Source organism: Rattus norvegicus, chromosome 16 (genome assembly GCF_021556685.1).
Source record: "Rattus norvegicus strain SHRSP/BbbUtx chromosome 16, alternate assembly SHRSP_T2T, whole genome shotgun sequence".
In the NCBI taxonomy this organism is placed as follows: Eukaryota; Metazoa; Chordata; class Mammalia; order Rodentia; family Muridae; genus Rattus; species Rattus norvegicus.
This window is the reverse complement of record NC_141549.1, coordinates 5,741,657-5,857,864: the sequence shown is the minus strand read 5'-3', so window position 1 is coordinate 5,857,864 and position 116,208 is coordinate 5,741,657. Positions and strand designations below refer to the sequence as shown.

The 116,208-nt window shown below is 47.7% G+C and overlaps 2 protein-coding genes, 1 long non-coding RNA gene and 1 pseudogene across 9 annotated transcripts; all 4 read right to left on the bottom strand.

Moving 5' to 3' along the window:
* Positions 1-6,879: 6,879 nt before the first annotated feature.
* LOC148000361 (uncharacterized) lies at positions 6,880-14,018 on the bottom strand. The gene is made up of 6 exons (XR_015640174.1): positions 13,716-14,018; positions 12,082-12,177; positions 11,231-11,425; positions 9,691-10,593; positions 9,458-9,567; positions 6,880-8,411 (listed from the first exon to the last, which is right to left on the bottom strand). It is a non-coding gene; the product is annotated as an uncharacterized LOC148000361 (long non-coding RNA).
* A 4,862-nt stretch (positions 14,019-18,880) lies between these two features.
* Positions 18,881-44,836, bottom strand: Tkt (transketolase). 5 transcript variants are annotated; one of them, NM_001436742.1, is given in 15 exon segments: positions 18,881-20,406; positions 21,690-21,812; positions 22,666-22,759; positions 22,867-22,950; positions 23,612-23,742; positions 23,856-24,012; positions 24,638-24,802; positions 25,439-25,632; positions 26,546-26,664; positions 27,994-28,185; positions 32,824-32,921; positions 33,536-33,649; positions 34,515-34,632; positions 35,669-35,710; positions 44,004-44,193. In NM_001436742.1, coding segments are annotated over 13 exon segments (1,731 nt in total). In that variant the 5' UTR covers positions 34,599-34,632; positions 35,669-35,710; positions 44,004-44,193; the 3' UTR covers positions 18,881-20,230.
* Positions 44,837-59,999: 15,163 nt separating this feature from the next.
* On the bottom strand, positions 60,000-62,306 carry LOC148000360 (large ribosomal subunit protein eL34 pseudogene; annotated as a pseudogene). The gene is made up of 2 exons (XR_015640529.1): positions 62,231-62,306; positions 60,000-62,139 (listed from the first exon to the last, which is right to left on the bottom strand). The product of XR_015640529.1 is annotated as a large ribosomal subunit protein eL34 pseudogene (transcript).
* Positions 62,307-66,306: 4,000 nt separating this feature from the next.
* Positions 66,307-111,616, bottom strand: Dcp1a (decapping mRNA 1A). 2 transcript variants are annotated; one of them, NM_001191831.2, is given in 10 exon segments: positions 66,307-70,156; positions 70,416-70,631; positions 72,071-72,136; positions 73,897-74,655; positions 78,856-78,969; positions 85,719-85,857; positions 90,305-90,371; positions 106,878-107,005; positions 109,358-109,398; positions 111,457-111,616. In NM_001191831.2, coding segments are annotated over 10 exon segments (1,746 nt in total). In that variant the 5' UTR covers positions 111,592-111,616; the 3' UTR covers positions 66,307-70,075.
* Positions 111,617-116,208: the final 4,592 nt, after the last annotated feature.

Below are 116,208 nucleotides of genomic sequence, written 5' to 3'. Positions count from 1 at the left end.
GAGTGCACGCGGGAGGCCCCATCCCAGCAGGGTATAAACCTGACATTTGTAAACCTGACGTATGGGAGGTGCTAGCAGGAGGATTAGGAGTTTAGGTTCATTCTCAACCACACAGAAAGTGTTGAGGCCAGCCTGGGCTATAAGAAACCCTGTCTTAAAAATAATTCAGAAAAGACTTAGAGTCTGGCCCTAGATTAGGCAGGGAGATGAAGAAAAAAAGACAAAGATTTTAGGCATAGGACTCAAACCTCAAAATCATGCCCTTGATTGTTTTAAGCCTCAAAATCCTCATCTGAGAAATGGGTACAAGGCAAAGAGGTGACAGCTATAATTGCACATCTTTTTGTTGTTTTGGTTTTTTTTGAGACTGTCTCTCTGTAGTCTCAGCTGGCCTCCAGCTCTGTAGATCAGGCTGGCCTCACAGAGGTCTCTGCCTCTGCCTCCTGAGCGCTGGGATAAAAGGTGCGCGTCAGCACACCTGCCTGAAACCACACATCTCTTTATTGCTTATCTTCTTTCTCGGGACAGGAGTCAGCATCTAAGTCCTAAGGTGATTCCACAGGAGTCCTTGCTGCCTGGAGAGGAAAGGGGCAGGGAGGGGAGAAATGCCCAGTGCCTGGATGGTGTGTTCCAGTGTGCTGACCACTGACTACTGCACAGTCAAGGAGTCTGGCTCTAAGACACAGCACCTGGCTGCTGCCTGCGAGCCGTGCCAGCATAGCCATGGACTGCAGGGGCCCCTAACTGGGCTCTCTTCACTGCCTCCATCCCTCCCACTCTATAAGCTTCCAGTTTGTCCCTGCCTCCCTCAGTCTGTTCCTGCCTGCAGCCTAGGGCACCGTTCACAGACAGAGCCCTCCCTTGGGCCCCTCTGGTCCAGCCCCTGGGGCCCCCCGTTGGCTCTTTGTCCTGGAGGTGGATAAGGCAGTCCTAGCTCCTGATTGGCTGGTCCAGTAGCAATGCTACTGACTGCCAGCAGCTCATTCTTTTGGGCTGAGGTACAAATTTCCACAGCCTGAGAGGCAAGACGGACTGGAACTAGCGAAGAAAGAGGCTTAGAGGGATGGGAGTGTAGTTCTGTCCTCTCCCTGTCCCCAGGAGGAGGTGCCCAGGGTCCCCAGTGTTCTGTTTGTGCTATAACAAGCCAAGGTTTCCGGCACTTCCCTGAGGCCACCGGCAATGGTGGTAGAACAGAAATTGTATTGATGCTCGAATTTGGGGGCTCCCGCCATCCTGCCTCTCCAAGCAGGGCCTCGTACACAGCTCTACCTGCAAGGATGGGTTTCCTCCCCTGCAGAAGGGAGGGAAGGTTAAGTGGTTTCTCAGTTTCAGGCAGTGAGGAGTGGTGAGAACACAAAGAGGCTGAAGGTTTGTGTTTCACTCTGAGCTGCCACACACTAGCTCAGTTCCTTACCAGCCTGTCTCCCTCCCAGAGATAGAATGGACCACTAATCCGTGCTGCCGTGGAACAACCGGTTTGGGAGAGCTTCACCCATGGCCAGGGGCTGGTGCCTGTGGGACCTACCTCAGGAAGCCCTCATTTGCTGTGGGAAGCAGCTGTCAGGGATGCTGCCTCTGCTCGAGTGCCTGGGAAGGCACGTGTCTGACTCTAGACCTGTTCCCAGCTTTTGAGTAGGAGCCAGGCCTGGCCCATTGGCCAGGAAATGCCTCTCCTGCTAGGCTCAAAGCCACTTACCCTACTCTAAGGGTCTGGAAGCCGGCGGATTGCCTTTGCCAAGTGGATATACAGGCGGCAGGAAGCACAGCCCTGGTAAAGACAGGGCAAGCAGCTCACTCCCGACAGGACAGGGCAGTGAGGATGCTAAGGTGCCTGGGCACACAGCACAGGGTCTGCCATCAAAATGCCCTAGATGTAAATGCTGTGTGTCCCAGTGACCTCAGCAAGTGACTTAATCTCCCAGAACCCCAGTTTCACTTCCTTATTGGAAGATGGAGCTGACCAGGATGGCTGTTGGCTATGATGACACAATCGTATGTATACATGTTGCATAGACAGCTTAGGAAACAGCAGCCACGGTGACCCCACCCCTTGGGGGGCGGGGATGACGCGTTCTGCCCCACACTGGATGACTGCAGGTAACCACTAGTATGTATCTACCCAGTCACTCGACGACGTTCCCCCTTCAGGCAGAGGTACTCAGGAACCTCATGCCCAGACTTGTCAGAATGCCTGCGTCTGCATGTGTTAACTGAAGGAAACAGGAAGTGAGCAGAAGCCTGGGCATTTGGGGAGCTGCTTAAGGATTTTCCTGTCAGGTGCGGGGGCGCAAAAGTTTTGCAGAAAGATCAGTAGGAAACTAGTGGCTTGGGGGTGGGGGTAGGGAGAGGAGGGGGTTGGGGGTGGGGCAGGGATCTCACCTTATTGCTTCTAAGTGCCTGCTTTAAAATTTATCCTTATTCTTCAGTGTGTGTGTGCACATATGTGTACTGTGCATGTAAGAGCAGGCGCCCTCAGAGGTCAGAGGAATCAGGTCTCCTGGTGGCTGGAATTACAGGAATTGTTAGCTGTAAATGTAATTCTGGTTTTTTGTTTTTTTTTTTTCTATATGATTCCTTGATCCCAAGTAAATGGCACAGGGACCTTATATTTATTCATAAGCTGCAAGCACTAAGCTGGGCAGGTTCTGAGCTATCCTAACCCTACTATGCTGGCCTGGATTACTTCCCAACCACATGCCCAGTACTTGCCGTCTGACCCTTGCCCTGGCTTGCTCTGGTTCATGTGTGTCCTCGTGGCTGCTCTCTCATGGAAACCTAATAGTGAATCCTCCTGGTCCTCCTCTCTTTCCCTCTCTGTCTCTGTCTCTCTGTGTCTGTCTCTGTGTCTGTCTCTCTCTGTCTGTCTGTCTCTCCTGTCTCTCTCTCCTGGGATTGGAAGTCCTCCCCTGTTCTCTCCTGCCCAGCTACTGGCTGACCAGCACTTTATTAGAAAACAATCTTTACACATCATCGAGACAGGAGATGCTCCAATAATCATGACAGCGCCAACATCTGGACTTCAATCAGGTCCCTGGCACAGAAGCCAGCATCTGAAATACAGTGTACAAAACCATCCCCTAACATGAGCCCCTTTGGATGATGGGATCCAAACTCAGATCCTCTGGAAGAGAGAGCAATTCATGCTCTTAACCATTGAGCTAAGTCTCAAAGCCCAGATGTGCCTGCTTCTGAGGGTGCTGGCATCTGGGGGGGTACAGGACAGAGCTACAGAAAAGAAAGATACATGGCATGAGTGAGTGGATACATCTGTGGATGGATGGATGGATGGATGGATGGATGGACAGGTGGATGGACAAATGGATGGATGAGTGGACAGATTGATAGAAGGACCAGCTAGACCTTAGGTGTCTGTTAGACTGCCTGGAATTCAGCGGTGCGTACTGACAAAAGGTACGTACGTATCTTTCATACCAAGTTCTTAGCAGGGGTCTCAGTCCTGGCTGAATCCTGGAACCCAATACCCAGGTTAGCCAGGTCTAATTACATTGTCATCTTGGAGGAGGTCCAGGCATCATATTTTGAAAGCTCTCCTGATGTTTATGTGTTCAGGATTGAGAGCAAGTTAGGCGAGGTGAGAATCTGCATATTGCCCAGTGAAGCTAGGAAAAGCTGCTCAGAAAAGCCACACCTTGGAAATCAAGTCACTTATCAGCACTGCCAGACCAGCCCATTGCTTGCCGTGTGGAGGAGGCTTGGCTTTGGAGCCCCTGGAGGACTGCTCCATGTCTAGGGCAACAGACAGAAAAACCGAGGGGTCTGTGAGGTGGCCACTTGGCAGGGCAACATTGCCCACTGCCTGGCTGGGCTACATCGCCCTCTGGTGGAGGCCATCTCTGGCTGCTGCAGACCCAGTGATACATAGGCAATAATGCTGCTTCTTGCATAAATGATTATCTGTTTTTTGTCTCAGAGGATGGTATCCATCCTAATGTGATGGCCAGAGTTCCCAGCAGGTCCTCATTAATGTATGTACAACTTATACAAGTCGGAGGACCATATTTTCAATAGACTCCAATAGAGGGAACAAGGCTACATCCAGAATCGGCCAGGGTGGCGGGGCTCCAGGACGCCCCATGGCTGCCCTTGGCCTCACTTTTACAGGGCTTAACTTTCATCTCTCTCAGGCACCTGCTTCCACTTTGGAACCATCAAAGCTAGACAGGGCCTCTGTACCCCTCCTGTCCCCTGACTGTGCGTAGCAGATGACCTTGGATGACTGCCTGCGGGAAGCCAGAGGTCGGACAGCCGAGTTTGGTCTGCTGAATCCTAACTGCACGGCCAGGGCCCTTTTATCCCCTTAGGAGGGAGGACAGCACATACAAGATCTGAAAACAAAGAAGGGGACCAAGGACAGAGGAAGGCTTCCAAAGCGGGGCCTGAGTCACCATGACTCAGATGGCATCAGGCTCCTGAGGCCGGAGGCATTCTGAGTCCCATCAGCGGATCTACTTCTGCCCTCTGCAGCCATACCCTCTGTGATTTCAGTCTTTGAACCTTAATGTCTGTTCCTAAATCAGGCTTTTTAAGTGGGCCTTAGAAGACCCACAGTTTTCTCCCTCCGCCTGTGTTAAATACATACCCGGGAAGCCCTGACATTTTCTTCTCAGCCCACATTAAGCGCTGCACAAAGGCCAAGGCCTGTGGGAAAGTACTTTCTTCCGAAAGGCCTGCTGGGAATCCGTCTTACTGATTCCACTTGGGCTGTGGGTTGCGTTGTGTGAGTGCTCCTTGCCTGAGTTCTTACGCTCCTTGGTAGGAGCAGGCATCTGCCGCGAGCCAGGATCTTGAGGGGTATGTATCACTCAGGGCCGTCATGAGGCGGATTTTAGTAAGTATGGTTGGCATGTACTGTGTGCAGCCCACAGGCTCAGGACAATGACACTATGTCGAGCACTGTTCTCTCTGCTTCCCTGAATTGTGGCCTGTAATTAATCTTCACAACAGCCCCTGAGGAAATGGCTGTTGCTGGCTGTCAAGCTCCACCTTCACCAGTGAGTCAGCTGAGGGTCTGAAGAGTGGAGGACTTGCCCCGTAGCTCCGGGAGGCTCCTTGGAGTCTGTTCGTCTTTGTCAGGCTTTCTTTGGCAGTGAGCATAATTGCTCACGGGCTTACCTAATACTAGTCAAGAGGAGAATGAGGAGATGACCTTCCCCTCCACAGACGCCCCAAGAAGAGAGAAAAGGAACTGCAGAGGCTAGCAGGGCCACACTTTGGCTTGGCCCTGGAAAGCCCTCAGAGATTATAGAGCCCCAGTGGGTATCTTTGTGGAGTCACCATTTTGTATTTGGAGCCAGAGGAGAAAGGGATGAAGTGGGCCAGGCTTGCCAGAGGAGGCAGTCACAGAGACATGGGGCAATCTTCAGAAGGGACAGTCAGCTATGTACCCAGCACAGCACCTCCTCCTGTAGGTCAGAAGCCTGGCTCCTTCCCTTCTGCCTTCTGCAGGTTCACAGACAGCACGGTGAGCTTAGGTGACAGCCAGAGGCCAGGAAATGTGCAAAGATGGGTTTGGGTGAGTGAGAGCCCAGGATGTGGCAGTAAAGAGTTTCCTTCACCTGGCACAGCCCTGCTCTCCCTGCTCTCTGCCCTTATTGTGCTGGAAGGAGGCACGTGACAGCAGAGATTGCTTCCGGTCCTGCCTGGGACAAGAACTGTGATGGCCATTTCAAGACCAGGCCCTGCAGTAGGCAAAGGCCTCCAGCTGGTGTGGCGGGAGTTCGCTGCCCCCGCCAAGGGTTGGGAAAAGGCTCATGGCTGCGGGAGGCCCGGCACATTAGACATCTGCTGTCAACAGCCCAGCAAGGCTTCTCGAAGCCACTTTCTGGACTTGCAAATCATGGGTTCAAAAATAAGCCAATCAAGCACACTCTGTCTCAACAGCGAGTCAAAAATAACAGTTCACAAAATAGGTTCCCTCAGCTTAACCGTTCTTGAGTGTCCTGTTTGGGAAACAAGGTTTTTATGTTTCAAAAAAATGTAAAAGCCGTTTTTAAACACTGGCTCAGGCATACCAATAACTCAGCGGTAAAGGCCTGTTGATAATGGGCCCATACTCAACCTCCACCTGGCTTGCCCAGGAGTTAGCATTGCTGATGGTCAAACTGTAGAACGCAGGCTTAGAGTAGAATCTGGGTCTACCCCTGCCTGCTGGATCCTGAGTGTAAGGTCCTAGCTTCTAGGGCCCAGCAGGCTCCTTGGTGCTACCGTTTGGGTCTTAACTAATTTCCAAAGGCTCCTGTAGACTGTTGTTTTTTTCTTTTTAAAATTATGTTTATTTTTTAATCGTGTATGCCTGTGTGTGCACACATGCATGCAAATGTGTCATGGCATGCCTGTGGACATCAGGGTACAACGTAAAGGGGTTGGTTCTCTCTCTTTCCACCATGTGGATTCTAGGGATAGATTTTTTTTTATTATTGGTTATTTTATTTATTTACATTTCAAATATTACCCCTCTTCCTGGTTTCCCCTCCATAAACTCCTATCCCACCCCCTCCCCTTGCTTCTATGAGGGTGATCCCCCAACCACCTACCCACATACCCACTCCTGCCTCACCACCTTAACATTCCCCTACACTGGGGCATCGAGCCTTCACAGAACCAAGGGCCTCCCCTCCGATTGATGCCAGACAAGGCCATCATCTGCTACATATGCAGCTGGAGCCGTGGGTACTCTTTGGTTGGTGGTTTAGTCCCTGAGAGCTCTGGGTTGTCTGGTTGGTTGATCTTGTTGTTCTTCCTATGGGGTTGCAAACCCTAGGGATAGATCTTGAACCATCGGTTTTTGCAGCAAGTACCTTTGTCTGTTGAGCCATCTTGCAGGCCCTGTTTTTTTCTTTTTAAAATATATCCCTTCCTGTGTGTGTTTGTGTGTGTGTGTGTATGTGAGTGTATGTGTGTGTATGTATGTGTGCATGTGTGTGTGCATGTGTGTGTATGTGTGTGTATGTGTGCATGTGTGTGTGCATGTGTGTGTATGTGTGTGTATGTGTGTGTATGTGTGTGCATGTGTGTGTATGTGTGTGTATGTGAGGTGTGTATGTGTGTATGTGTGTGCATGTGTGTATGTGTGTGCATGTGTGTGTGCATGTGTGTGTATGTGTGTGTGAGTGTATGTGTGTGTGTGTGTGTGTGTGCGCACATGTGTACGCAGGTGCCCATAGAGGCCAGAGGTATAGTATTGGATCCTTCAGAGCTGCAGTTACTAGCAGTTGTGAGTTGCCCACTGTGGGTGCTGGAAAGTGAACTCTGGTCCTCTACGAGAGTAGCAAGCACTCTGAACCTCTGAGGGATCGCTCCCTATTCTTTTCCTCCTCTTCTTCCTCCTCCTCTTCCTCTTGCATCTCCTTCTTTGAGACAGTCTTGCCCAGACTGGCCTCGAACCTAATCCTCTTGACCCGTCCTCCCAAATACTGGGATAACACATGTGTGCACCACCACGCCTAGTTCTGATGCTCAAGGCTTGACTCCAGACCGTGGTGTTACAGGGATCTTTAAGAGAGTCTTAATGAAAGAGAGTGAGGTCACTGAGCACGAACACCACCTCATCCTGCTCCTCTGTTTTCAGCCACCACGAAATGAACAGGACCCCCCCCCCATACCAAACTCTCCTGCCATACGGCACAGCAACACTAAGACCCAGAGAAAAAAGGCTAAGTGTCTAAGAGGTCTGGGCCTCTTGGCTTCTCGGTGTCCTTATCTCTAGCATGTACACAGCAGTGCCCACTGTATGTGGGTATTCCTAGACACTACAGAAAAATTCCCATGCTGCTTTAGCTCCCGCCAGTGTCCTGCAAATGTTACACAGACAGGTCTTACGCTCAACTCTGTGAGCATTTTAGATGTCTTTAAGTGTGTTTCCAGCTAAATATGCATAAGGGTAAGGTATGGCTGTGCTCAGTACTGCCAAATGGGGAGGGGGCACTTTCAAGGCACAGGAATAGGGTAAAGAGCCACACACTGGGAATCCTTCACGTGCTTCCTCCCTCCATGTGGACTTGGGACTGCCAGCCAGCTCAATGGCAGGAAAATAAGAGCCTGAGGCTGATAGAAACAGCAAATGGAGCCCATGCGGCTTTAAATTATGAGAAAGAGAATTTGAATGTCAAATGTCCCAATTCTTGGCACAATTTAAAAGAAAGTGATATGAAAGGTAGCAGCCGTCACTGTCACCAAACTCCTACTGCAAGTGGCAGCTTTGAGAGACCCAGTGGTGTGGCCCCTGTCTGCTCTGTTCCAAGAGCAGCACCCCGGGGCAGCCTAGAGGCCTCCAGATGCCGGGTTAGTAGCATCCAAAGCCTGGAGGCACAGGTTGTTACAGTGTTTCTTGAAAAGTTTCTAGAGGCAGGTCCTGTGCTAGAGGCTTCTCTGGTGCAGTAGGGGTCGTGGCCCTGGAGGGAAACACAGGGTGAAACGCAGGGTTACTGATTCCATTCCTGAGCAATTAGTAAACACTGACTGTGTGTGAGGGCTGTGCAGGATGCAGGGGGATGGGCAGGTAAGGAGCAGACCCACAGGTCTGCCTGGCAGGCAGGTGGGTAAGCAGAGGTTACAGTGTATGAGACTTGTGGGCATGCAGGGGGAGGTGCTAGCTTCTCTGGGGTAGGCACGGCAACCAAGGAAGGTACCCTGGAAAGGGGTACGGCTAATTCCCAATACCCTCTGAAACGAGCAGTGAGGCATGTGTTAAGTCTGATATCACCAAGTGCTGGTGGGATGCGAAGCCTCCTGTCCCTGCTGGCCACAGTGGGAATAGAAATTGGCCTCCTTTCCCACCCAAAGCAATTTGTCACCGTCCCTGGAGCTCCCCAGTGACTCCATTTAGAAACAGCCTGGTGGGGGCCTGGAGCCTCTTACAGAGATGCTTGTGGCGAAATGTTTGCAAGGAAACAATTAGAAATGACTGGAATGTCCTCACCCCTTAGATCAAGAAGTGAGCTGCGTTCCCTGAACAATACTGGATCGTTCAAATTTGAGTTCCAAGGGCCAAGGAAGCCTCCTGCTTCAATTCCACTAACATCTGTTCATTCAATTCCATCCCACCTCTGTTAAAGGGATGACTCGTACCTGTAATCCTAGCACTGAGTCTCGGCCAACCTGTACTACAGAGTGAAAGCATGACAAAGGGGAAGAGGATGGAAAGGAAAAGGAGGGGATGGTGAAGCACCCTCTCCTCCCCATCTTCCTCCTTCCCCTCTTCTCCCTCCCTCCCCTTCCTCCTCCCCCTGCAGCTCTAGCTCCTTTCTCTAGAAGGATATCATTCTGTAGCCCAGGCTGACTCCAAAACCAGGACCCTACTGCCTCAGCCTCCTGAGTGGGGACTTATACCTACTCTATGGAATCTGAACCAAAGCAGGCCCTAGATGCCTGCAACCCTGGCATGGACATTCAGGAGGCAAGAGCCCCATGGGGATTCCAGCTCTAGGGAAGGACAGACCTGAGAGTCCGAGGAGCCTCCATTAGTGACGTCTCACGTATTAAGATCTGGGTTTTAGGTTATGGCCCCATGGTAGATCACTCGAGCGACAGCAGAGCCCGGGTTCTAGTCTAGGAGAGTGGGACATGCAAGAAAAGACATAAGAGTCTCACCCCAGGGGGCTGGAGAGGTGGCTCAGTGGTTAAGAGCACGGTCTGGGGGCTGGGGATTTAGCTCAGTGGTAGAGCGCTTACCTAGGAAGCGCAAGGCCCTGGGTTCGGTCCCCAGCTCCGAAAAAAAGAACAAAAAAGAGCACGGTCTGCTCTTCCAGAGGTCCTGAGTTCAATTCCTGTCAACCTCATGGTGGCTCACAACCATCTGTAAAGGGATCTGATGCCCTCTGCTGGCAGGCAGGTGATCATGCACACAGAGCACTCATAAACATAAAGTAAATAAACGAATCTTTTAAAAAGGAAAAAATGTCACCGCAGACATGTCACACAGTGGTGGGCTTAAGGGTACCTATTTTAGCTTTTGTGCTTGTCCTCGTTCAGAAGAGCTTGTGATTTAACGGTGCCTTTTGAAGAACGTTCTAACTCTTGACCTGCCTGCTGGTTATCCAGGTCGGTTCCATACACCGCGAGTTTGTTCTCTGTGTTTTCCCTTCTGGATGTGCCATTTCCAAGTTTTGAAACATTAAAAAGAATGGGTAGGCGAGAGGCTGGGGTCAGGAAAGCAGACAGGGGCAGAGAAGCTGCAGCAGCAGACAGGCCTGGAGGCCGTGCGTGTTGAGTGTGAGATTGTGAATGTGCGGTCCCTGAAGGTCCTGGTGGCTGTCCCCTGTCCCCACAGTGTTGAGTAGGGCTGCTGGCACTGACAGCACAGGCCCTGGCTACAGGGGAGCTGACAGGCTTAAATGAACAGAGTAGTTTAACCAGTGCCAGGGGTGGTAAGAGACAGGCATTGTGGCAGGAATTGTGAGCCTGGCATTTTTGGTCGGAGGTGGTGACCACACTCACCTGGGAGCTCAGCTCCAGTCTCTGAGGCCAATGACTCACCTGGACACAGAAGGCAGGCACGCTCCGCCCCAGCTGTGCTCTACCAATCCAAAGGCTCCAAGACTTACACAGAGCTGGAGGTGATCAGAGCCTCAGGGGCTAAAGGGAAAGTGAAGAATTTTTTCCCCAGAAAAGCAAACAGCAAACTTCAACACAAAAGGCCACAGCAGAATGTATTATGTGTCCGTGATCTTTCTGAGAAGGTCAGGAGAGAGTGAACCCTGTGTGGCCCTTCTACACGTGTAGAGGGAAGGGACCCAACATTAGGGGAGATGGTGGCCTTTTCTGACAAAATTGTCATGCAAACTTTCAAATACTAAATAACTTGGAGAGCATGATTGTCCCAGATCAAGAAATAAAACACCAAAGATGTAATGTCAGCCCTTTTAACCTCCTTTGCAACTCTCCCCAGCTCCAGCCCCTAGACACTCCATTTCCTCTCTCTCCAAGAGGCCAGCACCTGCCTCTAGTCTGTGGGGCACGTCTCTGTTCCATAGGCCTGAGGCTTTCCTTAGCCTGAGGTGCAGGACTGTCCCAGGGGACATGTGAACAAGACCTACTCACCTCAGAGGATCCTGACAGACCAAAGAAAAGATTCCACCCGAGTCTATCCTGGTGAGCTCATGAGTTTACTGGGGCTTCTTGCGGGAGCATGGTGACTCTATGTCCTCAGAGTTTTCCAGATCTCACCCGATACGGAAAGTGACCCACCAAAGCTGTGTCCCTGGTTACCTACCCGAACAGTAGGCAACACCAAGGAGAGAAGCTACGTAACATTTGGCAGCTGCCTTGTAAGTCTTGCTAGTTTCTGAGCTTCCAGAGACTTCTAAACGTCCTGAGTTTCCTGAGCCTCCATGTTTTCCCAAGCCTTTTAAACTTCACTTCAAAATGCGAATGTTCCACTTGGGAGGAAAGAGCCCAACAGCACAGTCTAGAGAATAAATTTCACATTGTTGTATATTGATTTATTTATTAGCATGTGTGCGTGTTTGCATGTGTGTGTGTGTGTGTGTGTGTGTGTGTGTGTGTGTGTGCACATGCACACACAGACAGACAGACAAAATACTCATGCACATAAGATAAAATAGCCTTAAAGAATGGGGCTGAGGAGTTGACTCAATGGCTAAGAGCACTTGTTCTTGCAGAGGATGTGGGTTCCATCCCCAGTGACCACACAGTGGCTCACTATCTGTAACTCCAGTCCCAGGGAATCCGAAGCCCTTTTCTGACCTTTGCAGAACCAGGCACACATACGATGCACAGAATGCCGTAGGCAAAGAGCTTATTCACGCAAGATAAATAAATCTTGAAGCCAATGGCTCTTAGTGTAATCAGTTGCCCACAGTTATAGAACACTTCTATCACCAAGATGTACCCCTGTGCCTTTTTGCTGTTACCCTCTAAGCCCCTGAACTCCCAGAACTAGGCAACCACTGTCTCTACAGATGTCAGTCTGGGACATCTTAGACAACGCACCTCTGTGTGCGTGTGTGTGTGTGTGTGTGTGTGTGTGTGTGTGTGTGTGTGTGTGACTGGTTAAGCAGAGCCCTTCCCATGGTTATATTGTGTTACATCGTATAAACTTACCACTGTTTGTTTATTCAGGGGAAAATGATGTGAACTCTGTTTTCAGTCAAGACTGGGATTAGAGAGATCGTGTTTACCTTCCTTCCTGGAACAAACCTGTAAACATGCATGAAACTACAGTTCTTAACACAGCCAGTATCGGGCAACCGAGGTCAATGTTCTCCAAGAGATGAGAAACAACCCCGTGGTTACCCAGCTTCGCTGGTTGTCAGTAGTTCTGTGACTGTGCACAGGGAAGGGGAAGCCACATAAAACGGTGCACGTTCTAAGATAAGGGTGACTCTGGACATCCAGAAGGCCAGTGTGGATGTAAACCCAGGAACACAACCACAGCCTTCACTGAGTCATAGAGAGAGAGATAAACCCAGGTGTCTGAAGAGCCCCGCCCTGCCCTGAAGTTTCAAACCTTCAGCTGAGAGCTCTGCCGGTGCTGAGGGAGACTCATGTGAATCTGAACAATCCCTCAGACCTCACAGCAATGGGGCCTAATGCAGCAGCAGCCTGGAGAGCCTCATGCTCAACTATGTCGGTGTAGAGAGGGGTTGCTGCAGTAGCAGAATAAAAATTCCCCCTAGATTAGGTGCAGAAGTAGGTCCTGCCTAATAAAACTCAGTAGCGAAACCCAAAGGACCCTTTGGTTTCCAAGCAATTTAAGTATATTCTAGAATATCTATGGGAACAGAAAACAAGGCATTTAAACCGAACCTGGTGGGCACTCAGGAGCCAGAGGCAGGTGGGTCTCTGAGTTCAAGGCCAACTTGGTCTACAGAGCGAGTTCCAGGATAACCAGGGCTGCACGGAGAAACTCTTTAAAAACTAAAAAGGAAGAAAGGAAGAAAGGAAGGAAGGAAGGAAGGAAGGAAGGAAGGAAGGGAAGAAAACAAAGCATTCAAATAGTTGGATTGCTGAATGAAAGGAAGAAAAGAGAAGAGAAATGAAAGCAAAACTTTTTTTTTCTTTTCTTTTTTTCGGAGCTGGGGACCGAACCCAGGGCCTTGTGCTTGCTAGGCAAGCACTCTACCACTGAGCTAAATCCCCAACCCCGAAGCAAAACTTTCAAATAGTCGGCTGTGCTGGCTCCCACCTGCAGTCCCAGCACTTGGGAGGCAGAGGCAGGAAGACCACAGCAAGCATAAGGTCAACCTGTCCAGGAGCTACGAGGCAAGATGGCACCCATTCAACAAACAGCCAACACCCGATACGGTAAAATTGACAAGGTGTGACGTCTGCTGGCTAGTGCGGACTGGGTGGATGAAAACAAAGTTACCAGCGGGCAAGGTGCCTTTAATCCCAGCGTTTAGAGGCGGAGGCAATCTGAGTTTGAGGCCAGCCTCCCCTAGGATAATCAGGTCTCCAAAGAGAAACCTTGTCTCAAAAAGCAAAACGAAATCAAAAAACAAAAACAACAAAACACCCCCCCCCCATACACACCCCAAATCAAAGCCAAAACAAGGCAGTTACCCTAAGCTCTTAAACTGTCTCAGGCCCTGTATCAGATACTTGACACTTCTGCACCTGACCTAGCATTCTTGTGACAAACCGGCAAACTGCTAAGAATGTATCACTTACCCTGTAGGCGTCCGGCCCACCCACCCGAAAGCTAAGAATACTGAGAGAGTGCACCCGAAACTTACAGAAGACAGTTCTCCACCGGCCACCAGCCTGCTTACGTGATCCTCCTACCCTCAGTACAGCTGCATACCCTGCTTGGTGATTCCCTTTTGTTCTGTGTCTGGGAAGGTTCCTTCTTCCACAGCATTCAACGTAACTAAAGCATCCAGGCAGGAGGATCTTAAGTTTGAGGCTAGCCTGGGCTATATAGTGGCTCTTATTTCCAAACACACACACACACACACACACACAAAAAGCAAAACTAAACAAAGAAGTCATTCAAACACTCTGAATAAACCGTTTCCTTGTTTCCTTGATTCTGGTGTACAGTCTCTAGCAGTGCAAACTCCCTTGCTTCTGTGGTTTTTTTTTTTTTACAGCGTCTCACTATGTAGACCAGACTGGTCTTGAACTCTCGAAGATCTGCCTGCCTGTCTTCCAAGGATTGAAGGCATGTGCCACCGCTCCCAGAAAGATTTGGTTGTTGTTAAATGTATATGTAGGCATGCTGTGGAAGTCAGAGGACAGACAACCTGTGGTGTATGGCTGGATACTTGCAGTGATCCTCCTGGCCCCACCTGCCCTTTCTCTACAGGAGCACTGGTTATGACAGACACCTGCTTTGCGTGGGCTCTGGGGGTCTGAACTCAGGTTCACATGCTCCCCAATGTACCCACTGAGCAAGCTCCTCAGTCCCTAGCTGTCTCTTGACATCCTCCCTGCCACCACACCCAGACATTGAGATTCGGATCCGGGACAACCAGCTGAGGTGCACAGTTAACATTACTAAAGTGGACCTGGCCTCCAGGTTCTCCCAGCGTCCCTCAGTCCTTATCTGGCATACCCTGCCCTCAGTCCTAACCCTTCCATCCCAGGGTCTGGGCTTCCTGTCCCCCAGTGGCTCTACCCTATATAATCCAGACATCTTGGTCTCTCCTTTCTTCTGTCTTTTCTCTCTTTCCCCTCCCTTCTGTCTCCCTCCTTGTGGCGACCTCCCTGGGACCAGTGGACCAGCCCCTGCCCTTCCCTAGGCCAGCTCCCAATTAACCTGCCTTTATATATATTCAAATCTGGCTTGAATTGGCTCATTTCTCCGGGAGAGAAATAACTTATCACCAGGGAAACTTCTAGAAGCTGATGTGTCCAACTCAAATACAACTCCCCTACTCCTCAGCACCTAGGAGTAAATCTTAGCTCCCTGCAAGCCCCTGAGTGACCTCGCTGGCTCCTCAAGCTTCTGCTGTGTCCCAGACTCTCAGTTCCTCAACGGTGTTTCTTCCCTGCTTCCTACGCAGGCCAGACTTAGGGTTAAAGACAATAGCCAAGTGTGACCACAAGAAAAATGTGACCCAGACGGTAGGTGGAGAGAGCTTGCCCGTGGGGAAGTGGCTCAGCAGAAACTTCTTTTTGTGTGTGGCCCTGGATACTGGAACTCACTCTGGTCTTGTGGACAAGGCTGGCTCGTGTAGACCAGGGTGGCCTTGAAATCAGAGCTCCTTCTGCCTTTGCCTTCCTCATAGTGGGATTAAAGGTGTGTGCCACCATGCTGGGCCGCTTGTTTTTTCATTAATTGTTTTTTGCTAGCATATACAATTCTGGGTTTTATTATGACATTTTCATATACATATATGTATTACTGTGCTTGGCTCATACTTGACCCTCATTGGGGTTGTTTTTATTCAAAAAGTGTTTATTATAACAGTTATCTAGATTAGAATACCAAAAGTAAAGGATAAAAAGAGGGTTTCACTATGACTTCTTTCTGACCGCGTGGTTACGTTTGTTCTCTTTCATTCCCTCTACCCCGTGACCTTTCCTCTCCCCCTCCTCCTTCCCCAGTTAGTTCTCACTTCTGCTTCTCTGTTACATGACTTTGTTCTCTTCTCTCTTTCCCACCCTCACGATCCCTGACCTATAGCTTACTGACCTATACGCACGCACCTCTGAATGTGTATGCACATCCCAATTTAAATGTAATTCCCATATGCGAGGAAACAGGAAGCGATTCTTCCTGGGTGCTGTCAGACTCAGTCCTCTGACAGACAACTGCCGTTCTCATCAGATCAGCAATGCCCGATTTGGGAGACCATCAGATGGGGAGGGAGGGAGGGCCGTTGGACACCTACCACTCCCTACTGCTCCTTGAAGCCTTCTCTGTACAGCTCTGCCCTAACTGCAGGCAGCTTCATAGGTGGGAGCTAGAGTGTATAGGGGAGGAGTTGGGTTAACTGATGTGGGGTATGTGGCTATGGAGGAGCCATCATTCATGCCGGGTAAAGGCTTTTTTGGGGTCCTCCATGTTCTTCCCAGCATCTTCTCACTCATAGGCCAAAGAGCTAATTTCAAATTTCTTACTCTACACTTCCTCATTGGCTCTCACAGAGGTGGCCACCACTCTCCACTGTGGCTTTATATTTATTTATTATAATAAGTACACTGTAGCCGTCTTCAAACACACCAGAAGAGGGCATCAGATCCCATTACAGATGGTTGTGAGACACCATGTGGTTGCTGGGATCTGAACTCAGGACCTCTGGAAGAGCAGTCGGTGCTCTTAACCACTGAGCCATCTCTCCAGCCCTTAAATTTTATTATTATTTTTTTTATTTTATGTGCCTGCGTGAAGGTGCCAGGTCTCCTGGAGCTGGAGTTACACGCAGTGGTGAGCTGCCAACTGGGTGCTGGGAATTGAACCCAGATTCTCCTTACGAGCAGCCAGCGCTCTCAGCTGAGCCATCTCTCCTGCCCCTCTGGAGCCTGACTGACATTCCTATAACTTTGGACTCCTCCCGAGTTCCTGACATGCTAAGCCCAATCCAGAGGGCTGGGAACAGGACCCTCTCCTGTGTCAGGCAGGCTCAGGTTCCTGAGGGACAGACAGCTCCTGGGACAAACTTTTCCTGCCTTGCCAGTTGGACCAGAGGGCTCACGAATCCTAAGGCAGTGACGACTTAGCCTATGTTTGTCCCCAAGCTGGCTCCAATGAGGAACCTGGGTGTTAATGCTGCAGGGCCTCCACAGCACCCAGGCCCTTGGGGTGAGTCCCTATCCCTGTACCGTACAGAGGGGCAAGAATTCTGGCTTGAGAGCTGAACCACCAGAGGCCAGAGAAGCCTTGTGGCTGACGCTTGCCTGTGTTTCGTACGTGACCTGTTTTCTGTGCTTTTTTTTTTTTTTTTTTTTTTTTTTTTTGGTTCTTTTTTTCAGAGCTGGGGACCGAACCCAGGGCCTTGTGCTTCCTAGGTAAGCGCTCTACCACTGAGCTAAATCCCCAGCCCCCTGTTTTCTGTGCTTAATACTTCAAATCCACAGGCTAGTAAATCCCAGATCCCTGCTCGAGGGGTTTGATTTCTGGAATCTTACCCAGAGCACCTGCTATGGCTTTTCTATTACCTCCTCCCAGTCTCAAAGGGAGGACAGCAGACAGAGGTCCAGATTCCTACCACATGCAGCTACCCGGGAAGGAAGTGAGGAGGGATGCCAACCAGAAGTGAGGATGGCAGCCACAGGGTGGTGGGTTAAAGGCACATGTTCAGGGGTGATACAATGTTGCACGGCTTGGTGAATATACTAAGATCTAATTACTTAGATCTCAGTAAACATGACAGGGCCGTGTTAATGACAGGCATCATAAAGTCTAACAGCCGAGTATGTTGGGCAGCTTCCTGAGCTCTGGGCCTGACTCACATACTGGAGGCAGCCCCATGTCTGCCGTCACAGGAAACCTGGTGCTCAAGGCTACTCACTTGCCCTGAATGAACTGCTAGGAAAAGCAACATCTTTGAGCCCTCATTGGGCAGTGTACTGATGGTATTATGTAATTTCTCATAGTTCATCCTCCCAGCAACCCAAGGAAGCTGTCTTTATCCCCACTTAACAGGTGAGGCACTGGGGAGATGACGCTGCAGCACAGGACAACGGAGGCAGGATGGAGAGATTTGTTCCTCCACAGTCGTGATCTGGAAACTTTGTGAAATCCTGCCACCTATGCAACTGGAGACTGAGAAATGAGCAGGGCATTTTCTTTCCAGTTGCCATGTCCCGTTGCCTGGCCACATGGTGGTGTGAATGACAGAAGCCTTTGTTCCCTTAGGCTGACTGCAGCAAGCTCTCACTGGTCCAGGGAAAGTCAAACCTTTGTCTACGCCTCTGTGTAACCTAGAGCCTTACTCCAGACCAGGAGCTACAAAGTTGCCTCAGATGCAGGGTCCCGACTTCTCACCCTCTCCAGGAGCTGAGGGAGAAGTGAAGGAGGGTTCCTCAGGTCCTCAAGGCTTAGGTATCTGGGATTCCAGCACAATCTAGAATCCCAAACCCACAGCAGTTTCACCGACTCCTTGGAGTTCCTGGGTCCCTAAATGCCAGGTTTCGGAGGAGACTGAATTTAGGTGACTGTGGCCTCCAGAGCTCCTCCAGCTGGTTCACTCCCCAGGCATCTGGCTGCCTGCTTAAACTTTTTTTTTTTTTTTTGGTTCTTTTTTTTGGAGCTGGGGACCGAACCCAGGGCCTTGAGCTTCCTAGGCAAACGCTCTACCACTGAGCTAAATCCCCAACCCCCTGCTTAAACTTTTACCATCTCCTTGAGAGAGTGTGGGCCTTGGAGGCAGTCTGGAGGTGAGGGAAGCTACCTTTCCCATCTCTGCTTTGGAAATCAAGCGTTCCCCGACCCCTACCCCTTGCTGTGTTAGGGTTTGAATCCAGATCCTCATGGAGGCTCCTCGAAGCCATCTATGTACAATTCTCCCTAACTGCACCTGACGGCTGGCCCAGACACCTACGAAACTCTCAGGGCACTGCACCAACTCAGACACTGGCACTTCTAGTTCTCCTCCCCTCAGCCTGGCAAATCCCTGGGTTCACAGACAATTAGCGGGGGTGGGGGTGGGTGCGCACAGCAGATCCTCATGGGTCCTAAGGCTGGGTGTACTTGTCCCACTGCCTTCTGGAAACATCTTTTCACGACACACAAGAGCACTGAGCTGTAGGCGGCTCCCATCGCGTCCTGTAGGACAAGGACGTCTACATCATCAGGCTGACTACAGAGCATCTCCTTTAAGGAGGCCGCAAGGACAAAGATGGCAGCCACAAAAAACCCGAGTTGTAGTCCTTTTCTTTCCACACCGGACTGTAGTTAGACCAATTTAAGCTTTCTCCAGGTCGGTTATAAATGAAGAGACTCAGACCAAGGTTGTTTTATTGACAATTACTGGAGGTAATCCCTAATCTACTTTCCTGTCTGCTGGACTTGCTACTTCCCCGGCAGAGTACCCAATACTTGTTCATGGTCACCTCCTCCTGTGGTGGCTTCCTCCTCTCACCTCTCCTCCCTCCGCAACCCCCAACCAGGAAACTCAAAAGCGGCCTACCTCTAATCCCTCCAGTAATTGACTGTAGTCATTTTTATTTAAACAATAGTGTTAGATTAAGGAAGGTTTGCACAACAAAAGCTTTTAGACCTTCAGGTACAGTATTTGATGTTATGATACAAAGCAACAGACCAATCCTCAGCACTGGGCCAAGAAGAATATCTTCTAAAATGGTATCTTGGAGTAAGGATCAAATAAAATGCATACGAAGTTCATTCAGCACTGTCACGGGCACCTCCATCTCCTTCTGCGAGCAGTTGCTTCCCAGATCTCAGAAAACAGCACCTTCCACAGATTGCTGTGGGGTGTGTTTAGCACTGTAGTACCAGAGATGGCCACCAGGTGGTGCCCAAGCACCCCGAATCCCTGATTTTCTGCTTTACCCTTTTGTTGTTATGGACTACATAAGAAAATACATTGTAATTATGTCCAAACTCCAAACTCTTGACTGGGAAGTTCCTCAGCTGTCCCCACAGGGCGATGACTTGCCTTCTTTTCTCAGCGAAGGAGAGTTTCTCCCAGGGTTTGCCCTAAGACCACCCACTGAGGAATCACCGTCTTCTCCCTGAGACCTACCTTATCTGCTGTTTCTGGAGTTGGTACCATTCAGTTCCCTGGCACGGAAGGATCTGGCCAGGCAGCTCACCAGCTGAACAGCTCCGGTTTCAAGGAGCAGACATGTGCCTAGTTCCACAAATGGGCCTCATCTTCCCTATGGACACTGAGGAATTCCTAGGAAGCTTACCAGTGGGCCACCTATAAAAGGAAGCCTTGCGGGACCTTGGGGGGCATGAGGCGGCTAAGAAGGATCAGGAAAGTTTTATAAGGCAGGGAGAACTCCACAGTCCTTTAGGGTACAGTGGTGAGAAAAGGGGCTGGATCCTATCTGGCTAAAAGGCAGGCTACAGTGGGTAGTAGTTCTGGCTTTGCAGAGGCTGAACTGGAGAAGGGGATCCCAGGGTACACCTTAGATCCTGACCCCCCAAGTCTAGACAGCCAGCTCTCTTCCTTTCTCCCTTCCTATACTGGATATGTTCATATCAAAGAAAACAGTCAGGATTAATTTTTTTCTCAAAACATATATTTACCTTTCCACTCGGTACACCCTTGAGCACCTTTGCCAGAACATCCCTGGAATGTGTAGTTCACCCACCCGGCATCCCATGTCCTTCCTAGCCCTTGGTGACAAGGCCCTTCACAGCTTGCACAATGGCGTCTTTGTCAATACCAAACATCTTCAGCAGCTCAGCTGGCTTCCCACTTCGTGGTACTTGGCTGACCGCCAGGCGAGTGACTGTGACTCCAGGTTCGCCCACTACCACAGCAGATACTGCCTCGCCTATGCCACCTGAGCAGAGGAAAGTCAGAGAGGTCTTAGTCCTGAGCCAGAGATGGCAGAGCCCACACAACTGCAGGTGTACCACCACCCTTGCCGGAGCAGACATCACTAATCAATCAGGATTCTCATTACTTATTCTAATCAAATGTGCACTCTCATTTTGTCATTTTTTTTCTTTTGACATAGCCCAGGATGGCCCCAAACTTACCCTATAGTCTAGGACAACCTTGAACTTCTTTTTCTTTTTCTTTTTTTTTCCAGAGCTGAGGACTGAACCCAGGGCCTTGTGCTTGCTAGGCAAGTGCTCTACCACTGAGCTAAGTCCCCAACCCGACCTTGAACTTCTGATACTTTTACCTCCTGGGTGTTGGGATAATAGGCATAGGCCCCTGCCTGATTTTATGCAGCAGCATGCTGGGGATTGAACCTAGGACTTCATGCACACTCTACCACTGGAGCCCTACATCATAGTTTGTAGCTTTGACTGGCCTAGAACTCACTGTGTGGATAGATCACAGTGGTCTTGAATTCAGATTCACCCTATCTTCACCTCCTGAGTCCTAGGATTTAAAGGGATGTTGCCTCAACACTTAGCTTTATGTAATTGAAAACAAAGGGTTTTTGTTTTTGTTTTTTTTAATGTGTACCAGTGTTTTGCCTGCACATCTGTGAACCACACGCTTGCCCCAGGCCCTCAGAGGCAGGAAGAGGACACTGGGGAGCTATAGATGGTTGTGAACTGCTGTGTGGGTGCTAGGGATTGAACAGGGGTCTCTGGAAGAATGTGAAGTCCTTCCTGCCCCTTCAGTTAATGCTTCGAACACTTCTTTATTTAGTGTGTGTGCGCACCATGTATGTATGGTACAGGTGGCGGTCAGCTTGACTCCCACAAGTTGTGCACTTCCCCTTAGAGTCTCAGCTCATCTCTTCCTCAGAGGCTTCTGTAAAAATGGGATGTACCCTAGAGGACTCGGACACTCAACCTTGCTTTTCCTGTTTGCTCTGCCCAGACATCTACTTTACCTCCTTATCTAATTAAGGCCCAGGAACTCAGCTGTAGTTAGAAAACCCCGAGCCTTCACAGCACAGCTGAGACCTGGCCTCCTCTGAGGCTTTAGGCTTTGGCTTAGGGACTCAGCTAACTCATGGTTGCTGGCTGCTCCACCCCATGAGCCCCTGCCAGTGCCGTGAGTGGCAAAGGCGGACTGTCCTCGGAGGAATTTAAAGTCAGTCTGCCGCTTGGCTCCCCGGCCCCTCATCTTCCCTAGCTAGTCGGGTGCAGCTCCAGTTACCTTCATAGTAGTGGTCCTCCACGGTGAGGATCCTGCCTTTGGTTGCTCTGGCACAGTCGAGAATGAGCTTTTTGTCCAGGGGCTTGATGGTGAAGGGGTCCAGTACACGGACACCGATCTTCTCTGTGAAGGAGACCAGAGCACAGCTAAGAGAAAGGCTGGGTGCTGGGCTTTCCCCTGTGGTAGAACTGCAGTGACCCCTTATCCTGACCAGGGTGTCTCGGGCCTAGGAAGAACTATTCTCTGGGGCAAGCCTTCACTTTATCTAGCATTTGGGAGACAGTGGTGCCCTGTGGACTGACTGTTAGAGCAGAATATGGGGCTCTGATCCCCCTATGCCTTTGAAGATAAAGGCAAGACTGATCTAGCATGAAGGTTTTTGGGGTAACGGGGAGAAGAGCTGTAGCCAGAGTGACCTTCTCGGACAAAAAGCTAGCTTACCACACCAGCTGCCTAGATGCTCTGCCCGGGTGGGGCTTTCCTGACTTCTCGGACTTGTTCTGCTACAGCCTCAGTCCTGCTCACCCCCACACGGCACAGGCCACTCTGAGGCCACCTAACCAAGCAACTACCCTTTGCTTCCTGGTGCTCAGAAGCTTGGGATGTGACTTGTCTGGTGATCTTACAGAGAGGATGAGGAGGTTGATACTTGGTCCCTACCACATCACTAGCTGACATTATAATAGTAGCAGTGTGAACGTCGAGGCACACCTAAGGCCTCGGGCCGGTCATAAAGGGTAAGTACCAGGTTACACATGGGGAAACTGAGACACGCAGATGGTGAACAACTCATTTAACTAGCGCCCAGCCGAGCTGAGATTTCAGTTTCCCTGGCAGGCTCCAAGGCCTCTGATCTGATATCCTGGGATCATAGGGTGGCTTCAGGTATCTCCATCAGCCTGAACTAGAGATTCTGGGTAGCCTGGGCCGTGTAGGCCGAGCTCAGGCTGGGACCTTCCCAGTTTCTGTTTCTTACCTTTCTTCAACATCTCTGCAGCAGCCAGAGCCTCGTGCAGAGTTACGCCAGCCCCGATCACTGTCACTTGGTCGTCCTTGCTCTTCAGGACCACCTAAGGGTGACAAGGGGACAGTGAGGGGCCAGAACAGGTTCTAAAAGTAGGAGAAGCGACAGGGTGGGTGGCTCTCTTGGGTTCTCTCATGCATGCAGGACACTCACCTTGGCTTGGCCAACCTGGAAATCCTCGTTGTTGCTATAGATAATGGCATTTTCTGGGCGGCTGGTCCGAATGAAGCAGATGCCCTGAGGTTGGAATAGATAAACTGAGAAACAGGACAGATCTTAGACCGGCACGGGTGGCGCTTTCTAGAGGGCCACTCGCTCTCCCTAGATTCAAGCCCCTTCCAGCCATCAGCCAGTTATAAACTTGGGCACGGTCATCATCCTGTCCGGGGTGCTAGAGCAGAGACGTGGGACTTGTTCTCTGGAGATGGCCCCTCTGAACACACGAGAAGCACCCACAGCTTGGCTAATCTCAGACTGGAAGCAACTTCTAGGTGGACTGGCCTGGCTTCCCGGTGGGGCTATTCCCCAGAATGCCCCAGCAAGGCTGGCCCTGGCTCTCAGGTGAGACACAGGAAACTAACTCTATATGCCAGTCTGTGGTAGGGCAGTTATTGCCCTGGAATACGAGACTCCTTTTACTGTTCTTCTTCTCAAGGAGGGCAAACAGCACCGATGGCTAAACCGGCAGAGCGCTCATCAACTGGCCGTGTCTGCCATGATGCACTAGGAACAGTATGTTTTGCTCTTCACAGTCTTGATTCTTTAAGGTGTACAAACATCAGGGACACGGCCAGAAAACGCCTTCCTAGGCAACAGGTAACCAGCTGCACCTTGTGCTGGCCTCCTCTTTTGCCTCTGTGGAAGGGATAGCTTCCAAAAGAACAGCCACGTGACTAACCTTTGTATTGGCTGCTAATTCCACTGCCTTCTCTGTGGCAACTCCATCACTTGGGTAAAAGACGGTGGACATAGGGACCGACCGAAACATGGCCAGGTCTTCCAGGGCCATCTGCGAGGGCCCGTCTTCCCCTGGAGTGTGGAAAAGAAGCTGATGATTGGCTCCCTGGGTCCAACATGCCCTCCCACATTCACTGGCTCAAGGCAAGAAAGGTAACCAGCGCCAGCGCCAGGTCTCAACTCACCAATGGACACGCCGCAGTGGGAGCCACAAAGGTTGATGTTGCTCTCGGAGATGGCGGCCATGCGGATCTGGTCGAAGGCGCGTGTGAAGAAGGCCGCAAAAGTGCTGCAGAAGGGCACTGTCCTGTCACGTGTGGCACAGCCCACAGCAATGCTCACCTGAGGGCGGGGGAGCCAGGTCAGCCCTGAAGAGCAGGGAGCCCAGAGCCCTCCCGAGGCCACATGGGGGAAGAGATCCCAGCATGCAAACTCGAGAGGCCCCTGTGTACCGGCGACCCTGCCATCCGTTTCCCAACCCCGAGCTCCTCTGACTTGAAATAATCATTTCAAAGCTCTTAATTCAGTTTCCTTTGACATCAGGTATGGTGCAATCTGTACCCTCAGCACTTGGGGCAGAGGAGGGTCAGGAATTCAAACTAGCCTTAGCTACATATTGAAATCTGGGACATCCTGGGCCACATGAGAGCCCATCTTTTTAGAAAAAATAGGCTCTATAGCTAGACCAGCAGGTCCCCTTTACTACGAATATCTGTCCTACGTACAAGCTCCTCCCGTGTGTAACTATCCCTTAGGAATAATCATCCCCAAAAGTGGCTACCCAAGGTCAAAGGTCAATGTGGGTCCTAGCTACTCTTGTGATTTTCTTTCAGCTGACCCATGGCTATCACTTGGCACTGCCAATATGGCTGCCCGAAGGAGAAAGAGGGCTTCAGCCTGCTGCTACCCTGTCATGGCAGTCCCACGGCTGTGCTGTCTGTGTTCCTCAGCCTACCCAGGCACCCACCATGTTCTGCTCAGCAATGTAGCACTCGATGAAACGGTCTGGGTGCTCCTTTTTGAAGAGCTCTGAGAAGGTGGAATTTTTGGTGTCTCCATCCAGGGCGATGATGCGGTCACTGGCGTGGCCCAGCTTGGCAAGGGCCAATCCATAGGCTTTCCGTGTGGCTATCTGTGGGGAGAAACAAGGACTCTGAGTACCACTGAGGCATGTACAGGGCTGGGGTCTAGAGTTTTGTCTGACTCTTGGGGGATTTTGAAGCTTTCGAGGGATGATAAAAATAGGAACATGGGAGCAGCACGTGCTTGTAACTCCGGCACCAGAGAAGCAAAGGTCAGAGTACTTGAACTTAAGGCTAGCTTGGACTACACAGTGTCAAGAAACTTGGTGTCAAGAAACGGAAAACACAAAAAGAGAAACAGAAAATGAGGCCCGTAACACTTAGAACTGCCCATACATGGGAAGACAAGGGCCTGAGTCAGAAAGTTCACGATGAGTTTCTCAAGGAAAAGCCTCGGACCGAGACAACTCTGCCTAGCTTTTGCCAGACTATGAAGCAGTCCTGAACTCAGCAATCATTTCCACTAGGAGCTTACTGTGCAACCTTAGGTAAGTCCCCTGGCCTCTCTGAGCCTCTACAGCCACATAACTCCCCAGTCAGGGAGCAGACAAGGAGCCTGAACTCCCCTCTTTGCCACACTCATTCTCATAGCCCCCCAGAAGGCTCATCTTAGCCTAGGCTGTGGGAGGCCAAAGAACCAGGCCCAACCCAGTTCCAGCCAGTTCACAAAAGGGCCATCTAGGTACCTTGTCCCCCACTTTGTAGTTGGGTGGGGTAGGCATTCGGATGTTGGCAATGTCCACGGAAGGGGCATCCTCCTGAGGGGGCGTGGCGAGGATCTTCTTTTTGCTCTGAACCTGGCTGTAAATCTCCTGGATAATCTGCTCAGCCATGTTTTTGGGGAGGGGCTTCCCATGCCACGCCTCCTTGTCTTCAATCCCTGTGGGACAGAAGACAGGTCAGGTTAGAATGTCCACAGAGGAAAATTAGGGCAATGGTGGTGTCACAGAAAGGGACTTCTGGCCACCACTCAGGGAAATGGCTCGGATGAATAGGAAGGGGAGGAACCATGTGTGGGCAGATGTCTGTCCCCTTTGCCACTGTCCCTGCAGGCCCTAGCCTCCGTCTCCACAGTCCATGCTTACAAGTCTGCTAGAGATCTCAGACTCAGTCTGGGGGGTCGGGGGGTCGCCATCAGAAGACAAAACTGAAGACCAGAGAAGGTCAGGCTTGGAAGCAGGTGCCCTTACCCACCACACCATCTTACCAGTTCTTTCTTCCTTTTCGAAACACAAGTCTCACATAGCCCAGTTAGCCTAAAACTTGCTAAGTAGCTGAGGGGTCACCTTGTCCTTGTTCTCTTCTGTCCCCACCACCAAGGTGCTGGGACAGAGGCATAGAAACCACATATTCCTGGTCCTGTCTTCTGTCTTTTTTTTTAACCACCTTTTGAACTAGGGTGAGGGTTCTCACTGTCTCTGATCTCTGATTTTTCCATCTCAAAGGAGACAAGGGTTAAACAAGACCATGGGATCTGGGAGTCCACCCCTGGCGTTGCACAGGGTGCCTGCTTCACGCTTGAGCAGGGAGCCTTCGTCTAGAGACTGGTGAAGGCCTCTGTCACACATCCCTCCATTGCACTGCTTCTTTGGGGAGAATGAGGGTCTTCCCAGGAGCCCCTGGGCTCTATGGGGCATGCTACACTGCAACCCAGGGCAGAGGGCCAGAGCGGGCAGGGACCCTCCATTAAGTGACACCCTACACTAAGACCAGTCACTTTAGGGAACAGCGAAAGGCAGGCATTTTTCCAGGCTCAAGGGTGGCTGTGGGGTTGGGGAAGCTCACACACAGACCTGTGATCCCGCGGCCCTTGAAGGTCTTGGCAATGATGGCTGTTGGTTGGTGCTTGGCCTGACCAAAGGCCTTGCACAGCTCCTCCACACTGTGCCCATCCACGATGATGGCGTGCCAGCTGGGGACAGAGGTAGCACAGGGTAAGGGGCAGCCAGGTGCCAGAGTAGCCTGAAAAGCCCTCGGGGAAAGATGTGGTCCAGCATCTGGGAGCTTGCTTGCATGCAGCCATGGCCAAACTCCAGCTGGAAAGCCTAAGACGCTACTGTTTCCAATCTAGATGGACTTCCTTTCCCTACATTATGTTGCTTCCTTTGGTTACTTTTAATTTCCCTCCTTCCAAGCAGTTCAAAAGCTTGGCTCATGCGGGGTCTTTTTTGTCCTGATCCACTCATTTCCTCCTGAGAGCCACTTTGTAGGCAATGTTTGGAACCCGCCTGTTATTAGATTCACAGAATGCTCGACTCAGTGTTTATGTGGAGGGCACACCTGACCTCCACAGAAGCTGCAAGCTTTTATACTCAATCACGTTATCTACCATGTGGCAAGAAACTGGGACAGCACTGTGGACCCGAACATCTCACTGCCGGTTGAGGACTGAAGCCAAGGACTTGTACGGGCAAGGAAAGAACTGTAGCACTGAGCTAGGCTGTCAACATCACCATTTTAGGCATATTAATAAAGATTGTATATACGTAGCTCAGTGAAGTATTCGCCAAACACATGAGGTCCCAGTCCCTCCCTCAGCAAAACACACAGTGACACACAGACACACACACAGACACACACAACACACCACAGACACACATAGACACAGACACACACACACACACAGTACACACTACAACCTGTTCAAGGTCACAGGGCAAGTCGTATGAGCACTCGCGGAACTTGGCCGCAGGCACGAATTACGTAGACCCCCACAGGGTTATACAGCTTCCAGACATGTGTGATCTTGAAAAAGACCCCACAGGCTTGCTGTGGCTATTTCCTTATCTACCCAACAGAACGAATATTCCTAACCCCCATCTCCTCCCTTTGTAAGGTCAAGACCTCCAACAGTCACAGGTCTCGAGATGCTCACCCAGACCCTCATGTTCTGTTCCTCTGAGTCCCCCTCTGTCGGTGTGGCACCTAAGAGCCACTGAGGCTGGCACTTGCTTCCCTGCTTTGCAACACTTGCTTCTGAGTTCACTGCCAGTGAAAAGCTCGGTGGGACGCTCAGAAAGCCTGACGCCATGTCTCTAGGAGGCCTGTCCCTACCCTCCAGGCTGGCTGGGGCTGCCAAACACATGAGGTCCCAGTCCCATCCTCACGCCCAACTTTGCCTCACGCCCTTTAGTCTCACTGAGCCTGTGTACAACCGGGTCTAGGTGGTAAGCTGTGCACCCATGTGAAAGAACTCTCGCCTTAGAGCAGCCCTTCTCAGGCCACAGCCGCTCACACGTACCCAAAGGCCTCACAGCGCTTCTGGTAGACGTCCACTTGGTGCTGCAGCGGGGCTGGGTCGCTCTGGCCCAGACGGTTGATGTCAAAAATGGCAACGAGGTTGTCCAGCTTGTAAATTCCAGCGAAGGCCATGGCCTCCCAAACGGAGCCCTCGGACACCTCCCCGTCTCCCAGCATGCAATAGACTCGGTAGCTGTGGACAAAAGGCAGGCTGTAGGGCTGGTCCCTCTCCTCCCAGGAGTGTAAAGCCTTCAACACCACCTTTCCCAGAAAACCTATCGAGCAGAGGTACAGACGGCCGCCTGTGAGTATGGAGAGCGGAAAACGGGGACACGGGAGGGTCAACGGCATCACTGGGATCCTAGTGCCCAGCCCACACCTCACCAATCAGAATCAGGGTTGGGGCTGTTGGGCCAAGAGGAAACCAAGGAAGAGTGGTTCAATGGGCTTGAGGCTAGCCCTCCAGCGGGGACCTTGGCTCAGCACAGGGACCAGGTGCCTCACGGGTAGGCTCCCTCCAAGTCCCAGGACTTGTCCTGGGCCTTTCTCCAGGCGGCTTCCTCTCAACACAGGCAAGTGTGGTCTTCTCAAAGCAGAGTGGCAAGGTGAGAGCGTGAAATCAGGATACAGCACTCAGAGAACAGAAGTTTCCTTGGCCCCCAGGGGAGGGTGGAGTGAAGAGGGGTGGGAACTGGTTCAGAGGCTCAGGAGCCCCAGAAGAGGTGAGGATCTGGAGGTAAGGTAGAGGTGTCATGGCTGATGCCCTGAACTGAGTGACCTTCTTGAGAGGAACTACCCAGGTCCAGAGACCCGGAAAACATTCCACAGTCAAAGGACCTGTCTGAAGGCTGCACGTCTGACTGTATCCTGGACTGGCAGGCAGCTCCTTGCTATATAGAAATACAAGCAGGAGGAGAGGGTCACAGGATGGGGGGTGGGGTACCCCTTCACCTTGCCTAGTATTGTCCAGCTGTGTGGCTCCGCCGGGCCAGGCTCACAGAGGACACAGATACCCGCCCCCCCCCCACTCCTGAGAAAGGCCCTCAAACTGACTGCAGGCCCAGTGCCAGGCAGCCAGGGCTGTCAGCATGACTCAGCACTTCCACAGGCCCAGGCCAGAGTTCCTTTCCTGTTTCCTGCCTGGGGCTTCTCCGGTAAGCTGTTTATTACATGGGGCCACTGGTTACCCTGGCCAGGAGGGCCCATATGTCAGACACATGCCTTTTTGGAACTTAGTTTTCCTACGGTGCCTTTTCTCTCCCTGCAGGTTACCAGGGGCCTCAACACCCCAAAGGAGCACTGACCAGACACAGCAGCTCCCCAAAGGATCTTCATGACAGAGAGGCCAGAGAGGCAGGCATACGGGGATCCTGACCTCCAGAAAGGGCTTCTTGGGGGCTGAATGGCTGTGTCACATGCTCAACACACTTCCAGAGAGCCAGACAGGAGCCAGGCAGAGTTATAGCATAGTCTCATCTGTCAAGATCAGAGGCAAGGCTGGCCCCATAGGGTCAAAGGTGAGGAGGGACCCTAAGGTTCTGAGATGCTAGGATTGAGTCTGTGATTAGATGTGGGTGTCGAGAGGCCTGGGTTAACCCTAGCTGGAGATGACTGACTGGTCAAGAGTTAGGGATTGGTATTATAGAATGGATCATTTGAATACAGGTATTAGTGTCGCTGCCTGGAGACTGTTAATTAAAAAGGCACCCAGTCAGGGTTGGAAAAATTCAAAGATGTTTGGGCTGGGGAACAACTCAGTGGAAGAATTGTTAACTTACTATAATGAAGGCCTTCGCTCCCCCGGGGAGTAAAAAATCAAACATATGAGATGTGCTTAAAAACCTACAGACCGGGCTGGAGAGATGGCTCAGTAGTTAAGAGCACCGACTGCTCTTCCAGAGGACTCGAGTTCAATTCCCAGCAACCACATGGTGGCTCACAACCGTCTGTAATGAGATCCGATGCCCTCCTCTGGGGGCTCTGAAGACAGCAACAGTGTACTCATATACAATAAATAAATAAAATTAAAAAAAAACAAAACAAAAACAAAAACAAAAAAACCTACAGACCTAGGCCAGGTAAAAACCAAAGCAGTTTCAGGTAGAGGTGCCCTCCTGATGTGTGTGATTCGGTTCTTGTTGTGAAGACAGGGCCTCGCTCTGTAGCCTTGACTCACCCGCTTTGCAGCCTGAACGGAGGGACTGAAGGCATGCACTGTCCAGCAGGAAGGCTTAATGGTAACTGTGATCAATTCCAGCTACTCTACTCTCCAGAGAGCAGAAACAAAAGCCCTACTAGATTAGAGGAGAAACTAAACAACAAGTAAGGGTCAGGGTCTGCACGGGCGAACTCATGAGCTTGGATAAGAACTTTCTGGAAACCACATTGCATGTCCAACAGAAGGCAGGCGAAAGGACACATGTTTACAGCACATGATATAGCCACTAAGACAGGGCTTGCTCGTTTAACACTGAGAAAATGCCCGCGAGAGACTGTTAGGATGTTTGGGGGCTCAGTGAGTAATGGTACCCAATGCCTCATCACCCTCTAGTTATCTTCTGACCGCCATACCTTGCCTCAGATGCTATGCACATCTGCCTTGTGGGGGGTGCGGGGAGGGGAGGGGCAGGAGGGAGGGGGCAGCGCTTTAAAGAGCAGGATGTGAAATTAAATTTGTAAACCTTCTTATGAAGACTTGGTGTGCAAGAAATATATTATTAGGGGAATTAAACTAGGGAAAGGGTTAAGAAAAGAAACAGGCAGGATGGTCAGAAATTCAAGGTTGGCCACAGCAACTTAGCAAAATATAGATAAATAATAAAATAAAGTGCCAAAGTCATACGCTGCATTTCTTTCTCTCTTTTTAAATCGCTGCTCTCAGTGCTGAACTGACAATACCTGCATGGGGCCCGTTGTCTTCTGGGAGACCTTGAATTTTAAATCATGTTTTTCATTGAATATCTCTCTAGTTTTTTGGAAGTGCTACTAAACTTAGTATGTTTTATTCTTGTAAATAAGAATGTTAGCTATGCAAATTATAGATCGTGAAGACTGTTAGAAATATGTTCAAGGGGGCTGGAGAGATGGCTCAGTGGTTAGGAGCACCGACTGCTCTTCCAGAGGTCCCGAGTTCAAATCCCAGCAACCACATGGTGGCTCACAACCATCTGTAATGAGATCTGATGCCTTCTTCTGGTGGGTCTGAAGACAGCTATAATGTACTTATATATAATAAATAAATAAATCTTAAAAAAAGAAATAGGTTCAAAGTATTGTCACTTTGAAAACCCCGGGACAATGGTTTATTGTCCTTACATCTGGAAGAGTAAGACACCAGGAATTTGAAGACACTAGAAGCTTTGCTGTTGTTATTGTTGAAGAATAAATGATCTTAAAAAACAAAATGAAACAAAACTTTTAAAAGAGCTTGCAGGAAGACTATGGCCGTAACCCACTCAGTTCTGTCAGCATGCTACCGCTGGGTGCCTGGTTGTGCCTGATAATCTCTTGGTGCTCTAACGATCTGAGTCCCCCACCCTCTGGGTACTGTCTGAGGGCCCAGGTCTCAGCCAGCTCTGGCTCTAAGCCAACACAGCCCCTGGGAACCCACTGAAGCCCTTCTCGCTACACTGGCTTGTTCTATTATGTTGAGGTCAGGAAATGATCCTTCACAGGGAATTATTTCAAGCAACTGTAGGGAATAATTAACTCACGTCTATGGTTCTAGGCCAGATAAAATATTCTTAAGAATACACCTCATTCTCTGAGACGCCTCACCTCAGAGTGAATCACTTCTGGGTGGGGCTACGCTAGCCCTAAAGCTCAGGTGGGAACTGCTGCGATGGCTGTCATCCCAGTGACCCTGGACTGAGAGGTTGGGTCTCGGAAGGATTAGGGCTCTCCTAGAGACTGACTTGGAATTCCCCTCCCCTGAGGGACTTCCTTTAAACAGTAGTAGATGCTCCCCAGCGTGTGGGGAGAACAGTCAAGCTTCCTGTAGCCACCTGTCCTCAGGGGGACCTGGCTGTGGCCATTCTTCTGCAAGGGTTAGCCTTGGGGAAGTGGAATGTGCCTGGCTATAGGCCAGTCCCCTCCAGTCTTCCTAGGAAGCTCTTTGCCCACAGGGGACCTGGGGACTGTGGGTATGCCTTCTGGGACTGACACTCAGGGCAAGACCAGAGGATCTATGTGAGTATTCTCCCTAGTTACTTCTTCCTCACGCCTCTCTCATCTCACAGGGGCTTATCTAGCTGAAAATTAGCACTCGGTCTTCCTCCCACATACTCTGCTTCCTAGATGCAACCTGTCCACAGCAGATCACATGGCTGAAATCTGTCCCTGACACAGAGGGCACTGGGAGTTCTTCAAACAGCCTGGTGCTAGAAGAGCTAAACCGACCTAGCAGGGTGTGGGTACAGCCTGCAGTCTCTTTCTTTACTAGTCAATGGGAGGTGACCCAAGGACCCTGGAGCCCTCTGGAACACAATTTAATCCTCTTCAAACGCAAAGTCCAGGCCAAGCTTCCTGGTGCCCAGTCAGACGTGGGGGTGGGGCAGCAGGCTCCACCAACACTTCCAGGCACTAGACCGAGTGTGTGGTAGCACCGGAGAGCAAATGTGGCCTGGTAGTCAGACCCTGGGGCGAGTCCCTTCTGTCCTCTGAGTATGTCTCATCTGAACAGGCGCTGCCCGTGCCACCATCTCTTGGGCTTTGAGAGCAGAAGACAGTAGGAATTTATTTTACTTAGCCCCTATCAGGTAAGAAGAGCAGCAATGTGTGCGGGGCTTAGCCTGAGCCATTGAGGACCCCCCTCAAAGGGCACAAGGATTACCTGGCTTTGTCGAAGTATTTGCCTGTGTATGCCATCCCGCACGCAGCTCCCAGCCCCTGGCCCAGGGAGCCAGTGGCCACATCGGTGAAGGCTTGTTTCTGTCATAAGAGAGATCCAGTTATTCATGGGCCCAGTAAAGAGCTGTTTGTTTCCAACTTACACCCCCACACGCCATGGCAGTCAGGCAGCATCCCCACCCAGAGCCAGTGAGTGAGCCCCTTCCCTGCACAAGGCCCTTCTTATTCACACGACCAAGTCACTACGGGGGTGGGTTCAGTTCCAAACCCTGTCCTCTAGTGAACTATCTGACCTCAGGCTGGAAACCAAACCTCTCTGAGCCTTAATGGCCTCATGTATAAACACGGCTTACCACGTAAGGTAGCTAGAGGTGAGTAATAGAGATAAAATAATATCACAGATAATAGAGAGTGCCCGGCCCCAGTGACTTCATCACAGTGTGCCAGCGATATGCTAGCATGTGCTGGGACCAACGTGGCCCTGAGGTGCAAACTGCTTCCTTCCCTAGGTGCCTTTCGTACTGTGCTACCACCTTGTCACTGCCTCTCCAGGGACCTCTCCTCTTCACACAACATGCTCCCCATCCCTCACTTTCCTTCCTCATCAGAGTTGGCTTCTCTGCCTCACTCCTCTCCCTCGTGGAGGGCAGGAAGATGAGGCAGAGGTCCAGGAGGCTGCCCGTCGGGGGACTTACCGGGACAGGATGCCCATCCAAGTCAGAGCTGATTTTCCTCAGGTTCAGCAGCTCTGCCTCAGGCAGGAAGCCAGCTTCAGCCCAGACTGCATATAAGATGGGAGCTGCATGGCCCTGTGTGTGGAGGAGGTGCACAAGGAGGAGGTCACAGGCAGAGCTTCTGGGATCATTCCCACTGCATAGGGTGCTTAGGGCCTGGCCGAGCAGGCCAACCAGGGTATCTGTTTCAGATGAGGAAGCCAGAGAAGGCTTCTCCCCTTTCATTCCTCTCCAGACTCTTGGTTTTCAGCCCAAAGTTCCCACAGCTAAAAGTGGATAGGCGCCATGACAGGTGCAGGGGGCACAGCCGTGCAGCTGCGCCGGCCAAAACCCCAGCAGGCAGCCGCCACCCTCATCCTTGTTTCTGGCATGGAACATACTTGGACAGACTTTTAAGCCCTACAGCCTGCCTCGGGGAGCCAGAGGCTGTTGAGCCAGGCCAGAGGACAGGTGGAATTGGGGGCAATTGTGGTATGGTTTGTGGCTTGGATTTTTACCAGAAGAGGCAAGGCAGGGTGTCGGCAACTCTCAAGCCACAGCGGGGTGTCGCTCACACGGAGAGCAAACTTTGGTCCCCAGAATGCTGGCACAACAGAGGGACTCAGGCAGAATCCAGACCTTCTGACCTGGACTGAGTGCTGCCTGTTAAGCGTCAAAAACTGAGCACACACCCAGCAGAAGCACAGGTCCTGTTGCTGCCCCATACCCTGCTTCGAATACTCTTTCAGGCCACCTGAGAGCAATCCATTAACTTTAGAAATTGGTTCCTTAGCTCAATTAACCAGAACGGCACAAGGCATGAAGGAGTAGGACCAGCAGGTGGGCAAGGATGGGCTGAGGCTTACACTGAACAGGTGGGTCTCCTCCAAGGCCACTCACCATTCCAGGGACCTCACAGGACCCAGGCCCAGGTAGATGTGGCAGGCAGCAGGGCTCTTACCTTGGAGAGCACAAAGCGATCATTGTGAGGGTTTCGGGGATCCAGGGCCTTGTAGCGCATGGTATGGAAAAACAGGACAGCCATGATCTCGGCAGCGCTGCAGCATGATGTGGGGTGTCTGTGGCCAAGGAGAGAAGGCAGGTATGAGTATCATGGCCCGAGACTCTGACCTACGACACCCACTCTGGCATGTGTCAGAGGCCTGGGGATGCCTGTTGTGAGGAGACTCACATGGGCCTGGCCCATCAGAGCCAGAGTGCTCCCACTCCTTAGAAACATGGTATGGGTTGAGGAGGCTACTGTTGATGGCTTAGGCTCTGGAGTGGCTAATGGGTCCCAGGGGCTGCCATGCCTTCCAGAGTACCCAGTGTGAGGGTGGAGCTTAGTCCCTACCTAGGAGTTCCTAGAGGGATGATAAGTGACCAAGGAGCCCACCCAAAGAGACTGCTCAGAGTTCACCTGCTTATGAGAAGCCTTCTGCCCAGCACAGGGTCCCCAGGGTCTAAGAGCAGAGGGATAAGGGGAGGTTTGTAAACATGAAACATCGGACATTAGTTTTCTGGTTGTGTTTTGAATGGACACTCTGAAAGCTAGCACTCAGAGCCATGCAACACACAAGCTCGTATCGTAAAGGTAAAAACCCTTCTGCCTGGTGGACCAGAGCCGAGGTGGGGCTGGCCAAGGCAAGAACCTGCCCTTCCAGTTCTGGAGTGGTAGGGTCTCTATTTTAGTCTCGTTTTAATAGCTGAATGGTTTCAGAACGTGCGAGGATTATATCCTAGAGGCCAGATTAGTTCAGGTCTCACAGGATCACTTGATTAACCTGGTCCCTACCCTGGGAACGGGGCCAGAGGCTGCAGCTCCTGGCTTACTCCGGAGTCTGCCTAGCCATACTCTATTAAGGTCAGCCTCCCCCACATGCAGCTCAGCTAGGCCCTGATGTTGTTGTTCCAGATGCTTCACTCTAAAACATGCCGATACGAAGCCCGAGGGCACATGCAGCCTTGGGCGGGAGTCACGACAGCAGCTTCCTCCCCTCTGGGGCTCCCCATCAGGTTAGGGGTAAATTGCTCTCAGCAAAGACAAGTTAGTAAAGGAGTCCAGACCGGCCCATGCTGGTTTAGTTCCCAACACACAGTAGCCTCATACTTAACCATCTCTATGAACTCCTGGTCATGGGGGAAAAGACACTACACCTGAAAAGAGGGAGGTGAGGACATGTGAACGAGAGAGAAAGTCTTGCCTGTCTCACAGGGAGCCTAGTCCCCGGCTCCCAGCACCAACCTCACTTGCAGAACACCCAGACCAACTGCCCGCCCGCTTCGTTTCCTACGATGACTCAGCAGCTAAGAGCTCATACTTCTCTTCCACAAGTGTCAAGGTCTGGCCCCAGCTGCTTGTAACCCCAGCTCCAGGGGTTCTGACACCTTCTGGTCCCCATGGGTACCTACAGGATTATGCACACACCCATACAAAGACACACAACTGAAATCTTAAAAAAAAAAAAAAAATGAGTGCAATAAAAATTTGAGGTGGGGATGAGGAACCTTACAGCTGTTCTGAGGAAACTCCAGTCGGGAAGGAAGTGCCCAGCAAGATAGGGGCGGGACTCCGCCTACTGACCCCAGGGTGACATTCTTGCATGGCCATAACTAAGAGGAAACTATGGCACAGCGATATCTGTGGCAGAGGAATGCCCAGGCTCACACCGAGGACGCATGGAGGGAGAGATCTTGTTAACAAGAGGAACGAATCATTGATTTAAGCTTTCCTTATTAGGGCCCAAGGAGGAGACCTGCACCACATCTGGCCAGCTGATGCAGCCTTCATACCCAGTAAGCAACCCTATGTGCCTTCTGAGTGGGAATACGGGCTGCACATGGGACCTGTGACTTACTCATCCCCACCCACACCGCTCAGCTTCTTTGTTTATGAATGTGGGTGCTGTGAAGAGGTGCTTGGGTAACCCAGCGAAAACCAAGGAAAGGGTTGGTTGGCCACTGCCAAACCTCTCAGGGCCTTCAACTACTCACCTATAGGCCAGGACCCTGGTTCACCCGAGTCACTCCATGCAGGAGAAAAGAATGAGCCAAAAGGGCTGGAGAGATGGCTCAGGGGTTAAGAGCACTGACTGCTCTTCCAGAGGTCCTGAGTTCAATCCCCAGCAACCACATGGTGGCTCACAACCATCTGCAGTGGGGTCCGATGCCCTCTTCTGGTGTGTCTGAGGATAGCGACAGTGTACTCACATACATAAAATAAATCTTGGAAGAAAAAAAGAACAAGCCAGAGATTGGGAGGAGATGCTGTAAACTGTGTGGTGCTGAGCACGGAGGAGACACAGTCACTCTGAAGCCTCGCTTTTTAGACCATCCCTGGGGCCAGAAGCACAGGGACCTGTGGCTTCAAGGACTGAATTCTTGCAGTCCAGGCTGCCTGAGCCAGACGCCGCAGACGCTGTATGGAGTCCACATGAAGATATAGGCGGAGCAGAGGTGGAGGTCCTTACACTCCTGCCTGCTCTTTGTGCTGCACAGAAATTACAAACAGACTCGGCTGTTTGTTTAAAACCACTGCCTTGGCCCAAGGGGCCTTTTACTATCTCACTCAAGCTGACGAAGTACAACCGGGCTGAGGTGTACGTCTGTGCATGCCTGTAGGAGCCTCGGTGGCCTTTCCTCAGGTATTGTGCACCTTAGTTGATTTTTGAGACAAACCGCAGAGTCCCATGATGCACCTGTCTCTGCCTCACCTGCATGGAATCCTGAGCGTACACCAGACCCAGCTTCTTCACACGGGTTCTGAGGGCTTTCAGGTCCTAATGCTTATAGGGTATGAGCTAACACTCCAGCCCAGAAAAAAAGATTAAAAATAAAACAGAGGCTAGAGATGGCTCAGAGGTTGACAGCACTGATGACTCTTCCAAAGGATCCAGGTTCAATTCCCAGCACCCACGATGGAGGTGGACAACCGTCTGCAACTCCAGTACTAGGGGATCCAGCGCCCTCCTCTGGCCTCTGCCATCACTGCATGGAAACCGTCCATACACATAAGATAAAGAAAACCTTCAGAAATCCATGAAACAGTAAGCAGGTATTTAATATATGGAATGAGAGCCAAGAGCTAGTTCTCTCTAAATCATTATTATTTGCAAAGACAGTGTTGGGGACTGGAGCCAAGGCTGCTGAGAAAGACGAGCCCTCTAATAACACCCCACACTTCTAGCCCCAAAGCTAGGTCACAAGGGTGGTGAAGCAGTTGGAAGACTGAAAATCTAGCCAACTTTTGTCTGTCAGTCTGTGTCTGCTTCCCTTTTAGATTTTAAGACAGGGTTTCTCTGTGTAACTCTGCTGTCAAACTAGTTTTGTGGACCAGGTTGGTTTCGAACTCAGAGATCTGCCTGTCTCTGCCTCCCAAGTGCTGGGATTAAAGGCGTGTGCCACCACCGCCCAGCACTGTGGTTGTTTTAAATAGAACTCAAGGTACAAGTATACGGCAAGTATTCTGAGGTGCCTGATGGAAATAGATTTGAAGACAGAGGACATTCTGGGGAAATACAGTTTACCCAAACTTGTTCAAGGAGGCGAAAACCTGAGCACTTAGCTGCAGAGAAGGAACACATGGGAAGGCAAATTCTCCACGACCCAGCGAGCCAATGTATAGCAACATAAACAGGAATCAAATGTTCCAAATGTGCCCCGAGGAACAGACAGGAATGCTCCCACATTAAACAGCCAGGAGTAATTGGGACAGGCCCTTGTGAGCATCCACAGATTGGATGAGTGAAATACAGAGGGGTACCACACAGCAGTAGCAATGCGTGACCTAGCCTTTCCAGACCCAACATCATCACCTCACTAACACAGCGTGAAAAAATGTCTATCAGAGATAAGACAGAGAAGACCACATTCTTTGCGAATATAAACACTTGTAACATATGCATTTACATAAAGACAGAATGAAGGTGCATTTAGGGTGTCTTGTGGGATAACAGGAGATAAGGAAAGATAAGGTGACAGACAAAGCAGTCACCTCCCTCTTTATCACCTCCCATCTTGATTCTTGAGACAGGGTCTCTCCCTAACTGCAGCTCACTAACTGGCTAGACAGGGTGGCCAGTGAGCTCCTGGGGTTCTCCTAACAGCACTGGTATTACAGGTATTGTGTAGTCACACTAACCACCCTAATGTGGGTGCTAGGGATCTGACCTCAGGTCCCCATGCTTGCATAAAGCAATTTTGTATCTCCCTCCCCACTATATATTTTGTAAGTTGGGTGTGGTAGTGCACACCTGTAATCTTAGCACTTTCAAGGCAAAGGCAAGAGGGTTTCCCATGAATCCAAGGACAGCCTGCTCCTCTATAGAGAGAGCTTCAGGCCAGCCAGGGTTATAGAGCAAGACCTTGTTTCTCAATAAGTTCAGGGTGTCATATGGATGTCCCTCAGATACTGAGCTGATTCCCACCCAGAACGAACCTGACCCTGGACCTCAAACCATTTTTTAGGATTTTCACCTCTTCTGAGCCAGCTTAAGTTAATAGTTACACGGATGCAAACACAGACCAAGTCTTACAGACTTCGCCTTCCAAGGCTGGGACTGTCAGGGTCCTCGGAAGCCAGGTGACCTGTACCTGCCTTCAGCAGAGCTAGAACAAAGCAGGATGGTAAGAGAGACTCATGAATGAATGTGACGTACAAGGAGATGGTGAGCTATAGGAAGGAAGGGAAGAAAGCAAGCATGAAAAGTCATGCTACCACATGGACAGCCGACCATTGTGCAAGAAGCCAGACCCAAAAGCCCTCATTCTGTCCAATTACATTATGATAAAATATCCAGAAGAATTAAATTTACAGAGACAGAAATCTGACCCAGTGTGGGATGAGAAGGAAACTGCGGTTGGGCAAGAGAGATCTTTAGGAGGAGGGAAATGCCTTAAAGTTAGAAGTGATAAATTCGGGGTTGGGGATTTATCTCAGTGGTAGAGCGCTTGCCTAGCAAGCGCAAGGCCCTGGGTTCGGTCCCCAGCTCTGAAAAAAAAAGAACAAAAAAAAAAAAAAAAAAAGATAAATTCACTAATTTTGATAACTATGTAGATTAGCTAAGAGTGCATTCAGTGGCAGAGTACTTGCCTGGTCCACTCTCTAGTACCACAAAAACACTGCGAGCCAAAAGTGTACATTTAAAACCTTTCATTCTGCAAAGTGCCCCTCCACCGAGCTGTTACAGATCTGTCTGCAGAAGGACAACAGTATTCAGAAAGCCCAGTGGTGATGTTCTCAGGAGTCTCTACTTCCTAGAAAAGTTGTACCGCCTGCACCAGTCACGCTCTTCACCCACCCATGGAGGCGGAGCAAGAGACCCCAGTGTGAGCTCTGCTCTACCCCACCTCTGCGTACAAGGGCACCCTACCTAAAAATCCCAGCTTTGTTTAGGTCCCTGGCCTTAGAGATGTCCTGGATACTGAGAGAAGAGAACTGCTCTTGATTCTGCAGGACCAGGCTCTGGAGACACTGGGCCAAGTTTAGGAGCCAGCCAGTTTGAGTTCACAGGAAGCCACGAGGTCATCTCCAGCAGACACTAGTGTAGGGCCCACCCCTTGTTCCTAGCCTTAAGGGAATACTGGCCATTAGCTCTGCTGACTCAGAGGTTACCCAGGCAAAGAGCCTAGTAGTCCAAGAGCTGCCAGGTGTCTTCACCCTGAATTGAGAAACGCTGCTGCTGCTGCTGCTGCTGGGGCAATCTCAACCGCTTTGCTCTTGCCTCAGCCAGATAGGCAGGGGCAGGAGTCGGAAGGCCCCAGGCAGCCTGAAATTAGAAGCTGACCCTTGGAGGCCCTTTTCTGCTTGAAGAGGCTGATTCCACACAGGGGCTAGAGTCCTGAGAGAGCCCTCTACACAGCTGGTCAGAATGTTCCAGAATGCTAGGGCTGGAGGGATAACCATGTCCACAGCAGGGCCTGGGACCCAGGGCCTGCTCACTCTGAACCCTCAGCTTTACTTGGAAGGGGCTGGATTTGAAAGCTGTGCTTTGGACGCAGTTTGTGTGTTTCCCGTTGGAAGTTTGGTCCTGAGCGTAGAGGTGGTGTGGAGCGGAACCCTGGAGAAGATCCTTAGGAGAACTAGGGCTATACTTTCTGGAGGTACTGTAGTTTGTGAGACGCTGCCCCCCACCCTGGTCTCCAACTTCCTCTTTAACTGTGTTTCTTCCTCTCACACATATTCCCACCATGAGCCTCACCCATATGCTGTTTGAACTTTCTCCATCTAAAACTGTAAGTTTAAACAACAATAACAAACCAAAAACAAACAACAATACCAACGGACCTTAACAACCTTGTCTTGAGGCTGGAGTGTAGACTTAGGGGATTAAAATTACTTTTCGCTCTTGTTAGGGACCTAGGTCCCATTCCTAGCACTCACATGATAGTTCACAACCATCCACAATTCTAGTTCCAGGGGGTTCAACGTCCTCTTCTGACTTTCGCAGGTACCAGGCATGTACATGTGCACATACATACATGCAGGCAAAACACTCATACACATAAAGAAATCTAAGAACAACGAATCCAACCAAAATAAACAAACAACAAAAAAAAAAAAAAAAAAAAAAAAACCAAGAAAACAAAAAACCATTTTCTTTGGAGGTTGGGTGTGTGTGACATGTTTTTAATCCCAGTGCTTGGGAGGCAAAGGCAGGCAGATCTCTGTGAGCTCACCCTGGTCTACAAAGCGACTTCAGGGATAGCCAGGGCTGTTACACAGAGAAACCTTATCTTCAGAAGTCAAAAACCAAAAAAAGAACAACAACAACAACAACAACAAAAAAAACCTCCCCAAAACAAACAAACAAACAAAAAAACACTTTTTTTCCCCTGGTAGAGTTAGATTGCCTCATGTATCCTGTTATAGTAATGGGGGAAGAAAAAAAAAGATGGAGAAAGGGAAGTTCTGAGAAAGTTAGGATCTTTCTGACAAGTACAGCTGCTGTTCGGAGCAGAGAAGGGCTAGATCTATCTCCTGTTCTCATAAGCCAGGTCTGGATCTACCCTAGCCTCTCAGGTACTCGCCCCAAAGCCTAAGGGACTAGCTGAAAGCACAGACTACTTCCCCTTTAAATGAGGCCTGACTTTGGCATCTCCTCAGATGACACTTGCCTCCATTTGACTAACACAACCTAGGTCTGCAAGGTGAGGGCAACCTGGCCACTCCTGACAAGGTCACTGGAGTTTCTTTGAGAAAGCTTGGACCCTTGCCACAGCTGCCTCTGCATGCAGAAAAAGATGACCGGGGAGAGTCTGACCCGTGCATGTACTGTCCACCCAGCTCCCCGCACAGAGGCCAGCGTACTTGCTCTCTGTGGCCTGGTGAAGTCAGCATTGTAGGCAGTGCTGATGACATAATAAAGGAAGGCTGTCCAGTCAGGACTTCTTGCCATCCTGAAACCATCATCCAAATCGTCCCAAAAGACAGGACATACTGATTGGGTGGCCAGTTCAGCTGTCTGCAACTGACTAGGTCAGAACTTCAGAGCCGAGCCTGCCTTCACTCGATGAGTCCTCTCACTGAAGTGAGACTCCAAATAAACGTTCAGGAGCCAAAATACACTCGCGTCTCAGATCTTCCCCAAATACTTTCTGTACACCACACACTCTTTGCACACACACGTTTCAAAATCATTCTTGTGACAGGGGTTGAGGAGCAATGTTACTTCCTTCTGAAAAACAAGAGTTCTCCAAGTAGTATTTTTCTGCAAGGAAAACAGATACTGTAACAAGCAAGCAACACGCTCATATTTTGCATACCCACCTCTTCGGTTTGCACACAGATACTCTCAGAGTTCAATGAATGCCTAAGGCTACAGTGTAAACATGAGTGCAACTCTGTAGCCACTCTCAACCTTCTTCCTCCTGGAGACCACCCCTGCTTTGGAAGTAAGTCCGGTAGAGTTGTAAATGTAACTTAGTTTCTTTCCATCTGAACTTGACTTTCCCTGCGCCTTCAGCCTGATGCAGCCCATGTGCCCAAGAGGACTTTCTGTAGGCCAGCCTGGTAACAGGCAGTACTAACTAAATAGCCACTGATTACCAGTCTGGGGAAATCAACTTAGCATACTATACTTCAGTGTCTTCGTGTGTAAACTGATTATCAGAATGCAAATCAAGGACGCTATGTCACCCAGGAATAGCCACTTAGCTTCTCCCTTATCCTGAAAAAGTCTACACGGGTATTAAAAAGCTCAGCTGCACAGACACCAGTCAGTCAACCTCTCTGCCTCTCTCACTAACGTCAGACCTGGAGGGAGATGTAGGGGCTAGTAAAGAACAAGCAATAAAGGAAATGGATGTGAAGACCTACTCTGCGCTAAGATAGGGAGAGGACAGTGTTGAAAGGACTTCAAATCTCTAATTGGGCAGGGAACACCGTACATCACAGGCAGCTATCTAAAACCAAGACAGATAACAGGTCCAAAGTATGCATGGGAAGTTGGGTGGCCAACGGCTCCCAGTTCAAATCTTCTAAGGACATTCCGTCTTAAAAGCACAAGTGGACCCACAGTAAGTAAGTAGGAAACCACGGTAAAAGACTGGAGAGAGGCACTCCTTTAATAATATGTTCTGTATGGAACTGGCCAGAATCCAGAATCCTGGTCTTTGTTCTAAGCTCACAGCTTGGCTGGATTCCTGAAACTCCCTCCCCGGTCCCCCAAACCACCCCAAGAAGCCCGCATTTTTCTGTGTCAGGTCTCACACCAGGCCCGATGAAGACCTCAGAATTTCTTGAAACCACCCAGTGTGCAAACACCGTTACCTAAGAACTTCCCGCGTGGGCCTCGCCCCTTCCTTCTACGAGCTTTGCAAACCCCCTTCTCCCCAGACTCACACTCCAACCTCCTGCCTCGGATCTCATCTTAGACTCTCTCGGTGTTGCATCCTCAAGTCATCTCCCTGCCCCCACCCTGAGTCTCCAGCAGCTGCGAGATCCAAAGCAGGACCCCAGCCCATAGATAGGAGAGGCAGAAAGTGTCGAGCTACCGAGTGTGGTTAGAGATGCAGTCTCCTGCAAAATGGTGGCCTCTACATATACTCTCTTTACACTGCAAGGGCTGAAATCCCAGCTCCTGCTGTGACCTTGGCCAACTAATATAAACCCGGAACCTCAGTTTCCCTGTCTGCAAACCAGAGGAACCAACTGGCTGGTGGAGAGGGCTGGAGCCCACACGTGCGCAGGTTCTCCCGCCAGCAGTCATGGTGGCCTCCCGGCTGCAGCCTCAGAGCGAGGAGGCGCACCCGGGTACAGCGGGAGCCGGGAAGCCCGGGCCGGCTGGAGGCGCTCGCGAGACCGAGGCCCACGCGGCCGAACTCGGCCGCTCCGGAGCAGCGGAAGGCTCTGCCATCTGACCGCGCCCTCGTGGCGACATCGTGCTAAGCGACACGGAGCCCGCGAGGCCGCGGGACCCGGCTCCCCGCCCCGCCAGAAGCGCGCGCTCACCCCGAGCCTGCCGCGGTGGTGGCCTGGATGGAGCTGATGCGCAGGCGATTGGCTGTGTCCTTCAGGGCCTGGAGCTTCTGCTGATCTGGCTTATGGTAACCCTCCATGGCGCGGTCGGGCGAGGACGTGGAAGCTGAGGACAGAGACACAGAGCCAGAGGAGGCTCAGGAAGCGACCGGCAGTGACCGAGGCCCGGTGCTGCGGGCGGGCGCGTTAAGACACCTTAGGACCCGCCCATGGGGGCGGATCAGGAGTGGGGCGGGACACAGAGTCACCCCAGGCCGACGAGTGGCCTGTGGCCACGCCCCGCATTTAGTGGACACTTAGAATCCGCCAGGCACAATGCTTTTTTGGAAATAACCACAGACACTAACAGTTGCAACAAAGTAACTTCGCCACTATTCACGGTTCTAAGCATGGCTCAGCGTTCGGCGGCTGACTTAGGTAGGACTGAGAAGAGAGATACTCATCCATAATTGCACTTTTCTAAGGAAAAGGTGGAGACTTGGCAAGGTCAGATAGAGATTACAGGGCTGGTGGGTAGCGCTGCAACGGACTATCCCCAGTCCAAAAAGATCCCAGGTCTGTACAGGGCATGAGAATGAATATACACGGCCAGAAACGGTAATCCTGAGAAGTTACTAGGTGCAGGCTGGTCTCAGACTACTAGGGCCTAGGACAACAGTGGATTCAGAGAGATTACTGGGTTTGCCTCTAGGTCTGTAGGGACAGGAGCCCCTACTGCTCTTACCAGACCTGGTGGAGCTGAGAGGAACGGAAAGCGTTTGCCTTCACGGTCGCACTGGATCTGTCTCACTGGATCCATGACATTCACTCTAATCAATACTGTTTCCGGAGGAGGAAGTTGCATTTTACAGAGAGGATATAAAAGCGAGCCTGTGAATGGGTGCTGGGCAGAGGCAAAGGAAGGCCCCTGTGCAGCCCTGTTCCAGGTTCTCTCTGTGTCCTCCGCATAGCTCAAACTCAGAGTCATGGGGCAATGGGCCCTGTGCAAGTGAGCACCCCTCCCCCAGGCACTGCCTGTCTGGCCTTTTTTCCAGGTGTCCCAGTGAGACTGCCAGTGTGCTGAGTATAGCTCCCGGCTTCTGCTGGCCCTGCCCAAAGAGGTTGGCCCTCCTGGTGCCTGTCTGCCAAGGGCTGGACCTGGGACTGGAGTGATGTGGCCTCAGAGTGTTCCACTATCACAGCCTTGGCAAGTGAAACCTCTGTCCTCTGCTCACCAACAGGTCAAGGAGCAAACCTTGAAAACCCTTGGGCTTTCCAACCCCGTGACCCTGAGGGCAGAGATTTTTAGCCCAGTTCTCCTTTTCTTTCCATTAGTCCCTGTCTAATGGGACTGATACTACTACTACTACTACTACTACTACTACTACTACTACTACTACTACTACTACTATTACTTCTTCTTCTTCTTCTTCTTCTTCTTCTTCTTCTTCTTCTTCTTCTTCTTCTTCTTCTTCTTCTTCTTCTTCTTCTCCTTCTCCTTCTCCTTCTCCTTCTCCTTCTCCTTCTCCTCCTTCTCCTTCTCCTTCTCCTTCTTCTCCTCCTCCTCCTCCTCCTCCTCCTCCTTCTTCTTCCTCTTTCTTTTCTCCTTCATCTTCCTCCTCCTCTTCCTCTTCACAGTGGAAAATTGTGATCTATTTGGGAATGGAAAAATAAACTAGAGAGATATATGTTTTTATTTCCGAGTGTTTATTTCTGTATATCTAAAAGTTTTCTATTATATAATAATTACATTTATCTCTTCCTTTTCCTCCCTCTAATCCCTTCCATATATCCATCTTTGATCTCTTTCAACCCTACACAAAGATCTATAGTAACTAGAGAATCCTGAGAGTGGGAGTAGTCTTCTCCCAGAAAGAGCACACCAAGAAGTTATCGGATGGGGTTGGGGATTTAGCTCAGTGGTAGAGCGCTTGCCTAGGAAGCGCAAGGCCCTGGGTTCGATCCCCAGCTCCGAAAAAAAGAACCAAAAAAAAAAAAAAAAAAAAAAAAAAAAAGAAGTTATCGGATAACAAATGGTTAACCTTGAAAACATACATACCAGTAACGTTCTACTATACATATATTTGCATGTGATTAGCTGTAATGAAAAAATGCTAACTTCATGTACATTTTCATGTACCTAGTGAAAATGCCTAACTCTTTTTGGCCACCATAGGCTTCTGAAATCTTGTTTTATCTTGGGATTCCACATTAATTGGGCTCAGTTCATCCTGGATTTCAGTCATATTTCAGTGCCTTTGGTCTTCCCCAAGGTCAGCTTTGGAATCTTGATTCTGGAGGTGCCACCAACATCCTGTTCGTTGGGAGTAGTTCTCCAGTCCAAGGGTCTTTATTCAATACTTCATAAATCACATTGTACTTGGGAGTAAGACCTTTGGTTCCAACCTGGTTACCAACTCCCTTTTTTTTTCAGCTCTCTTCTTGTTCCACTGTCCCCCTTACATTCCAGATTTTTTTGAGTCTCCTTTTCATATTCCTTGTGGTTGCCAGAGAAAACTCCCGTTGCTTCCTGCCATTGTTCCTCAGTGGTCTCCATCCACTACTGGAATAAAAGTGAGCACACACACCTTCCAGCCTCTCTCCCACTCTTGTTCCTGTGGCCCCTACCCCATCCATTTCAGCACACCAGTGTCTTGCCTTGCTTTAAGAACATTATGCTCCAAGATGGAGAGATGGCTCAGTTGTTAGGAGTACTTGCTGCTTTTTCAGAGGACCCAGGCACGAGAACCTAGATTTAGCCTGGTGTGGTGTATGTGACCTTGAAACCGGAGTGCTGGGGAGACAGAGATGGGTGGATCCATTTGGCTCACTGGCTGCCGGCGAGTCAGGTTGGCCTACTTAGCAAGCTCCAGGTTAATGACCCTATCTCAAAAACTAAATTCAAAATAGGTGGACAGTACAGGAGGAGTGAGTGATACCTGAGGTTCTCTGGCCTCCACACACATGTATATACATGTGTATGCATACGTGCACTCACAGAAGCACATACACAACCACACAAAACTCAGCAGGCCACCGGCTTCCCAGCATAGGGAAAGCAGAACCAGGAGGACTGAGAGTTTGAGGTCAGCCTGGGCTAAATAAGGAGATTTGACCTCAAAACCCAAAACCCTCCAAACTCATTCCTACCTAATGGTTTGGCCCTGATGTGAAGGGTCTCATTATATGTAGCCTCAACTGACCTATAATTCACACTGTAGACCAGGCTTGACCTCAAACTCACACAGATTCACTTTCCTCTGCATCCAGAGTGCTGGGATTAAAGGTATGTGCTACCAAATATCTTACGTCATTCCAGAAGAATAAGAGGATTGGAGCTCTAGCCTCTGACTCAACCCCTGAAGACGACAGTGACCTCTTGTATACAGTAGGGACTCAATAAATGCCACTGAAATGAAAGTATTTCTGTAAAGTGTCTGAGGTAACCCAGTCAGCAAGCTGCATCTAAAGAGAGGGAGATCAGGAAGATGTCTCAGGAAGGAATCCGGCTGCTCCAGATCATGCCCTCTGCTCTAACCTGTCCACCTTGAGACACAAAGGTGCTCTGTTGAAAGGTAGGAAGTGGCACAGATGTCCTGATGCCAGCATCAGGTGACAGCAAAGGGCATGGCAATCTGAGAGTAGAGCTCACTGAAGTGAGCTGTCCCTCATGACCTAAACAGGACTCCCCCACAAAGGGCAGCCATCCTTAGGTGCCAGTGCTTATAACCTAATGCCCTCTCAGCTGCCTCCCGGGACTTCCACAACCACCAGAATGTCCCGGGAGGCTACTAGGGGTGCTGGGAGGTGGCATGTAGTGTGGCATTGCTATTGGGATGGTTAGATAGGATATCGCTTGGACAGTGATGGTGACGATGGATCAGAAAGGTTGCCTGGAGTGACGGAATGAGATGTGGACCAACAGGGCTTTGTGTTCACCTCAGCAAGAAATTCTGGCACTGCTCCACCAGGCTGGGTGGGGCAGCCAGTGTGGCAGAATGTCGCACTTGGATCAGAAAAGTTTGACACATACGCACTCTCTCACTCTCGCACTTACTCTCACATGCTGTTTGTGATGGTTTGACTATGCTTGCCTCAGCGAGTGGCACTATTAGGAGGTGTGGCCTTGTTGGAGGAAGTGTGTCACTGTGGGGGTGGGCTTTGAGACCCTCCTCCTAGTCTCGTGGGTGCCAGCCTTTTCATGTCTGCCTTTAGATCAAGCTGTAGAACTTTGGGTTCCTCTAGCCCCATGCCTGCCTGGACACTGCCTCCATCCTGCCTTGATACTGGACTGAACCTCTGAACCTGTAAGCCAGCCCCAAATAAGGCTTGCCTTGGTTATGGTGGTTCTTCACAGCAATGGAAACTGTAACTAAGACACTCTTACACACACACACACACACACACACACACACACACACACACACACACTCCACTTTCTCTTACTTACATTCTCTGACACTGTCAAACACTGGCTCACACGTCCTCACCCTCACAGTCTTTCACATCCATGCTGACAGGACACAAACCATCCACTATCAAGCTACGACTGTCTCTGATGTTCTCAGACACCCAGCTTCCTCTCCTTGTGGCTCCTTGTCTTGTTCTTCCCTCAACAGAGTGGTGCCATTGTCAGGGCTTCGTCCTGGCCTTCTGCAAAGCCTCTGTGCCTTGGCCGAGGCCCTGGGAAAAGAGAGTAGAGCCTTCCTGCTACCAGCCTGAACTGGAACCTCAGACATGGAGGCTCAGGCTTTCTTAGCCAAGACCTGGCAGAGCTCACGCCCTCTGACCCAGAACTCTATGCCAAGAGGTGGTCCTGAGAGATGCTTCCCCGGTATAAGCATCCGTGGTGGTGGTGGGGAGAGGCTGGGGCCAAGGTGACGATGGAACCTACAAAGTTGTTTCTTTTTAAAAAAACAGGGTCTTAGTATGTAGCCCGCGTTGGCCTTTAGACTCCTCGAACTCCTGAGTGCTAGGGTTATAGGCATGTTCTCCTATGCCTGGCTCCAAACCTCTTGAGAGAAGTCTTTCTAAAGCACACTGCCTGAGGAACAGAGAGCAGAAGGACCCATGTGGAAATGTTGGCCCCAGCAGATGTGACTGACCTCTACTTGGCATCACATGTAACCTCTGACCTGTCCCTATAGACTTGGGCCCAGGACTTCGCATTGGTAACACGACCCTCAGGCAGTTGTGCCAGGGTTTTGAGAATTCTGGCAGTCAGTGTGCTCCGATGTGAGGTGGTGAGGCTGGACACCCCTGAGCTCAGTGTCTTGCTGGGTCCAGAAAGCTAGCACACAACGTGTAATCTCAGCACTTAAGAGGTCGAGACAGGAGGACTGAAATTCTAGTCAGGCTGGGAGCCGGTGGGAAGGGAGCTGAGGCATCCATTGCCCACCATTACCAGAATCATAGCAAGGGCCAGAAAAGCAGGTAGCTGTTCAGCAAAGCCAAAAGAGTGGTGTGCACACTTTTTATCCCAACACAGGCAGGTGGCTCTCTGTGAGTTGGGAGGCCAGCCTGGTCTACACAGTAAGTTCAGGACAGTCGGGGCTGCATAGTGAGACCCTGCCTCAAAATAAAATCCTGTTTTACAAAAGTACTTAAAGGGCCGAGGGGGGGTGGAGACAGAGAGAGAGAGAGAGAGAGAGAGAGAGAGAGAGAGAGAGAGAGAGAGAGAGAGGGCGCTGGAATTTGGTACTTTATCAGTTCTTTTTCCCACCTGTTATCCCCCTGGTTTCATCCCCCATTACAACAGACAGGAGAGAAAGAAGAATGGGGGATGGGGATGGAGATAGACATTCTTAAAACTAATTTATTTGTTCTTGTTTCTTTTTTGAGCATGGCTACTAGCCACAACCAGTCCCACTTAGCATTTATATAGCCTCTGAAAAGTTCCCAGAACTCAAAACCTCAGGCAATTGCAGGAATTATTTGCAGCTGGCAAAACCATGCCTCTGCTAGAGCCCAAGGCAAATCATAGTCAGGTGCTGTGGACAGTTTGGAAGAGTCCTGTATTCCCACACTTGTGAATAAAACAGAAACATGTTTGTACAGTATTTCTGTGTTTTTAAAGAAACCAAAATTTGGGGCTGGAGAGATGGCTCAGCAGTTAAGAGCGCTGACTGCTCTTCCAGAGGTCCTGAGTTCAAATCCCAGCAACCACATGGTGGCTCACAACTAACTGTAATGAGATCCGATGCCCTCTTACACTGTGTCTGAAGACAGCAACAGTGTACTCATAGACATAAAATAAATAAATAAATAAATAAATCTATTTTTAAAAGAGGAAACCAAAATTTTAGAATTCTCACTATACAAAGGTAGTAAAAAATTGAAGCATGTGTATGTACTTATGTGTGTGTGCTTGTGCGTGTGTGTGTGTGCTTGTGCATGTGTGTGTGCTTGTGTGTGTGTGCTTGTGTGTGTGTGTGGTTGTGTATGTGTGTTTGTGTGTATGTGTGTGCTTGTGTGTGTGTGCTTGTGTGTATGTGTGTGCTTGTGTGTATGTGTGCTTATGTGTGTGTTTGTGTGTGTGCTTGTGTGTATGTGTGTGCTTGTGCATGTGTGTGTGCTTGTGTGTGTGTGCTTGTGTATGTGTTTGTGTGTGTGTGCTTGTGTGTGTGTGCTTGTGTATGTGTTTGTGTGTGTGTGCTTGTGTATGTGTTTGTGTGTGTGTGTGCTTGTGTATGTGTTTGTGTGTGTGTGCTTGTGCACGTGTGTGCCGTGTTCATACCCATCGACATAGACTCAGCAGAAACCAGAAAGGCTACAAGGATGGGGTCATGGCCTAGAGGGATTTGGAAGGGTGGGACTGAGAAACTTACTGTTTCTTCTTTACCCATTCCTTTTTTTTTCCCTTCAGGGATTTGGTGGCAATGACCACGATTGGCCTTTATCATCAGAAGAAAGCAAAAGAAAATTCCATCTTGAAAAGTCTGCTGCTGAGGTTAGGGGCCTTCGACGACACGTGCTTTCTGTTCCCGTGGTTATGTAAAGCTGAGCCTGTGTTTCATAAGCCGGGCTGCTGCCTAGGATGTCTGGGGAGAGAGCAGAGCCTCGGGCTGTGGATGTGCCCCTGCCCTTGTTTGACTGTCCCCATGCAGCTCAGGGTGAAGTTACCCTAATGAGCCCCGACACATCTGCCATTCACCATCCAGCATCTACCGAGTGGGCACTGATGAGGCGTGAATGACCTCTAGCAGCTGCGTTCCTGAGTGACAGAGCTGGCATTGCTTTGGCGCCCTGGACGCATGTGTGCACTCCCGGGGCATGCCCCAGCTGGGTGCTGTGAGCCCCAAGCCAGCACAGGCCTTGTACTGAAGCCAAGCTCCACGGCTGTGGCCTTGGGACACTTCCTTTGACTCACAGCCAGGGCTCCTGGCCAGCATGGCCCTGGGGTGAATCTTTATGGGGTAAGTGCCTGGCACTGCCCCCCACGGCACCTTACAGCGAGCACCTGACAGGCTTTGTAGACTGGTTAATAACTCTACTGCCCTCCCTAAACCAGAATTTCCTTCTACAGGCATTTTTGGGATCTCTCTCTCTTTAAAAAAAAAGATTTATTTGTGTGTATGAGTGCTTGACTGTGTGTATGTATGCACATTACATGTGTGCCTGGTGTCTGAGAGACCAGAAGAAGGCATTGGATCCCCTGGAACTGGAGTTACAGATGGTTGTGAGCCACCATGTGGGTGCTGCGAACTGACCTTAGGGCCTGTCCTCTGCAAGAGCAGGCGGTGAGCTCTTAACCCCTGAACATCTCTCCTCAGCTCTGGAAACACCAGATGGATGGAATTATGTAAGAAATAAAGAGTAAAACCCTGAAATTTCTGACTGTAAAACTAAGATATGGTTAGTGTAAAAATCAGAAAAATGAAATCAGGTCTATAATTTCAGATATTTGAGTCCTTCTTGGTCTACTTAGTAGGTCCCTGTCTCACAAGAATTTTGTATTATTATTATTATTATTAATTATTTTCAGATAGTGTCTCAGGTAACTCAGCTCAGCAAGGTGACCTTAGACACTTGATCATCTTGATTTTTCTTTTAGGATTTATTTATTTATTATTTCTTCCTGCATTTATGCTTGCAGGCCGGAAGGGAGCACCAGATGTCATCATAGATGGTTATGAGCATGGCGATGTGGTTGGGTGGTTGGGAACTGAACTCAGGACCTCTGGAAGAACAGTCGATGCTCTTAACCTCTGAGCCATCTCTCCAGCCCCTGCCTTCGTCTCTCCTTAAGTGCTGGATCACAGGTATGTAATAGCACAAAAACAATAACAATAACAACAATAACAATAACAACGACAACCACAACTAAGGTGGAAGAACCATGCATGATGGCAGATGCTGATAGTCCCAACATTTGGAGGATGAGACAAGAGGACTATAGCGAGTTCAAGGCTAGCTTGTGCTGTGTAGTGAGTTCTAGGCCAGCCTGTGCTACATAGTGAGTTCTAGACCAGCCTGTGCTACATAGTGAGATCACATCAAAAATGAATAAAAGAAAGTTCAGGACAGTCTGTTCTTAGAAACAATGGAAAGGCCGTATTTGTAGCCCAGCGACAGCTTACTTAGCTCTCACAGAGCCCTGAGCTCATTACTGAAAACAAAAGCATACATAACCCCGGGAATACAGAAAACTCTAAGGTAAACTAAAATCACCTATAATTTCACACAAAGAGGATGACTGTTAACCTGTCCATTTGACAAATACTGGATTTTAGGCTGAGCTAAGGAAGGGGTACCTGTGCCTCTCTCTCTGATGGCCATGCAAGGTTGGGGTACCTATGCCTCTCTCTCTGATGGCCGTGGGAGGTTGGGGTACCTATGCCTCTCTGATGGCCGTGGGAGGTTGGGGTACCTGTGCCTCTCTGATGGCCATGCAAGTGAGGTTGGGGTACCTATGCCTCTCTCTCTGATGGCCGTGCGAGGTTGGGGTACCTATGCCTCTCTCTCTGATGGCCATGGGAGGTTGGGGTACCTATGCCTCTCTGATGGCCGTGCGAGGTTGGGGTACCTATGCTCTCTGATGGTCATGGGAGGTTGAAAATGTGTAGTCACTACTATTACAGCTCTTTAAAAAAAATTTAACAAGATCATCAGAACATACCATTTCTCTTATTTTCCCCCTGCATTTAAAAATTCCTCAAAGACAGCATAAAAATTTAGATTATATTAATTAATTTGGTGTGTGCATAGGAGTGGGACATGCATGCCAAGTGGCAGTCAAGGGACAGCTTGCAGAAGTCAGTGCTGTCCTTTGACCATGTGAGCCTGGGGGATTAAGCTCAGGTGGTCAGGTTTGGTGACAAACATGCTTTACTGGCATTTACCTTTTACGCCACCAGCCACAAAGATATCAGGTGGGTGTGCGCTGTCCAATCACTCGGCCGTGCTGAGATCAGGGATGTTTGGATTGCTTTCTGCCTTTCATCCTGATGGGAACCTGCATATATCTTTGTCCTGGTGACATATTTTATGAACCAGAGCCCTACACAAGGAGCTACTGGGTAAGAGGTTGGCAATCCTTTTAGAGCTCTGGTTTGGCAAAGAGCTCTCCAGAAAAGCTGGTTTTGCCGACGCAGTCACCTTTGCTTCTAACTGGTGAGGTGCCATCCTGAGTGAGAAGGGATCTCAAAGAGCGGGGCCCAACACCCCCTCAGTGTTGGCTGGCTCTGTGACCATCACAGGATCTCAGACTCTTCGCATCTGTAAGATGGGTATTCCACACAACAGTCATTATGACAAAGGTTGGCCTCCCCTTTTGTCAGACTCTGTGTGCTAGGTCAGAGCCTGAGGGTTGGGGAGGGTGTCTCCATCTGGGAGGAGCAAGTACCACTGGGCCGTGACATCTGAACTCTGCCCGAACGTTCAGACAGCGCTGTCCTCAAGCTGTGAGATGCAGGTTCAGGGAAGTTACTGGAGTTACATCTTCTTTAGGTTTCCGTTGCTGTGTTAAAGTCCATGACCAAAAGCGAATCGGGAAGGAAGGTTTATTTGGCTTATATATCCCGATCATTGTCAATTATGCAGGGAAGCCGAGGCAGGAACCTGGAAACAGGACCTAAAGACAGGTCATGGGGAAGCATTTGCTGGTTTGCTCCCCAGGCTTGCTTAGTTTGCTTTCTTTTTTTTTTTTTTTTTTTCCGGAGCTGGGGACCGAACCCAGGGCCTTGCGCTTGGTAGGCAAGCGCTCTACCACTGAGCTAAATTCCCAACCCCCTTAGTTTGCTTTCTTATACTCTCCAGGGCCATCTGCTCAGGAATGGTACTGCCCACAGTGGACTGGGTCCTCCTACACCAATCATTAATAATAATAATAATAATAGCAATAACAACAACAACAATAATAATATACCCTACAGATAAGTCCATGATAAGATAAGATAAGATACAGATAAGTCATTTAGTGAAGGTATTTTCTTTTTTTTTTTTTTTTTTTTTTGGTTCTTTTTTTCGGAGCTGGGGACCGAACCCAGGGCCTTGCGCTTCCTAGGTAAGCGCTCTACCACTGAGCTAAATCCCTAGCCCCATAGTGAAGGTATTTTCTAAATTAAGGATCTCTTTTCCCCAATGACTCTAGTTTGTGTCAACTTGACAAAATTACCTAGCTCATGCCACGTAGCCAGTAAACTGGGAGAGTTTGCCAGAGTTCTTGCTCTAGGGCATCTGCAGGCTCTGGATCCTGTGCAGCATCCCATGAGGGGGAGGCACGGGCAGGGAAAGGGAATCTGGATGTAAGGAGGAGAGCTCCTGCAGCTCCTTAACTCAGCCGGGGGCCAGCCCACATGGCACACGGGGCTCGCTCCCACACGCCCTCCTCGTCCGTTTGCTGACTCTTACCGTTCTGGTTTTTTGTTTGTTTGTTAGTTTGTTTTGCTTTTTCTTTTGCTAGGTCAAGCAATTTTTTAAAAAGATTTATTCATTTATTATATATGCATACACTGTCTTCAGACACACCAGAAGAGGGCATCAGATCTCATTACAGATGGTTGTGAGCCACCATGTGGTTGCTGGGAATTGAACTCAGGACCTCTGGAAGAGCAGTCAGTGCTCTTAACTGCTGAGCCATCTCCCCGGCCCCAGGTCAAGCAATTTTTTTTTTCCTTTGGGTTCTTTTTTTCCGGAGCTGGGGACCGAACCCAGGGCCTTGCGCTTCCTAGGCCAGGTCAAGCAATTTTAATCAAGTTCATGGTCAGCTGCTAGTCTGGTCCTGCACTAGCCCAGAAGTGCTAGGAACAGTCTTCACTGTTGTCCCTTGTAGGGTGTCGCAGGTGGAACCCATTCTTGAATCTTCTTTCTAGTGGCGGAGTAAGGAACGTATTACTCTGGAGTGGTAGTCACGTTGAATTTATGGTTTGTCCAGATGAATTTACGAGCAGTCAGTGGTTTTTTTGTCGTCAGTCACGCAGTGAAGCCAGCGGGGCCATTCAGGAGGCATCCATCCGAATCCCAGGATGTGTTTTTGCCATTCGTTTCGGTGGTGTATATGACACATCGGTGACGGCCAAAAACTGCTTGTTGTCCTCCGAGTATCTTTTTCCATATGTGTCTTCCCCCACCCAGGCCCCAAGCCGCTGTGGCCGGTGACCTGCTGCAGCCCTGGAGTCCCTTCAGGACCTTCCTACTGTTCTGTTTTAAACCACAGTCTCGTTGAGATGGAGCAAATGCACCATGAGAGCCACCCTTGGATTTCGATCTTATTTTATTGTTTTTTTTTTCTTTTTTCCAGACAGGTTTTTATGCAGCCCAGGCTGGCTTTGACATCACTGTGGACCGGGGGCATACAAGGCAGTGATTTGGAGCATACTAAACATGAGTGTGCCTGCGTGTGTGAGTGTGTGTGTGTGAGTGTGTGTGTGTGTGAGTGTGTGTGTGAGTGTGTGTGAGTGTGTGTGAGTGTGCCTGCGTGTGTGAGTGTGTGTGAGTGTGTGTGAGTGTGTGTGAGTGTGAGTGTGTGTGTGAGTGTGTGTGTGAGTGTGTGTGAGTGTGTGTGTGAGTGTGTGTGAGTGTGTGTGAGTGTGTGTGAGTGTGCCTGCGTGTGAGTGTGTGTGAGTGTGTGTGTGAGTGTGTGTGAGTGTGTGTGTGAGTGTGTGTGTGAGTGTGTGTGAGTGTGTGTGTGAGTGTGTGTGTGTGAGTGTGTGTGTGTGAGTGTGTGTGTGAGTGTGTGTGTGTGTGTGTGTGTGTGCGCGCACGTGCGTATGGGGGGACAATGTGGAAATCAGAGGACTTTGTGGACTTGATTCCACCGTCACGTGGGCTCTGGGTATGAAACTCAGATTGCCAGGGTTGGTGGCAAGTGCCGTTACCCACTGAACCATCTCACCAGCCCCCATTTAATTTGTTTGAGGTAGGGTCTCAGGTAGCCCAGGCTGGCTTCAAGTTCTCTATGCAGTCAAGGATGATTTCTTGCCTCTACCTGCAGAATGCACCACCATGCCAGGTTTATGTAGTGCTGGTGCCTTCACGCATGCTGGGAGAGTGTGCGATGCATGCTGGGAGAGTGTTCTAGGCATGCTGGGAGAGTGTTTTATGCATGCTGGGAGAGTGTTCTGGGTGGGCTATGCACCCAGCTCTCCAGTACTCCGGCAGATCCAGGCATGGTGATGCAGCACTTAGGAGGCAGAGGCAGTAGGATGGGTCTCTGTGAGCCTGAGGCCAGCCTGGTCTACACAATGAGTTCTAGGATAGCCAGAGCTACCTGGAGAGACTCTATCTTGAAAAATAGAAGAAATATTCACAGAGATATTTTTGAGTTCAAGGCCAGGCTGGTCCTTATTGCTTGTTCTGTCTGTTTTGTTTTAAAGAGTGTTACTTATTTTTGTGCTGCTGGGATAGACCCCAGGACCTCATGAATGGCAGGCAAGCCCTCTGCCACCAAATTCCATCACCTCAGCATCTAAAAGACGTGGTAGTGAAAGAGCGTACCCCACAGTAGCTCTCGCTCTCCAGCCTCCACTTCTGAGAGGAGAGGTGGGTGGGGCTGAAAGTCCTAACCTTTAACCTTATAATCATTTGTTTTTCCAAACCTGAAGTTGTCTGGGGCTCTGCCCTAAGTCACGGAATTAGAATAAACTCAGCTGCTATCAAGGGGGGGTGGGGGTCTTTATTTTTAAAATCAAAATAGAAATTTGTGTATGTTTTTCTATTATTTATTTATTTGTGTGCACGCGGGTGTGAGTGGTATGTGTGCACACACACAGAGAGGAGAGAGAGAGAGAGACTTCCCTTCATCTTCTTTCTGGATCCAAAGGAAATCTTTAAGAATAGCGCTCACTTTCTCAGCACTGTACTAAAATCAAACAATGCAGACAGTGGCATGGCCCCTATGCAAGGATGACGTGAAAATTCACAAAGCAATCGTATATTTAAAAAAAAAAATTAGTGGCTTTTTGTTTGTTTGTTTTAAAGTCTTTCGAGATAAGGTCTCCCTGTGTAGCCCAGGCTGCCCTGGAATTCACTCTGTAGACCAGGCTGGCCTTGAGCTCAGATCTGCCTGCCTTTGCCTCCCGAGTGCTGGGATTAAAGGCGTGCGCCACCACTGCCTGGCTTATTATTAGTTTTTTTAATTTAAAAAGTTGTTACACTGTGGCGGGAGGGCATGGGTATGCTCTTCTCCCATTCCAGTAAGTGGCTCCCACGGATCAGCCGAGGCTGTCAGGTTTGGCAGCATTTACCCACTGAGCCATCTCACCGGCCCTCCACAGAACTGGGAGCAAACGCCGCCGGCTCGATTTTGTATCTCCCAGCCATGTCCATGAAATTGTGCGGTCATCCTTGCTCTTTCTGAAGATCCTTTCATACCCTCCTGCCCCCGCCCACCCCCAAGAGCCTTGGATTCTTCAGCAGCCACTCTCTACTCCTCTCCACCCCCCGGGTGTCCGTGGCCATCGTCTCTCTTCATCTCTGTGTAATTACCTATTCTGAACATTTTATGCAAGGACTATGCGGACATGTGGGCTTTGTGTCTGGCGGCTCTCACTCCGAATGACGTCATCCAGGTCCACACAGAACACAGAGCGTGCTAGCTTCTTCTTCCTAAGGCTCCACGGTTTGGATAGGCCATGCTCTGTTTATCTAGCCACCCTGAGGGCCACTTGTGCTGCTCCGTTGCTGTGAACGCTGGGTTAAACGGCAACAGGAAGATTGTCCGTCTGTCCGTGTAGGCGGGCATGTTTCCAGTTCTTTCCGGTGCACGCCCAGGAGTGAAATCCCTGACTCACACACGGCCGTTGTTTTTTCCCTTTTTTCAGACTCGAGCTGTTCTTCTTGCCTTCGCCCTCCCAGTGCAGAGGTTACAGGGGTGAACCCCCAACCCCAAACCAGGCTGCCATTGTAGCGTTTAATCATTTGAAAAACCGCCCAACTGTTTTTCCAAAGTGGCTATCATTTTTGCAATTTCAGCAGTGGCACATGAGGATCTCAATTTCTTTTTGCTTCTTTTCTTGCCCCATCCCCTCATGCCGGAGAGCAAAGTCTGCGCTTTGAACTTGCTGGGTAAGCGTTCTACCTCAGAGCTTCGAGCACAGTCCTTAAGCACTCCAGGCTTTTCAGGCCCTTGTCATCCCTCGCTACAGGGTTATCTTTGCCTTAAACAGAGTATGTACAGAGGGAACTCTCAGGGAGGTTTGGACATTTCTTGCTTTTTACAGTTTGTGGTGCTGGGACCAGGGCTTTGAGGATCATAGGCAAGAGCTCTCTACCACTGAGCTTTAACTGTATTCCTTATCGCTTATAAAGGTTCTCGGAATCAGAGAGAAGGAGCAGGATGCTCTTCCCAAGCCTGCCCAGCTGTGTTCAACCTCCAGGACGCACAAGGTAGAGTGTTGGAATGACTCTTGTGAGTTGCTCTTGACTTTTACACATGTGTTGTGGCCATGTGCCTGCATGCATAAATAAATGCAATCTTACAAGTCACACGTGTTTACAATTGCATGCATGCATATGTGTGTGTGTGCATGTTAGTAGTCATATGTGTGCACACATTTGTTCATGTTTATGTGTGTGCATGTGTGAGTGTGTGCACGCATGAGGTCAGTTTAAAGGTTTAATTTAGCTAGTCTGTAGTTCCTAGTTATTCAGTGAAGCACTAACTCACGTGTGGCAGTGCTGGTAGTTTGTAGATGTGATTATACCTGGCATGATTGGCTGACTCTGACCTACGCAGGTGAGAGGATAGATAGGAAAAACTTACTCTGTGGAGACGAGCTTCAGTGCTGAGAGACCAGCAGTCTGACATGTTTCTAACTTGCTAGCCTCTGGGTGGACTGGGCCCACTCCCGGCAATAAATCTCCTAGTGCCCATATACTGTAGGGTCTATATTTGGGACATGGTCTTGTTACAGATTCTTGAACTCTTGATCCTCCTGCCTCAGCCTCCTAAATGCTGGGATTAGAAACCTGTGTTCGCAAGCTAGCTCTTCCTTTTTGCCCCTGGAATACTCCTGGTACAGAAAAAGATCAACCATGCTTCCCACGGGCTAAACTTTTTCACACACACGCACACACGCATGCATACTCATGCTGCCTCCAGCTAGCACTGTGTTTCAGGAGAGGGAGCTGCTTCAGGCAGGACCTTGCATGTCCAGACTGTGCGGTTGACCCTCTGAGTCATCCCATAAGCCCAGCCCAGCACTGCTGGGCTTGTTCTCCTTGAACGTACAGGAAAGGTGCCAAGTCATCCTAACTTGTAATTTCGGAAGTCAAGTCTTGCCTGGCATTGCCCAAGGCATGGGTATCTCCCTGGGTGGAAAGAGGGCAGCCTCTGTGGGCTCTGATCGGGGTCATCCTACACACGGCTCTACATCAAATCTCAAGCTCAGGTCAGTTCTTTGTCCTCTCTCAGATACCCAATCCAAACTCCAGACCTGGCTGATGACTAGGACCAGGTCCAAGCATTTGCTCGAAGAGAACTGTTGATGCTGGTCACCCAGGAGGGACTCGGACCCAGTTCTGATTACTGTCCCCTTGATTTTTGTTTCTCGAACTTGCTCCCCACGTGGGCAAAGCGCATGCCACACGCTGGCACAGCAGGAGGAGGCTGCCTGGCCTGGGAGCTCTGAAGAGGTGCTAGGTCTGCAGAGAGCATCTGTTCAGGCAGCGCTGTGCTCTGTAAAGAATTCCCGTGGAGAAGGATAGTGACTGGCTGCTCCTCCAGAAGACTTGGGTTCGATTCCCAGCACCCACATGGAGGCTCGACCACTCCTAACTCCAGTTCCAGGGGATCCAACACTGTCTGCTGGCCTCCAAGGACACCTTTGTGACAGAGAACACAGACAGACAGACATATAAGTAAAAACAAACAAAAAGCCCACTACCACCAAAACTTCCTGCTGAGATTGCACTCTAGGAAAAACTGCCACGGAGGTGACCATGGTCAGCAAGATTTAAAAATTTAAAAAAAGATTTATTATGGGTTGGAGAGATGGCTCAGTGGTTAAGAGCACTGGCTATTCTTCCAGAGGTCCTGAGTTCAAATCCCAGTAACCACATGGTGGCTCAAAACCATCTGTAATGAAATTTAATGTCCTCTTTTGGTGTGTATGAAGACAGCTACAGTGTACTTATATATAATAAATAAATAAATCTTAAAAAAAAGATTATGTATACAGTGTTCCGCCTGCATGTATGTTGAAGTGTAGCCTTGAGTGACACAGTGGGGCTGGTGAGACTGTGTGAGCCCTAAATCAGAGTCAGATCCCCAGAACTCATTTAAGGTAGAGAATCCACTGCATAAAATAGTTCCTGACCTTCACGTACATGCAGTGGCGTGTGCAGCCCCCCTTCCTCTCTCTCTCTCTCTCTCTCTCTCTCTCTCTCTCTCTCACACACACACACACACACACACACTCACTCACACACACTCACACTCTCTCTCACACACACTCACACACACACTCACACTCTCTCTCACACACACTCACACTCTCTCACACACACACACTCACACTCTCTCACACACTCTCTCTCACACACACTCACACATACACTCTCACACACACTCATTCTCTCACTCACTCTCTCACAACACACACAGACATACTCTCACACACACTCATTCTCTCTCTCTCTCTCTCTCTCTCACACACACACACACACACACACACACACACACACACACACACACACACACAGAGTAAATAAAATAGATTTTGAAAACCAAAACCAACCAAGAATGGGCAAGCAGTGCTCCTTCTCCAGACCATTCTATGCTAAGACCGTGGTCACCTAACAGAGTCAGTGGGTTAAGCGTAAGATTTATTTGTGCCTCTCTCCAATTCCCACTGGCCTCAGTGGACAGGTTCTAGTTTTTCCTTTTTTTTTTGGTGGAGACTTGTGTAGCCCAGGCTAGTCTTGAACTCTCCAAATAACTGAAGATAACCTTGAACTTCTGATCCTCCTGTTTGTACCTTCTCGGTTCTGGGACCATAGGTGTGCCACACGTGCCTGGCTTATGTAGTGCAGAGATTAACCACAGGGCTTCCTGCATGCAGGCCAAGGCAAGCACCCAAGCAATGGGCAGCCCCCGGCACTCCAACAGAGTCCTGCAGCTATTCTGTGGACAGTTGTGTAACTTGTCTCAGGACTGGTCATTTCATTCTTGGCTAGCTCAGTACGTCTTTTTGTTTTTGCTTTTGTTTTGTTTTGTTTTGACCAAGTCTGGATTTTTATTACTTAAAAAAGTTGCGTATTTATTTTGCTTTCTGACTCTGTGCTTGTGCCTTTAACATTTGACAACGATTTCCTGCTCCTCAGTAAGGAAAGCCCTCTTGATCCTGTCACGGACACTCGAGACACACATGGAACCACCATAGGCCCTGCTAACGCACTTCTTTGTCTTCGACAATCCCATAAGGACTTTGGGTCTCACAGTGTGAACCCCTCAGTCTGCCTGGGCACACACTGCATGCAGATGTAGGTGCTTTCCCAACCTTCTTGGTGTAAAGGTAAACAATCCTGTTGCCAGGGGTTCGAGACAGCCTAGTTCTGTTAGAGGCTGTATTGTGGGAAAGCCTTCGACGGTGTGTCAACCTCTGGATTATCCTGAGCACCTCTAAGCACCGTCCCTGGAAGAGGAAAAGAAAAGGGTGGGCAAGTTTAAAGACCAAATGTCTCAGTAAGTCTTTTTATCTCCGAATGACAAGAGGGGAAATGATCCTTTAAACCTACCCATTGACCCATCAGGAGGCAAAGCTGCAGTCATTTAAAAATACAATTATTCCAGAGATCTAAGGTCTTCTCCATGTCTTGCAAACCCCCAAAGAGAAAAAGGTGGGGGCTCTTCTCCATGGTCTAGCTGGGTGAACTTAGTGAATGTCTCTCCTCAACCCCCGGCTCGCTCATTGGTAATGAGCTAACGCATCACGAGCGACACTCACTTTATCAATACAGAGCGATGCCAAGATATCAGACATCTTTATTCATGTCACTTCACAGGTCTGGCTGGCCCTCCCCATGGAGTGTGAGAGGTTAGTGTGCACACATGGGCCACTGTAAGTGGGATCGAGCACAGAATGGCTGTCATTCCAGTCTTTCAGGTGAAGAGACCCACGCGTGGCCTCTTGTAGATCATGTGGCCTTCGCTTCTCCCACCTGCTTGCCCACTGGTCCATTGCAGTCTCCAAGGTAGAGCCCGGGGAAGCAACTTTGGTCAAAGGTGCTAAGTTTGCAGCCACCACAGCACAACGGCCATTATTAAGGACTCTAAAGTCCTCCAGGAGAATCAATGAATCATCTCATCTCCTTGGGCTGGAGTCAAACAGCTTCTCACCGTGCTTCTGGGCAGGAGCCCAGGTTAGTTTAGGAGATTAGAAGCCATGAACCTGTTTTGGGGCTGTGGTGGGGTGGAGCTCATTGCTAAAATTCCTTCCGGAGAAAGACTTAGAGCAATGTGTACTTTGCCCAAGGTCTCAATGACAAACGGAGGTCAGACAAGCCTAGGTGAAGGCTGTGGTGACTCCTCTCTCCCTGTGCAGAGAAGCCATACGCAGGAGGGACGAGGGCTTCCCTGTAGCTGTGGACATGGAGCCCTGCCTCAGTTTCCCCTGGTCTCTCTACATGCTCCATCTCCTCTCCACAGGCTAAGAGCCGAGTGCGTGGCAGATACAGAGACCAACTGGATTCCCTTCCCCGTGCCAGGTGGGGCGAAGTATGAATGCTAAGCCCAACCAGGGTGAATTTTGCAAGGGTACGATGAGCCCCAATAGTGGTTGCTTGGCCCAGGAGACAGTTACCATGGTGTGTGTGTGTGTGTGTGTGTGTGTGTGTGTGTGTGTGTGTGTGTGTGTGTGACTGAAGTGTGTTGTGCCCTGGTCAGGTAGAGGCTGGGCAGTGAGCATTTCAGGAACGGGAGGTGTTACAGCGAAGACCCAGAGGGCCTCTAGGGAAGCTTTATCTAAGTGCTCAGACAATGGGAGAGTTAATGTAGAACATTTCATCATTACTTTTATAGACAGGATGAAGGGCCAGGCGTGGCGGTGACCGTCCTTACTGTAGCACCTGGGAGAGAGACGGAGGCAGGCAGATCTGTAAAAAGCAGTTTGCTGGAAGCTCTCTGGAGCCCTTTTCAGATTGGTCAGTTGATTATGGGCCCATCCCCGCCCCTTCCTGGGTCCTTTCCTCAGGCTGCACTGAACAATTGTCCCTCAGGGTTGGAGGAGTTGGAAGGAAAATGGGCACGAGGAAGGCACAAGCAGCAAACGTTAAAGTTTCTCTTTCCTGGAATTGTGTTTTGAAGTCATTTAACTCCTCTGAAACAAACCGTGCGATAACGGCACTATCACACCAGCCCTGCGCTACCACCTCCCAGACTGGCTAGAAGCAACCTGCCTGCAGCCGTCTGTGTGCTGGGTGGGTATGGCAGGCTCCTGAGGTGCCGGGAGCTGATCCCATCACTGCGTGGCCAGCACAGGCTGCTTGAGTCTTGTGAGCACGGAACCTCCGTTCAGCAAGCTCACAGAGGTTTAGAAACTTCTTAAAGAACTTTTCATGCCAGGCGACCTAAGTTGCATGGTCTGAAACATGGAAATGTCAGACCCCATGGCTTTCCCCGCTTCCTGCTTTGTATGTGGTATGGAGTGCATGAACATGTGTGTATTCATGTGTGTGGAGACTCAGGACGGTTGCGCAGCTCAATAGCGCTTCTCTCCTTTGAATAGAGCTCACTGGTATGCTGGCTCCGCCTTTGCCCTTCTAGATACTCACAGGAGGGGCAGCCACGTCCACCTAGCATCCTGTGGGTTCTGGTCCTCACACTTGTACTGATACTATGACCTTGCCAGCCCCAGTGAGTCCGTACTTCCTGCCCTCATCTATGTTCTTCCTCACCCTACGTGACTGCCCCATCTTGAGCTCCTCTAGCCCAGGGGTTCCTGACAGCTCAAGACAGGCCAGATTCACGTGTCCCTTACTCAAGTCAGACTTGTAGCGGCACCCGCTCCATGAACCAAGACCTGAACATGGTGAGAGAAACATTCTTGGAACGAATCCAGACGCCTCAACCTTGCCTTGTTCAGTTTTGAAGAAACTCCTGCTCTTACTCAGAATCTATTGAATTTAGTTTATCACAATATTCCAATGAGCCCAGTGACCCAAATTCTCATAAAGGTGTTGGTGTATGTGTGGGGGCTAGGGACTGACACCAAACGCTTTTCTTAATTGCTGTCCATTTCAATTCCTTTTGATCACACACATTTGTGTATATGTGTATAGCACATGCGGAAGTCAGAGGACAATTTGGAGGAGCTGGTTTTCTTTGCACCATGTGGAAACGACCAGATTAAAACTCAGGCTTAAGCTTAAATGCCTTTACTTCACTGACCCACCTGGCTGCTCCTCCACTTTACTGTTTGAGACAGGGTCTCTCGCTGAGATCAACTTGGCTAGGCTGGCTGGCTGGCTCTAGAGCTCGGTCTCTGCCCTCATCGTCCCCACTCAGGGATGCAGCTGCCATAGGCTTTTACTGGGTGCTGGGGCTCTGAATTCAGGTCCCCGTTTGTGTAGTAGGCACCTTGCCAATGGGGCCACCTTCTCCAGGAACCCACGATCCATGTCTTGACAAATGAAAAGCAGCAGCCAAGCAGACTATTCTAGCTTACAGTGTAGCCTTCCAGTGAGCTTCGAGCTTGGGATGGTCTTGAACTTCTGGTCCTTTTGCATCTACCTCCCAAGTCCTGCGCTTACAGGTAGGTATCTATAGCTTATACACTATATAATTATATATTTATGTGATATAGTAATTATACATACAATATACACTAGTGATCTATATAATATACACTGTATATATTATATTATATTATATAATTGTGTGTAAGTGCTCTACCAAAGCAAGCTGGACCCACAACCGAACTCTACCCTTTAATGAGAGCAGCAAGACGAAGGAATCAAGAACCTACAGTCTAGAGTAACTTGTTAGGGAGAGGGTGGGGGGGAAGAAAGGTGTTTTAGAAAGACGAAAGAACAGAGCAGCTTTTACTATGTAGCTCAGGCTGGCCCCTTTGGATTCAGGAACTCTTCCTGCCTCTGCCCTTCTGAAACAGGTCTCATCCATAAATCTCATGCTCATCTTGAGCTTGCTGTGTAGACAAGGACGGTTTTCAACTCTCAGAGGCTCGGAGCACAGGTGTGTGCCGCCGTGCCTGCAGCAGGTCAGAGCCAGTGCATGTTTACAATACACAGAGCCCTGGGTTGAACTACACTCTGCAGGATTCCAGTTAGAAAGAAAGCCAGTTTAGATCGTGAAACTGCCATTGCTGTAATGTGGTCCTGTGGCACACCAGACCTCTTCCTGTACACACACACCTTTGCCCACGTGGTACACGCCTGTGTACGCATGCCTGTGGGCATGTGTGGAAGCCGGAGGTTGATACTGGATGTCTTCCTAAATCACTTTTCCACTTTATTTGTTTGAGACAGGGTCTCTCACTGGACCTGGAGCTGTTTGGTCTAAACCAGCTAGCCAGGGGCTTCCCAGCACTGGGGTACAGCGGCCTTCACACCTGGCACAAACAAAACCAAAACCGGGTGCTGAGGTTCTACACCCAGACCCTCAGGCTTGTGCACCAAGCACTTAAGCACGGAGCCCAGCCCCACATACACACATGCCTGTCCCTCTGGCAGCTGCTTTCTGGAGAAACATAAGCTAGAACCAGGTCTCTGGAAGGTTACCTTGATTTTTGGCTGGTTTTGTTCCCTGCCCTTACTCCACCTGAGCAGTATAGGGCTCTGGTGAAGTACGGCTCATTGAAAATTCCCATTTCTACAGATTAAATAAAAAACACAATTAGAATTTTTAGTAGGTGCTAAAACTTGGTTTTGAAATTTTATTAAAAAAATATATTTGCAAACATATAAAATTTAGGATGAAAAATGCTCATTTTAAAACATGTAATAACTTAATATTTGCAAACATACACAGATGGTATAAAATCCACACCACTAAAAAGGTTAATGAGGTGGCACTGCGCTCACGGAACGAAAGCTTCACAGTGGTGCACGCAGGGCTTCTCGTGTCCTCGGAAGGGCTGAGAGCCTGGTGCAGGGAAGCCAGGGGAGCCACACGGCCGATGCAGTAGAGAGTGAGACCACTCCGCACGCACACCAACAACACGCTCTAAGGATTCACAGATAAAAGGGAAACACAACTTTGCATTTTTTCCCACTTCAAAGTGATATGTATTGCATTGCAGTGTTTGAAAGAGTGATGTCAAATCGGAATCCGAGGGAAACATTGCACAGCTCTCCTGCTGAAACTTGAAATGAAAAACAAAAAAATAAAACAACAAAACAACCTTACACCTAACCCCACAGGCTCCTGAGGCCCTGGTCCTCCAGGAAATGCTCTTGGTGAGCAGCTTCAAAGCCCACTGTGAGGTGCTCTGCCCAGACCCTGCATTTTGGATTCTTGAAAGCAGGGTGGGCACTGCTAGTTCCAGAGTGTGCACACTCTCAGCACAACTGAAGGAAAACAAAGGCAGGCCAGAAGAAACACATGGTCCTTAGTAGGTGTGCCCGAGGACAGCGGGCTTGGGCCGTGAGCCCTCAGTGCCTGACTCGCAGGGTCCTCCTCACGCGCCTGTGCCCTTCTCTTCCCTCTGAGCTGTGGTATGATGGCCGGCTCTGCTTTACTAGCAGTTAGGCACCGTCAGTTTCACAGGCTGCATTATTGGTATTAGAAGGGCAGTTACGGCCTCTACTCCTGAACTGAGAACATTTCAAAGGACATTCTTTGGGGGAAGAGAGCAATAAAGCTGCATGGTTTAAAAAGATTACTTACTAGTGGATTCAATGGCATTTATAATTAATTCCCATAGAAGATTCAGGCCACAGACAGAACCAATGCTTGCACATGCTGGTCATTGGTATCTAAGCCAAGCCTGGGCTAAGGCCTTGACTTGGGTTTGGAATGAACACCACTGCCCAGGCGAGCTGTGACAGTTCGTGTGGAGCCTGCAGGGGACAACGCCTTTCCTGATACTGATGGTCACGTAAGACTTAGCACGCAAAGTCAAGTGGGGCCCCGGAGAGGTAACAACGGGGAACAAGGCAGTCTGAGAGGACTGGGGGTCAGGGTGGGGGTGTCAGCTGGGGTGTCCACCCATTCAAAGACATAACATTAAGTACAAAACAAAGAGCAGTGTCACTCACTAGTGACACCCTAGACATGCTTGCTGCATGTTGAACTCTGGGCTACTCTTCCCAGACTCTATGGTCACCTGGGGCAGGGGTGGGTGTGTACACAGATGGACCAAATGGCCTAATGAGGTCTTCTGGACTCTGCCAACTTAGCGAGAAGCATGTCCAATGTCCCTCTCAGTCTAACGAAGGTTCCGGAAGACACTGTTAACATGCAAGCTATGCCAGCTAGCAGAGCATCTGGACAGCATGCCTGGACGAGGAGTAAGGCAACGGAGTGGACTCTGGCCAGGCTCAGCCAACCGCACCTACAGTCAGGCTTGGCCCGGGTCTCTGGGCTCACTCGGGCCCAGCTTCCTAGGAGTCCTGATCTGGAACTTCTGGCCTCTGACTTTTGAGTAAATGCTTGGAGCATGTAAATCTGGGAGCTGAAACAGGTTTACCTGCCTCCCGCCTCCATCCCTTCGGCACTCAGAAGTTTCCATCTACACCGAGGAAGCCTTCCTTCTCAGAGGTTCTCCTTCTGCTCATCTTAGTCATTCCTGGGATTAAGGGTGAAAGTATCCGGTCTGACTGCAGGCACTCTTTAGGGTACCCATGCTTCGCCCTCATATAATACTACATACACTCGAAAGCATCAGCGAAACTCACACACCTACTGGAAGAAGATGCTTTGAACCATCTGTTTACTCATGTCCACTGAGACCACTCGGGGTGACCACGCCTACAGGCGTGCATGTTCACCTTACGAGAACAGCCCTGCGGCTCCCTGACCACCACCTCCTACTGTCAGCAACATTCATCACCTCATCACAACTTTACCTTGCTTAGATGACACGTGAACAATTAATTTTTGGTTGCTATATTTACATACTATCATGAAACTATCCCTAACTTAGTATGAAAAAGACTAAGCTTCCCTGAATTCTGCACACTTCACACATAACTAGGTAGACAAGAGAAGACACTCAACTGAGAAGCAGAAACATTGTCCAGGAAGCATGTTGAGATCAGCATAAGCCAATCAAAGTGTTCTTTAGGCTAAAAAACTAAGACCAAAGTAAGTAATTAATAAGTAATTTTCTAAAACTTCAGCTAGAAAGAAATCGATGAGCCTTTGATTGAGTTCCCATTAAAGCTTAAGCAACTGTCCGGTGGGACCACCGTGCCTGCCAGCATTATTCACAGCGAGTCCTTACGCTAGCTGGTTGAGCCAACAGGGTTCTTACCCATCATTAAATAGTGCTCAGAAAAGTAAGCAGTGCATCTTAATTGGTTAAATACTAGAAAATGACCTGTATCATAGAAACGAAGACACTTTTCATTCAAAGAATATCTCAAAATTACTATTGCTGAAATAATCAAATTCTACATTAAAATATTACCAAACACCATTACATGCCATAAAAGAATAAATAGAAACCATGGCAGATCGATAGCAGCATCACAAAGCATTTCTACAGTTCTGCACTGCGGCCGGAGGGCGCAGCCTAGGAACACACTGTGAGGTCTGGGTCTCACACTTGCTTGACTCCATATTCTACAACGAAGGAAGGGCAGTGTGGGGACAGCTCCCTTTTCTGCATAGCTTTAAAACTGCTCTCAGCACATCTGAGGAATGGAACCAGAATGGCTTTGTCAGATTGGTCCACTGGTCCTTTGCCAGCAGTTAAGGAAAACAATCAACAACAACTTCAACTGTGTTTAGACGGAGAAGGAAATAAGGCTGCGCTTCACGCACAAACGTGACACTAAACTGCTGAGAGTTCACTAGAATGGAGCCTTCTGGTAGGATCTGGATCTGTGTGCCCCGGCCTCTGCTTCAACGGTGTGAAGCCTCCTCTCCACCGACCAGAGCCCTGCGGGCCCCACCCAAAGAGCTGTGCTTCACGGAGTCTGCGCAGGGCAGGGCAGGCCAGGGACACCTCCCGGAACACAAAGACATCCCAGAAGTCTTAAGGCCCAAGCGGGTGCTCATAGAAAATAGACTTCACTTGAACAAATACCTTCCAAAGAGTCGACTTAAATCCTGATCCTTAAATCTTGAAGCTACTCTGCGAGCTGACATTGAGTTCAGAGCTTCTAGGGGTAGAGGAGGGAGGGCGTGGGCTTCACTGAGGCTGGTGGCTCCTCCCAGGCCTGGAGAGCAGCTGACAGCCAGGCCCTCATTCCACACACGGGCTTACAGCTGATGAAAACGCCCACGGAACTCAACACAATGGTCTCTTGCTGTTTTTGTCAAACAAAGGTTTGCTGGTGATGCTTCACAGTGAAACCTCCATCATCACTGAGAACGTCTCTAGAAACATCCCTAAGGACGAGGCCCTCAGGCTCCTCGAAGCTCCATGTTCTCCTCAGACGTGCGTGAGGAAGCCTGCTTGTCTGGAGGTGGACCCTGTCCCTGCGCACTGCATCCACTGCAGTCATAGGCTGTGGTTGTCTTTGCTCTTGGTCAGAACCTGCAAGTAAACTTCATGAAGCGTGCTGAGAAAGCCGGAGTCATTCTGGAAGAGACGGGAAGGACACACTGCCTGTTACTTCCTCAGAACTCGCCTCTAAGGTAACCACTTAGGAACACACAGAACTGACTAATTCCCCAAATAACCTGCCCCCGAGACAGTCACACTTACATCCACCATTCCATTTTCCAGGAGGATATACCTGGGAAAGGAGGCTGCTGCCAGGCAGGTTTCTGAATTTGCACCAATATACACTAAGCCTTGTCAAGCGTGAAATTAAAAACTAAGCAGACACCTGACATACCTTTATTAGATGTATCAGTGTGTCCTGGAGCTGAGACCTGCTGAGAATAATGGAAGGCTTCCTCTGATTTTCTGCTCCAATAGTGAGGGGGGAGGGGCAGCTGGCTTTCCTTTCTAGGTCTGCAGACCTGGGAACTGTTTGCTGGAACACACTGGGGGACAGCAGGACTGAAGATACTGCTGTGGTTGTTGCAGTAACCAATGGAGGGCCTGCGATCTGTGGGACACAGAATAATAGTCATTTCTGTTATCTGAGCCACTCGGCCTGCCTGCCCCTGCCCTTAAGACCTTATGTGTATGAGTGCTTTGGCTGCATGTATGCTCATGGAGGGAGGGAGGGGAGAGAGAGAGAGAGAGAATGTGTGTGAGAGAGAGTACATGTGAGAGAGAGAGTGTGAGAGAGAAAGAGAGTGTATGAGAGAGTGTGTGTGAAAGAGTATGTGTGAGAGACAGTACATGTGAGAAAGAGAGAGTGTATGTGTGTGTGTGTGTGTGTGTGTGTGTGTGTGAGAGAGAGAGAGAGAGAGAGAGAGAGAGAGAGAGAGAGAGAGAGAGAGAGAGTGTGTGTTGCCCACAGAAGGCAGAAGAGGGTGTTGGATCCTCAGGCAGGAGCATCGGTACCGCTCAGCAGGTGCAGAGCCAGCCCTCCAGCCCCTTGGCTTGCTTTCTGGTATAAAACTGGGTTAGTTGCTTCTGCTGATGACCACACAACAGGACAGGCTAACTTAAAGCAGACAGAAGGTAACCTCTGAAAATCCAGGAGAGGAGAGGAGAGGAGAGGGGACAGGCTCATAAGCAGGTGAGCGAGTGCCGTGGGAGAACTGAGTCTTTCAGGTTGGCAGGTGAATGGAGGGGTGGATAACAAAACAAGGCAGGTGCTTATGAGAGGAGGAGGGACGTACACAGGTGAGGAGGCTTTGTCATCACAAGTAAGGGACTGTGGCAGGACAGTGGCTGTCTCCTGGGATGCTTCATTTTCCAGGAGTACCTCTTATAGAGACCAGGTTGATATACGGCCCAGCACCCACCCACTTACAAATGATCCACACGGCCCACCCAGTGGCTGACCCGCCCTCTATACAGTCAAGACGTCTATACAGAGTTAACACAAGGTTTCAGGCCACAGCAACTCTGTCCTAAAAGGGCATCTGAGACAGGACAGAGCTGGAATGCTACAGCTTTTCACTAAGGTGGTAAGAGCCCACCTTACACCAGAAGATCCCACAACTGTTCAATGTGCTCTCCAGGGGTGGGGGGAGGATGTCCCAGGGCTGGGGAAATGGCTGAGTGGGGTGAGTGCTTGCTATGTCTTCACTGTGTTAGCCTGTGAGGCCCTGAGTCTGGATCTCCAGGAACAAACATCTGTGTGGGGCACAGGAGACAAAGACAGCAAGATGGCTAGGCTCAAGCAGAGACCCTGACTCAATAGATAAAGTGGGGAACTGACAGAGACACCCAGTGCCAGCTCTGGCCGGCACACACACACACACACACACACACACACACACACACCCACACCACACCCACACACACACACACACCCACACCACACACACACACACACACACCACACACCACACACACACACACACACACACACACACACACACACACACACACACACACACACACACACACACTTACTTACTTACTTACCGGGATGGCACTGGGTAACACCTTAGGCTGGGCAAATACTTCAGGATCCTGGTTTTGCTGCATAGACTGAAATGTTTAAAGGGGGAAAAGGATGAACAGATACAGCAAGCTTCAGTTAGTTGTCGGCGACAGAGCAGTGTTATTACCCAGGAACTTGTTGGTAATGCTCCCAGTGACTCATCTCCACAACGAGGGCCCTGGACAGCAGCTCCTGTGGAGTCCCCGAGGGATGTGTGGACAGAGCCTGTCAGGTGACTCTAAGAAGTGTGATGGGGACTGAACTCAGGGCCAACTCTACTAGTGAGCCCTATCCTCGGCCCTGGAGTTTGTTTCAGTCTAGAGGTTGAGACGCACCTGAGTTTGCAATCTTCCTGTCTTGGCTTCACAAGCGGCTGCTGCACACAGAATGTGCACGATATAAATGATTTAAACGTTTTCTGCAGTGCTGGAAGCTGAACTCAGAGCCTCGCGTATGACAGGCAAGTTGCTCTACTGCCATTGTCCGCAGTCCCAAGTTCTCAGAGGTCCTCTGACCCTGGTTAGTGGCACTGAATAGCCTGCATCCTAAGTACACTGTAGGGGCAGAGAACGTCCTGGTGTTTTGTTTTGAGACAGGGTTGTTCAGCCGGTCTCTAACTTGAGACCCTTGTGCCTCAGCTTTCTTGGCAATGGTTTTACAGGTGTGCACTCTCATGGCCTTGGGAAAGCATTAGTGCAGCACAGTAAACATGAGAGCTCCATGCAGACCAGGTCTTTTTGTTTTGATACAGGACAGCCTTGGCTGGCTTGGAGCTTGCTATGTAGACTTGAAATCACAGATTTCTACTGAAACATAGGCGTGTGTGCAGTGCACTATACCAGGCAAGAACAAAATCTTAAACTTTGGCTACTGCCATCTAAATGGGTATTCACATGTATGTAAGTGGTTCCTGCCATCTAAATGGGTATTCACATGTATGTAAGTGGTTCCTGCCATCTAAATGGGTATTCACATGTATGTAAGTGGTTCCTGCCAAGCAGCCTGCAAGAGTGTGGTGCTGTCTTCTGGGGCTGAATGTGAAGACGACAGGTGCAGACCATCGCCTGAGCGTCCAGATTAACTGCGAGTTGGGACAGACCCTTTCCCCCTACAATCAGAAACCTAAACTCTCTTCCATGCCCTTTTTGTAGTCTATGAGAGCAAAGGAGAGGATCGAGTGACACCTACACACAGCACAGAGCCCTGTCACTGAGCAGAATGCTCGCTCCTTTCACGTGTCAGACCCAAATGCTGGCAGGCAGGCAGGCAGGCAAGCAGCAGGCAGCAGTCATGGAGCGGCACACTCCCTTCAGGCTGTGACCATGCGATGATCACAACAACTCAGCTCATTTTCTCGCTGGTAAATCTGCTGCTGATGAGTGACTTTGACAGGCAAACCTCTGCTTTACCTCTGTACAACCTACCATGAAGCCTCACTGACACAACATTTTAAAAATCCACTTGTCCACAGTGCTCAACCCAGGCCCCTAATGCTCAGGCCCAAGTGATTGACAGCTTGCTCTGGAATGGGTGGCCTGACTCCTGTTTCTGACATTAACAACAAGTCACACTCCTTAACTTACAATGTATTCCTCTTCCAATGCTAACTCCTCCAGGTTTGTTTACACAGCAAATCTGAGTTACTACAAAACCTGGAAAATCATTTATGCATGCACACATGTGTACAAGAATGCACACGTGTGTATAAGAATACACACCAAGTTCAGTTTCAGACCATAGAGAGGTAAGGATGGACAGGGATCCCCCCCCCTTCTCGTGTCTCTTCCCCCTCCTGCTCCTGTCTTACCTGGAGGGTTGGAGCAAGCACCATGTTGCTCAGGGAGGCTGCGACTGCTGCTCTTGCTGCTGCTGTCTTAGAGGAAGGCTCTATGAAGCTCTCAGGGGTGGCCAGCTGGCCAGCTGCCGAAGAAAAGTTGGGTGCCATCGCACCTTTTCCAAGTGGCTGTGCCTGTATTTGGTCATGCTGTGGGGTCAACCTGAGTTTCTGGAGCAGATCAGAGCTTGGGATGGCCGTGCCAGCTGTGTTTGCCAGGCTCACTGGGGCTCTGAAGGGGCTCTGGCTAGCAATCAGACTGCTGTGGCTTAGCTCAGGGACGGGCTGGTTCAGGAGTGGAGATTTCTGCCTAGGTGTGGTCCTTACTGCTTGCATCATGGTGCTATTCCGAGGTAAGTGGGGAACTTGTGTGGTGGGAGCTTCAGCTGGCAGAGTGGGGCTGAGGACAGGGCTCAGTGGGAGAGTGTAGCTTGGGGGATGCTTGTCGCCCGACTGTGCAATGGAGGCGGGAGTGATCAGCACAGGGGCGCTGACTTCAGGCTGGACTGTGTGGTGAGTGACAGAATGGACACCCAGGTTTTCAGCCTGAGGGGCTCCCCCTGACTGCTCAAAGGGAAACGGGAGGAATGAGCTGGGCTCTTTCTGTGGTGCATCTCCCAGCAGCTTGTCCGTGTCTTCTGACTCTAGGCCCATAGGTGCTGGCTGCTCCTTTGGCAAGGAGGTTCCAAATAATTCTTCCACCGTCAGATGCTTGTGACCGGATGGAGCAGACTGAAAAACAAGAGCAAACGGCGCACTCGAAGAACGCTTCGGAGACCAGCGGACCCACAATCCTCTTCCAGCACGCACACATACACGTGGACAGTGGAGGAAAGCAGCCCAGAGCATCCTAAGATGCAGAAAGTGGTTGCCTGCAGGGCTCAGAGGCTCACCAAGGCCGAGCATGGGAGCTGTGTAGTGACAAAGTTCTGTTCTGTGGAGTTCTAGATAACGGTTTTAGCATTTACTTTGTTTCCCCTGGTGAATGTGGCTAAGGTTGGGGCTACACGCAACAAAGCTACCCGAGTCAAGTGCTCATGTTAGTGACACAGTGGCAAACGGTGCCAGTGTGGAGAGAGGGACTGAACTCCTTGATAGAAAGCTAGCATTGTACGGCAGGAACCTAAACACCCAAAACAACCGACCCCTTGGCCATTCTCCTCCACATCCTGAGAAGGAGGGAAACGCTTACAGACTTTACAAGTTGGGGAAGTGGTTCTCTCACCTAGCACATGCACATGCATAAAGAGTTTATTTTTATTCCTCTTTTTGTGTGGCCTTATATTTAAAGTGAGATTCTGAATCTGGAGGTTTTCTGTGTGTGTGTGTGTGTGTGTGTGTGTGTGTGTGTGTGTGTGTGTGTGTGTACTTTGAGACAGGGTCTTTTCACACTGCGTGGGCTGTCTGGAACTATGTAGACTGGGTTGGCCTCAAACTCAGGAGAGATCCTCCTACACAGTGAGTCTACATCAAAATCTCTTTATAAATTACAGAAATAAAGAGGAGTAATTAATAAGTAATAGCAACAGTTCACAAGGCTCAACCTCCTCATATCTCTACTTCTCCCGATGCCACTACCTAAATAAAAGATAATGAGGTTCAAGTCTCAAGTCTTAACTGGAAAATTTCCATAACCATAAACATAAAAATATGTAATCACAAACACAACCGGGACAGCTACTTTACAGCTCTACCTCAAAGCTAGTCTTGGTGGATAGATGTGTCCCAAGCTGGCCTTGAGGTTTCAACAAACCTGGTTCAGCTTCCTGAGTACAGAATGTCCAATAGATAAAAAAAATTCTTTATGATAAAACAAAACAGTTAAAGATTCTGTGAGGAAAAAAGAACTAAAACTTGCATGGGTAGTTCATGCCTAGAATCCCAGCACGGGGAGACTGAGGCAGGAGGACCAGTCTGAGTTTAAGGTAATCCCAGGCAACAAAGAGTGTTTCTGACAAGCAACCAACCCAGCCAATCGATAACCCCCACCCTCCCCCACCTCCACAAAACCAACAAACAAAACCCTCAGCCCCCACTAAGCCGGGAGCAGAGTAGAATTTAGGAGACGTTGGCCGAGGATCAGAAGTTCAGGGTCACTTCAACCACCTGCTGAGCTCCTTACTCTGTTGGCGAGGCAGAGAGGCTGTGAGTCTGTCCTCACGAACCAACCCATCCAGTCCACATAAACAAACAAACCAGAGGAAAGGAGCCGACAACAGTATTTACATTCACTAATGGATCACACTTTCACAGACACATCAACTTCTAGATATAGTTACTCTGAAAAACAAAATGTTTCGGCTATTCTGCAGAAATTTCAGGTAAGAAGTCATACTTCTACATTAAAGAGTAGGAACAATTAAACCAAATAAAAAACAAAAGCAAACACACTGGGGAAAGATTACCAAGAGAACTTGCTAAGTGAATTATGAAAGTGAAGTGTATTTTTGTGTGAGTTGTATTTGCAGTATATGTACAAGTTCATGTGGATATAGGGGTGTGTGCATGTAGGTACATGTGCATGTATGTGGAGGTGAGGTAGGGGTCAACGTCAGTCACTCTTCACCCTGCAGAGGCCAGGTCTCTCAATGAACCAGAGCTCGTCTATTCAGCCACACTGGCTGGCCAACCAGCTCTGGAGATCTGCCTTCCCAGTGCTGGAGTGAGACGAGAGCCAGTGAGCCCCGCTTTGTATGTGGTGCTAGGGAGGTCTGACTGAGCCTCTCCGAGTGAAGGCTCTATCAGGTGGGATTTAGTACTAAGGCCTGGCAGCAGGAGGTGCTGCCCAGCACTAGATGGCAGCATCATTAAATAAACAGTTAACTCTGTGCAAGGGATCTGTAATCGGTCTAGACGATCACACAGCTTTCTGACAACAGCCAAACTTCAGTGCTTTGTAATTCCTTGGTTTTAGCTGAAAAAAGGTGCAATTTTATTTTATTTTGTGTTTTTGAGACAGAGTCTTGCAATGTAGCCTCCATAGTCTTCAAACTTGTATTTTCCTACTCATTTGCACACTTGTAGTCCCAGCCCTGGGCTGGCAGGGAGAGATGGGTAATGGGGACCTTCTGAAGCTGTGGGCTAATGAGAAACTCTACTAAAAACGAAATGAAATAAAATAGGAGACAGAGGTAAGGAACGGCACTCGAGGAGTACTGCCTGTCACACACACACGAGTGTGAGCACCTGCATGCACACGTGCACGCTTCCCATACTCTGCTCGGGAGGTGGAGAGAGGATGACCAAAGTTCAAGATTGGTCCTCGGTTATCCGGAGTCTGAGGTCAGCCCGGGTTATTACATGAGACACGGTCTCGAAACAAGTGAGAACAAGGGCAGACAGGTAAGGGAGACTTGGTATACACTGTACACACAACTGTAATCTAACGGCTTTGCCGTTGTACACTGTGTGTTATAAAGATCAACTTCCATACTCATACTTAATTCATAATAGCCACAAAACTGCAGACAACCCAAACGTCCTTTAATAGGGAAATGTTCCGAAATGGTTAGACTAAGTTATACAGGTTGAGTGTTCCTAATCTAAAAACACACCATCTAAATTCTCCAACCTCAAAATCTTTCAGATCCCAATGTGAGGCCACAGATGAAAACGCATGTCATGTCAGAGGTCAAAGTTATAACAGAAGCACATGGACAATTATTTTTAATCTTACTATCAGGTCACATCTCTGTGAAACACAAGTGAATTTCTAGTTCCGATGTTGCTGTGCTTAGGGAGGGCAACACAAAGCAGTGGCTCTGTAAACCCACCCACAGGACAGAATTACACATGGAGGCGTGCGTGCACGTCCTACAACTGAGATCTATGAGCATGATGGTGTGTGGCTCCTGTCACACCCTGGCATGACAGTATGCCACGCTTTACTCAATGTTCAGTAGGAAACAGGGGATGAGTACATGGACTTTTCTGACAGAATCTGCTTTTGTTCTGAGGAGCTGGGGTGACTGCCACACCTGGCTCCTTCTCAACTACTTAATGCTTTACATAAACACAATCGACACGATTAATGGCTTAGTATTTGTTGTTTTATCAGACCACCAACTATAAAGAGAATGAATCAATTCAATAAATATTTATATTTCTAGGTGCTAAAGACACACGCATTGATACAAAGTGAGTTCTGGTGCAGCCAAAAATATAGAGAAACTCTGTCTTGAAAAAAACCCAAGACACAGCCTTGAACAGGGAGAGAAAACAGCTGGTCTCGGGAAGGTGTGGTGTACACCTCTTTTATCCCAGCACTGAGGAGTAGGACAGGCCTGGTCTAAATAAGCTATTTTCAGGCCAGCAAGGACCACATAGTGAGACCCTGTCTCATAAAAAGAAACAAGCAAATGATCTACAGGTCCCATTAGCATAGGACAGTAGATAAAACTAAACCAAACCAATGAAAGCTAATGAAAGACAGTAAGAAAATAAGGTAAGTGGAGGACGGAGGGCAGAGGGGTGACAGCAGACCCTAACTAAGAAGTCATGAGAGACAAGAAGAAAATGGACACTGTCATAGGAGAAAAGTACTGAGAGCCAAGGGAAGCCACCAGGCCGCAGTCCTGTGTTGAGCAGGGGCTACGTGAGCCTGGTAGATGATAAGAGTTGATGGCTCAGGGAGAGGGGCAGGCCAGAGGCAGGGTACAGTCTTATGGGCCATTACTATGAGTGAGACGGGACACCACTGGAGGGCTGTACAAGCAGAGGATCACCCTGCTGGCCTGGCTGAGCACAGACAAGGCGGTACCCAAGAGCAAAAGCTGAGGAACCAGGAAGGAGGCTGTTGCACTGTTCACGAGAACATCTCATGGGCTGGGTATGTGCTGTCATGATGTCACACACAGGATCTGACAGACAAGCGCTAAACCAAGCTTGTACCATGGTTCAGACCCTTATGAAATGGTGCTGCTCTGTACGAACCTTATCTTGTGATCCAGAGGGTGTCTCTTCTAGAGTCTCGGTGCTTCCCAGATTAGAGAGCTGAGAGCTTGGCTGTAGCCCCGGACTGGAGATATTTGAGCCGCCCATCTGATTCTTGGAAAAGAATTAAAAGAAAAAGTCTATCATCTGAAAAAGGACTGCTGTCTAAAATCTGGTTCACATTTGAAGTATCGAAAATACTTTAAAAATACCACCAAGATGTTCTATCATTTTTCATCTTAACTTCTATAGTACAATTTCTATAAAGTGGAGAATCTATTTCTTACATGGTAGCTCCAACGGTTATCGCCTTAATCACCCATCTTTAAGGGAAAGATACTGTTATTTTGCCAGATTTCCCATAACTTAATTTACATGGGATGTCTTATCTGTTCAGAGGCCATTCTACGTCTACCTCAACAGCTGCAAAGCACTGTCACAGTGTCGAAGTGCTCCCCTGTGCTGGCTCACTAAGGTCGCCACTTCTGAGCATTCCAGGAAACCAGTGGTCTGTTCTGTCATGGTTTTGTCTTTTCAAAACTGCTAAAGTGGACTGGGTACAACCATGGTAATGGCTTGTCAGTTGGCATAAAGCCTTGAGGAGTTATGCAAACTACAGGATCAGTGGACTCTTCCTTTTTAATTGTGGGGTATAACATTTGCCTTGTTTTCATTTTAAAAGATTTTTATCTATGTGTATACGTGTTTTACCTGCACGTATGTCTGTGTAACGTGTGTGTGCCTGGTCCCTGAGGAGCTGAGGACACTGTGATGTGGGGACTGGGGACTGAACAGAGTCTTCTGGAACAGCAGCAGGGCGCTTAACCACTCAGCTATCTCTCCAGGACATTCCATTCTTAAACTATTTGTCTGTGTGCAGTAATCACGTGTGTGTGCAAGGAAGCCAGGTAAGTCCCTTGAGACAGGGTCTCACGATGAACCTGGGCTCACTGTTGCAGCTGATCAGGCTGGCCAGCAAATCCTTTACCCTTCTGTCCCCCACTCTCCATGCCATCCAGCTGGGGGTACAGGCTGACACAGCCATGCTTTTATATGGGAGACGGGAATCAAACTCTGGTCCTCATGCCTGTAAGCTCTTTATAAACTGAGACATCTCCTTGGTCCCTGTGTTCAGTGTTTGATTATGAATATAGCTTCAGGAATTTCTATACAGACAAAAGTTTCATTTCACTGGAGTAGAAATGTAGCAAAGATAATCAGGGTACAGTGGTAAATACATTTTTCTTCTAAAAGGTTTTTTTTTATTGTTTTGTTTTGAGAAAGTCTTCCTATGTATTCCAGGCTGACTTTGATTCATGATTTTCTTGCCTCAGTCTCCCCACTCCTAGGTATGACAAGCACATCTGACTCAGTTATAGGGTTTTTTTTGGTGCATGCAGACATTGGGTTCTGTGTGCAAATATGTGCACGGGGAGGACAGTGACTGACGCAGGAAGCCCTCACTCACTCTGAGGCAAGGTGTCTCACTGAACCTGGAGCTCATGGATTCTGCTACACTGGCTGTCCATCAAGTCCCACAGATCCTCTAGTGTCTGACTCCCCAGCCAGCACTCCCCTGAACCCCAAAACATGGGTACTGTAGGGCAAGCTTGGACTTATGCTTCTACAACAAGCACTTTACTGACTGAGCCCTCTCTCCGGTACTCGGCTAAGTAGTCTAATGTTTACATGTATGACCCAGTTTGAGCTGAATTTGCACAAGGCGCTGCAGTCTGCTTAAGGTTCCCTCTGTGTATATCTGCACACATACAGACATCCAATCACTTCAATCCCATTAAGTTCAAACCGGGGGAAGTGACACTGCAGTGACACTGTTTTATTGATGAAAAGGATGCTTGGTTGGGTACCTGGCAGAGCTTGCTGAACCTGCTCTAGGCACTGGGTTCAAAATAAACAGAAATGTGGCATACACAAGAATCCTTACGTGGTCACCGGACAGACACGCCATCACGGCACCCTGGAAACATTTGTTGCAGATTTTCTAAGTACTGTATATCGAAACAACAAAAATGAACAAGAACAAGCAACTTCTCCAATCTTCAATGCAGAGAAAGAAAAATTTCAACGAGAAAAATAAAAGTAATTTTCTTAATATTGTACTACTCAGAAACATGCTCAACATAGGGACAGGGACTCGAATATTAAATGAGTGAACAGAGTACTGTATTTTTTCTATTTAAATGATAATTCTAATATTATTTTAGAACATCAAATTTTGTTTTGTTTTAAAAGACAGGATCCCTTCAGATTGGTGGACTCAGTTCGTAACCAAAGCTCTTTGAACGGGGTCATCATCAGTCACTACAGACCCTGCTACATGGAATGACTGGCCCTGAATATTAGACAAACAATATTGTTCCTAAGAAGCTCTTACAGCAGAAGGTAATGCTTAGAAATGTTAAAATCTGGGAGTTTCCCTAAGGGAGGCAAAGTCCCGCTATGTCATTATTTGTTCAGGTGAGGCTAGAGGACCTGGACTCGGCAGGTCACCTGGTGACCACAGGCTGGGGCTGTACTCCAATAACCCTTTCACCTGGGGACAGGCAATGACAGGTCTCAGCTCTACTGTGCTCCAAGTGGCTCTTGAGTTACTGGACTCTGCAATCCTTACATAGAACTTGTGAGATGAGCTCTGTGACTGGGCACCTTACTAACAATTCTGAAGCATCTCGGGCCTCTGCTGAAGATCTGTCCTGTGTGGTATAAGGATGGCAGTCAGCCATACTATCAGGAGATGTGTATAATTACATACAAATGTGGAGGGTTGGGGTTGGGGATTTAGTTCAGTGGTAGAGGCCCTGGGTTCGGTCCTCAGCTCCGGAAAAAAAAAAAAAAAAAAAAAAAAAAAAGACAAATGTGGAGGGTTGCTTTAATCTTTGAGGAGGCTTAATCCCTAGTGTTATATAAACTGGCTAAGGCGGTACATGCTTAGAATTACAGCAGTGGGAACTGGAAGCAGAGTTCAAGGTCATCTCGGCCATTAACGTTTGAGGTTAGCCTAAGTAAGAATCTCTCATCTACTAATTCCATTTGAAATAATTAATCTTAGGAGGAGATTAATACAATATATGGTGATGCAGCTCCAGGACTGTAGTGCTGAGGGGTTAAGAAAAAGAATTAAGAGAAATCTAGGGTATTATTTATGTAACTGGGCATGTGAGTTCGAGGCCATGCTGGTTCACGAAGTGAGTCCCAGGTCACCCAGTGCTACCACAGTAAACCCTGTCTCCGCTGTATCAAGTGAGATCTCGCAGGCACTTCCTGTAAGATGAACAGTTATTGCCTATATAAATGCGGATCTGCAGTAATGAACACATCACAAACGCACAGCTAATGAGATCAACACACAAACAACTGTACACATTTGGACAGAGTTTTAGAAGGACGCATAACAAAGTATTATCAACAATTATTTCTAGCTGGAAGAATTACTGTATTCTCTTCCTTTGGTTTATTAATTGTTGAACATAAAATTTTCTATAGCATTATACACTGCTTGCCAAGCAAAAATAATGATGTTCCTACATTCTGATGAACAATTAAAAATACTGTTCTAGGGGTTGGGGATTTAGCTCAGCGGTAGAGCGCTTGCCTAGTGAGCGCAAGGCCCTGGGTTCGGTCCCCAGCTCCGAAAAAAAGAACCAAAAAAAAAAAAAAAAAAAACTGTTCTAAATCTAGGAGTTTGTCTTGCGGCCGAAAACAATGGGAACTGGGCTAGCTGTAAAGGTCTGTGGTTTCAGCTATCTTTCATTACATGAACTATAAACCTTGGTAAAAAGAAGCTACAGAGACTGTAGAGGGGAAATACTTACAAGGTTTAAGTTTCAAATAGTCTCTTATAAATACTATGCGGAATGCTGGCCTTGTACTGGGTGTGGTAGTGTACTCCTGTAATTTCAGTAGTCAGGAGGCTGAGCCAGGAGGATCATTTGTTTGAGGCTAGCATGGGTTAGAGTAAAAGAGAGGAGAAGAGGAGAGAGGAGACAGGAAGGGGAGGAAAGGGAGGGAGGGAGGCAGAGAGGGAGGGAGGGAAGGGCCTTATATAAACTGACAGAACAGGGAGGATTTAGAATTACATCTAAGGCCTTGCTGACCCTCCCTTGCCTTGGCTGACAATTTCCCAAGCAAGCCAAAAAGAAACAGAGAGACTGTCTACTGCCACTGGGGAGTCCTTCCAAACACTCAGACGTAGAGGACCACTTATTTCTGATACCAGCTCCATATGGTAAAATAGGCAAGCAAGGCAGAAAGCAAACTTGTATTTATAAAGAAGCCCTGCTTATAGTCTATATAAAGACAAAAAGAAAACCCTATAAACAAAATGTTAAAAGATTTAACAAATCTTCAAACATTTCATTTGAATCTAACCTTGGATAACACCTTATATATTCTAGAATGCTCTTTACAACAGATGCTGTCTGCACTAACTACTTTTGCAGTAATTGAAATCAGAAAGCTCATGAGGTTTTTAGACTGCCCACCTGACACTAGAGTTCTAGTGTCTAAGGGCTGATACAGAGGTAGATAACATACTCACACCATGGAAAGTGTTCAAAGAAAAAAGTTGTCTTTCTTCTTGTGTTTTTTGCTTCTTGGCAGAGAAGCCAGGGCCACTCCTTGTAGAACCTGTCCCACTGAGCAGTGTCTAGCTCCTGTCTCATGGGCATTCTGACCAAAATCACCGTGACTCAGGGTAGTGACCATCAGTACCCAAGTGAACACAGAGGCAATGAGAAATAGCACAAGGTATTTTTGAGAAGTGATCTGTGGAAAATAAACTAGCCTTTAAACGAAACCAAACAACAACAAAATAAGCAAACCCCTAGATTGTTATTTGATTTTAAAAATCATAATTATAGGGCTAGAGAGATGGTTCAGCGGTTAAGAGCACTGACTGTTCTTCCAGAGGTCCTGAGTTCAATTCCCAGTAATCACATGGTGGCTCACACCACCTGTAATGAGATCTGATGCCCTCTTCTGGTGTGTCTGAAGACAGTGATAGTGTACATACATACATACAATAAATAATTAAAAAAAATCATAATTATAGACAACTGCTTTCCCAACATCTAGTTTCTTTAAAATACATTTTTTAAGATTTATTTTATGTGACTATTTTGTCTGAATGTATGTATGTACACTGTGTGCATTCCTGGTGACCATGGAGATCAGAAGAGGTCATCAGATACTCTGGAACTGATATTAAGGATGGATGTGAACCATTAGGCGGGAGCTGGGAATCGATAGGTCTTCTGCAAAAGCAACAAGCACTTGTAACTGCTGAGTCATCTTTCCAGCCCTCAATCTCCCCTGCCCCCAGATTTGTTTGTGTGTCTGAATATTTTGACTGTCTGTCTGTCTGTCTGTCTGTACGCATGCACTCCTGGTGCCCAGAGGCTAGAGGAGGGAGTTAGTCCCTAGAAGTGGAGTTACTAACAGTGTTAAGTCACCATAGGGCACTGAAAGTAACCTTGGATCCTCTCTAAATATTCTGAACTTCTGAATTCCCTCATCAGCCACCAATATTTAATATAGAATCTGTCCCTATTTATCTATGAGACACTGAGGAATTTAGTGCAACTTGAAACCTCTCATGGGCCTAAACTATATTTCTCCACTAGAAAGTAAGATGGCTTTTTAAAGAGAAGACTCCGCTCCAGAAGACATTTGCGGACTCTGTTCCTGAATTCTAGATTCTTGAGACATTAAAAGGCAGTACGTGAAAATGTTGCAGTAGTAAACCTGATGTTATGTGAAACCACGAAGTCTACACACCAGAGGCCCAAGAGAAAGGACAGGAAGGCAGGCAGAGAAGGGGTCAGGAAAGAGGAGGAGCAGGCATCTCACAGTATTTACTGAATTCTTTTTGCCAATCTGAATACTTTTTCAGAGACTATCAATAGCCTAGAAGCTAATGGTGACCGTTTACAAACCATGCTTTTAACTCCTCTTTTCTTTTACGAAGACTGGTGTGTGTGTGAGTGAATGTGTGAGTGTGAAAGTGTATGTGTGTGAGTGTGTGTGTGTGTGAGTGTGTGTATGAGTGTGTGAGAGTGTGTATGAGTGTGTGTGTGAGTGTGTGTGTGTGTGTGTGTGTGTGTGTGTGTGTAGAGGCAAGCAAGCAAACAGCACACTCCATTACCACAGCAACAAACAAAACAAGACAAGTGTCTGTTTGGCAGAGTGAACAATTCATAAATACACACTGGATAGATTAGCTCATGTTCCAAACTGTCGTTTCCTTATCATGTAGGAGGGAATTTTATGTTGACGTAAAACCCAGTGCAAACTGAAGAGACACCCAGACGTGGCTAGCACTAGAGCAGGTGGAGTTCTGTGAATTCAAGACCAAGTCGAAGCCAGTCAGGATCATACAGTGAGACCCAAAAACAGTGGGTCTCAGAACCCCAAAAACAACCAAGAAAAAAATACTTCCCAAACCACTCTCCCCCAAAACTGGAAAAAGAAAAGCTCAACTACAGAACACAAGTGTGACATTTACTATTATGGGGTACAAATTACCAGATTATTTTCAAAACCTATATAACTTCAAGGCCATGCAGCGCTAGAACATGGCGTCAGGGATAAAGGCGAGTTGTGGTTACGCTTTCCCTCTCTCCCACAGTAGCTCTACAATGACTACAGGGAAAAGCATTTTCAGATTTCCTTCCTAACCAAGTACTCTAGGTAGGCATATGCCATCAGACTGTTCTTTCCTGAACTGGTGACTGCAGCCAGCGCTAGAACGACCTGCCGGTCTAAGACCCCAGCAGGCTGGCCTGCCTGCCTGCCTGCCTCCCCCAAGCCCGTTCAGTGTTCCCTGGGCAGCCCCAGACACTTACCCTCTCATACTCATCCTTGGCTCTGCTCAGCATCTCCAGGATGTCTATGGGCCTCTGGTCACTGCAGCCGTTGGCCTGGCTGGGACTCTGTTTATCTCGAGCAGCCTGCTGAGCTCGACGTGCCTCCTCTTCCACCACACTGTAGTGGAGAACGGGTTCAGAAAGTCACTTTACACAACTGGACCCGAGTACTCTGTCCACTTCTGAGGATAAAGAAAGGGTATTACAGGACACTGTCCTGGCGATAGATAAAGAGCCTGCCTCAGTTACCTCACTCCACACACACACATGACTTAAGCAAGTCACTATCCTGTTCACAACAATGAAGTCCCTTACCTTTAGAAAGAAAAAGCACAGTCTTCCCTGGAGGCAGTAGAAGAGGCTAAGAAATCCATTCAAGTGTGTCCTTTTCTCCTATGAGTAACTCCAACCCGTAACTGAGTGGTACCTAGACATCACTAAGACGCGAAGACTGAACACATCCTTTGAACAGCCTTGAAATGGATGTTGGTGAATCTCTGTAAGCAGATGAAAGGCTCTGCACTAAGTATGTGACCGGACTCAGGGTGTTATGGGTATGGACTCTGTTTTTATTGGCACCTTTAATTCTTCACCTCCAATTCTACAAGGCCAAATCTCAGTTAAGTAAGTCACTGACGGGGTGGGGGGGTCTTCAACTCTTTCTACAGGCATACTTTTTTTAAAAAAAGATTTATTTATTTATTATATATAAGTACACTGTAGCTGTTCAGACGCACCAGAAGAGGGCATCAGATCTCATTACAGATGGTTGTGAGCCACCATGTGGTTGCTGGGATTTCAACTCAGGACCTCTGGAAGAGCAGTCAGTGCTCTTAACCGCTGAGCCATCTCTCCAGTCCCACAGGCATACATTTTTAAATAACATCCCTGCTCCTCACCACAGAAATGGCTTGAAGAAATTGAGCAATTTCAGTAAATGTTAGGAACTAAAAGCTGGACGGGGACCACATGGCCATTTTATTTCCTGTATAGATTTTAATAATGCAGCTAATTTTTAAAAATGCATAATTTCAGTCACAAACTGCAATGAACAACAGATCCAAGTCTCACTTGGTAATTTTGTTAACTGAGAAGTGATATGCAGCGATGACAGGCAGCCGCTGTTAACAACCCAGGAGCACAGGCTTATTCTGAAAGGATGTGAGTAACACAGTGATGTGCGCGACAGTGATAAGGTGCGGTCACCAGTGTCAGGAGAACAGCCTCCCCAAGAATGCTCATCAGTGTGAGCATGTGAGACGCGCTCACTGTTCAGCATGAGAGGGAACAACACCGTAGTTAGTTCTGGTGGGAAGATACCTGCTTCCCAAGCCCAAGGACCTGAGTCAGATCTACAACTTACATAAAAAGACACGAGCTGGCTCAATTCATAAAGTGCTTGCTGTAGTCTACAGAGTGAGTTCCAGGACAGTCAGGACGATACAGAGAAGCATTTATGTTTTCCCTCTGCCCTTCCCACATACTGGTGCATACGCACTCACCCGGGTGGGGGTGGCGAGGAGAAACAAAAGAACCCAGGACCACCAGGACTGAGATGTGCTCATCCAGAATGGACAGGGCCCCATTAATCACTGATTAAGAAAATGCCCTACAGGCTCGCATACAGCCTCATCTTATGGAGGAAACTTTTCTTTTTTTTTTTTTTGGTTCTTTTTTTCTGGAGCTGGGGACCGAACCCAGGGCCTTGCGCTTCCTAGGTAAGCGCTCTACCACTGAGCTAAATCCCCAGCCCCCGGAGGAAACTTTTCAATTGAGGCTCCCTCCTCTCTAATGACTCTAGCTTGTGTCAAATTAATAAGAACTAGCCATCACAGAGACCTTGTCCCAAAACAACAAACAAAAACCCCAACCCTCTCCAAACCAAAAATCCAACCCAACCCAACAAGATGTTATTGCTCTAGCACCAGTGTGCCACCATGCTCCCCACCCAGAAGCCGTGAGCCCCGATATACTCTTTCCTCTGCAAACTGCCTTGCTCATGGTCTCTCTTCACAACTGAAGAGAACTAAGGCTTCTCAAAGTCCAAAAGCATGCCAGTCAGACAGTAAGAAGGACAGAACAAGCTTTCACAAGCTCTCCAAAGCATATACAGCTATTTCCGAGCAAACACTGTACTCCTGTTAACTTTAGAATGCTGCCACTGACGAAGAGAACATCTACATTTCAGATGGAGAAGTTCAGGCAGCCGCTCAACTCCCTACATGGCTTCTCAGCTTGGGGCTGACGGATGTTTAGTATACAGTGGCTATCGAAGGGGTTCTGAAAAGAACTATATCCAAAAGAATGAGGACCGACAGCCATGCTTTACTGATTGTGGTTGCTGAACCGCTAAGCAGCACGTTACCACTGCGTGTCATCCCTAGTCTGAACTCACTTGTTTAATGCAGAAGATGGCAAAGTTTTAGCAGCATTTTTAATAATGGGGTGATATTGTGAATTACACAGAGAACAGAGGTACATGCAGGGAGAGATATAATAATGAAAGATTGTCCCCCTTCTTTTTCATCAATCTTTGGAGACCAGGTCCTTCATCCCAAAGTTAGTTAGTGGCATCTGTGAGGCATTCTCTTCAGATATAAAACGTCATTATCACCTGCACGCCCTTTAATCATTTTTTTTTGGGACATAAGGTCTCCCTTCGTATGTAGTCGAAATGTGCTATGTCATCTAGGCTGATCTTGAACTCCCGATCCTTTCGCCTTAGCGCCTAAGCGCTGGGATTACAGACAGACATCTGTAATCACGTTTAGTAATTTCCTTCGCTTCCCATTTCTCCTTCCATCTGCTTTAGGGATTAGCACAGCCGGCTCAGATGGCCTTCAGTCTCCAGGGCCAATAACCACTGGAGGGTAGTATCTGGAGTGCCACCAAGGCCGCCAGAAAACAACACTTCAAGATGATTTCCCCTCAGTGGTTGTCAGGGCTCACACAGACAGATTCGCCACTCCGTCCTACATGCTCTTATCTGGCAGAAGAACTTCATCCTATTGATACATTCCGAAGTTTAAACACTTGTCTTCTAAGCACTTGCCACTTTCAAAACAAAACAGAACAAAAAGTATCAAATAAATGCCTTGCTTAAGGTCATGAGGCAGATGCCCAGGACGGCACTGATGGCTCTCTCCGCGAGACAGACTCTCGAGACAGCAGGCCTGCTCTCTCGTGTGATGTGCTCCACTGTGTAACACAGCAAGGTCCTCTGCAGAGGTCAGCCCATGCTTCTGCATTAACTCTAGCTATACCTCACCTCTAACCATGAGCAAACACACCTTTATCTTCTTAAATTAAATGGGCACCCTGCTGTGTAACTTTGCGGACAAAGTGTTTTAGAAGGAAGTGTGCTTTTCAAAGCCAACTCTCCCTAGTAAGCCTGACTGTCAGCTTACAGGCAGCAAGCCCCGAAGGTGCGGCTAGGGCGAAACACACCCGGTCCATCCTGCAAGCTCACACAGTCAGAGCGGGTGACAGAACGGGGAGAGGATTAACATTCAGTCTGACAGGGAGTAGCCCTGGGTTACAGCTTGGCCTTTGTATGTGTACTCTAAAAAAGACTGAGCATACCTAGAATTGAGACTACGGAGTAAACTGTTACACTTTCAGGATGATTAATTAAAATGTACAAGAACCGAGACTATTTTCATCCAAGCACAGAGATACAGACCTTGAGAAAAGTAACGGAATTCTGACTTGGCAGGAGAGTAAGAGTTCACTGCAGATTCAAGCAAAAACTAAAGAGGAAGCCAACATCTGCCCCAGCAGACGGCCCACTGCACACATCTGCCCCAGCAAACAGACTGCCCACTGCACGCTGCGCTCTGGTTCTGGATCACCCCAGGCCCCACCCAGCACTAGTGTCCTGGGCTCCCGGAATTCAGATGGGCAATGTTGCCCTATGGTCACTCAGGAGTAACCTGTACAGGCTAGCACAAGGGTTAAAAAGTCATCCTTGAGATCATTAATCCAACGGAAATTATGTTCTAGATTTCAAGATTGTGAGTCTTAAGTATCTTCTGAAAGACAAACTGTATATACTGGAGATTGCTAAAGCCAGCCTGTGCTCAAACCAAGCTCATCTAAAGGATATGTAGCTACCAAACACAGCAGCACCCATCACGGTAGGAATCAGTGTATCCTTGTGTCCTGATGCAGCTCATATTCTCTCCCTGGCAGCTGTACCTGTTAAACTAACTGTTTGTAGGACTGGACACAGTGGATAAGTGCTACAGGAAAATGTAATAATCTAAAAAGATACTGTTAACATTAAATCATTAGGCAAATATACTTACGTCTGTAAATAACAACCACACACATCAATCTAATGTATACACACACAGATTAAAAGGGAGCCACCATTTGTAAATACACTGAAGCGGTAGGGTTGATTACAAGTAATTTTAGAAAAATAAAATCTGCCTTTGTCAAACTTTTGGCAATAAAAAGGAAATAAAGAGGCATCTGATATACATTAACTAGAACTGAAGAGAAGCTGGGATCAGAGTAAAGCCTTACCTCTCATTAATCGATGGAGTTATATAAATACTTACTCGGCCATAAGTTTTGCTATGCGATGACAGTCATTCTTGTCATAGAACCAGATGCTGTATATTGACACTTGAAAAACAAAGGGGAAAACAAGGTAAGCACAGGGTTTTCAAGTCTGAGCACATGAACAATGTAACACAGGATTTACCACCAGATCCTCACATTATTAGAAATCCCGCTAAGGAAAAAAAAAAAAAAGGAATAAAATGAAACACAAAGTCTTTCCCCAAAGCTATCAGAATCAGGACAGGTAAGGCACTCAAGATGTTAGTAACAAAAACCAAACGAGGCTCGGTAACATATGCCTATAATCCTAGGTACTCTGGAGGCTGAGGCAGGATGGTCGCTAGTTCAGGGCCAGCCTAGGCAACTAATATAAAATTAAAAATCACAAAATAAAATTAAAAATCAGTTGGGTATATATATAAAACTCAGTGGTGCTGGGATCATCCCCAGGGATGATCCCCCCCCCCCCAAAAAAAAACCCAGACACACATAGACCCAGACACACACAGTTTTAAACATCATAATCTGCCACTAAATATCAAACGCACTACTAACTGCTGATTAAACTAAGATTCAATCAGTATTGATGATAACTCCAACCAACAAGGAAGTGAACCAATGTCTTAATTACGGACAGCCAAGCTCACCTGCTAGGCGGAAAGCGGACGTTATGAGTGTCTCCACAGGCTGCTAACTGACCAACTGCACACACACGGTGGCTCCCTCACTTCAGCCCTCGCCTCCCTTCTGCTCCTAGTGTGGTGTGCTCCACACAACCGAAGACTTAATACTGCTGTTGCAAGATAAACGACTTTTACCATAGAAGACTGCAGTATCTAAATCAGCTATTATAGCAGTTCTGGGATACGGTGTGCAGGAATACTCAAGATCTACGTCTACTCAAAGCACATGGCTGGGAAGGCCGGCTGAGGCTGTGGTGCAGCACAGGGAGACGGTCTATCATTGGAGTAGGTGTATCGCTGGGCCCACCGCGCCCATAGTCAGGAAGAGAATATCATGTGGTGTTGGTCTGGGAGTTAGAGCAGGTCTTTCCACAGCAATGAACCTAACCTAGATTAACGCCTCACAGGCACGTGCAGAGACGACACCTGTCAGGCTGACAGGACACTGACCACGACATCCTCCCTCTAGTGTGCCTGGTTTTCCTAGAAACAGCAGCCTCCTCAGGCAGGAAGCTTTTCTATCTTGTAAATAGCAGTGGAACGTTTTTTGTCTGTATCTGTTTCTGAATGGTTTTGTGTCCATGTAATGTCTGTTCCTACAATGTCTTGACCAGAATAGGTATAAAATAGGCCTCACTAATGAGTAGAGTTGCCTTGTACTTTAAGACTGTCACAGCCAGTGTTCTGCTGCGGTGAAGAGACACCATGACCAGCACAACTCTTAGAAAAAAAATTAACTGGGGCTAGCTTGTAAGCCAGGGGCAGTTCAGAGGTTCAGTCCATTATTGTCATGGCTGGAAGTGTGCAGATGCTGGCGAGGGAGCTCAAAGTTCTACATTTGATGGCAGCAGCAGAAAGATTCTGTAAACCACTGGCCCACCTTGAGCACTGAGACCTGAAAGCCCTCTCCCAGCGACACACTTCCTCCAACAACACCAGATCTACTCAAGCAAGACCAGACCTCCTAAAGTGCCAGTCCCTGTGACTCTATGGTGGCCATTTTCCTTCAAACTACCACAAAAACAGTTTCTAGAGCTTTTCATGTAAACATCTATGTCAAAGCCTAACCCTAATATCTGTATGGGGGAGATTTTGCTGTAGTTTCGGTGTTTCTGAGAGTCCTCCGATGTAGCTCAGGCTGACCTCATACTCATATTCTTGATCCTCCCTCCTCTGCATGTGGTCTACCGCACTCAGACTAAGGCATAGCTTCTGTTTCCAACATGTGGTGCGTACGTAGACACAAGATACATTTGATGTACTTCCTGTGCTACAAGGAACTAAATCCAGAGCCTACAATCCCCAGTCCTACAATTCATTTTTTTTGTCTTTGACTTTACCAAACTCCTCTGTCAGCTCTATGAGTTGTAGATATACAATGATGTACACACGCACACACACACGCGCACACACACACACACACACACACGCACACACGTATATATGCAATATACACTTGATTAGGGCCGGACTGCGTTCTGTAGATACTTTCTTCTGGACCATCGCAGTAGTCCCAGTGTCAGCGATAGGCTGTCTCAGCAGTGGTGAGAACGCATCTCACAGCCCGGCTCTAGCGTTTAGTTCTTTACCATAAGCACAAAATATTAGCTGTAAGTTTCTGTAGGTATGCTTCACCAAGGTACTGGTTCACCTCTACTCATAATTTGCGGTTTTATCAAAAACGGACCATGGACTTTGTTGAATGGTCTTGTGATCACGAGGGCTGAGTACATTGCTGAAGTCTAGAACACTTGCGTACTCTGTGCAAGGCCCAGCCCCACACACAACAGTAGCAGAATTCATATTAGTTACCTCCTCAGCTTACTGACGTGGCCGCCTCCATCGCTGACTTCAACACTGAATCAACTTTCCACATCTGGGATGGAGCCCCTTGGGCACTGAGCAGACTTTTCAATGGATTAAGGGATTTGGTATGTTAGTATTTAGTACAGGGCTGTTGAGTTTAAAGTTTTCTTGTTTTATCTTTAATATTAGGGTATACTGATTGTGTGTCAACTTGACACAAGCTGGAGTCATCACAGAGAAAGGAGCCTCCCTTGAGGAAATGCCTCCATGTGATCTAGCTGTAAGGCATTTTCTCAACTAGTGATCAAGGGAGGAGGACCAACTGTGGGTGGTGGCATCCTGAGTTGGTGGTCCTCAGTTCTACAAGAAAGCAAGCTAAGCGAACCAGGGGAAGCAAGCCAGTAACATTCGTCCATGGCCTCTGCATCAGCTCCTGCTTCCTGACCTGCTTGAGTTCCAGTCCTGACTTCCTTTGGTGATGAACAGCAACGTGAAAGTGTAAGCTGAATAAACCCTTTCCTCCCTGACTTGCTTCTTTTTCATGGGTGTTTGTGTAGGAACAGAGACCCTGACTGAGACATAGGGTAACAGTGGTTTTACAGAAACGTTTAGGAAGTATTCCTTTGATTCCTACCCTCTTGGTCAAGTGTCGTCATCTGTGAGCTTTAAGGAGCTATTCCATTTCTTCTAAGTCATCAAAAGTTTATGAGTGTAAAGTTCTTAAAAATCTCACGTATCTTAACAGTTGCAGGATGTGCAATATCTCATCTTCCTCCTAACGGAGACAAGTCCGCTTTTGTTCTCTGCCATTGGCCCTCACTTTGTAGCCTGTGCTACCTGAACCTAGGACCCTCATGTTTCAGGATCCCCTCTGCAGGACTCACAAACATTTGGCACTATGCCCGACTCTAAACTTGTGTCTGTACTCCTTAGTTTTGTTAAACATTTTATTAATTGTAATGCTTTTTCTCATAGAACAAGCTTTTCCTAATTCAATTTGTATTCTCATCTTTACAATTTTCTTCCTTTTGTATGCTATGAATTGATTTTATAGCTTTCTTCTTCTTTTTTTTTTTTTAAAAACCTTAGATAAGGTATCTTGTGGCCTTAAACACCTAATCCTCCTCCTACCTCTATTTCCAAAGTGTTAGGCTAGCAGGCATGTGCCGTACTCTGGAATTAAGTAGGTTCTCAGGCAGTGCCACATAGAAAGGCAGGCATTTATCCTCTGAGACTTCTTAAAATAAAAACGATCATTAAAAACAAAACAAAACAAACAAAAAACTATGTGCCAGGCCAGACTGGAGACATAGCCCCTCTTGTCATTCCCATCCTGACCTCTTCCTGGAGGGAGGAAGAGCATCTCCCTGGTGGTCACGTCTTACCAGCAGAGCTTGCCATCCTCGCCAGGCTTGGTTGGCTCGCCTTAGCCCTGCTGGACAAGTTCCATGCACTGCATGGGAGGCCGAGTCCACCAGGGCTATGTTCTGCTGCTAGGCAGGCTTGTGTGTGCTAAGACTGTGGTTGGTCTGTGTGGGTCACATGTCCTATCACCTTCCTCTGTCTAGCCTTCAGTTCTCCACGGCTTTGTAACATTTCCAGGTTTTACAGGTGTTATTTATCGGTAAGAGACAAGTCATTTGCTGGACCGTTCAAATAGCGTTATGCAATTTTGTGGTTGGACAACTATGTGGCTTATTAATAAACCAGAAAAAATAATAAGTTTTAGGACCAGGACACAGGCTGGTGCATTCCTCAGGCACCTGCTTTACCACCCCACACCTGTACCTGAATCTCACTGCTAAATTATATATATTTATCATTTACATATTTACATTTATTTCCGTCTGCGTCACAGCATGCACACAGAGGTCAAACGGCAGCTTACAGGAAGTCAGTTCTCCACTTCTACCAAGTGTACCGTGTGGATTCTGGATCCCACTCAGGCCATTAGGCTTGGCAGTGAGTGACTTCACGTTGAGCCATCTTCTAGCCCCATAAAACTTTTTAATGCAATAAAAGTAGTGACAGAGGTTCTCTGTGTAGCCCTGACTATTCTGAAACTCACTCTGTGGACCAGGCTGGCCTTGAACTCAGAGATCCACTTGCCTTTGCCTCCTGAGCGCTGTGATTAAAGGTGTTCATTACCACTGCCCAGCCAAAGTAGTGAATTCCAATAACTCTTAAAGACTAGAGAAATACAAAGGGGAAAAAAGCTGAGTTAAAACTGCATGTTAAAAAGACAGCATGAAGCTGGGGAGGTAGCATGCATCATTAATCCTGGCACTTGGGAGGCTGAAGTGAGGGGACCGCACATTTGGGACCAGATTGAACTACACCAGCAAGACAATGCTTCAAAGAAACAAGAGCTGAGGGGTGTAGCTCAGCTGGTGGACTGCTTGGCTTGCCCAGTCTAGCATGAGATATGTGCAACCCTGTTCAAGGGCATGTACATGTGCCAACAAACTCAGAAAATACAGATAGAAGCACAAGAAATTGGTTTTTGTATTTCTATTTACTACATTTGTTTTTATGTCAAACTTCTGATCCCCCTGCCTGTTTCCCGAGCAGTGAGCAGGTATGAGTCATCACAGCTGCCTTCAATAAACTTACTGTTTTGACAATAAAAAACCTACCTCTGCTCATGCATGTAATGATGACAGAAAATGGTATATTACTAGAAATGGATGGTGGTGGTTAATTCTTTTTTTCAGGGTCTTCTCTTTTTTCTTTTTCTTTCTTTTTTTTTTTTTTCTGGAGCTGGGGACCGAACCCAGGGCCTTCCACTTGCTAGGCAAGTGCTCTACCACGGAGCTAAATCTCCAACCCCTTTCAGACAGGGTCTTATTCAAAGCTAACCTCAAACTTTTCTTTTCCTAAAAACATGTTATTAAAAGCTAGGTGTGATCAAAGCCCGTGCCTAATAATTTACTAATGAGGCTGAAGCTGGAGGATCAAGTTTGAAGTCAACCTGGGCCACATAAAGAGATCTTAGTTCTAATAAAGTCTTTAAAAAAAAAACAAAAACCAGTGTACTCAAATAAAATAAATCTTAAAAAAAAAAAAGAATATATCAATCTATAAAGCCAGAATAAAGCCAAAATAAAGGTTATTTTAATGGCAAATTATTTGTTGCATAATTAAGATCTACAAGACTTCATGTCAAATCATTTGACAATCTGCTACTTAATTTTTCATAAAGGTTTTTTAAAAGCATCATTTATTATATTTTATGTGTGTGAGTACACTGTAGCTGTCTTCAGACACACCAGAAGAGGGCATCAGATCCCATTACAGATGGCTGTGAGCCACCATGTGGTTGCTGGGATTTGAACTCAGGACCTCTGGAAGAGCAGTTAGTGCTCTTAGCCATTTCTCCAGACCGCTTCATGAAGGTTTCAAGATGATTTTTCTACTGTTATTGCTGAGAATTAAGATAAGGATAAACAGAGTAAGCATATGGCTTCCTTTTAATGAATGAAGAACAGAACAAGACTCTTCCATGTTCCGGGATGGGAAACCTAATGACACTACGACTGACCTATACTGAGACCCTGTGTGGCCACAGAGCCTTATGGTACCTGAACATGGAAGGTTGCTTCCCATGCCAGTTTTTAAAATTCTTTTCACAAAATTTCAAAATACTGCATGTGCTTCTAATGAACTTCAAAATCTTTTATGTAACATAAATTAACAAATCTGACATCGCAATGGAAGGAACACAGAAGTTGCCTTGTTAGAGAGAAAATGACCCCATATATCTACTACTGGGTGTAGAAGTAAATCTTACCTCCACATTGTATAGATTACACCACGGCTTTCCAAAGAGTCCATATATGGCAATTACAGGCAATCGCCTTTCTTTAAATATCCCCTTTCCAACCTTGGCTCAGAACGCCTAAAACAGTAACGCCGCGATACAGAAGACCCCACTTTTCACAGTACACAATCTGCACCTGGACAGTCACGTGAGCGGCAGTGCTGACAAAGTACTTAGGATATGGAGGATATGGAATGTATCAGGTATGGAGAGCAGCACAAAGCTTTCTGCGTTAGGGTCAGGGATTCCACACTAAACTACTAGAAAGAATTCCAAAATGAAATCCAAAGTAACCTCACCACAGCTGCCGGTTTAAGGCAAATTTCACTTAAGTCACCCTTCCTCTTTTAAGAAATCCCATTTAATTTAGAAATATGATATTTGCCTCTATACTTGTCCATTATCAAAATAAACTGCCAAAAAAGCAGCAAACGCCTTCAAAGGCAGATCTGCAGAGGAAGCAGAGATAAGGAGTCCAGAACGACAGCTTAATGGGCAGAGGATAAGAGTCACACTCAGGTCTGCCAGAGCAGACCTGGAGAGGGTCAGAGACGCATCCAGGAACCAGTGCTGTCTGCCAGTATATCAACGCTGAGTGCATGCAACTGGCAAGAAAGCTCAGGAGCTGCCACTAAGCCCGTCACTGCCACTAGTGAGGGACAACAGATAAGCCTGCTCGACAGCTGAGACAGAGGACCCTGTCTCTAAACCCAAGTTAAGAATTCTTAAGAGAACGTACTCTCAAAGGTCCCGCACATGGTGCCACGTTCATGCTGAGACGTCCTGAAATAATAAGATGCAGGCTTTGGCAGTGAGGTTTTACTCTCCCGCAGCAAATAATGATTTGACCTGTTTTATAGATGGTTTTCCTCAAGATCAAAGGGAAATAGTTGGTGGACACCCATCACAGGTTTGACTGCTGGTCCCAAGTCAGTCATACATAATGACAGTTACTGAAAAGGCAGGGAGTGTAAATGATATTGTATTTCCACGAAAACTATCAAATTCTAAATACCCTCAGCCAAGTGTTTCCCCTACTTTTCAACTGGAGGCCCTTTCCTCTGAAACTGAAAAAAACAAACACCAACAACACAGAAAAATCCTGTTAAGGGTATTTGGATTCTCTAAAATTGAGAAAAATGTAAGAGCTGATAGGGAAAATGTTCTGGTTTTTTTTTTGTTTGTTTATTTTTTCCAAAAAAAGCCCTGTATGAGGGCCACAGTACTTACTATAATTTGATATTAATTTTATTCAGCTTTATCTTAAGTGCAGAATTCTAGAGCTACTGTGACTCCCTCCTGTGTATCTGTTGTCGGCTCCATCATCATTTACACCTGACCTATTTTCTAAAAGGGTGGAGGAGGCTGGCCCTTTTCTTCATATAGAGACAAGAAGAAGGGTGTCTGGTGGCAGTGTTAAGAGTTATAAACCTTCTGGGGATAGAAAGATGGCCTAGTAGGTTAGGGCACTGGTCCCCAAACCTGATGACCCAACTCCAATCCCTCACTCACAGAGTAGAAGAGAACTGACTCCCTGCAAGACGTTTTCCCGACTGACTGCCACATTCCCCACATGATCCCCTCCCCCAGTCAGAAACTGAGCACTGCGGTCTGCTCCAGCTGGTAAGAAAATGACTGTCTCTACGCTGACACATCCATTCCTTTCAGAGAGGAGTGAACCAGGCGGCCCCTGTATGGAGCCAAAAACAGACTGGCTTTGATTCTAACGAGATATCTGGCAGGCTGCAAGCACTTAGAGAGGATGCTTTGTATCTGCAAGTGAGGCTGGCAATAGTGGTACAGCAGCTTATTCCAAAGGACGGTCACCTCAGAATAGCAACGCACACTAACACGGCAGAGAAAGAGCCCCATCCTAAAGTCCAAGTGGGGTTATTTACTTACTGAACACTGAGTGGAAGACCTGAACCATGTGACTTACAAATGTTACTGTGCAAACTGGCATGACTATGGGTGCAGCCCAATGCTGGGCATGTCCACCACCTGCTCCTACCCACTTGTTCTATATTCCACCAATCTATCATTTTAACACACTGGATGGGAAGATAAAGAGTGGGAAACGGCATTTGGCATTTATAGACCCAAAGTTCTGTTTCTTAAGATTTCCAGGAATATACAGTTAGAATGCTGGGATATAGGTCTAATTATGGTTTAAGACACAATCCCCTTTCTCCCTTGACTTCTGCTTTCCCATACATTTTCTTACTAGTTTATTACTAGATCATCCAAATCAGAGTTGTAAGCACGAATACCTACAGGATATGAGACCTCATGAGTGTTGTACAATTAGGGATGGCATGTTCTACCCAGAATTAGGCTGTGATCAGTAAATGCAGTGATGTTAGTACTATGTGGTCACAGAAACCAGGTGTGTGGGGACGAGCCTGTGGAGAGCTTGCCAGCACACACAGCCCGGGCTCAATTCCAATTCTGCATGAACAGGGCCTGGCCTTAGTGCACGTCTGGAAACCTAGCACTTGGGAGGCTTAGGTAGGAGTCACTAATTCAGAGTCCTCCTTAGTTACACAGAGACTTCAGGACCAGCCTGGGATGTGTGAGTCTTTAAGGCAACAACAGTAAGCAATAATCATGGATGGTGACCGGGGTGTGCGTGCTTAAGAGCCACATCTGTAATTTTTATCTGTGGGTAGCAAATTCTTATCACGTCTTTTCCTTTAACTCAGGAGACAGAGCTGGCCATGCCTGGAAACAGTGATTTTTCTTTTTTGGAACTGAGATCTGCTTGGAGCCCAGGCACTGAACGTGCAGAGCTCAGTCTTGGGGTTTATGCTTCTCACTCCACAAGGCTTTAGTTCTTGGGCCAGTGGTTACCATGTGGTTCCATTTTTAATACAATCTTAAATCTATATACCTGCTGATGTATTTCTATCATCTAGATATGCAACTATGTTTTATGACTTCTCAAAAGAAAAAAATTATGAGTATTTATTAAACGATCTAATTATCTAATTTACAACTAAGATAACAATGGAACACAGAGATAGAAGTGGCTTTTACTGGATAAAAATACCTCAGGGGAGAACAGGCCAGTAGTGAATCTTAATAAAAATAATCCCTTTTCAACATTTTGAAATCTCAAGGATTCAAGAGCTCAGTAAGAGGGTGTCTGGGGTAGCTGTACCAGCACACGAGATAGAGCAAGGTTCCCTTGTCTGACTTCAGCCTCAGTCAGCTCCCGACTGAGTCCTGCACATTCTCCTGGTGCTCTACTTCTTCAATCTGTGGCAGGAGGAGGACGCGCTTTCCTTATCTTGGTCCTGGAGGCCAGGCTAATGCAGCTGCCACAGGTCCTTTCTTCTTTCTGATTACAGAATCCTACAAACCTCAGGGCTGCAGCGGGCGGAGACCACCTCCCTTTCCTCAGGCTGCGAGCAGCACTGCACCGAGCTGGGGCAGCACAACCAACAAACTGCTGGTCTCTTTTTTTAATTGTTTATAAATTCCTTTTTCAGTCTGGAGGTAGAACTCACATTTTTTGACTTGATAAATTATAAACTCAACTTGCAAGGAAACTTCTTGCACTGTGCTTTAAGTCTGAAGATCTGTTCCAAATGCCAACAGCCACCTACCATCCCCACTGTTCTGACTTGCCCTTGAACTGAGAAAGGACAAGGAGAAAGACAGAACAGCAGCGCTACAGCATTTCTTCACTAAAACTTTCCGCTTGGTGGCTGTATTTTCAACACTGTGAAAATGAACCTTCCGACATTTTCTAGTGATCTGATTTTAATTAAAAGCGTTCTCTCCCAAGAGACTGATGCCCGGTATAAAGGCACAGTTGTAAGTGAAGTGGAAACCACGGAGGACCTCTCCCTGGCCTTTTCAGGTGAGTCAGAGTTGAATTTTTCCTAGCAGCTACGTTTACAGAGAATTGACTGTTGTTAGGAAGGCTAAAGAGTAACAGAGGACACTGTAGCTGTCTGTCATTAACACTCTCTGGAGAGATTAGATTGCGTTTTATTTAAATACGATTACTTTCATAGTGCTTTATAGAAACCACAGATCTGTTACTGCTCACAAGTGTCAGGTAGGACGGAATCAGGACACATCTAGGTGTCCTTGGGAAACCCGAAAAGGACTTTGTTCAGTTGGGATTATAGAAAACGTCTTAAAATGAGGAAGGTGGAGAGTAGGGGAATCTGAAAGGCTGTCTTCATTTAGATAATTTCTTCCAGTAAAAACTTTAAGTCTAATAAAGTGTATAAAATACTCATCTTTTGGCTAAAACTACCACGCCACTTCCCAAGTCCAGAATAAGGTTAGGACTGAGAAGAGAAAATCTGTAACACATTTTTTCTAATTAATACGTAAATCTTGTCATTGAAAAATAATTGAAAAAAACATGCAAAGTATCATCACATGTGACAGATCAGATTTTCAGCACCCTAAGGCTAATAATCTTTCATGTTTACAATTGATAATTCTTTTAAGTTACGGACCTTAAATTATCAGTGTGTACCAGTTTTCTAAGCTTTATAGTTTTTTAAGAATTATATATGTATAGCTCCAGGCTTAATGAAGTAGCATTCCTTTATTAAGACTGTGTGTGTGTGTGTGTGTGTGTGTGTGTGTGTGTGTGTGTGTCTGTGTGCGCACGCGCGCGCACACGCGCGAGCGCACCTGTGTGTGTAGGGTGGGGGAGGCGGTCATGCTACATGGCCCTAGTTGGCCTAACTCCTGCTCTGTAGGTTTCAGGCTAGCTGCAACCTTGGACAATCCTTCTGTCTCAGCTTCTAGAGAGCTGAGAATTACAGGCATGAACTCTCACTGCTGGTTTCATTAGGAAACTTAACCCTTTGGTGGAAGACAGACTTAAGTCACTGAAAGCTCAAATATATTTTGTAAACTTAAAGTTCACCAAGAAAAGAGAACTGAAGGACAAAAACCAACTAACCAACCAACCAATAAAAATCTTTGGAAGTACATAATAGTTTTAAAATTTATACAGCATAGCATCTGGTAAGGTGTTAGGCAGATGACATAGGTAATCAATATCACTGAATTTGCATTATCTGAGTTAAATAATCATTTTTGTTTAGTTAAAAACAAATAAGTAGTTTGAGATGGTTTTTGTCAATGGACATCATTATAAAATAGTCTGCATAAAAGAAAATGACTGAATGCCAGAATTGATTCCACAGAACTCAAAGGCATCACAAACTTAGTACCTGTGATTAACTGGGTTATTACAAACTACAGACAGTCTAGCTGCAGGAAAGACAAACATCTGTTTGTTTCTTCTGAGGCTGCTGCTGCTTAGAAGGCAAACTGGCAGTGTGCTCTGGGTGGTATTTCATCCTTAAGTACTAGGTGAGTGTATGCATCAAAACTGCTCCAAGGTTATCTCTGTCACTCCAAGGTGTCCACAGAAGCACAATGGACCCCCACCCTGGGAAACCTTGACCTAGGACAAGTTTAGTGAGGTGTCTGGCTGAAGTGGACAATGTAGCATGGTCTCCTCACCACAGAAGCCCAGCCTGAGGAGACGAGCTTCCCGTGAGGACAGAGCAGACTCGGAGTTGATCTGACTCTGCCTTTTAGAGTCTGGTCTCTACACGGGAACTGTCTTAGTCACATTTACCACACAGAACACGCTGCTGGGAATTTCTGTAGAAGCGATGGGCACAGTCTTAAATCATCAGACAATGTTGTACTGTTTGAGTCCATTCAGATCTAGTTAGGCCTGAGGATACGTCTGTTAAACTCCCTCTCTAAGTTTTAAACTCATAGGCAAAAAGTTCACTGTTTCTAAAGACTGCATGTTAGGAAAATGCCTTTGGTTGTGTGGTCCTAGCATGCCCGCCGTACCTCCTCTGGTGACCATTACTGTTGATGATCCACTGTGTTACCTATAAAGGGGTCTTTGCTTAGTGGGTCTGCTCTGCTGCAATGCAGTTTCTGCCATCAAATTCTACTCTCACTTTTATTCTCCTTCAACCCGGTTCAGATTTCTCTTTTCTCTCCTAACCACTTTCCTAGAGGGCCGACGTCTACTATCCCATAGCCTTACAGAATGTGCAGTGATTGTGGATCTCTGACATTCACTTTGTAAGTTTCATAGATACCAGACACAAGCTGCATCGAATGTGCACACTTGCATCCCTGCTAATATTTTGTCAGCCATGTGCTCTTACCTTATTTTTCCTGGTTAAATTTGCCCGAAAACATCTCATTCTATCTTCCATTTCCAACAACACGTGCAAACTCCGTATGTATCTGTTCTAATTAGTGATTTATTCTGTCATTTACTTTGGAGTTTGTTTGCTCTTTCTCCCTTTCTAGCTTGACAGGTAACTGTAGTGGCTATCCTGGATATTTATCTTTAGTGGTGCTGAGAATCAAACCCAGGGGTTTGTGCATGTTAGGCAACTGCTTTAACACTGAGTTATTTTCTCAGCCCCAGAATGAAACATTAATAATCTCATTTAAAAGTTCATAGCTAAGCAACCTAGCTATCCCTATCTCTCTTTCCTTCATTCTTGTTTCCTTTCCTTTCTCCCTCCCTTCCTGTCTGCCTCTCTCATTCTTCTCTAAATTTATTTGTGTAAGGTACTGGGTTTGAGAGCCAGCACTGTAGAAGATGGGGAAGGAGTGGAAAAGCGTCCTGTGGCGTGGCTTGCTGTGGGAAGTGGTTCCTGTGGGGAATGGTGAAGGAGACAGTGCAAACCTGGGTCAGGAGAGCCTGGGACTCCCCTAAGCACTTACAGTTGATTCAGTAACAAGATCACTGCTTGAGTCTAAGCCATTGACAAATTCCAATATAGGTGACACTTGTATGTGGTTGGCAAAATACCTTATGTTCTCAGTACCCCTTCTAGACAAACAGATCAGGGTTAAGTGATTCACACAAGGTCACAGGCAGTAAGATGGCAAAGCTCAGTACCGTGTGCAAACCAGACTCCATTCTAAGAAAGTTCACACCATAGTGAAGTCATTCTTAGGGCCTTATTCTGCAGCTTTTGAATGTAGAAACAATTTATAAATTTCAAAAAGGAATGACTAAACAGGAGGCATAAAAGCCTATGTGCATGTCCTATTCAAATAGGACACAATAAAAACGTACAGATTCAAGCTTACATTCCCACTGCTCAATGTGCCAAACACTAGTACAGAGTGAGGTGTAAGTCCAGGTTGGTTAAGCAGATGAAAATCCACATTCCTTACATACATGAGGCACACCCTGGCTCAGTAGTCAGTCACACTTGGCAGGTGGTCAATGCTAGACAGTGCTAGCACAAAGCCCCTACCCCATGCCCCCCTAACAGCAGACTTCTCTCTGTGCTAGAGTGTGAAGTGTGAGATTTTCCTGTTGCAGCAGTGGAAGGAGCCCTGGCTTTGGAGAGCAACAGTGCTAGACTACATCCAGTTCCTCCATATCTCCTCAACAAGTTCCCGAACATAGGAATATCTTGTGTGTTCATCTTTTAAGTTTGGAACCAGAGAGATGTTTCCAAACAGGAACAGTGCCGCTGTTCATTAACTGCAGACTACGTAACCCCTCAATTCTTTACTAAAGTCCAATTAAAGCCTTGCGCAGCTACCAAAAGGCTCTTAAGTACCAAATCCAATGAAAGTATCTTCTCTAAGATTTGACCTCTTCTCGGGAAGTGAGCAAGTATTCTGTAGAGAGAAATGCTAAAAACAAACAAATCAACTACCTAAAATAATTTAGACGTAGAAAAAGTTATAGTTCATGTTTGTTTTTTCCTCCCATGTTAATGCCAAAACTTGAGAACGTGAGTAAAGAAAGCTGGATATGAAAGCATAATTTGAGTTAAACGGGCCACGGACCTGGTGGCATCTCCGGTAGGAGAACGACGAAAGAACAGCTCCAGGACCAGGTATAATCAGATCCTAATGTCACACTTAAGGGACAAATCCTCAAAGAACCCAACGGCTTCCAGAGCTGGCGAAGCTGTGTCCTGTGCTAGGCCTCATGTGCACTCAGCCTGCTAAGGCTCCATGTCATCCTACACTGTCCTTCTCTGAGAAAGCTCTTCCTCGAAATGCTGTCCCCAGTGGGAAGACCTGGGTAAGTGAGTTCTCTGTTCAAGTAAGGAAATCTTTGTTTACCCTTTGTAAAAGCATTAGTTCAGTCTTCTCCACAAGCGTCTATCAGTGTTATGAGTAATCTGAGATACTGTAATGGGTTAAACTTACAGACCACTGACAATTTTATGTTGATTCCAGTTACTGTTAGATAGCTGCTAAGTTTTCATACAATAGAAGCAGACAACAGTTTGTTTGCTTATAATAAATCTGCCTTTATTTGTTCTGCACATATACTAGCGAACCACTTCCAAATAACTGAAACTCTGGAAAGTTGGGCTCTATTTGCTTTTTTGTTTGTTTAGTTTTTAAAGACAGGATTTCACTATGTAGCTTTGGCTGGGTCTGTGGACCAGGTTGGCCTCGAACAGAGATCCACCTGCCTCTGCCTCCTGAGTGTTCCCAACTCCAGATCAGCCAGTGAAAGTCAGTTTTACAGGACTCTAATTTGAAGGACTCAGGCTTATGCCACATGGTAATCAGGCGCATCAGTCTCTTGATTTCCCCCAATGACTTGTAGCAATACAGAACTGTCACAACAGCAAAAAGCAGAATTGGACTGATTTTATATTAAAAATTCAGTAAGCGTTCTTTTGAAGAATTTCCCCCTAATGGAAATTTAACATAAAACAGCCATTTGTAATACTACACCCTTTCTTACTAGTTCACATAAATCCTGAGCTTACAGGTATTTAATAACGTGCCTTTAATTTTTATTTTTTTTATTTCTGAGATAGGAGCTTACAGCACAGGCTGCCTAGCCCCCAACCTACTAGGGTTATTAATGTATACTATCATTCCAGCTCAACAAGTGTCTCTAATAAGCCTGTAGGATTTAAGATCCCAGAGGTATTTCCAGTGTTAATCCTGAGAAATGTTTACGGAAAGTGAAGACATAGATCCTACTTTATGTAGAAACTTAAACTGAGCAGGAAATGCTGGGCGGTGGTGGCACACGCCTTTAATCCCAGCACTGGGGAGGGAGTCAGGCAAATATCTGTGAGTTCAAAGCCAGCCTGGTCTACAAAGAGCTCCAGCCAAGGTGTCCGGCTTTCTAAATCACCACTCTGTTTTGATATCCCTCCTGGGTCAAAAACAAGCAAACTGTCCCTGTCCTCAGTCACACTTCTAACATCATACTGGACTATCAGAACCCAATCTAACCCAAAGCACATGGACACTAAGTATTCTTCTGAGCTATACCCTTGATCTTCAACTATACTTTTTTGTTCAGATGGTCCCATATTCAGGATAATCTGATTTAAGATTTTTTCTTTTTCTTTTTTCTTTTTTTTTTTTGCTTAAAAATGTTATGAAAAGGGCTGGAGAGATGGCTTAGTAGTCAAGGTCCTGAGTTCAATTCCAGCAACCACATGGTGGCTCACAACCATCTGTAATGGGATCTGATGCCCTCTTCTGGTGTGTCTGAAGACACTACAGTGTACTCATACATTTAAACCTTTAAAAAAAACTTTAAAATGTGTTATGAAAGTAGTGTGTACTGAGTGAAAACCACAGTTAGGACTGTACCTTCCCCTGGGATAGGAACAGAAGTAACACCGTGGGCTACTCCCCTCAGTACTGTACACCATCAGCCAGCCACAGTTCCCAATCCCGTGTGATCACTGCGGGGACAACCGATCCTCCACAGCACACTGTGCTGCTAAGCTCTGGAGTCCAGCAGCGTAAGTACATCAACAAACTCAGTTTATGAGAGCTCTACCAGCAAGTAATGCCACTGTGAGGTGAGGAACACCTACACTCTTCTCAAAAGGGCTACCCTGAGCTTTGCTGACTAAATTCAACAGCTATTACAACCTGTAAAAATGCTTGACAAGACCTTGGGCTAGGAATTCTCCAACTAAGTGTATTGAGCCTTGTAACCACACCTGCACGTCCTGCACAGACTCCCCATCACTAAAGCACAAAAGCTTTGGCATAGTATGTGTACCCACTGGATACTATTAAACTAGTAGGTTGAAAAGTGGCTGGGGTATATGTACACACATACATATACACGTCGTACACAGAGATTAATATATTTAAAACAAATTTGATCTTTTACCAAGACATGCATTTATAATGTAGGCCATATTTTGTAGATTTTGAAACTCCCAAACCTAGTGTTCTAAAATTAAAGTCACTCTGTTAAATGCAAACAGATATACTCACAACTTGCATTTCTATACAGAAGAAATGGTTCATGGAGCTGAAATTCCAAATCTTTATTCACTGGTTCAACCAGATTGTGCATGTTCAGTCGGTTGACAATGGTAAAGCCATGGTAAGGCGAAGCTGACCTTTGATTTAAAGAAAGAGAACATGTGTTACCTTTCAATCTGTAGAAATGTTATCTACTCCTTTATTCTCATTAAAAAGAAATTCCTAGTTACATCATATGACAAGATTAGTATCTAAAATCATAAGCAAAAGTACAAGGCTGGGGATATAGCTCCATGGTAGAATGTTTGCCTACCATGAGCAAAGTCCTGGGTTTAAGCCTCAACTCTTAAAACAGAAAAAACAAAAAAAACAAAAAACAAAAACCACGAAGTCAGACATTTCCCTCTCTGCACCTACGTCTTCATAAGGACTTAATTCCTTAGCATAAAAGGCTAGTCATCAAGGTTCCCACCCCACGTCACCTCCTGTGAGTCTTTCCCGCTTCCGCCACACTGGGCTCCCTGCCACTATCTGCAGGTCTGTTTCTACCTTAAGACCTCTGTCTGTACTGCGGCCCCCCAAACTGGTACCAGCATCTCCTCTCCGGCAAGTATTTGCCCAAATGTCACTTTCTCACCCCAACCCCCATCTCTTGATGTAAGCTCGTAATAAATTGATGCTGGAAGAAGTAACATTTTTTTTCTTCAGTTTTTGAGACATGGTCATTCTGTGTGGCCCTGGGCTGCCCTAGAATTCTCTCTGTAGATCAGGCTGGCCTTGAACTTGGAAATCTACCTGCCTCTGCCTCCCAAGTGTAGGACTAAAGGCATGTGCTGCCAGTACCAGGTTTTTAAAAATATGGTACAAGTCTGTCTATGACTGCCACTCATTACAGCGGTAACTTTCCTTACACTAAATGGTCTTTGTATGTTTTTCCCGAGTTCTACAGTAAGAAAGCTCTAAATTTCTGAACCAAGGACATTCAACACACAATCCACTGAACACTCCTCAACCTAACACTTCATAGTTCACATTTGTTTCTGTAATATCACAGGGAGATAATGAAATCCTGTTCTCCAGATTCAGAAACAGAAGCAGAATTAAGGCTCATGCCCAAAGTCACACAAATTAAAAACTCCAAATCCAGTTTTCTTTTTGATTCCTGCAAAGTAACATTATGACATTCTAGTGTATTTTTGTCCAACGTACAGAAAATGTTCTTCAGTTCCCAAATAGAGGCTCTTAAGCCTCCTTTTCTTAGACCAATGCTATAGTTTGTATGAATTGTCTTAAATGAAGTTACTCACTATACTGAAGTTCCCACTTTCTCCAATCTGTTTTATTCTTCTAAAATTAGACCTATAAATATCCCCAAATGTTATAGACATTATGCTTATTCCTTAAAATTAGAGCTATAAATATCCCTGAGTATACAGACACTACTGTTCTAATAATAGTTAGGGGTTCTTGGAGACTTATATTGTTAATGAAGAGGTTGGAGTTAGATCTTTTTTATTTTAGAGAAGAAAAATGAAGTAGAGAAAAGAGTATCAAAGAAAGAGGAGCTTGTCATACAAACCTCGAAATACTTCCATTTAAAGGAAAAAGTGTATTTAGACAAGATCACAACGTTCTACACTAACATTTACAATAACACTCCATTCTTATAAAGTGGCACCAGTGGAGGATGGCTGTCCAAAAAAGAACTCGGCACAAAAAGAACCAATGTCTGTAGCCTTGCTGCTACCGCTCAAAGTTCTAGAATAGGCAAGGGATTTGCCTCTAACACCAAGAGCTATGGGTACCTGGGAATACAAGGGTCTCATGACTTGTCTCATCCTGTGGGCCACCTAGGATGAGGCCCCTATGCTGCCAAACAAGGTAAAGTTGTCAACCTTTACAAACCAACCATTTAAAGAATTAATTTTCGGGGCTGGAGAGATGGCTCAGTGGTTAGGAGCACTAACTGCTCTTCCAGAGGCCCTGTGTTCAAATCCCAGGGTGAACTCATGGTGGCTCACAACCATCTGTAATGGGATCTGATACCCACTTCTGGTGTGTCTGAAGACAGTTACAGTGTACTCCTATATAATAAATAAATCTTTAAAAAAAAGAATTTTCAGAGAAGTTTAAAGTAAAATGTATATGAATTAGGAATGACCTAGAACTTTGGGAAGAGGCAGGAAAGGGGCAGAACCAGCCACAGAAGGCAAATTCTCATCAGAAACTACAGACCGGCAAGAGTGCTATCTCAATCACTTTATAGCTACTGTACTATACTACATTTGCAGACATTCGTACGTATGCATTCTTTTTAACACGGGAAGAAGAGCAGCAGCTGTAGTAGGACTGTAGTGCTTGGGTGGGGGAAAACTGGAAGAAGATAAACAGGAAGGCTCCAAAGCTACATACACGATAGAAACGGACCACGCTCCACCACAGCGATCACCACCATTCAAGTGAGGTAGAAACATCCTTAAGCCACTTACCTTCGGTATACAAATAATGTCCCTTCTATATCAGTCTTCTCCTGTAACAGACAACGACTCTGTCAGTTTTCCAGGAATAATCCAAGGTCAAATGATCTCGGTGAAGCACCTACACGTTCAGGCCAACTTGTCTTATTTACTGTGAAATCGATCGTGTATGTGCTCGAGGGAATGCACGCTGGCATTTGTGTACAACTGGAGAGGCCATCGGTCACTCTCAGGCGTCATTCCTTCTTTTGAGTCAGGGGGTCTCACTGGCCAGAAGATGGGCAATTTAGCTGACAGTGTTGTGTCATAAGCGCCTCCATGTCCCCAGAGGACACGTAAGTGCAAGCTACTACGTCCAGCTTTCTGTGTGAATACTTCAGGTTCTCAAGCTGGGGAGGCAAGCACTTCATCCACTGAGCTGTCTCTTTAGCCTCCAAATTAGTCACGTTTGAACAGGTAAAGCAATTCACTTTTTAAAAGAAATCTAAACAAATTATGTATCTGTTCACCCCTGTGTTTATGTATGTCCAACCCAACAATATGTGTACGTCTGTAGCATATGTCTATTTTTGCCAGTGAGGAACATTTAAAGGGAAAAAAAAAGCGAATTAGCTTTACTTATTTTATGTATTAAATTTTTTTTTCAATTAGAAAAGATGTAGGGCTCTTTTGTCAGCATACGTATTTCTTTGTAACACATGTATGTGTGTACGTGGAGCTTAGAGAGGGCACTGGACGTCTTGGAACTGGAGTTACAGATGGGTCTGAACCATCATGGGGATGCTGGAAATTGAGGCAGGTCCTTGGGAAAAGCACCAAATGCTCTTAGCTACTACTGAGCCATTTCTCTGCCCCAGCTTCTCTCTGCAAACACTAAAACCTTTCAACTAGGTATCTTAATACTCCAGTCAAGGTATTGTCTACTGCAACTTAAAAAACCAAAAACTTGGAAAAAAAAACCAAAAACCAAAAACCAAACCAAACCAAACTTGAGCAGTCTATTGAGGTTTATAGAAAAAGAATGGAAACTTTCTTCAAAAGGGATACCAGGTTGAACTCAGAGCCTGGGCCTCATGATGCACAGCTGTGTAGCACTGAGCTAAATCCCTAACCCTCGGGACGTTTTCTTCTAAGATACTGTTTCATTTCTGGAGAATTTAGGACTATTTTCACGAGTTACACATTTTGTGGTGACCAAACACAATTTAATATTTTCAGAACTTTGTTAAGACTCGTGGATAGAAACCATTCTCTGCCTTAGACAAATGTGGTAGGTTTTTAAAATAAACGCCTGAAAATGTGATTAAGAAACTGTAACTTGGGTTGGGTATATAGCCCAGTGGTAGAGGAACAGTACAGTGTCTGCCTTGCATCAGGAGGAAATAGGACATCATGTAAACAGGTGCTTCAAGTTGAGGTTAACTAAAGTCAGTGAATGTAATTTCTGGAACTCCATGCCACTCACAAAATCCAAAAAGAACTAAGAAGTGAGCGATCAAACGTCCTATCACCGGTCTCTCTTTTTTTTTTTTTCTTGTAAAAACGTCTCCAAGGAATCCAATTCTTACTGAAGTAGCCTTGAAATCTTTCTTTAAACTCCGGTGATACCAGTTCTGCTAAAGCTGGACTAACTCCTGAGACTGATTTTTAAGCTTCAAATCCAAATCATCACATTTAGGTCGGCAGGGAAAGAGGAGTGGATTTTGCAATCAAGAACACGTGATTTATCTAATAGTTTTCAAAGTCTCAAACACAGGTTTTCAATCACTTGTTAGAAAAAAAAATTAACTTGTCTCATATCCTGCCAATGCAACCTCAAGTCTCCAGAACCGACCCCAAAAAGACTGATCCTGCCTCATTCCTGTCCTCCATCTGATTTCCCTGTTATGTCTCTGGTGTACTCCTACCCTTCATTCCTCCAATTCCGCGTGTCCCTCCCCCTTCCCCCGTCACCTCTTCGGCTCTGGAAGGACCTTTGGGAGAGGTTCGGGCCTCGCCTTTGCGGTCCTACTCTGCTCCACACCCCACCCCCAATCCTAAGCTGTCTGCGCGGTCCCTTTAAGAGGCGGCAGCGGCCAGGCTGGCGTTCTCCACGGCTGGGCCTCACTCACCCACTGGTTGGCTTTGGGGCAGAAAGTGTACAAGGCGACCTGGCCCGTGAGGTCTGCGATGCTGGTGATGTAGGGGTCGTGTTGTTTCAAGGCCGCCAGACTCATCTCTTGCTCAGCTCGACTCAACAACTCCATCTTGGATCTCCAGGCCGAGCCCCTCGGGCGGGGGCGGACTGGAGAACAGGAAAGTGCCATCCAGGCAAAGTTCCCCCAGCTCAGTCAGCCGTCCACTTCCGCCTATCCGACCTGCCTTGCCGAGGGTGGTACTTCAGTTAATCTGATCCGCCGCTCCTATGCCCTGGGAGCCTGGTTCCGATCTTTTTAGGTCTGCGGCTGCCGGAAGGTACAGGCGTCCGCGCCTGCGCGGTGGAGCTTCGGCGAGCCGACATTCCGGAGTCCTCCTCTCTCACCTAGCGGGATCTGAACTTGTTCCTTGAGTGCTCCAGACTCCTGCCAGTGAGACCGCAGCCCAGCACATACCCTGAATCGAAATGCTTGCTGCTGTGGAAGTGAGGTTTTCATGGACCATTGAGAAAACTCAGACCAAGTGAGGAAAGGGAGCTGTACTTTACTTCCGAGCTGCACTTTCACTCTTAACTGTTTGGTAATTTTTGAAAGAAATGTTTCAAAGCAGCCAAACTAGCCTGCCTGGAACTACACTGTACTCGGCTTCCCCTCTTTGGCTTGTCTTTTCCTTCATCTGGGTCCTAAATAAATATTTCTGTTGTTCTAGAAAGACCTATTACGGGGTTGGGGATTTAGCTCAGCGGTAGAGCGCTTGCCTAGCGAGCACAAGGCCCTGGGTTCGGTCCCCAGCTCCGAAAAAAAGAAAAAAAAAGCAATATAGAAAGACCTATTACTTAAATAATAAGTAGATCTCTTAAAAAGCCAACATTATTGGGCATCCTAAGGGGTCAGGTACTACAAAGTAAAACAACGTGCTCAGCCTATTTTCATTGAGCTGCTTTAAAAACCATCGTTTTTCTTTATTGAGGACATCTCGGCACAAATGAACGTTTTTGAAAGGATAAACTTTACATTTCCATCAAAGTACCACCATATATTTGTGTTGCTTGTGGTTTTACATCCCAAGATCATTTGCTAATGGAAGGGCAGACTTTCCGTTCTCGTCGGAAACACGTGTGAGGCAAGAAGTCAGAACAGCTTATGGTTTGTTCGCCCTTTGCTCACGTACACATTCATTGATCTTATAGAGTGGTTGTCAGTTCCAAGCTTCCAACTCTTTTTGGCACCAGGAGAAACGAAAAGCAAGCAAATAACCCCATGATAGACATTTCTCTTTGAATTCCAGAGGGTGGAGTCTATTTCCGTCTGAGCCAGGAAAGGTAGTGAAGGAACTCTTAACCAGTTCCGGCATGGTGGGCGTGGCTCTGGCAGGCCTTGCCCTTCTCCCCAGTTTCCTCTGCCTTGCTAAAGACTGTTAGATTGCATTCCTCACACTAGCCACCAAGGTCTGTTCCTTAATTTAGCCTAATAAGAGATTAATTTCTCCTGAGGCTGACTACCAAGGTCTGGCTATCAAAGTATTGGAGTCTAGCAATCAAAAGCCCCCTTTGGCTAATTAACATGCCCAATTAAAATTAAACACATCATCCTAACGTGGGGTTCCCCTTTTATCTTTATAAACTGCCATTTGCCCGTGGACCACATCTATTTCCTCTATATCCAGAGAGTCCTTTGTCTCCTTCCCAAACATCTCTTACCCCTCTCCTCCCAACCCCTTTAATTTTTAGCCCCTTGCCTTCCTGTCTCCTGCCTTTGTCCATTATCCCTGCTCTCTCTCCCCCTGGAGCACATAAATCTCTGTGCTGAGAACATGGTCTTGGGGTGCCTTGAGCCAACTTCTGAAGGCAGTAGGAAGGCTTCAAGAAGGTGCTGAGGTTTGAACTGCTGCTTTCGATGAGGAGGTGCTCCTTGGGAAAGTAAAGTTAAGGGCTGAGGTTTGCTTCATGGCCCAGTGGCAAGGTGGGAACCTAGTGTTTAATGCTGATTTGATTCAGACTGGAGGGGAAGAAGGGAATGGCTCAGAGTTCCACACTAGTGAGGAGTATTCTGGTATGAGAGTCTTGGGGATCCTTGTTCCACATCTGGACTGCCTTTCACCCAGTGGTGGAGGGTAGGACCCCATCACTTTCTGTACCTTCATTTTCCCTCTGTATGCTAATTTTTGTGTGTTATTTAAAATTTTGTCTCTATATGTGTACATGTGTTGGTGTAAGTCTGTGCTGACGTAAGTGTGCAGAGGCCAGAAGAGAGTGTATGGGCACACTGGAGTTTAAGTTACAGGCATTCGTGAGCCTCTGGACCTGAGGGCTGAGATCTGCACTCAGGTCCTCATGGCTGAGCTGTTGTGGGGTTAACCATCAGAGAAGACTGCTCAGACATGGGTTTAAGCCAATAAAAAAACCAATCTTTTTTGGTCGGCCGGCAACTACACTGGGTGTTTGGGATCCCAGTGTAGCACGGAACCTTTCTCAGGGTCACCTTTTAAGTACAAAAACCATGTTCTGGGTTGACACACTTCAGGTAACAAGAGCAGTTAGCCAGATAGAGCTACGGAGGCTAAAAAGCCAGGTTAGTACATTGTGAGACTTTGCCAGAACTCTGTGGACTTTGATGGGTTAGGCCTTTGTTTTAGTTTTGGCAGATAGCTGTTTTTATCAACACCTCAATCGCTTGATTTTACCAATGAAGACTCAGGAGCCGGATTGCTGGGCTGGAAGATGGTTCAGAGAGGCAGAGAAAACACCCAGCTGACCTTCCTCTTCAGCTGACATCCCAGAACAAAGTCTCTCTCTCATATCTCTACAAACCCCCTTCAAACTGAGTGTCCCTCCCTTCTACTTCCTGTTTGTCTTTTTATCCAACCTTCCTTCCTCTTTTTCTGTTTTTTGTTTGTTTGTTTGTTTGTTTTGTTTACTTTTTGTCAATTGGTTGCTTGCTCCAACTCTTGACCTTATTTAATTGACTTTATTTAATCCTGTTTACAATATCGAAGCACAAAGCTCTTGGATTAAAATGTGTGCGCCAAGGCTGACCCACGCCACAACTAAAAAAACAGGTTTCCCCAGCAAATAACACAACTTTGGAGTTCACAATGTGCTCAAATAGCTTGCCACAGGTGGTGCTGCCTGTGTGCTGAGTTTCACAGCCTGAATGATATTAGCATCATGGAGTTATCAGTTGTGTTAAGGTCTGGGGACCTGCCAAGGTCTAGGGCCCTCTAAGAGAGTAGCAAGTGTTTTTAACAATGAAACAATCTCTCCAGCCCTTAATATAGTATTTTAAATTAGGTACTAAATTCAGAGACACACCTGATGCTGCCGTTAACTTTTTTTAATGTAGATTTTTCTAAAATAATCTAAGATATTTCCTTTTGTTGTGGAATGTTGTTCCCCACGAACTATTGAACTGTTGCTGTCTTAAAACCAGAATAGCTGTCATTACCAATGAGACCCTCACAAGACTGGGCCCACTAACATACTCCCTTGGAGGGAAGGGAGGGCTCATAAGTGGTCAGGAGACTACCTTCGAGGCCTAACAGAAGTCCAAGGGAGGAACTGTTGTAAATAATCCTTCATCCATGCACCTGTAAGTAAGCAAGTCATACCTTGGGGCTGGAGGGGCCACCATTTTTCTTTTTAATCTCTTGTTTGTACCCTGTAGGAAATAAACAGATGCTTGTTCAAGTCTCCAAGAAAAGCTAATGCAACACCTCTTAATACACCTTGGATGAAGCAAGGCTAGACTTGTGAGGTATAGCACACTGCTTTGTTTCCAAGGCAAGGTCTTGTAGGATAGCCCAAACCAGCCTGCAAGTCACCAATTAGGCTGGGCTGGCTGGTAGGTGAGCCCTAGGACATCCTATAAATGCCTCTGCAGAACTAGGGTTATAAACCTACCACCATACCTGGCATTTCTGTATGAGTTCTGGAGGTCCTTAAGAATGTAGGTTTTTATTGATCCATTTCCTCAGCCCCGTTATTATTGTTACTATTATTTTGAGGTTAGTCCGGTCTTGAACTTATTATATGTATCAGATTGATGTCAAACTTGCGATCCTCCGGCCTCAGCCTCCTGAATGCTGAGATTACACAGTCTCCGTACACAGCTGCAGTAATTAAAAAAAAAAAAAAGTTAAGAACCCTAAAAATGCAGTCAACCCCGCCCTCCTCTATGCTGAGCTGCTTTGTGGTAAAAAATGAAACTTGCTTTCTCATGTTCAGTTCTAATTCTCAAGACATTGTGTCACAGCAACTGGAAACGAAATGAGGACATTGCCATTTAAAACGACGGGGGTCAAGCTGGGTGTAGTGGCGAGCAGGAACCGTACTACTACCTACTCAGAATTTGGAGACAAGGCCATATATAAGTGGCACACACCTCTTATCCCGGCATCTGGGGGCGGGGCAGAGGCAGGCAGCTTCACTGTGAGTTTGGGGCCAGCCTGCTCTGCATAAGGTACATGATAGGCTCTCATGCAAAGCAAAGGAGAGTGAAGTACAAATCGTACAAGCAGAGAACTGGCCTCTAGTGCTGAAGCTGACGTCCGTAAAACTTTGTTAACGAGGTATAGCGTTGATCTCGGTTTCCTGGTGTAGAATCCAGAAGCCTTGACACAGCCTGGGGGATACCGCTCCATCTGATGCACCTGCTCATGGGGTCATGTGCTCACCTTTCCTTCCTCCCCGCCCCCGGTACCTGGCCCCTGTTTCTATCTCTGTCTCTTCT

Excerpts from the sequence above, each read along its gene's own strand:
- Tkt (XM_087589064.1), bottom strand. The coding sequence starts at position 34,598 with ATGGCTGTCCTGTTTTTCCATACCATGCGCTACAAGGCCCTGGATCCC. Across the intron at positions 24,803-25,438 it reads ACTACAAAGTGGGGGACAAG|ATAGCCACACGGAAAGCCTA; the intron begins GTACCTAGATGG and ends TTCTCCCCACAG. Across the intron at positions 24,013-24,637 it reads ACATTGCTGAGCAGAACATG|GTGAGCATTGCTGTGGGCTG; the intron begins GTGGGTGCCTGG and ends CCCCGCCCTCAG.